Source organism: Diuraphis noxia, unplaced genomic scaffold (assembly GCF_037042655.1).
Source record: "Diuraphis noxia isolate RWA-SAM2 unplaced genomic scaffold, SU_Dnox_SAM2 contig0003, whole genome shotgun sequence".
NCBI lineage: Eukaryota > Metazoa > Arthropoda > Insecta > Hemiptera > Aphididae > Diuraphis > Diuraphis noxia.
The window spans coordinates 13523503-13667681 of record NW_028301713.1 but is presented as its reverse complement, the minus strand read 5'-3'; the positions used below and the strand labels follow the sequence as shown (position 1 = coordinate 13667681).

The window sequence follows — 144179 nt, the reverse complement described above, 5'->3', positions numbered from 1 at the left end:
CCAAAAGAGACAAAGTTTAAACTGTTGTAAAATGTATATCTGGTTAGTATGTTGGACCATTTTTCTCCCTTTACTTGCTTTAAATTTTTAATAATCGTGAAAAGTCCTGTTCAATAACAAACGCAAAACGAAACAGCCGGTTACTTTTTACCCCATTTTACAATAATTAATGAAAAGTGAAAACATAATTTTTCAAAGGTAAACTACGGATTATTTGTTCTATAATTTTAGATTATTTTATACGTGCATTTTTAGTTATAGGTGGCACAAGAACAATATTTATTTCTGAAAAGTTATACCTAGCTACTACCATCCACATTTCATACTAATTTAATTAGCCAAATGTATTATAATTTAACTTTAATTTTAATTAAATACAGTGTTATAAATTGTTGAATAATAATAATATTATTATAATGTAATGAAGTCATTGTAAATTGTAATATTTTGTAATAAAAATAACTATAGGTAATTAAAATACATGGATAATATTTACAGCCGAGTAATAGGTGTCTGCGGTTTTTTGTATTTAATTACGATTAATTAATAAAATAGCAACAGCTGTGTAATTTTGTATAAATATGTTTGAAATACTGAACATAAATAAATTATATATATATATATATAAAATAATGTATTCTGTTAAAAACATTATGTATACAATTGTTGAAATATGTTACAAAAAATAAAACAAACCATTCAATTATTATTTATGTACTTTGTGTTATGTAAATTATATCTACCTTACTTATTGACCAAAAAGATAGGAAATTTCATTTAAAGCTATTATTTAGAATACTTTACATTTCTGTTTATCAAAATTTATAAATTTTAATATTTGGTATATTTTAGTCAGGACATTATTTATAATAACCGTCATTATTTTTTGATTTTTAAAATAAAATATCAATAAAATTACAGTATACGACATATCGTGTCATAATTAAAACATAGTAATTTAATTTACTAAATATTATGTTGTTTAATATTGTAGCTACAATAAGAGCTTTCAGAAATTGGTTTGAGTTCACTTTATAGTAGTTTATACTCTCTAGTTTGATGTAATACAGTATATTCCAAAACCAATTGTATAAAATTTATTTACCTTTATCAAAATGTTATTCTATTGAGTTTAACGATATGTCGTTGAAAGTTAAAATGGCAATTTATAACATGGAAATCGAAATAAACCGCAAGAGCTTTTACTGTACATTATTTTTTACGTAGCCCATTTTTCATTTTCTTTTCTTTTTTTTTATTATTATTATTACTTTTTTCCTGACATTTGGTACAATCTGGTCGTTCATTACAAACTAAACAAATCACATCACGTATAAACGCGCGCAGAAATGAAAAATTACGATTCGTAAAAAAAAAAATCAGATACAGTTTAGACGGAACTGAGACTCAGACACGTTTAGGAAATTTAATTTGACATTCCACTAGTGATGCGAACACTTTTTGTATTTTTATTCCATAATATCAAAACAGTCGTCGAAAACCATTCCAAATATAAACTCTTCAAGATTCCTGCACAATTGTCAAGTATTCACATCTACAAATCTCTTGACGTTTTGTATATAAAACAGCTAACGACAAAATTTCAGGGCTAAAAACAACTTGTGTGGTAGAGAATGACGAGATTATAATCAAAACTATTTGGAAATGACAGACGCCTCTGAAAGAAAACAAACTAGCATTAATGATTTATCAACGACCTAAAAATCCTCAATTGAAACAAGACTAAAAAACCAAAAAGTTGGTAAGTCGCTCTACTGTACAGTAGGTTACAAATGGGTTATTACTGTAATGGATGGAATTAAATTTGAATCCAATGATATACATTGTATATGAAAAACGATTTTGAGCGGAGACGATTTATCTGTCTAGGATATATTATAGATTATTAGAAATTTTAAAATCTTAGATTTAAAAAGAAAAATCTTTATGAATTTTTAGCTTAAAATAATTTGTGAATTTTCGTGATTTTTACGTATGTTGTCAAAATTCAAACTTTGAATGCTTGTAAAAAAAATTGTGATTATGTATTTCTTTTATTTTTCAACTGCTATTGTAAAAATATGTTAGGGGCTTTGTATTACATTTTCAAATCTTAGATTTAAAAAGAAAAACTTTTATGAATTTCTATCTAAGATAATTTTAATATTGCTGTAATTTTTAAATATTTTTTCAAAATTTGAACTTTAAAATGCTTATTAAAAAAAATGACCTCTCTGAAGTACCAGATCAAGAATATTACCTTTCAGAAAAGATGCTACACTTGATACTTTGAGCAAGTTTAGAGGGAGAAAAAGTCTTTACAGGATAAAAAAGAAAAAGAAATAAACATAATTGTAAAACCAATACATTCCTCGCTCCGCTCAGAATCTAAAAGAAAATAATATTACATCAAGTAACACGTAATTATAATATAATTAACTATGAAAATTAAAACAATATTTATATATAATATACGCTATAATAAGAAAAAATTCCTCGTGTTAAAATTTTAGCTTTTATGCTGAAACTTATAGAAGTACACCTGTTTATTATTATATCTATTTATATATGATTTTTTTATGGCGTTTAAAAAGTTTAAAATTTCTGACGAATCAGTTTTATGTCAAGAACCTACATTTACTATTTTGTAGACGTTAGTGAAGTGGTTCCGGTCGGCGTTTACTTTCTTTTATACATTGTTTCTAAAAGCCGGATACATTTGTTCCTGTATGTTTTTTTTATCGTTAACGCGTATGAAGTTGTATACTTTGGATACGTTTTTATTACTACCAAGTACAAACTGATTTAGAATTTACGAAATATTAAGATTTATTTAAATTTAAATTATCTATTATAGTTAAAAGTTGAAATCTAATATAAAAAAAAACTAAGGAAATTATATTGAACGTTACTTTTAATGAACCCTAGCAAAAATCATAATTTTCACTTAAGACAAACCACGAGACGAACAAATTTTTATATCGTTCATAAATTATATTGAACAACGTGATTTATTAACGTACTTAAATTACGTAGGCATCAAGTACATTTTGGAAACTTGTGAATAGTATTTCACTCATCAATGATATTTCTTCAGCATGGATATATTACTTCTCGTAACTTATTAAATTATAAAATTCAATCATACGGAAATCAACAAAATTCCAAGAAAGTATAATATTTTCCATAGTATATTATTCAATATAATAATAAAATATCAAGTAAAAAGCCATCTATCATTTATCCTCTTATTATATGTACACACAAAAGGTTAGTATTTCTACAGTGATTTCCTAGGTCTAAACTAGTCTTCAAACTGTCTATTATTATAAAGTATTATGAAACATATTTTATACCCCCACCAAATTCAATGATCTTTGTATTTTTACAAGTCTAAAAATTTAATTAAATGTTATTATTTCTCGGTTTTTTATTTGATAAACTTGATTAAATGTATTAAACGATACTTTAAAATACCAATAACAATATGTATTATAACCATCATGCACAAAATGTTGTAATTTATTTTATTATGCTTAACTAGCTAATATTATATTATAAAAAGCTAGCTTAAAATTTATTGAAGTACATATACGGAACAAATTTGAGTATAAATATTTGAATAATTTATTGGATATTTTATATTTATCCAGCGTTAATAAAGCTAAAATATAAACCTAATTCGAAAATAATAAATTTAAATTGAATGAAAGTAAAGATTCGATTTGTTGATTTATATATTATATGCACAGTATACACGTACCTAAAGTAAACATAAAAAACCTGTGACAATAATGATAAAAATTAAAATTAAACCATGTTTTATATAAAGGGCTGTGTGATAGTGTTATGTTATTAAACAGAATATTTAAAAAAGTTAATTAATAATATTATGTAACTTACAGGAACAAAGTGATGTTAAGATTTTTCTGCGAAGATAAGGTTAAAATATTGAAGATAAACTCAGTTGTTACAACAATAATTTAGCTATATGAAATTTCAATAATTAAATCCATTTTTTAAATATCAAAGATGACAAATTGTGTAATTGAAATTATAGAAATAGAGACAAAGTAGTAATTCGTTATAGAGTATATTATTATATCATCAGTATTGTATTATATAATTATTATGTAATGAAATAACGGATGAAATGTTCAGAACATAAAATATATTTCACAAAGCAATACTTATTTATATTATTCCAATTACGCGGGGTTGTGAAGGATGGGGTGCAGTTATGAATTGATTCCTTTCAAATCTACCAGCGGCATACATGTACGAAGGTAGATAAATACTTATACACAATACATACCTATCGTATTATGCAGCTACGCGTATGTTATAAAGTATTAGAAAATATTATTTTTTTCTGGAAAAACGCGAGTTTCGCATCCTCATCATTAAAGTTCTACGGGAGATTTCACAAAATACAAATACATATAACATATCAATCGACTATATAATATCATATCCGCGGTTAGGTTAGGTAATATCATATTAATAATATACGTTTGAGCAAGAATTATTTATAATATCATATACGGTAACCATTTGATCGTATATTTACTCGTAGTTCATCCTGCATGCATATTTACTCGTTACATAATGTTTGTACTCATCGATGAAGGATACACACACACACAAAGATATGTATTCACCGTATCGTATATCGAGCACATGATAATGTTTTCTGTCTATTATAAAGAAGCTTTCGACGAGACGCCGCCTTATTATTATTATTATGTTCTGAAATATTAGTGCTGTAGCGTTATACCATTTTTATAAGTTAATATATACAGGGTGATTCTCTGAATATTGTCACCAATTTCTCTTATTCGGTATTGCAGTTTTTTTAAATTTGATTTTTGTAATTTTCAAATATACGAAGGTACTTATATAAAGATTATATTATATTCATATTTTTGAAACTTGATGTACTACTTAAAGAGTGTTCTCTAGAGATACAAACTTCTGTTTTGATAACAGAAATTTCTCTTTTGTATTGTAATTTAGTGGATAAGTTTTCTGAAAATTTGGACATAAAAATCAAAATTTGAATAAGTAGTTTTTAACTAATTAAACTTTGTGTAAGTACCTATAGGTATACAACCTACTGGCAAGAAAACATGTCCATAATAATGGGTATGGATATATGGGGGCTATGATAATTTAAGAATTTTAGTAAAAATATATGATCTCTATCCACCCAGGTTTAATTAAAATTTAAAAATTCAGAATTTGAATAAACGAAATTTTGTACAATAAAAATGGGGATGAGCGAGCTTAGTGAATCACTGTGTATAGGTAGTTTATATGTGGTACGTTTAGATTGATATGTATTTTTTAAAGCATTCACAAGTTACTGCAAGTGATAAGAAAATATTCGCAATCGCCGAAAACTACAATAATAATATTATAATATATTATACCACTGAAGTGCATACGAGTGCATTTAGCTATATTCGCGCAGTTACCCATTAGCAGATGGATAGTTTGTGGCATAATCCAATAACTACAACGGTCAACGCATTTTATGAGGAAAACTGTCCCAGTACGGTTGAAGTAACCCGATGATGTTATAAAAGGTCAAGAAACTGTAAAAACGCTACCATTAAAAAGACGTTACAGCCATGAGCATATAAAAAAAAAGAAAAAAGGTCGCAATACCGGACGTAATTTTCGGGGCCTTTGCCCAGGGACTTCACTGCTCTAAAGGCTCGTTATTTTTCATTTTATGTGAAAAATCTCACGGTCGGCGGGACAAATTTTTATTTTTCAATTTCCTCTCAGTTGGTTGACACAAAGGATACTTAATGCTTTTGGTCTTCAAGATTTTTATCCTCGGGCAACTTTATTTCTACTCAGCAGCTTGCAATCAAATTGAATATCAGAATATAAGATGGGAAAGTAGTGCAGTTTGCTTCCATGTCCAATAATATTTATTATACAATAACACTTATTATATTTAATAAAAATATAATAGAAAAAATAAATTATCTATAAGACAATTTTTTTCAACGTCTAAAATAAAGACAACATTTCTTTCTGAATAGGTACAGCACAGAAGTATAGAAATAAGAAAAATAATCTGGAAAAAAATCCCTGTGATGTAAATACAGATAACACTCCAGAGTTGACCGTAAACAATACTAATGCTTAAACTACTACTAAAACTAAACCTCTAAAGGCTCTAAGTGAAATGTCTACTACATTACGAATTATACCGTATCCGTTAGCTTACTCAGTTTTATAAAAGTGGTTAGAATTTTTCGTTCTTATTTCTAGCTAAGCCGTTGAAATGTTTCTGTCTGATGGTAAGCTATTTTTTCAATGGCCAATAAATTATACAATGAAACCGATAAACAAGAAAGCTTTAAAAGTACAAACACGATAAAAATCGAATTTTATACGTAATATACACAAAACCATTACTGGTATTGAGCTCACACTCAAAAGAAAAAAGATAAATATTTATATAATATATATGTATACCGGGTGATTCTTTTATCATTGAACACTCATTATTTCAAAAAGTATCAATGTTTTTGAAAATATTTTTTTACATAGTTTCAAGTTGTTAAAAAACCAACGTTTTTATTAAAAAATTATATTTTTAAATATTTTTTAACTTTATAATTTTTTAAGTTTTTTACTTTTTTGAATGACAACCTAGAATTTTAATTTCATATTCCAAAGAAGAATATTTTTCTAAGTATTTTGATATGTAAAAATCGAATTTTGGACGAGTAGTTTATGAGTTATAAGTATTTTAAGTTTAGACAAGCGGAGTAGTGGACAAACATTTTGCGGGGTAACTCCGTACCACTTCACTCCGCCAATCTAAACTTTAAATACTTATAACTCATAAACTACTCGTCCAAAATTCGATTTTTACGTATCAAAATAATTAGAAAAATATTCTGCTTTGAAATATGATATTAAAACTCTATGTTGTCATTCAAAAAAGTAAAAAACTTAATGTATTGCCGTTTTTATCTTAAGGAGCATCACAGCTAGGTATCATTACATATATGATTAAAGTATAGTAGATTACCTTAAGGATTTGGCCAAAAATGATTAAACACCTTTTTGAGGTCAATATTACAACAGAATTAATTTTAAGATTATGGTATATCAGAAAGGTTTATAAAAAAAATTAAGTAAATTATAATAAAAATGATAATGATAAAAAATAGTGTTAAATAAGTTATTATAACAACAACAACAACAACAATAACGTGGAACGACATCGATTAGTTGACAAAAATTACATTTCAGAAAACTGCTTTGATAGTGGGTGCTTAGATTTTAATTTAAACCGAGTTGAGCTGTGGATTCCGTACCCATCAGCGCAGCGTGATATATCATCGGGCGACATCATCATCATCGTTGTCGTCTTTAGTTTCATTTTGTCCAGGTTTTTTCATATTACAGATAATACCTATATATATATTATATGTATACATAAGAGCTTATCTCGGTTCGCTTTGTCTTTTCGTCCAGCTGAGAAGATTTTCTTTTAATCTTTCATCTCGGCACGTCAGTATTCTCAGTATTCTGTATATAATATAGTGCCTTGATCCACATCAATCTTTATCCAATTTAAAGCTGCTGGACCTTAGCACTACTAACGTAACCCCGTACAGATAACCCTAGATGCTACTGAAATGGCAATTAATCAATTTATTTTTTCTTCTCTTTTCCCACCATACATGATTTTAATTTTTGTGGTTTTTTCGTATCATATATACACTCATCACTCTCTAAATTGAACAACAAGACTGACGTAAATATACTATAGAGATAACTGCATACATCACTGTTATTTTTATACACATAATACGCGCGAATTGAATAAAAAGAAATTATATATACCTATATCATATTATAAGATGTTCAAGATCATAAAACAGCGGTGAAAGAATGAGCTAGACTCGATGATATTACCCATCTGCTCGCGTAACTATAGCCATGGTAACGAAATATTAAATAGAATATAAGGGTTAGAAGCAGTCTGATACATAGTATAATAATATAGAGCATACGCGTCAAGAAAATGTTGTGAAATTTGTACACTCAATTTATGTGTACAAGTGATGATGATCACTGGACGAGGAACCACATGATGATGAAAAATAATTGTGATGGCTGATTTTTTTTTCTGTGCAATATAATAATAATAATAATAAAAATTACGACGACGACGACGCTAAAGGGTAAAAAATAAAACCCGACAAGAAATTGCAGAAGCAAAGCCTAACATTTTTTATATTATAGTGTACGCACACAAACACATATTATACATACATATAAATATATACAGAAAGAGAGAGAGAGAGAGAGAGAGAAGAAAGAGAGAGAGAGAGAGAGAGAAGATAGAAAGAGCAAGTAAGGGATATGACGTAGAAAGGGAAGAAATAAGGGACGACGACGAGTAAAGTAGATGTATGGCGGCAGCAGCCGCTTCGTATAATATTGGGTCCATTAGTGTAATCGCGCCACCGGGAGCTTTTTGACAAATGGCTTTCGTGTCAGAGGCGGCAGTGGCGGTGGTCATATTATTTTAATATTATTAATATTAATTGTTCGGCCAAAGAAAAGGATAATTGACTATGGGAAGATACCCCCATCTGCATGAAACAGTCAACCTATCACAAGCTATGTACAGTATAGTATAGTGTATATATATATTCACCGTATAGGCAGTGTTGATTTAACGAGGGATATGCTGTAAATCACACGCGAACTATTTTCATGCACCAAAATATATCTTTACGGTGAATAATAATGATCCTCAAAAGTTGTAAAATTACTAAATCTTACTCTCACGAAATCTACAACGCAAGAGTAATATAACTATACTTAAAAATTTAAATATAATATAGGTTTAATGCACAATTTATAGATAGGTAAGACTTGATTGAAGAAAAGATTGATATATTATTATTTATTATTAACATCAGACTAAGTCAAAATAAAAAAAGCGGGTAGGTCGTGGATGTCGCTCTGCTGTACAGTAGGTTACTGTAATGGATTGAATTAAATTTGAATCCAATGATATTATATCATTGCATACGAAAAACGATTCTGAACAGAGACGGTTTATCTGTCTCGGATATATTATAGATTATTAAAAATTTTCAAATCTTAGATTTAAAAGGAACATTTTTTATGAATTTCTAGCATAAAATAGTTTACAAATTTTCGTGATTTTTACGTATATTGTCGAAATTCAAATATTTAATGCTTAGGTATAAAAAAAATGTGACTATATATTTATTTTATTTTTCAATTGCTATTGTAAAAATATGTTAGGAGCCTTGTATTAAATTCTCAAATCTTAGATTTAAAAAGAAAAACATTTATGAATTTATATCTAAAATAATTTGAACATTGCCGTAATTTTTACGTATTTAGTCAAAATTTGAACTTTAAATGCTTATAAAAAATAATCGTGCCTATGTATTTTTAATATACCTATATTATCATTCAGTGATTTTAAGTATCTACGTTAATTTATTTTAGAATTACACCAAAATAAGAAAATCGCTAAATGAGAAATCTAGTAAAAATCCAATGTAGTAAAACTTTAAATTTCAAACGCTCATAAAAATTTAATTTGAATTTCTGGTGCATATTTTTTTTGTGATAAAGATTGACAAACTTGTAAGGAATCTTTTAAGAATTTCTAGCTTATAATAATTTGCGAATTTTTGTGATTTTTACGTATTTTGTAAAAATTCAAACTTTGAATGCTTATAAAAAAAAATTGTTACTATGAATTTATTTTATTTTTCAATCATTATTGTAACAATATGTTAGGAGCCTTTTATTAAATTGTCAAGCTTTTCTCCCCAACTAATACAGTTTTATCGATATTAATTTAAAAAAACTAATAATGAACGAAAATTGCATATGCCTATAAATAATTCAACTTAAGTCAAAATTTTTTGAAAATCGCATGGTGGATAGAATATACTTAAATAAACTTAGGTGAAAATGTTTTATGTATCTATGGTCATTTGTTTTAAAGCTAAATAAAAAACCAATATCGATTATATCGAAAACTAATAGTGCGTAAAATTTCCAGTGTTTTCCTTAATTTTTAGTTTGTTTACTTTTGACCCCCCAAAGTACCAACTAGATTCACTTTCTGATCGAACAAGGTACTGAAGTCGAAAAGGGAAGCACTTTTACTGTCCCAAAACGTAATGACAGACACAAAAAAAAACACACAACATGGTAAAATCAATACATTCCTCGCTCCGCTCAGAATCTAAAAAATTGTATTATTTAACAAATTAGTTTTTTCTGAAACATTTATAGTGCATAATATTAAGACGTAATATCAAAAAAAAACACCATATCGCTTTCAAATGTCATCTATCTATGTTCATAATATGACTATCTTATATTTTAGCAACCAACTTTTTAAAATCGCTTTGAAATAAGTTTTCTCAAATCCCAATTTTTTTATGCATTCAATTTATGTTTATTGTAAATTATAGCAATTCAGTCTTTGAACCAACGTATACTTAATTGAGTAAGTTTGGCAAGTGTTAATAAAATAACCAAAAGTTTTGAAAACAATTTATCGTGAAAGTTAATAATTAGTAAAATATTAGCTAAAACTCTGGGAATAAAATTAAAAATTGTTTGAAATAATATTATAAGTAGGTATATAGAACAAATACTTTAAATATGAAAAAATAAATATGTTTAATTTGCAGTAATTGTTTCAAAGTATAATTAACACTGTTGACCATCAATAAAATATTTCGGTTCAATGATGACAAGGCCAAATAGATTGTGCTACATTTTATAGTTTTATTTGTATTAGGTACTATTACTGATCATAATAAATTCAAATTAAACGAGGTCATTTGTTAATGTTTTGCTTGTCTGGCATTTCCTTATGACATAATAATTAATATAGTGCACACATACTTAACAAATTTGAATAATATCTCCAATTTTGTTTCTATTTCAGATACAAAACCAATAAAATTTATTATGACAAAACGAAAAAAAAGATTACCATATAAGTTTATTAATTATGACCAGTTATTTAAAAATTTTAAAACAATTATTTAAAACTTCATTATAAACTCAAAAAAATATTTTATATTTTATTATTTATTGTGGTATGTATATTGAAATGTGAAAACAAATTTCAAAGTCAATTACTTAATTATAGCTGAATAGAGTTAGTAGATGAACAAAAATAGCCTTTTTGTCTTTTAGAATAGTTTCAAATTCTGATTCACATCAAATCAGCATTTTATTGAGACTGTTTTTTATGTTGTTTTAAAAATATACACAAGGGCTTTAATTAAATAGGAACAGTTAAATTCTATAAGTATAATAGAAATACATATATGTATAAGTTAGCATCGTTTGAGTCATCGTAATCATATTTATTGGTTTTCACCTAATTAATTTTTATTGCATACAATAATAATTATGACATTGGATATTTCAGTTTAAACATATTGTTATCATTACTTTTGGTAAATAATCCAAGACACATCAAAATATGATATTACAAATCTTGTATATCTACATCAATGAGTAACTGAATATTTTTCAACGATAGGTAGCAGAAAACTTTTCTAAAAATATTACTTATTCAGATTGAATACTTTCTTGTACATAATTGAGAGTACAATATATTTTAAATGCTGAATCTATCGTTCGATAATACCAACCAGCATATTATTTGAAAATCACATAGTTTGTATGTACGGCATGGATTGTGTCCAAACAAAAAATGAAAATTATTTTTAGATTATAAACATATAATAAAAATCCAAAGCAACAAATAATATAAAATGAAACCAAAGATGTAATAGCAACCAACTTTACAATCAAATTTATTCCATTATTCATTTATAGTTTGTGCATAGGCATAAAATATATACGTATTAATAAGTATAAATACTATAGTAGTTATAAATTATAATCAATGGTATAGACCACGGATGATATTACGATATATCGTGACTTTAAGTTAAGAATAGAGACGTTAGTATACGAACAAACTCCGTTTTATTTATAATATCATATGATATGAGTGACACACTTATATCACTTATATTTTTATACTATATCAATAAATAAAAATTATTTTAAATTGGTACTCATAAGTCATAGTTTTTAGTCTTTTCAATACATCAGTGATCATAAAAATAGTGTATATATTTTAAATTCTTGCTCTTTTAATAATATTTAAAATACAGTCTGTTGCCGATAAATATATTAAGTAAATATGTAATTTTTAACCTAAGACATGATACTTAAGATAACCAGTACCGCAAAACGACTGCAGAAAATTCTAATTCTATAGCTAGGACATTTGATATATTAGTCTACTACAAATTTAGAATATTATGAATATTTTCAACAAACAAAACATAATTTTGTTTCATCATTTAAGTTTTATTTTACATTGGTCCATTTCAAACACAGACATCGCCAAAATGAATAATTTTCAGCAGTATATATCGGTACCAGACTATGGATGACTATATTATCAAGACTTAAACACTGTTGCAAAAGAGTTAAACGATGGTTACAGTCAACACAAATTTTTAACCAAAATTCAAGCCACTATAGTCACGGTTACAACCGATCACTGCAATTTTTAACATCAAAAACGATATTAAATGAATAATACGATATAAGTACACTCAACAACAAAACGGTATACTCCTCGCAATTCGCATCAGTAATAGATTAGATAGAATAAAAATTTCTACTTTCTAGATGCATTAAATGTACACAAATATACAATTATATTTTAATATTTACAATTGGTCACAATCTATATTATACCATACAATCTAGACATTTTTTTAAGAACAATTATTAGTCGTAATAATACTTATTCAAATAAATACGTACATGAATTAAATGTACCCAAGTTTCAGTGATTATAACACCATTATAATACCATTACAATAATTATATGTGGAATATAAATTAGCAAAAAGTTTAGGTATTTTAAATTTTGTCTTTCAATCGACAACTTGAAAAATTTGTATTCGTTACATATAAGATACATGTTTTGAAATTCTTTTATGAATTATATTTTGAATAGTTTAAGTCGATCATGTGGAAACAAGCAGGTTACCTATGTACAGTATTATCGATGGACCGACAAACCATCGGGACATGGTAATCCAACTAAAAGATGTATCAAATATCATTATATTGACATAATTAAAACATTTAAAACCGTATATTTTATTATTTACCTATCTGCTATAACTTCGAGTTCATATTACTTACTCGGACTACTAAAATTGTATATATCAATATTGTACTTATTAAACTTAAGTCGTCGATAGATTTTATTAAAACAGCTTGTAAGTGATACTCTAGAAGATATTTTAGTAACTGCAGTATGGGTTACAACTCAACTAATTATTGGATTGTTAGATGTAGTACACGTACTATTATTAATAGTAATAATTATTGTGTGCAAAGAGTATATGACTATGACCGTCATCCGATACATTATTTTAATATGGTTATGTATACAATTTATATTAGTTATAACTTAAGTCTTGTGTGTTATATCTTCAAGCTGAATTCTGTATTAAACAAAATCGCCAAATATTATAAATTATTAATATATATAAAATATAAAGTATAAAATATATATATATATATATATATATAAATATTTTATACTACTAAACATAGTTTAATATTTACATATTTCGGTATTTTATTTCGATTGAACAGTAAACATGGATGAATAACAAATGCTATATTGTTATTATGAAATAAGCCTGTGATTGCTACGAATATGAAATTAAAAAAATATATTTTAACAATGGACATAATTGCAATACTCTTATTAAATTATTTAGAACTTAATTATTCATTATTATCATTCATATTTATTTAAAAATGTAATGAAAGTAAAACAATTTTAAAAGTATTTTTATAATAATAAATAACAATTAAATACGTTGTTCTAACTTGTAAAATAATTTAACTGATGAGTTATATTACACCAACAAAAATTAGTTTAATTTTAAACAGTTAAATCAGCAGTTTAAAACAAAGTGCATTGGAAATTAGGTACTATTACTATCTATATAATGTTTTTATCATCATTTATTTTTTTTTAATTTAATTGTTCAAGACAAAACCATTTATATTTTCTGAGTAGTTCTAATTAATAAAATGGTCATTGATGGAAAGTAAAATACAAATAATTATAGTATATACATACAAAGTGTAAATAATTATAATCGTATATAGTAGCCCGAGTTCGTAATTAATAGATAAATTATAAAAGTAAAAAATAAATTGTAGTATGTATAGTTAAAAATAAATAAATTTTGTTATTTCTTCAAAATATTATAATTTTAATGAACTACAATTTAAAATATCCAATATGTGTTTTCATTATTTTTTTATAAATACAATGGTTAATAAATACTGTTTTTTCAAATTACAAATACTTGGAAATACAATACTACTTCCCCACCCTAGTACTATTTGTATTTTTTTTTCAGTTAAATTATTTTTATAATCTGTTTTGACAAAAACAGTGTAGTTAACAAGACATATTTGTTAACTATTCTTGTTAGTTAGGCTTTATTTTATAATTTCTTATTGATGAATGGTGTTTCCAATTTATTTAAGTTTACCTATCATACTCAGGATTACCTAACAGCAATATTTGACATAAGGTTAAGAACTTTTACATCTATATGTAACCCGTTATTAGTTTCCCGCATTATTTAGTCACTTCAAGTGTTTTGTGTTCAAATAATATTCGAAATTTTAGTTTTCGAGTTCAGACTATTTTATTCGAAATTTATTAAATATTAAGACATCTTTATATATTTGTATTTTCAAAATATTAAAAATAAACATTATTAATGTAGGAAATTAATACATTTTTATTTATATTTAATTTTTATTATTTATCTATCTTTATAATATGACCATTTATACTAAGTTGCCCAGAAAATACTTTTATACACAATTTAGATTATCATATTTATCATACACACAAATCAAATTAATTATGTATTGTGCTTATTATAACGATGTAACAATTCACATCTTTAGTTTCAGTAACTTACTAAAAACTTCATTAAACAGTATTTATACAACCTATTTAAGTTTCTAAAAACCAAATAAGGTTGTTTACACTTAACACAGTGTGTTTGAAGTTCATATAAATTGCTCTATAACGGACTTCACATATTAATAGTTGTATGGTTTTCAAAGCTTCATAGGTAAGTCACATTTCAATTTGCTTCTCATAATTCCCCCGGAGGGATCTATTGAAATCCGGAATGTTGCCAACGACAGACTCGTCGCTGAGACATTATTCGTTTACAGAATAATAGCCCTTTTATTATATGCTGTTGGAATGCAACACCACGTCATCATATTAATACCACTATTATATTGGTATTATTACATCAATAGCAAAATAAGGCGTGGACAGCACAATACCCATTACTCTTGTATTATTATTATTATTATTATTATTATTATTATTGAAATATTACTTTTAGAATATCAACTATATGATACCGAACTGTAGGCATTTATATTGATGTGATTTTCACAACACCAAATTCTGGGGGTTCAAGTTTAATAATGTCGATAAATACCAAATTTATAGAGTTTATAGATTTTTAAAATGTTATCTTATTATTTTCATTCTCTTATGGGTTTATTAAAATTTTGAAGGTTATTAAATAATATTTTATTTGGTATTTCCATGCAAATTTTTATAAAAAAAAAAAAACAAAACTCTTATTCAACCTAATTATTTTGGGTATATAATTAATGGAATCATAACATATTACCAGGGGCATGTAAGTGCACCTATTGTCACATATTTTAATAAATCAGAAATCTACTAAATTTAGGATAGGAGATTTACTTTTTTTTTGCGGAGGATAATTGCAGATGTGACTACAGGCATAAATAGGGATAAAACTCTTATTTTATTGTTATATACATATGTATTTTCCTTTTTGAATTCATTATTATCCATAACCTATAAATAAATGTTATTGAGTATAATTTAAAAACTTTGTTTGGTGTCAAAGTAATTACATAAGTTAAAATTTAGACCTCTATCTGACACCAAATATTTCTCATTAATTTTAAATTAATATAATTTCTAAATTAACACTATTTTCTAAAATAGATAGAATTATTTTTTACTAAGCGGTTCTAAAAAAAAAATTGCATATATATTCAGAGTTCATGACTTATAATTATTATATTATTATGCTAGTTTTATTTTTTATTTAACAGTTTATGTTTCAATATTTTTAAATTTACATTCAAAAAAATCAATACTTTAAATACGTAGTTAAACATATAAATATCATTATCAACAAACAGTGGTGTCAAATTTACATAAAAACTATACTTTTTGTATAGTAAGGAAATTATAAGAAATAGGTGGGTGTCAAAATTGTTTGTGGAGGTGTCTAACGCATTAGGTAAAATTTTAGACTTTGGTGCCACAGTCACAACAAACATAGATATATAAACAATCATATAATATACTAGCCCATCACTTTCAGATGACAATCAAAAAAATATATAAAAAGTATACAGCAGATTTATAAAAAAACTTATACTTGCATAAACAATCAAAAAACATACTAAATATTTTATAGTATTTGAATACTTGAAGAGTGTAGGAAAACACAAGTCAATCCTAACCTAACAAATCAAAAAGAACATTTGCAACAGAATCATTAATAAATAATACGACCTAACCAGACATACAAATCCAACTAAATACTAAATTTAAATTAAATGAAAAACTCATTTACAAAAATGAAATTCATAACTCGTAGAAATTAAAAGTACCATTGATGAATAGAAAAATGTGCATATTAAAAATAAAAACTTTATTGAATAATATGATTTTTAATTATAAAGGAAAAATTAGGTACTTATACCAACATTCATTTTAAAACCTGTGGGAATATGCTTTAAAAGATAAATAGAGAAAATAGCATGGTTACCTACCAATGATAAAAAAACGTATTTTTATCAATGTATACATTTTGATATACCAATTTATATTCGAGTATTATAATTTTATTATCGAGTATTATAATTAAAAAGCAGAGATGGAAGTCTGCCATAAAAAAAGGATTCAATTGCAATACCGAACAACGTATTTTTTTTAACTCAATATATAAGTATATTATATACGATATGCCATATTATAAGAATTTAAGCTTATTTTATTCTAAAAAATGTCTACATTTTTTTTTTTTTTGAACTAATCATAAAATATATACAAAAAGTTGTTAAAATTATACACGGAAAAAGAAGTACTATTATAAACATGTTTGGCGAAATGCCACGTGCTTTAAACTTGACCCTGGCTAGGACTTTAATAATATAAACAAATGAGTTATATACACACAAAAATCATTTCAAATTTCACTCATTATGACTCACAGAATCATGTTTATTTATTTATACTTGTATAATATATAAACATCTAATTTCTACCTAAGTATACATATTTTATAATTAATTATTAACATAAAATGATAAGATAGGATAGGATAGAAAATGAATATGCTATACGACAAAATAAAATAAAATAGTGACCAGTGTGCTAAAACTACAAGCTGATGTTATATAATGAATATAAATTTGAAAGAAAGCCTTTCAAGTTAATCTAGATTATAACCATTTCATATTTTTTTAACTTATCACATAATTTATAATCAATGACCAATGTAATAATTAATTAAAATCTAAACCTTAAATATTTATAACATTACTATTTATTTTTCTTACATATTACAATAAAAATATGTATACAGGGTGTCCCGTGAGGATTTACCCATTGCAATAGCTCCCGAAATAATGGTGATATTGAAATTCTGGTTTGTAATAAAACTCACAGGGATAAGAACTACAATTGTTTCATATTTTAATTTATTTTAATGTTTTGGTAAAAAAGTTAAAAATATTTATTTATATTTAATTATTTCCAAAAAAATTAAAGATAGTCATTTTGTAGAGTTTATTTTTCTGAAAATATTGACGTTTTAACATTTTATTTTCATTAATTTCCTGATTTTAAATATTTTTTTTAGTTTCGAGAAAACTTGCGAATTATTTAACACCATAATGTTATCGAGCATGTGACGCGCCGCGCGCATTCCAATACGGTAGGCTGAATACTTTCCGTGTTCCTAATAGTAATAAATTTATAATCATATTTTAGGTATTTCTTCAAAACTATAAAAAAATATTAAAAATCAGAAAATTAATGGAAATAATATTTTCAGAAAAATAAACTCTACAAAATGGCTATCTTTAATTTTTATGGAAATTAAAAATTATATTTTTTAAATTTTTTAAAAAAATATTAAAATAAATTTAAAAATGAAATAATTGTAGTTCTTAACGCTGTGAATCTTATTATAAAAACAAAATTTTGATATCTCCATTATTTCGTCAGATATCGCAATGGGTAAATCTTCTCGGGACACCCTTATATATATATATATATATATATACATGTATATATTATATATTAACAAAAACATCGCGGTATTTTTTACGGCGTTTAAAAATTGTAAATACATTAGATATTTATGTTTAATTCGTTAACGCGATTTTTTTGCAAGCGGACAAAATAGAAAAAGCTTAAGAAAAATCATACAAATTACGTAATGAGAGATTATGTAAAAAAAAATGACGTTCTTTATTTAAATTTACCTAACTAAAAATCAAAACAAAGCACAATAATAATCGTTGTATTTTAATGGGCATTAGATAATAAAATTCCATCAATGTATATTTTTTTATACGAACGATGTTTAGACTTTTGATAATGAGTTAAAATATTCTAAAATATATATTTTGACAATTGACAATTGATTCTCATTGTTTATTTCTATAAAGACAAACTTAGCGACGGCAGCGGCGGCGAAGGAGAAGTCAAGCGAAGTAATAATATAATAAGCGTATAATGCGTGTGGGTGTGCGAGTCTTTATCGTGCGTACGATTATATTATGCTCCACATTTCTTTGAGGGTTGGACGTGTATTATATTCTTCGATTCCAAAACGATTTTTACACTATAATATGTATTCGTTCACACGTACACACTCTCACACACTCATGCGCGCGGGTATGTATACACAAAAACTGTATAGACACGTTTAATAAAATATCTTTCACGTGGATATGTATGGGAATTCCGGATGAAAATTCTTAACGATTCTTCTATGCACCCTTTCCACCACACTACCTCACACAGCTACAGCCACTGCAGCGCTATCACCCGTCCGCGTTTGATAAATGCGAAAATAATGTTCATTTAATCGATTTTTTTTCCTTCTTCCCTCTTGCTTTAAAGCGATTTCTCATTCTCTCACTCTCTTTTACACCCTGCTTTAAATTCGTTCAACTCATTCGTAAGCTCTCCAAAGTTTCTCGAATATTATAGAAAATTTTCGATGACTATCACCTTCCCAACCATGATTTTCGTCTGAAATGCGTATTATAATAGCCATTGGGTGTGTCACTTTATACATACACTCAAGGCTCAAATCGTGATCGAATGTGGATTATTAGAAAGATATTAAATCCATGAAATTTAGTTCGTTTTATAAATTTTTTTTTACAAAATTAAAATTTAAGGTTAAAATTAACTTAAAAGTTAAGGTTCAATAAAACATTTACAAAGGAGAATATTCAAAAAACAAAAACGTAATAACGAATACCTAGTCAAATTTTTAACAATCATGAATTCTTGTCATTAAATCATAAATAAATGTACTTTAATTTATAGGGCATAACGGATATTCCAATTTTATGTAATCTCAATCTCAATTAAATACAATAACAATTTATTAGTTATAGATAAATCATGGTTAAATAAGTTAAATAAATATTACACTCTGTACAGTTGAAAAATTCTTAGTCAACGAATTTTAAAATCTAATTTCTTATAACTATGAATTTATGCGTATTATGTTATATAAATTATTATACCTTTATACGTCTTATTTCATTATTTTAAATGATCACAGAATATTATAAAATTAAGGATAGGTAATTAGGTTTAAAAATAATTTTTATGAAAATAAAATAAATTTCAAAAATACTAGAATATACAGTAGAATGTACCTCTATATAGAATAATTATTTTTAGAACTAAATAATTTATTAAAAAAAAAAAAAAACAGTGTATTCAAGCACCAAATACGAAACATATAATGTACATCTATACCTACTTAATAAATAAAAAAAAGACTATTTTAGAACATACCGTTGATAAAGTGTTGGACTATATTCCTATAATAGGTAGGTACATAAAATAAGTTTAGTAAAGAATATTTTACAATATCAGTAATAACATGTATAAATATATATGCAAAGTACCTATATTTCACAAAAAAAGGTTTAATAAAAACTGCATATAAACATAATGACAGTGATTGGCAATATATAATGGACTACAATTTTAACCTCTATGAACTAGATTATGTAATAGTACCTATGTGTAAGATAGAATAACTTGACGAATTTAATTTGAATAATCGTTTTCAAATATTTATCAGATTTAAATCGATATTTATTCTTTTTAAGTTATAGTAAAAAAAATCAATTGATTACCTACATTATTTAAGCCATCGCGTAATTAATACCTTTACTTCGTATATTATTAAATCGTACATAAAAAAAAAAAAAAACAACGACAATATTATTTTCCTATACGTAGCCAATATGCATTCTTTTAAAAAAACTTGATTGGTTTTTTTTTTCAAATTCTTTTGCTAACCCGAACACATTTAGCAGATGAGAATAAATTTGGCTAAATGGCTAAAAACATTCTACGAGAGCATTCTCGATTAAAAAGGTACACGTGGTTCGGCCGGTTCGGATCAATTTAGCTTATTCTCTCCTGGCCATTATCTTTAAGCACACGCTTCACCGTTAATATTGTAGCCAATGAGCCCAATATACGTTTTTAATTTTACGTTATACAATATACATGTATATAAATTATGTACCTACATAATTAATACAATCACAAGCACATGCGCGTATTATAAGCTAGTTATGATTGATCGCGTTTATGATTCTACTTCATATCACACATTTTTGAGTTCATATAATATACTCATTGGTTTTTAAAAAATATAATATAGGTGTAGTTTGCAGATCTTCCGTAAAATTAAAAATTAAACTTAACGTACAATAAAACAGCCCATATTTAAAAAAAAATATTACGTCAGTTAAATACATCGTGACGTAAAAAGAAACATGGTTGTAGAGGGGGGGTAGTCTTTAAACCTTTAAACCTTGATTTAGAATTGTTAAACAAATTTTCCTTGTGCCGAATGTGTCGACTGCCGACTGCCGACTGAAAGTCCAATCTTGCAGCCATGCAGGGAGTTTTCATTAAAATGGAAGAACGAAATAATATGAAAGACTTTGTATTAAAATTTCTACCTTTTTTACACAGGTGCAAATATTTTAACATGGGCATCAAGATTAAAAAAAAAAAAAAAAACGAAAGTAGACGAAATATTATAATATTTATATTATGTATATAGAAATACTAATTCAAAAATTTAAAAAAACAAAAAACAATTTTGTTTAAAAAAAAAAACTAATATTGCGTAATTTTATTATTTATTTTTGTTTATCCCATTTAATAAATACTGGACATTATTCCCTTTGACCTATTGGAGTACCAACTAGCTAATCTCATCTTCTAACCTAAAGTGCACTATCAGAATTAAAGATTGACCAAATTTCTCCACTATAAAAACTTCATCAGTCACAAAATTAATTAATGAAAAATTCTTGTTGAATAGGTGTCGTAATAGTATAATACAGATTAAACGTTTCTATATACTATACTTACATCAAATACTATGCAATACTTAAATTTACACGCCACATGTGATCGTCCGCTGCTACTTTCATTAATAGCCGGTGCCAAAGCTACTATAAACATTATTGAGTACACTCTTAAAGTTACACTTATAAAGTCGTTTATATAGATTGTTACGTTCTAGTTATATCAACTCTTAACATAAGTGCTGAATTTCATTAATTTAAGGCAAAATAATATATTAATTAGTAATGAATTGATGAAATTTCAGTTGTACTCTCTAAATTAGGTATGTAGATATTATAACAATTATAAATACTATTTTATGTTTTTACACATTATAAAATAAATTATTATATAATGAATTCGTTAAGATGATACAATCGTATTATATCTTATACTCTTATATTTTCTAAATGTTCATTTTTCAAAACGGTAATTTATGATAATTATTCATTGAAATGTGTTGGAGTTATGAATACAAACTCTCATGTAACAGAGTTTTGACTTCAAAAAAAAAAAAAAGCAAGCTGCAACCCTCATATTTTATATATTATTTATTTTATACATTGTATCATTTCAAGGGTTCTCGCCTTCGAACCTATTCATCATAGTACCACATGTCCACACTACTGTACATTGTATTCTCAATGGAACCATTGAATTTATTACAGACATTTAAAATATATAGTATTATAATTTTTCAACAATTAAATTATAGTACTCATCTAATTCATAACTGATACGTAGATATTATTAGATAATGATTTTTAGTATACCAAGGAATTTTAAAAATGATCGATTATTAGATGAAAACAACCAGAAAAATACTAGAACTAATTTGAATAAAATAATGTTCAACTATGACGTTATAATCATTATTGATGCTGAATTATATTTAATATAATATGTATTAGTAATAATATAATATCTTGTATACGTGTCTTAAGAAACATGAATTTTATCTCTATGTACTATCAATAACAATTATACAGAGTGTCCTGTGAGGATTTACCCTTTGCTATATCTCCCGAAATAATGGTGATATCGAAATTCTGATTTCGTAATAAAACTCACAGAGATAAGAACTACAATTATATTAATTTATTTTAATGTTTTGGTAAAAAAGGTAAAATATATTTTTTTATTTAATTATTTCCAAAAAAATTAAAGATAACCATTTTGTAGAGTTAATTTTTCTGAAAATATTGTCAATATTGAGGTTTTAAAATTTGATATTAATTTCTTGATTTTTAATATTTTTTTTAGTTTCGAGAAAAATTGCGAATTATTTAACACCGTAATTTTATCAAATATGTGACCCGCCGCGCCGTGCGCATTCCCATACGGCCGGCCGAATACTTTTCGGTTCCTAATAGACAATAGTTAAAAATCACATTTTATTTCTTCAAAACTAGAAAAAATATTAAAAATCAGTAAATTAATGAAAATAAAATTTTGAAACGTCAATATTAAAAAATATTATATAATATTAATTTTGGGTATATATTTTATATTTAATATAATTTAATATAATAATATTATATTTAAAAATAAACTCTACAAAATGGCTATCTTTAATTTTTTTTGGAAGTAATTAAATAAAAAATAAAATTTTTTAAAATTTTTTACAAAAATGTTAAAATAAATTTAAAAATGAAATAATTGTAGTTCTTAACCCAGTGAATCTTATTATAAAACCAAAATTTTAATATTTCCATTATTTCGTGAGATATCACAATGGGTAAATCTTCGCAGGACACCCTGTATATTTATTATATAAATGAAAATCTATTTCTATCATTGCCCGCTAAGTACTTTTATTTTTAATTCTATGCTTAACTAGTCAGAAGTTGTCATTTAAAATGTTTAAATAATTATATCATTGGACTAAATACTGATTTTACACAGTAGGAATTCTATAATCTAATTTTTTAATTCCACAAATAATCATGAAACATCTGCTCTAGAATTTATTTTATTTGAGTTTAGCATATAAGTATAGTAAAGACTATGAGAATCACTATGAACTCTCGGAAGCATGAATTCAAATATCCATGATTTATTAGATTACATTGTATAGTAGATTTCGTGACATTTTTTTAGAAAATTTAGAAAATTCATTCGTGGTCATTTCATTCAATTTGGGTAAGTTCAAGACGCATATGAATAGAGCCAAACGTATACAAAATAAAATCATTAAGCAATTAATTAATCAGAAAATTAATTTTGAATAATTATAAAGGCCATAAAACTGAAAACATGACAGATAATACTGAATCACAAAACTTTACAAACTAACTTTGTCAATATTACTTAATCCATCAACATTTATTATAATTCATAAAAATGTATAAAAATTGTTTAAGTATAATCACCACAAATTACATTTGTTTAAGTATAATCTATACATACATAAAAAAAAATATGCTATACAGTTTTCAGGAAATATATTTTATCTCATATGAAAAAAAACGTATCGTCACGAATTACACAGGGTGATTTTTAAGCATACTCATCCTATTTTTATGGTTAAGTTATGCATGTATTAAAATTCCGATTTTTGGAATCAATAAACACACTTGAAGACCATTTTTCGAATCATTGACATTTTTTGCACCACTTAAGGATGATCATGTGACTATCAAACTTCAGTTTTTCATATTATAGTAATCTCCTTCTTTTATTTTTCATTCATAAGAAGATTTTATGTGTCTAAATCAAAATTCAAGCTAGTAGTTTTTAAATTATGTAACTATGTTTTAAGGATAATATAATGTCTATGGTAATGGGTGAAGTAGATAAGGCGCTTAGATGATTTTCAAAAGATAGTAATTATTAGTGATTTATCAATATAAATGATTTGTAACAATGAGCCATGTATAATAAATACATCTAACATTACATGTAGTTTTTATTTTTATGCAATTATTTTTAAGGATTATTATCCTTAGTATAAACATTTTATTGACTCAAAAACTACTCATTAGAATTTTGATTTAGATACATCAAAATTTACAAAAAAATTATTCACTAAATAATTTTCATTAAGAAAAGGGGCAGGGTTCTCATTTGAAAAATAAAAAGTTGGAATCGCCACAGGATACTTCTTATAAGTAGTATATAAAAAATATCAGACATTTGAAAATATGGTCTTTGACTCTACTTAAAAATTCTAAAAAGCAGAATTTGAATAAATATACTAGGTATTGAAGGGAAAAATGAGAATGAGCTTGCTTAAAAATTCACGCTATTGTATATTAAATGGTTCCAATAATCTAATCATTTAAAAATAAGTTTCTTAAGTATGATGATTGATGAGCAATAATGGAAAAATTAAGATAAGCTTGCTTGGCGAATCACCTTATAATATGTATATTGTATATTGTCTTTTTAATAGATATTACTCAATTAATCGTTTAATATTTTAAATTTTTTAATTAAATATCTAGAACTAGAGGATTCGATAAATTATGCAGAGATTAGGTAATTTCTAATTTTGTTTTCATTTGCTGTGACAAAGCTATACAAATAATATTATGTATCAATTTTGACATCAACTATTATTATTTACAAAAACAAAAAAAATATATTAAAATCTAAATAATTATAATCAATGTATGATATATATATATATATACTAGCTGACCCGGCCACGCGTTGCTGTGGCTAAAGTTTTTGTTATATTACATTATAGTAAACAATCTAAGAGGAACAATAAGAGAACATCAGTCACGGAGTCCACTATGCTTTTTCACACAGATGGTATTTGTAAAAAAATATGGTGATCTCCTTATTTGACTTTCTACTACTATAACCCTTTAGTACAATGAAATTATTTACTAACAAAGACGAAAATGTTGATGTTGGTATACAAATTCACTGGATAGAGATTTGAAGGGGAAGTACGTTGAACACAATTAATTTATTAAAATGTTCTTACACTTGATATTAAGCAGAAATCAATAGGTACAAAATAAAAATTTATCAGATTTATTATTTCCATTTAATTTTATAACAAATATAAGTATATTACAGTATAATACAGTAAATAACATGTGACGCTTAAACTCATGAATGAGATAGGCAAGGCAGACAGTCTTAAACTTTTAAACATTAATATCTATTTTTTTGAATTATAAATACTTTCAATTTCAATTTAATTTAACACCAATCGGTGCACAATGTTTTTGGTTAACCTGTCTTTAGCTAACACAAATAGATTCGACGGTTTCCCAACACGTGAACACGCAACATATAGTTGCCCATGAGAAAAACATGGATTTTCCAAATCTAAACCACAAATGGACATTGTTTGACCTTGAGATTTATTTATAGACATGGCGAAAGCTAAACGAATTGGAAACTGTAGCCTTTTGAAGGGTATGGTAGAATCTGATGGTATCATCGGAATACGTGGCAGCAGGACCACTTTTCCTTTAGACTTCCCAGACAAAATGGTTGCTTCAAGAATGTTTCCGGTGATCTTTTTGATGACCAAACGCGTACCGTTACATAATTGAGGTGGATTCAAATTACGGAGGAGAATAATAGGGGAACCAATCTTTAATCGAAGATTATGTGGTGGCATTCCAGGGATATCTAATGAATTTAAAAATTCAATCGGAAAATTTACACTTTCATTTTCATTAACAACAGTATCGATTGATTTAAAAGACATCAGATCGCCTAGTGACAACTGTTGTATCTGGAAGTTAATTTCGTCAACATCAACGTTTTTGGCTGCCAAAATCGCCTGTTGACTAAGCCATTAATGATTCAAATAATTATTCTGTCAAGATCAGGTTACAGATAGATATTATCGCAGTCGGCCACGGAAAAACCCGAAATACACCATGCAATCATACAAATTTATTAAAAAGTTAATTAAAATATTTAATGTATTAAAAAATTTGAAATAAAAAATATCCTATCTTTTAAGTTGGACCAAATTACACGCGGTGTAAAAAATTTCATCAAAATCGGTAAAGTGGTTTAGGAGTCCATTGAGGACAAACATTGTGACACGAGATTTATATATATTAAGATTTACACGATTTCGTACTTGGTCATTTAATTTATTTTAAAAATATTCGTTATAGGTACTATTGTTAGAAATTATTTATTGTAAAAAACTGTTGTAAATTAAAATAGATTAAATTATGTTCAAATCCACAAAACATTCTTAATTTTAATCTAAATAAAATAATTAATTCTTAATAAAAATGAGAAAAATGATTGAAAATGTTGGCCTATGCAATAGATTTAATACTAGATCTATACCATAAATATTAGATCATTTATCGCCTTAGCGCGATGCATAATATCCATAAAATATTGTTAGTATATGAAACGTTTACTTACCTAGTAACTTTAAATAATATGATTGCATACTTGCATGCTATTATGTTAACGAAAATCCAATTTACGAAAATCATATTTACAGAAGTGCGAATAAACGCTTCCGGGTTTCAAATTAACATCACGCACATCATTGTATGTTATAAAACACACAATCTAGAAAAAAACAGTTTGATTTTTCTAAAGAAAAAAGATAACGTTAAATAATAAAATAATTCTAGGTATAATATATTAATATGAAATAGGTGAAAAATGTATTTTCGTGGTGGATTGTAAAACAATAAAATTTTCTCATGAACGACGTTAAATTGAAATTTTTGACGAATTACGTTGGCCACTATTCCTCAACCACCATTTATTAACATTGACATATTATGTATAATAGCACCCGTCGACTAGTTTTTCAGTGGCAAGACAAGGGTCGACAGCATGCGAGGAAGTATGATAGCTATATTAAATAATTATAAAATAGTGTTCGTAATTTGTATAATATTCAATCGCGCTGATTATTGATATCAGTGATTGGAATAATATTATGAATATTTTAATATATCATTATTGAAATGCAATATGTACTAATAATATATAACCGTATACGTGGTACAATTATTATTATTAGCAATTTTTATCATATATGTGTCACAGCAGTCCAGCAGTGGCTAACCTAGCCAGTAATACTGTTCATCAAATGAAAATGATATGCTTAGATTACCTAATAGTGTAACCGGAACGTGACCTTCCGCCTGTGCAATTTAAAAATTCCTTCCTATTACACCGCCACCGCGTCGCCCTCTCACCGATCAATTGATGATGACCCGCGCGCCAGAATTACATTCATCCTGCCATCTCTTTTCTTCTTACTGTCCTCTCCGCTTCACCCCTTCTTACATTTCCTACTTCTCCTCTTCTCACACCCCTCCCAACACATCAGCTGCGTTATACTCCTCTGCCACCGTTCTCATTTTATTAATGGAACGTACTTGCGTCGGCGCGTCGCTGTATGTTATTAATGACGATTGCGTGATGTCATCTCGTCATGTTGGTTTCCGCTTTGTACTGTATACACTACACACAACACACAAACAACATTCATTTCTATATGTGTATATGAAAATATTTAATGGAATAGAAGTTTTTCACAGGCGCTCTTCCGGCTCTTTCCATCGACTATTGCTGTTAATATTGTATAAAATTATTCGCAACAATAGTAGTTCCAGAGTGTTTATTAGTTGTTTTCAAATTATTGGAAACCTCTTAAGTGAACAACTCAACATTAACAGAACTTTTTATTTTTTCAAAATAACAACAATTGCAGTGTTGATTAAACTATAATTTTGTTTATAATAAATTACTATTTCTGTCCCTGATTCAGAATCATCGCCTACATATTAGGTTATTTTGTTTATACTTCATTTTATTATATGATTGTATTTTAAAATATTGTTCATGTTTTGTATTTTTCAACATAATTTAGTTTATTAGATACATATAAAAATGTCGACATAATGCGCAAGCAATTCCGGCAGCGTCGAAGATAATACGAAAAAAAAACAAACAAAAAAAGATGCATCTTATTCTAAGTACGCTGGCTAACGATATTTTTGTTACGTTATAGTTATTATTGTGTAAAAATTACAGAAAGATTTTCGATGGCAATTATGACACGTTATTTGAATATTTAACATTTTCTAACTATTTATCCCTGAAAGAGTAATTCCAGTACAAAGTAGAAAAAAACCCAAAAAGAAAGTTTATAGAAATATGTACTTAAAAATTGGCCCAATTATCTTTCCACTAAAAATATTACTAAGAAAATTTAATTTATTTAAATAAACGCCAAAGATGGCTTTGGTACAGCATTATAAAATAACATACCTATGACATACATTCTATATTTACCTATATAATATTAATTTATAGTAATATTTATTAAATTACAATTAAGAAGTTATAATATATAAGAATTAAGATAACCGTTAACTCATAAATATATGGAGGATACCTACAAATTAAAGAAATCAATTCCGGATTCATTTCCCATCCTTAAAATTCTTTCTAAGGGATTATTATATCCATAATTAGTAAGGTGGATTTTAATATAGAATGTAGGGTAATTTCGAGAGTAATATCGAGGAACATTTAAAAAAATAGGTTCTAAAAGAGAAGATTATGTCATTTTACCATTTATTAATTTAGAAAAGAAGAAAATATCAGCTTTTTTACGACAAATAAATAAAGGACTGAGATTAAGGACATTTTGAATATCATTTATGTTATTTGTCATTTCACTAGGTATTTAATATTTTTTTTTAAATATAAATCTCAAAATCTTCTTTGTATCCTTTTGATTTTTTCAAAATAGCATGCCAAGAATGGGCACCGCCCAATAGACCTATACTACAATATTGATCTAACCGAGGAACAGAAAAGGGTGTAAAGACAATAAATATCAATAAAAAATAAAGTAGATCTAATTAAAAATCCAAGGGTTTTTAGAGCTTTTAAACAAATTTGGTCAAGATGAGTGGGAAATAATAAATCAGATTGTAATGTAATACCAAGATTACGAATAGTAGTAACATTATATTAAGTAGTATAACATCATTAATTGAATAATAAAAGTTGATTTTCTTTTTCGTACGACAAAACGTAATTTTTGAACATTTAGAGACATTGAGCTTTATTTACAATACACCAATCAAGAAGTATATTTAGGTCTTCTTGCAGAAAATTAAACATTAATTAATACTAACTACATAGGTACCTACACAAATTAATAAATGTATGATAATATTTTTTATTCAATAAAATTAAACATAAAACATCGATTATAATTGAATTTAATGTTTATTAAATTCACCTCGATATATTTTAAGATCAGAAAGTTGAAGATTCAGTCACATGTTTTGCTCAAAAACTTGAATAATAAAAATAATTGTTAAACCAACACATCCCTCAGCTCAGAATCAATAAGTTTATTTTATGAACAAAATATATAGTTAACGTTGTAATTTACTTATGAATTAGTACCTATTTAAAATCTTATTAAAAAATGTGTCTAGACACATTTAATTAAATGTGAAACCAACTTGAAGAGTTTGGCTGGAAAAATTATATTTTTCCTTGTTTTTATAATAAATAAAAAAAAATTATCTTCTGTACTAACTTTACTTATCAGTTACACTGTAACCTAACCTACTCCAGGCTAATGACCGGCTATGTCGAAGCCTTATTTCTAATAAAAAAAAAAAAAAAAAAAAAAATTAACTTCCATAATTTGATGATAATGTTAATATATACAAGAAAAACGACTCAACAAATTTCATTTTTTTAAATGAATTTATATTTAATAATGGTCGGTTTATAAATTTAATACATGAACATTAGAGAGTATCTACCTTTAAACCCTGTTTCTAATATATCAACCTACTCATTCAAAGTAATAAAAAAATATGTATGGTATATATTTTCTGCTAAACAAAATTTAAATAATTTCATGATTTTAACTACAAGATTGCTTCAGATGTTCAATAATCACTAACCTTAATGGTGTCGCTAAAATATCGATTTATTACTTTAAAATAATCTGAACTAAGTATGTAGAGGGTGAACAGAATTTTTAAGTTCTTTTTTTCATAATTCATTGGAATCATATTTTCAATATTATTTATATTTGTAAATAATAACAATTAATATATTTCATGACTATAAATGTTTAGATTTTACTGAAATTTAGTAAATATATGATAACAAATGTTCTTATAACGTCTCATTCTATCATCTAATCCAACGACTAAACATTTAAAATTCCAAATTATTTGTCCCACGACCCTATGCACAAGCCGGCAGCTGACTTCGTTTCTTCACTTGAACAGTAAGAAGAGTATAGAAAGTTATAGTTATTATGATACAAACAAGTAACAATAACGGTTTAGAACATACCTATACAGTAGCGTAGTGGGAGGATTTTTGGCTGATTAACCACTCCTCTCCCACAAACACACACACCTTTGCCCTTTTCCCTATAATGTATACACACAGACTGTAAAATCTTAATTTTATTTATACTTAAACACCCTTTTATTAATCCTGGCTACACCATTAAACACATAAAATACGAAGAAAAAGAAGCAGTTAAACACTATAACAATTGACGATTGTATAAAAAATTATGCACTATTTCTCATTAAAATGTACACGACTTGTTGAAAAATACAAAGTTCCGAATTATTTATAATTCTTCTCACTCACAAAATATTGTATTTATTTATTAAAATAATCCATCTGTGCTTTAAAGTTAATTATTTAAAAACAAATGAGACATCGAAGTAACCTAGTTCTTTGATAAATTAAATAAGGATATATATTTCGATATACTGATATAGTATGATTAAACTGAAAATATGTATTCAATTATTTATATAGTTTTAACTTGTGTATTATTAACAAAAAAAAATATATTGGCAATTCTAATAATTCCTAAATATTATAATGTAATAAAATTTCAATTACAATGTAAGTAATTATTTTTACAATAAAAAAATAAATAGGATATTGCTTTTTTTTTAATTCAAACATTTTTATATTTTATGGAAATCTAATTTACCTACCTGTCAAAAAAATTATGGTAAAAAATGTAAACCATTAGTAGATTAAGTAAATAAGAGATTTCAAAATTAAGTACCGAAAAATTATTATCATACTTGATTTACAACTAAATTATTCAGTTTACTAAATACTTATTTCACAAAATTTACAATTAGGTACATAATACACAATATACATGCATAGAAACTCCTAATAACCTTGTCGGTATTTCCATAAATAGTAATGTATTGTTTAAAAATAATGTCATTTTTAATAACTATTTTAGTTGTTAGTTCAATGAAGAATAATCAATTTTCAAAAAAATGCATAAACCTTGAAAAATATTACGTTAGACACACCAAATTTGCAATTAGTTAACATTAAACATAACATCTAAAACGAAGAGTACGATTTAATTATCAATGTACTTACACGAATGCATACCTAACCTACCTATAATATGCTTGACACTAGCTACACACGGATAAGATAAATAATTAATCATATTAATATTTAAATGTTTACTTTCAAAACTTATTTGAAACTTAAAATATAGTGTTTAAAAAATAATGAGTATGACGTATGATCAGAATAAAAATTGTGCATTGATTAAAAACAAAATATTTTCGAATAATCATTATCTACACTTTAAAGTATGGTTTCTTAATAAAATTAGTATAAGTACTACTACTACCTATAGGTAGATACAATATTCATGTATAGTTGTTCAGTTGTTCTAATAATCTAATATATATATTGTAAAATTGATTGTATATTGCATATTAATATAACATTAAATAAATATTACACGTCATTATAACATATGATAAATTCCAGTGGCTAACGTTTATATTACATCGGTGATTCGGTTACAATATATTTTGTTGTATGGTCTTATACATCAGATGTACACTGGGTTTAGATCGTTTTGGCCCTATCTTTTAGTTTGATTAAAATAGGCCTGCGTTACGTAATCTTAAACGTACTCGCTGGTTAAAGAGAACGGACAATAGAACCCATAAGAGTATGTCAGAATGAATTGTGTATAGCGTAAACCCTATTCCGCCACAATGTGACAATATTAATATTACCATACGTCAAAGACCCAGCCGAGTAACTTTACACGAATTACCCTAAACAGCGTAAGAAATAGCGGTGGTGGCAGCGTTCTCGTGCGCTTGGGTCAAAATGTGTTGTTGCAATTAAAAGTTGCGATTTTAGTTTCGAGTTTTAGCACCACAGGAAGGGAATGGATGCAACGAAAGTGCGGAGTCTAGTTATTTAAACTCCCCATAGGAATTCCCCAAACTCTGTGATATAATCTCGAATCGGTTCGAAAGCCTATAAGCATTGGACAAAGTCCAAATATTCCTGTCGTTTATCCCCCCCCCCCCCGCCATCTGAGTTTACATCATTTACCGGAAATTCTTTTCCTTGTTAAACTCATTAAACTAAAAGACATAGATATTTATTTTAGTTAAAAGTTATTCGATAAATGAGTACTTAAACCAATTTTTTTTTGAAGTTTTATAAATTTATAAATAACTAATTATAGATTATTACTTATTAGTTATTATGGTTGAATACTAATAGTAACTGTTAAAAAATAGTTCAAATGTTGGAATTATTTTTTCGTATTATTTAATATTTACAAGTAGTACATATTCATTAAAAATATACTTATAGTTATTATAAATCATCATGTCCAATCACCTAGTGTACAATGAAATATATTAGAACACTATCGGTCAGCTTAAATAATAATTTTATGAGCAAATTAAAAATAATATTAAAATTAAAAATAGCTTTGTAGTTTATTATTATTATGCTTAAATATTATGATCCCATAGTTTGCTTTTTTAGTATAGTTTTATCATGAGTGATATATTATATACTCAAAAGTTATGTACCTACCTACCTACATTAATTTTCAATTCTAAATAATCAAGTGTATTAAACTGTTTACCATAACAAAACCATCATGTTATAGCTACTTCATAAAGTTACATAATATTTATGTAATAGGTTTTAAATTTTAATCACAATTATATTTTCTGTGTAATAAACAAACATCAGATGTAGCTACATTATTATTATAGTTGACAAATTTAAAACAATATTATATGATGAGATTACAAAACGAGGTCAGATATCGAATGCCGGTTATAGCTATAAGTAGCACACAACGAAATCAATTAAGAATGGACGCATGATTTCTACGAAGAAGCTAATAAAAAAGGTGTTAGAAGCAAATAAAGTTAACAATAATATGAAAAAATCAAGTAAACTATAGAATTTAGTGCCTACACAAAAGCATTGTATCTAGTTGTAAGTGTTGTAGCATTGTAACTACGAATCACATAGCCCCACTCAAGCTATTTTAAACATTCTAGTGTCACAACAGACATATTATTATAGAATGGTAAGTAAAATACAATTTTTTTCGGATATTGTCAGTTCTACAACATACCAAAATATGAAAAAAATAAAATGGTAAACGGCATGAATGCAAATCGTCTCGAAAAACAAAGTAAAGCACATGTATGTATATACATAATCAATAAACTATAAATTGTCTGGAATTAGGATAACAAGACTGAGATAAAATTAAAAATAAATAAACACAACAGATTCATAAGGCTTTTTTCTTCGGTAATAAAGAAAGATTTGACTATTTTAAAAGGTGCAGCAGACACTCAACAAAAATATATTTAGAAATGTCGATTAAATGTCTCGATTTTATTGTCGACTTAATTGAGACAATGACGATTCAACTTTTCAGATTGGGTGTTAAATCCAAAGATTGCTAAGAGAGTATTATGAGGAAAAATTATAGTATACGTTTTTGAATTAAATTTATCTGAACATATTTTCATTTTGTTTAAATTGAATTTACACATCGAGCAGTAGATAATAGATATCACAATAAATAGATTTTACCGAATATCAATTCTTGATCCCGATTTCTAACTAGTAATAAGTGAGCGAATACTATAACTATCGTCTATCTGTAATCTTTCTTTAATATCACACGGACAACGCTTTCGATACAGCAAAATATTCCTAATTATACAATATTATTAATAAATAGTAAGTATATAATATTATTATGTATCGCTAGTTATTGCTATAATGCTATATAATAATATTCTAAATTCCCATGATAAATCATAGTTATATATCTAATAGTTTCGATTTTCTTATTTTTATGTAGGTTGTTTGACAGTCAAACACGTCGTAAGTCGACGAGCATGAACGTTTTTTTTTTAAATCTTATTCGGTACTGTTGACGATAAAAACTATGTTATGAGAAAAAGTTGTTTTCCACGGACTGAAAAAGCGGTGATTCGCAATCCTTCTAAGAACCCAACTTCTAATTCCCAACCATATATAAAACTAATTATCCAATAACAACATCCACCACACCACAAATAAAACTATCATAAAAACTATGAAATATTAACACGGCGCAATGATAATATAAGTGACGTCATAAGTTATACACACTACACACGTGATATCATAATATGCTATCGTGCAGTAGCGTGTGTTGGTGATATAATAGAACGATTTTCAAATAGTTTCTGGGAAATCTTCGAGTAAAAAAAATCCAATTACGAAACTCGCGGCTGCAATGAGTCAAGCTAAGTTAAGTTAAAATGAGTCAAGTTAAGTTCATAAGGTGTTAAGTATGTGTATGTATTAGCGTTTTTATTAAACATTAATAAACGATGGCAGCTGAGGAATAGTAGTGTTCATACAGATCCTCCTCTGTTGTCGGTTTAAACGGAAAAAAAAGTTAAGTTCATAAGCGCCCGTACCAATCTAAAAAAAAATATCACTATCACAATCAAAACATTGCACAGTGAACGATAATTAATCATCGTCGTAGTGAATTCATTGGAGTTATTTGGTCATATTTGTAGAGAGAAGGATATAATATTTTTATGCATTTTATCTATCTTACCCCAAAAAATGTTTGTATATATTTATATTATGGATCGTAAGTTCTTCACTTCACATACAGCCATTGTACACACATATGGAAACAAATAATTAGATAACAATTAAATATATTCTCATGCAATCATTTATACAGTTAAACAGTTAAAGATTATACGACATAACTGATAAGCATGGTCGCCCAAAAAAATAATAATATACCTCTCAGTTGTTTACTTTTATACTATAATGTCTGGCGATAACGTTCGTCATGAACACACGTTCGCGCGCACGTCCGCTCCGTTATCGCTCCTCGTAAACACTTTGAGTCCACCTAACATGGCGCCGCCTCAACCACCACAAATCCAAAAATCAAAACGGCATTTGTCCTCGCCTTCTAGTCCATAACCACAGAAGAAAAGAAAATCAAGCAATACACATCACCAAATCGATACGCGGCACTGGCCAAGGTCACTGACGGCGAAATCGAAAATGAGGTATTTCAATCAAATGATTACATAGTAGTCTGTGAACAACTATATAAAACTAAAATCACACCTAAGCCTACCCGGTCTACGTGAAGAACGTCACCAATTTCTCAATATTCAGTAAAAAAATAATATCACTCACAGGCACAAACGATATTTCATTTAAGTCCATACCATCATTTATTATAATCCGCACCAACAACCGCATAACCTACAACATAGTTATCGATCACTTAAAAGAAACCAATGCCGAATTTCACTCTTTTCAGCCGTACTGCAAACGGCAATACAAAGCAGTAATCAGAAATCTGCATCACTCCACTATCATAACTGATATTAGAAACGCCCTGGCTGAACTTGGACACTCGGCCACGCGCGTGGTTAATATCAAAAAGAACCATCGTCCTTTACCACTGTTCCACGTTGAACTGGCTCTTAAAGAAAACAATAAAGAAATCTTCAAGATTACAAAACTCCTTCATTCCGCAGTATTGATTGAAAAACTACATACAAAACGCAAAAACCCGCCTCAATGCTATACATGCCAAGCATACGGTCATACGCGTAACTACTGTAGTCAGCAGCCCAGATGCGTTAAATGCGGCCAAAATCACTCAACTGATATGTGCACCAAAGATAGTAGCCTCCCGGCTAAATGTGCACTATGCTCTGGTGCACATACAGCATCATATAAAGGTTGTATCATTTACAAAAAATTGACAAATTCTTCAAACAAACCAAAAAAGGTAGTAATTCCACAACAACAAGGCACCTCACGTCATCATGCAGCGCATGCACCCCAGTCTGGTCCATCATATGTCAGTTGCCCAACAGCTGCCCAACCAACATCCAGTACTTCAAACTCAAATTCAAATTTAACGTCAAACATCTTGAATTAACTAAAAATATTATTAAATCCATTAATTTCTCTAATAACTGTAATTTTAAGCAAACTCACAACAATATTCCCATAGCAGCCATTACTTCCAATATTAAATCTCTTATCTACATCCCTCATTAAAATTATCTACAATCCCCATTCCATATTCTATTTGTAAACCGTAATCTAAACTTGTAAAAGCATGATTAATATGCTGAAACATTTAATTATTAAATAAATAAAAAATAATACTATACTAAAATATACTTAATGTAATATATTCAAACAATAGTGTTTATAATTATTATGAATAAATATTATCTTAGTGATATACAGCTAGCAAAGTAATTTGGTTTCTTCGATATTATTCTTATAAAATATATTGTAAAGTAGAGTTTCTTTTTTTTTATTATTTAAGTAATTTACAATCTATACAACATTATGTACAATGAGCAAATTTGATAATTAATATAATATAAAGCAACAGAATTTAACATTTGTAGGCAGGCACTCAGCAGCACCACGGTGCCACCACCCGACCGAGAACATTTTAGATGTCGTGATATTTTTTTATAATTTTAATTTTTTAATTTTTTTTAATTTTAGTAGGTCTCTAGGCCACTGTCTTTTGAGTCTTCTAATTACATTGCCAAATTAGAGTTAAATAAGTATGTGGGCTAGTTTGAAAAAAAAATACCATCGGATGTTGGTAAATACGATACCCAAGCCCACCACCTCTGTAATCGCACCACTGAGTAAATTTTTTTATATTTTTTAAATATATTCTAAATCAGTTCAACTGTAAGGTTTTTAAATTTTCTAGGATCTAATCTCTTTTAATCTTTTCATGCTGTCTTGATGAGAACAATATTCCGCGAATACTTGATTATGTCACAGATTTTGACTTTAAGCTTGAAAAAGTCCAGTTACATGCTTAAACGTCCATGTCCACCACATGAAAATGCTCTGGTAGCAGATATACACTTCTTGGCTCAATAAAGACGCACTGCTTCGGTCGATATAAGGTTCATTGTATAAAATGTTGAAATATAAAAATTGAATTTTCTGAACTTGTCTAGTGAATCTCCTTTAAAATATCTCAGAGTGTTTAATCTGATATACTGCTCTTTTTAAGCCACATACACACCACCACTAATTTTATTTAGAAAATGAGTCGTTAAAACAAACTAATGACGAACTCCAATTACATGTACCCAAATTATCAAATTTAAATTTATAATTATTGAAATACATACTGCAGTTATGCTTATCAATATATTTTACCAATGCTTATTTAACCGCATATGAAATATTATAATTTATAATGTTAGTTAGGCTTACTATTATAAATGTATAACTAATAATTACAAATTGTACATAGGTACTATTTTATGTCAAAAACGGACTAACCCATTAGTCCCATTAAAATAATATTGCTAAGGAATATATAAATTTTGGCCACGGCAATTTTTTAATAATGAAAAAACAACTAAATACGTAGTACAACAACTGCCATCTCCGCCACCGCCACTACTTTCGATTTTCAACTAGTGACCCCGTGGATGCATCACGCGAATAAATAATAATAATAGCCTCAGCCGTGCAACCGTAACGACTCAACGATGATGATAATGATAATGATAATTCACGTTTTCCGCTATACTCATACTATTGCGAATCCTGCCCGTTCATCATTGAAGGTAACCTTGGCGCGTGCGGCACTATAAAATGCATTTCGCCTGTGCAACAGCCATCTATTACGTAACCGACATATTGTATACTTAATAGGTAGTTATATATTATTATTATTGTACAGTGACGTCACGTTATGTTGCGATTTTGCCGTTTTGCACAGATGACGTGCCCGTGTCTCGTTAAATTCTTAAAAGTATGCATTATATTTATATGCATGCATTAATATACCCGGCTCCCACTCATTTAGTATTTATGTGATGTAGGTACCATTTGCATTGACAATTTTTTAAAAAACCAAACAAAAAAGGCAGGTAAGTCGTGGATGTCACTCTGCTGTACAGTAGGTTACAAGTGGGTTACTGTAATGGATGGAATTAAATTTGAATCCAATGATATTATATCATTGTATACGAAAAACTTTTATGAATTTCTATCTAAGATAATTTGAACATTGCCGTAATTCTTACGTATTTAGTCAAAATTTGAAATTTAAATGCTTATAAAAAAAAATCGTGCCTATGTATTTTTAATATTTTTTAACTGCTATTGTTACAATGTGTTAGAAGCCTTGTATTAAATTTTCAAGCTTTTCTACCGAACACATAAATTTTTATCGATATTTATAGAAAAAAAAACTAAAAAAGTTGAAAAATTAAAATGTCAGTTAACAGCTCAAAACAAATCTAAATATTTTGAAAATTTTATCAAATCTAGAAAACGCCTATATAAACATTCAGTGAAAATTTCAAGTATCTGCGGTCATTTGTTTTAGAGTTACACCAAAATAAAGAAATTGCTAAAAGTGAAAATCCAATGTTGTAAAAATTTAAATTTCAAATGCTCATAAAAATTTAATTTGAAATTCCAGTGGACTTTTTATTTGTGATAAAGATTGAAAAACTTGTAAGGAATCTTGTATTAAATTTTCAAATCTTAGATTTAAAAAGAAAATTTTTTATGAATTTCTAGCTTAAAATATTTTGTGAATTTTTGTGATTTTTACGTATTTTGTCAAAATTCAAACTTTGAATCCTTATAAAAAAAATTATGATTATGAATTTCTTTTATTTTTCAACTGCTATTGTAACAATATGTTAAGAGCCCTGTATTAAATTTTCAAGCTTTTCTGCCTAACAAATACATTTTTATCGATATTAATTTAAAAAAACACTAATAATGATCGAAAATTACAAATGCCTATGAATAGTTCAACTTTAGACGAAAATTTTTGAAAATTGCATGGTGGATAGAATATACTAATATAAACATTCGGTGAAAATGTTATTTATCTATGGTCATTTGTTTTAATGTTACATAACCAAAATCGATTTTGTCGAAAAATGAGGGTGCGTAAAATTTCCCGTTTTTCCCTTAATTTTTAGTTTGTTTTTCTCGATTATTTTGAAATTTTGAAATTTTTTACCCCCAAAGTACCAACTAGATTCACTTTTTTGATCAAACGAGGTACTGAAGTCAAAAATCGAAACATTTTTACTGCCCCAAAACGTGATGACAAACACAAAAAAAAATAAAATAAACACACAGCATGGTAAAATCAATACATTCATCGCTCCGCTCAGAATCTAAAATTACAATTAACAATCACCAGTCACCACTACGTCATAATTACCGTTATAGTTATGTTATGGTTTTTGACAATAATAAATCGCCTACATCTACCGAGTTTTGCCTAAACTTTAAATAATTGTTATAATTATTAAACGATAATATTAATAAATATTTAACAATCCAATGTTTCTAAAGAAATATTTTAAAATATCATAACTAAACTAGGGTTTATTGTAAAATTTAAATGAAAACCGTCATTTGTTTTTGCTAATATTAATTGAGAGATCTGAAACACCATAATAATCGTATCCGTTTTACTATATAACCTATATTACTGTGCAGCTAACCATAAAGTTGATTTTTTATTTTTGATGGCCAATCATTTTTCATAATATTATATTCTGTAATTAATTATACGTGGCCGATATTTTACCCAATAGAGTCATGCTACGTTAATACAACTTATTTTTTCTTTGTAACCTATCCTTAGAATAATATCGAATTGACTCGTGAAATGATATTATATATAAAATTAATTATTTTGTATATATTTAAATGTTTAAATATAATAAATAATGGTGATACGAGTATGTTATGAATACTAATTTAAAACATGTTTTATATTTAAAATTAGTAGCTATTATTTGCACCTTGTGCTACACAAAAAAAAAATATGAAATATGAAGAAAAAAAAAGGTTTGATCGAATGTATTATTAATTTTGAATCAGTTAAAATATAATAAATACTCTTTCTAATTAAATAAGATTACATAAATAATTATTTTATAAATAACAGTTACGAAGAAAAAATATATGTTATAAAAAAAAATATCCATGAATAACTGCAATATGTAAATCACAATATAATAAATATAATAACATATTTTATGATTAATTCATCAAGTAGGTACATTGTAAATATTAAAATGCGATAAATATATGATACCTACTTCGAAAATCGTTAGGAGTTTCGTAGTGATATTTTTCTATATATTCCAAATTAAAAAAAAAAAAAAATGTAGATAAATCAGAGAATTTCGTTAGCTCTGTTTGTCAGCAATTACCTATGTGTATTCCATTTTAGTCGTACGCGATCAAAATAAATAAACTATAACATGAAACAAACTTGCAAATAAATTGATGTATGTCACAACATTTTCAAGTTACTCGTAAAATGAAACGAAACACTACAACTCCGTATAGTTGATAATCGTGGCCATACTTTCATAATGTGTAGTTGAATATACAAAGAAATATTGATATTAATGAATAATGATTAATAGTCGAAAAAAAAATAAGGAAGTTTAAGTGCGTAGAATAAAATAACGTCATTTTATAAAGTGGAATAAATGAAGCGGACATGATAAAGTATATTGAGTATAAGCTTCGTGAAGAAAACAGATTAATGCAGGGATTAATGGCGGATGTATTTAAATATGACGATACAAATATAAATTGACAAAATACAGCGTCGGTTAATAAAAATATAATTTAATACGTCCTTATACTGAAGACTTTATCATTAAATATTGTTGTCGGTGAAATCTGACTTATGTTTCTATCATACTGGAAACTAAAAAAAGTGCCACTAACCATACACTCTATACATATAGAGAATATAGGCGTCACTGTTCAGTACTTGTATTATTTTTCTTGGTAATACTGAAAATACGAAAACGTAATACAAAGATCTGCAATTAAGAAATATGAAAAAATTCAAATTTTTTTTTATATATACATATAATTGTTTAAAATTCATTTTTTATATTTTTCCACTTTTCACATCTAAAAAAAACATTATATGTATAAAAATATACAAATACATACGCTATGTATATGCTATATGCTATATGCTATGTAAACGCACTACCTATTACATTATTATCATATGTTGGTAACATTCCGTTATTTCACAGATATTTATCAAATAATGTTTTTCTTTTAAATTACGGCAGAAAACAAGCAGGTATTTTCAAAAATGTATATACCGAAAACAATTACGTATCTTAGAAAAAAATAAAATGTAAATCTGTTACATGCGAAAAACTATGATATCGTTATGATAAAATTTCTGATTTTATTCAAAGCCATCACAGATCATATAATAATAAGATGTGTTATATCCTATACGCACGTATATATCTACAAAAACAATTGTGCACTGATTTTTTATAAGAGTGTGATACACGCTGTGATGACACTACTTCACAGTTTTTTGTAATAGAATTTCATAATTTTGTTTTCAATGAGTTTCGTTGTACTAAATACAAAAATAATACTATACTTTATCACGGAACGTATAATTTTCAAATAAAAAGCGGTAACCAGCCAGACCAGACAAATCACACAATCCAATTCAAATTGAATGCCCGCTCTATAGCTACATTTTGAACGTACATATATACCTACAACACAATATACTTTCATACATATATATATATGCAATATACATTATAAGAGTGAATATGCATTCCTATCAGAAACTTTTAAATATATTATTGTCGTATATCCACCCTAATAAATAATATATTATATATGAACATAATCTACTAAAAAAATCCCATATACCTAGATTAGGGAAAATAAGAAAAATATAGTGTGGAACAGATGCGTGGAAATACGCATTTTTGCTACCGCAGTATTCGGCCTACACTTGGTACGTGTCCAGGTTTGTACTTCATTTCCTGGACTCGTCCTACATGTTAGTTCATGTAAAATTGTCGAGGTCACGAATCGTCTCATTAAAAAAAAATGATATAAAAAGTTAGATATCTAGCTGCAAAGTTCATATTATATGCGTAGGAAAAGCTAAACGGATGTGAATATGTACATATTATAAAGAAAAAAATAGAATAAATGTATATGTAAGTGTGTGTGAGGTAGAGTGAGTTCGTCCATGGCAATTCAATACAACATATAAGTGTAAAACAGTAAAACTGCAATTTCGTTTATATAGCATAAAAAAATTCTAAAAAAACAATAAATTATAAATTAATATAATAAAATGCGCAACCGGAGATTTCATTCCAGCCGCGGAAACAAAAGCTTGACGAATTATCTGACACGTTCACATTGAACTCAGCATATAAACGATGACACAAGTATTTACAAGACACATAAAAGTTTTTTTTTTAAACTTTGTATATAGAATTCGTATAACTTTAATAAGAGTCAACGGATATGACAATGACTTATATAAGATATACACGTGATGTAATATGATATATCTACTAGTATAATAATTTTTAAAAAAGGCGGGTAAGTCGTGGATGTCGCTCTGCTGTACAGTAGGTTACAAGTGGGTTACTGTAATGGATGGAATTAAATTTGAATCCAATGATATTATATCATTGTATACGAAAAACGATTCTGAGCGAAGATGGTTTATCTGTCTAGGATATATTATAGATAATTAAAAATTTTCAAATCTTAGATTTAAAAAGAAAAACTTATATGAATTTCTATCTAACATAATTTGTACATTGCCGTAATTTTTACGTATTTAGTCAAAATTTGAACTTTAAATGCTTATAAATGCGTAAAATTTCCCGTTTTTCCCTTAATTTTTAGTTTGTTTTTCTCGATTATTTAGAAAAGTATTAAGAATTTTTCACTTTTGACCCCTCAAAGTACCAACTAGATTCACTTTCTGATCGAACGAGGTACTGAAGTCAAAAATCGAAACATTTTTACTACCCCAAAACGTGATGACAAACACAAAAAAAAATAAAATAAACACACAGCATGGTAAAATCAATACATTCATCGCTCCGCTCAGTATCTAAAATAGTTTTCTACATTAATAACTAATAAATAATCTATAGTATTTCAAAAGACGCGAAGTTGACCATTCTACATAGTCCACCAACGAATTTAATTTCAGTAATTATTTAGTAAGTCATTTTTTGTTAAAATAAAAATTTAATTACAGCACATTTAGAGTATCCATAAAAGCTTCTATTATCTCAAAATCTGCATAAATCAAATATTAGGAAGTAAATTGTAAGCACAAAGCATATCAACAAAATTAAACACATCGTGAACACTGCAAAACCATTAAATATTATCACTACTTATCAATATAGACACACATAATTATACCACCCGGAAGTGTCTCCACCAAAATATTTTGAAAATCAAATCGTCTATATAGAAAATAATAATAAACAAAATTTCGAGTTCTTATATAACGTGAAATATTCTTTAACAAGTACAGAAGTTGAGAATACAATGTATCAATAATTTCTAATGATTCACTTGATTTACGTACAGTTACAAATAAGGCTACTTTAGCTGCTACAACGGTATTTGACAGTTTGTCATAAATAGGTCAAAAAACCTATAATATATCTGATATCATACGTTCCCGTGAGACAAAGTAGCATGTTATTAGTTTTATATTTGAAGGGGATGGAGTAATGCTTACGCAGTTTCCCCATGCCAGCAGTTCAACCGAAAAATAATAAGTTATTGCATTTGCCGTTTTGAAACTTTAAAAGCATGTATGCATGCACAATTTGGTACTCAAAATAATACGCGTAAGTCTAATTATTTCTAAGAAAATAATAACTTAATAACACAAAATAACGATTAAATTTAGTTGAAAAATGTGTATGTACCAATATTACACTGCAGTACCTATGTATAATATTATATAAAACATTTTTCTCTTCTATGTTTCATAAGAATAATAAATACCAAGGTACAATATGTTATCGATAAATTAGTTTGACAACAATTCTCCATAGTATTTAAAAATTAAAATCAATAGCTAGATAATTAGTATAATATCATTAGTTAATAGTTATTAATATTAAAATATTAAAATAATTAAAAAAATATTCTAACAAAAGCAACTAAAAAGTACCTAAATTATTATAATTAATATTATCTTCCTACTGATTAAAATTGTACAAATAATTTATGTTAAGACACGTTCAAGTTCAAATTAGTTAAACCTAATGTCAACCATTAATTTCTAATCAAATTCTTAATAATTTTAACTATCATTGAGAACATTTTATACACAATTAACATTATTATTCATTCTATTAATTGTTCTACTGAATTAAATTTTTAAATCCGTTTCTATCTCAAATTAAATATCAACTGTTAAACATTTCAAACAACAACTTTGGAACAGGTTTGATCCGGTGTAACAGGCAAATCTTACCCCCAGGATATTCTTACCGGGAGGGTAAGATTTTCCTAGGATAATTGTACCCCCGGTAAGATATTCCTAGGTTATTTTTACCCCCGATAAAATTATCCTAGGATAATCATACCCCCCCCTGAGGGGTAAAAATATCCTAGGATAATCTTACCCCCGGTAAGAATATCCTAGGCAAATTATACCGGTAGGAGGTAAGATTTTCCTAGTATAATCTTACCCCCGGTAAGAATTTCCCAGGAATATTATACCGGGAGGGGGGTATGATTTTTATTATATTATTATAGGATATTTTTACCCCCTCCCGATACAATATTCCTAGGACTATATTAAGTTTGAAAAAACTACAAAAATTTTTTTTTTTTTAATTGATCTGTTTTTTAATACATAATATATATATACCTAACTGTCCAACTCAGAAGTTGTTGGATTAATTTTATTTTTATTTATTTCCACAATAGTCCTAAGAATATCGGAAGATATAACAAACTAAAATTTTTTTTTAGAACAATGTACCTAAATTTATTTTTAAAATTAATAAGGAACTTTACATCGATGGTATTATAAACCTATAGGCACTTACTAAATTCATAAAAAAAAAAAATAATACACCAAATAAATAATAAAATTCCTGCAATGTGAAAAATACGACAACGGGTCTAAATTTATAATAGGTGCTACAAATAAAACATTTTACTTATTAAATAAATTTCAATCAAAATTTAAAGATTTTCAAATAACTAAGTATTATGTAATTATTGATGCAGTTTTATTCTAAATTTGGCCAATTACTATTATTCATACTTTACAGATTATTCAAATTGTGAAAAACGGTAATTAAAATTTTTAATTGTAAAGTAGTCCAAATTAAAGTGCTAAAAGTACTGTTATACTGTTATACTGTTATACTGTTATACTGTTATACTGTTTATAATAGTATTAATAACCATGGTAACGAATCTAATGAACGGACACGACAAGCTTTAATATGTTAAGTAAGTTTTCTATACACACAAACTATAAAAACCTAAAATCGTAAATGGAACCAAATACATTGAGAATTTCCGAGCCAATTTTTTAATATGATTAAGCTACTCTTTTGAAAAATATTTTTATTACATTATTAAGAGAAATCGACATACATGTTTCACGATAAAATATAATATGTTAGTTAAAAAATATATGCGTTATAAATTATACATTTAAAATTAAATTAATTAGATAACATACCAGTGGTTGTCAAATAATTTTGTTATGGAAGTATATGACAAATTTTTTAACATGCTCTATTTAATTAATAATTATTAAATATATAATTGATGGTTATCATAATGCATTGAAAAAAAGGTCAAGGGGATCTGTCTCTCACCTCCCCCGCCATTTGATCGCAACTAAACATACTCACTACCTATTAGGTCTACTATTTATATTCTGTACAAAATATAGCATGCAATGACCAAAAGTTATCTTTATTCCATATCAAATTTAAATTTCATCATGATTAGGTTTATGTGCAGTGCAATGTCATAAATTCAACACTACACAAAATTGGTATCTGAGAAAATAATGGTTAAGTTGTAATAGAAAAGCAAATATAGGTAAGTCTATGGAAACAAAACATTTTAAATTTTTAAGTATAGTAAGTAGGTACCTAAGTACTAATTATTATACTATAGATAATTCACTTCATCTATACAGTCATGCAGAGGATGAAAATTAATACGTAATGTAATGGATGATGTAAATTACAAGTCTGCAATGACCTTAGAAACAACAATAGATGATATACGTTAACCACTGTCTTTGTCGGATAGTTGTGAAATAAATTTTATACTAATACTGTTGATATACATTTTTCGGTATCCACATTTGTTTTTTGTGTTTTTAGGCAGTTAATTTCCTACGAAAAATTATTTAGACACTCAAGGACATTTCAGTCACATGTCCTAGAAAAACATCTTATTTCTAATACACCATTATAAAGTATATAGGAACCGTTAACAGTTTTATTTTCAATGACTTTCTGCACCAGTGTTCATATATATTATAATATGAAATGATGTCATTTTATGAGCTATATGCAACAACTAACGTTCGCTATAATACGAGTGGGACATTTTTCAGTGTATTAATTCCCAAGTCTGAGAATAAGTTTATCGTTCTAGAGTGAATTTTAGGATAATTTAGATATTTTGTACGTATAGGAAAAATAATGAGTAAATATGTTCTGGATAATAGTTTCGTATTGATAAAACTCGGCCATGCTAAATTGCAGATGTATATTAGAAAAATCAAAATTCGCGAAAAAGAGTCATCTGCGATAAATTGGACAAAGACGACAATAGTACAGCATAATATAGTCGTGACGAATAAATATTATGTACAATAAGTGGTTGTTCGTACGACACGGCTCGACTCCGACTCCGATGCCCGCTGTCGGCATGGATTTTATATGGATGTGGGCCATGCTATTGTATTCTTTTGTACTGGAAAAGAATAATTAAAATATTCGTTATCTACCAAATTGGTCGTATCGTGCGGTTTGTATTATGCAGCCATGCAGGTAATATATATATATATTCAACTACAAAGCTGTTCATATCATATTATACCTATATATATAAATATTTTTTTTTCAACACATTTTCAATCTGTACGCAATATAACGTATTGGACATCGATATACCGACATAAATAATAATACTCATTAATGTATTTTAAACACTTAAATAAAAATCTATTAAAATAACTAAATATTCATTTTTTGAATAATATATTTTTTTTGGTTATTGATTTAATCAATTTATTGTCAGTTAAACAATAACAATTTTTATTTTTATGTCATATTCGATAAACATTAAGTCACAGAAATTGTGTCATTTGAATGACGTTATATTAATACTACATAATATAGTTAATACACTTAAAAAAAGGTCGCATGTTAATACAATAACTATTCTAAGAATGGTCAAAGTATATTCTCATAAAATACTTCTATTCCACTACTTACACCAAAACACGTCGAATCTGAATCTTAAACTTAAATCTAGAAAACCAGTGTAATGTGTATATTTGACTATATAACTAAACTCGTCATAAACCAGTACGTCGTCGACACGGACGAATGGAAACTAATAAGGCAAAATCCCAACATAAATAACAACTGCATCCAATTCAATAAACTAGATGCTCATGATGTATCCGGACGGCACCTATACACCTATACACGTCAAGAATGCAGGGTAACGGTAATAATTGATCGATTACACACAACGACAAAACACACATGACCGCTATATGGAAAGATGATCTATCAATGGAAAATTAGTGGCCGGTCGGATCGTTATTGGGGCCACTCAATATAATATGCCGTCTATCCGCCACATCACAAACGACTGCCATTTTCATGATTTAAACGAAGGGGGGAGGGGTATAAGAAGAACTCGACGAAGCTAAGAAAGTAGTCAACAGGATAAAGACACTGGACTTCCCGTCTGTAGACACTTGGGCACTTAAACTATCTAAAAACGCTGGCGGTAGGTGGGTGGAAATTACCCTTAGCATTAACTTAAAGCTATTTTTGAACACTGCGTAATGTGAATAATTATATTATAACAACAACTGTGTCCATAGTTCGATATGTTCGAGTATATTATACGATTCGCGGTTAAAATAATAATGTCGAACGAGTTTACTAATGAGTATAATTTAATAATATTTCGTGTACCTATATAATTATCGTCGATTTGGAATCGCCTAAGTCGTAAAATTCGTTTGTTTATTACAACTATAGAATATAAATCTCTGGGTACTCACCGATTCGCCGATATCATATTTTCGACACCTCTGCCGCACATACCCACGACGCCAACTCTTGACGACGGCCGCCATTAATGACGCACTTGCACTTACACGCATCACGCACTGCACAAAACGCTTTTGCCATGACGAGTACAGAAACAGTGATTACATTTTACGCGCACTTGTATGAAATGATGGTGAAAGAGAAAAAAAACTATCGGCATTCGATCGCCGCAACCATCGTTTTACGACGAAAAACAAAATTGCTTACGTTGCACGAGCACCGAACGTCCGACATCTTTTGTAAAAGTTTCCGAACTCCGGCAAAAGTCACAGCCAAGACAAAGCGAACCATCGCAGAACCAGTTTGAACAGTTTTTGCGGTTACCGCACTCCCGACAAACCAAGTATCTGGTAGTATCTCAATTTTACAACTTTTTTTTTTTTGTCAATTTGGTATTACTGCTGTTTTTCTGCATTTCAAACGTAACTTAGTGCAAGTTGAACGTAATCAACCATTGCCAAGATGTTCAATACAATAAAATGCAGTTACTACCAAAGTGGATATTTGTAACATCCATCTTGGTTACCACATCTGACTTCAGGTAACTACTGTAAACCAGTAATACCAATTTTAAACAAAGTCAACGGTAAAATAAATTGTGATCTTACCTTTTCCGTTTGGGCAGTATAACACAATTAATATATTGTGCGGTATGGGTGGGAAGAGAGCTGCTATTTCAGTCGCAGGTGGTATTTCACATTACTACAATTTCAAACGGAATTTAATAAGTTCTTTGTTGCCATTTTCAGTAGATGTTACAAGCTTACAAATATCGCTATACGAGTATTATTTTCAAAATCGAAAACACAGAGTCAAGCCATTATAATATTAATGTATATTAATAATCATCGTAGAAACATTAACAACCTTTGAATTTAGATGGCGTTAATTAAGTAAGTAAGTAGATATTTAATTTATTTAAAAGTAAAAACGTTTACAATAATTATTGTACTGAGAAAAATATTTTTTAAATATTAGTCTTCAGAAATTAAAACACAAAGCGCATTTTAATGACGAATTAACATTTAAAACCGTCAATGAATACTACAACAATTATTATTAGTATGATTAAAATTGATTAATTAGACATTTTTCGAATTTATATTTGATGTAGAGGTCTGGTTTTCTAACTCGGCATCATAGGCGCACATAGGGGGGTGCTTGGGGGTGCTTAGCACTCCCAGGTTTAAAATTAGCACCACATAAACTATTTAAAATATTTATTACATAGTCATATCTTTTGAAATATTATTATATAAATCTGTTTATGTATATCAGGATATTTTGAAAATATCAACAGTTAGTTTATCAGCAGAAATGATGGTTTTAATGAATAGTCTACCAGCCAGCTTTATATATGAAGGCATGAAAAATCAATGTTATAAAAGTTCGTTTCCAAATGTCTGTAAGCTATTGGGAATAACAATTCCAATTTCTTCGTCAACGTGTGAACGCTCCTTCTCAGCTATGCGTAGATTGAAAAACTGGTTACGCACCAATATGGGCCAAGAAAGATAGAAAGATTTACCAAGCTATCTGCGCTTAGCATTGAGAGTGATCTTACCAATAAAATAGAGGGGGAAATTATATTGCAATCATTTGCAATATCAAACAGAAAATTAAATCTTGTCTAACATTAATAATTAATGATTACATGTTATTATAACTTGTAATATAACTACAAAATATTTATTTTTATTTTTAATAAAATTTATAATTATTGCAATGCAATTATTATTGTATTAGGGTGGTGTAGTGGGGGGCTTCGCTCCCCACGGGTCTATGTACTATAAATTATTTCAGCACCTCCTAAAGCACCCTATGTGCGCCTATGTTCGGCATAATAATATTATAAAATTTAATACACAGTGGTGTAAATGTGTGTGATCATAATATAATACGTTGTAATCGCTTGGTTAGAGTTCGGCGTTGTCTATTCGGTATAAATATACATTTATCATTTCGTAAGTAACCACCGTTTGTTTAAGTGATTGAATTTTGTTTAATATTAGAAAATGCAATACCTAATATAAAATATAATAAATCTGCTCTATTGCCTAATGCAAGCCATATTATTATTTTATACAACACGGTCGTAGATTATTATAACATAATATAAATAATAAAATTATAAGTTAATTCATAATTGTTATTCGTCGGTTTGGTTAGGTTAATTGACGTTTGATGTATTAGGACATTATTAGGCGCTTGCGTTTGAATGTCTAAAGTAACATTATAGTACGTTGGCACGAGGTATACAAAATTAAAACAGTTACAGGCCTATTATTCTTAGTTCTAAATTGTTAGTACAATTGATTTCAATAGTATCCATCGTATTCGTTCTACATAATACCGTGTACGCATAACACTTTATGGCTTATGCGTTCTACACGAAGCATATAACGTGTAATATTAATATGCTCGGACGGAGGAATAGTTGTATAGTTTAAATTGACTGTTATTTTAATACGGTTTTATTTTTTCGTCGCTCATATAGTATAATTGGTACATTTTGGAATGCACACAATCGTAATTGGTCCATCGACCCTCGACGTCGACAATATATGTATAGTGTGTGTGTACGCCTGTACTGCAGTGTCCCTTTTAATGACGGAGCAGCGCAATTGATATACGAAATAAGGTTATACACTTATATTGAGTGCAATTGGGTATAAAACACCCTCTGTTCAATAATTTAATTTTTTTAAGTGACGATATACATACTCGTATATATATATATATATATAGAAACCTTTTCAGAACTTTTTAAGATTTTTATCGACGCTAAGTTTTAAACTGAAGAAAATAGCTGAATGCGGGCATACTGCACGGGATATAATATTATTATGTATTATAAACCGTACGCATAGGAGGTACCTACATTATATAATATTATAGTTGGATGCTATTACTGTCCGCAAATTTTTCGAAACTAATAATATCGATTTCGTTGAACTGCAGCAAGACAAGAATATAATACATAGAAACACGGAAACTTTACAACGTAACGAATATCGTACACACACACCTATATAAAATTCTTCGTAACCATCGTATCGGAAAAAATTCAACACGAAATATTAAATTGAAATCAAAAATCTATTCATAATGATAAAACTTTTAATAAACAATATTATTGCCAATCATACAGTAGTAGTTTTTCAATCTCTTATTCCATAACTTTTTTTCTTTAGGTTAATCCAAGTTATTCCAAAATATCAATCGTTAATCATAATATATCTATAATAGAAATATGTATAACTATTAAAAAAAAATTATTTATACATAATTAATATTGATACTGCAGCCTATACAGGTAAATTATTCCTCCCTCCATATATTATATTATGGTCACGGGCACTCACGGCAACCATATTAGTGTTATTTCATACAGAAACTTTTACTTAAATTATGATCATTAATATTATAATCAAACATGGATTTTTTATTGAACCAAGTATTATATAAATTATATAAAATACTTTTAACATGTGCATTATGCAATCTCTAAAGTTAAGAACCTTTTGTATTTTGCAAGCTTACTTAAAAGTTTGTTCTTTAATACCTTTTAATAACACATACCACTATATTCAACATGTGCAGCTTTCGCAACAAAATAAAATACCCACCTAATATATAAAAAAATTTTAAAACCAATAACAGATAATATAATGAGATTATTTAATTAAATATACATAATATATCATTGAAAGTCAAATTTTTATAGCATACCAATTATTATTCTATGAAAAGTTATTCCTTATACAATATATTATATTATTATTATAGTAAAACCTTAAAATAGTGGACAATCGCAGGAGTACAGGACCATATAAATTTCTGCTATAGGGAAAAATACATGAATATTAAAATTCAAGTTTTCCTTACTTTTTAAAAACAATCTATTAGGTTAAGACGGTTAGGTCATTATTAGGTATATGATAGGCGTACTAATGATAGATAGGTACGTTACAATGTTACATATCAAGTTGGGAATTCGTGTAATTTCGCTATTATTGTTCATTTAGATTATTGAATGAACATAGGTACCTAATTGTTTTTCCACTAAATCATAGAGATAAAAGTTCAACGGACTTTCTAAACTTCTCCGTGTCAGTTAATAAGAGGTGTTTGCTTTTTAGAGGAGCGCAAACAATAATTATTAATTTCAATATGGTTATACCGAATTAGAAAATTTGTTCGTTATTGAGATACTTCCGCAAATTAGGTGTCTGTTAAGGGTCACTATATATAGTTTACAATAATGTGGGTTTGAATTAACGTTTTTATCTTTAAAAATAAACCCCCTATAATAGATCTTATATATTTTTTTTTGATATTCAATCAATAATTAATGACTTTAATAAAACTATTTAGTCCTAATCGCTCGCGGTATACATTCCGAAGATAATAATATTACCTATAAGTAAAATATAGTCTTTATTTTTTTTCTTTCATTTCCTTTTATAATACAGCGTTTGTTTAATATATGTTGTTATAATATGTAATCAAAAAATTAATTGTGTTACTTCCTATACCACCACAAGCTAAGCTTAAAGGTGAAGTAATTTGTATTATTTAATTTAATACTTTGTAATAATTGCTGTGTTAATCAAATAATAAAAATATATCCATATATATTATATCACTTATACAACAGTTGTACTCAGAAAGTGTATATGCATATAAGCTCCTATAACAAATGAATTCACATTTATAGCTTTTTTTCAGTCATAGTAGGTAGTCACCGTCACACTATTAGAATCCTAACGCCCTCGGTTGGGGACTGACACATATAATGTACAGGTACCGATCCACTCAGTAATGACCACCCACTCGCGTCGACTATCGTGATGAGTATGTATATATTATATACAGTGCCCATGTTTACAACGCTTTCGTTGTCGGTTGGCACGTAAATTAGAAAACTACTTACCTAATTTTCAAAACTTTTTTCCCTCCGATTTACGTTCCTACATCAACCGTAGGTACTTATAAAACGAGATAAGGTGTGGCTGCGTGCGTAACGATGGTTTTAAAACTTTCTGGCAACTCTGCTATCGCCGTCACACGGATCGCTAAGGATAATATTCTATATCAGTTGTGGTAGTGTTGGTACCATACAGACTCACGCTTAATAGGACGGCCACACCCGCGTGTATTGCTAAAAACTGTTTTACGCGGGTCAAGACTACTCAAGCTGTAGTCCAATATAAGCAACGAAATTTTCACAATATAAAGAGGAGAACATTTACTGTGCAATTTCGTTTTTATTTTTTTGGTATCACAAATCCGAAAGGAGTTATTAAAGTTTGAAATAATGAATTTTATGGTGTGAAAATTTCGTTGCCTAGCTATTGGACTACAGCATGAGTGGTTCTATCCCATGCAAAACAGTTTTTGCTAAGTGGTACTTTTGTAAGATAGAAACAACACAGTACTCGTGTGACGTCTTCTTAAGAACATCTTCACCCCAGTCAGTGATATATATTATTTTTTTTTGCATACATACATTTGCATGCGTATCTACAATACGCTTATTTCCTCAATAATAATTAGCGTATAATAAATTTTTTTTAAATTTTTTTCCTACAAAACTATTTCCATACGTGTAATTGTTTTTATCTATTAAAATATAATAATAATGTAAAATATATCTTACGGTAACGACAACAGAAAATAAAATGCATTTTATACCTTTAATATATTATGTATACATATATAAGTATAAACCTAAATAGCTTTTACTACTTTTTTCCATACAAACTAGTTTCAATACCAGTATGTAATAACCTATATTCAATAAAATATAAAAGCCTACATATTATCTTCTTACTTTTTTTTTAAACGGTAAATACAAATTATTGCAATTTAAATGAATCGTAAATTTATTTATTTTCTGTTTAATTGGTGCACAGATATATTTATTAACCAGTATTTTTACTTTTTTAAAACTTGAAAAAAAAAACTCATTTAATTATCTGGAATATGTTACCGTGTAAATGGACATTCAAATTCAAGATTAATTATTCATAATGACAAAATTGCCTAATTAAAAATTTTTATTTGTACATATTATTAATAGGTAAACCATATAAAGATAATAAAACTAAAAATATCGGTTTCGGTTGAGTGTGTGTTTTTTTCAAATATTCCTGTTCATATGATCACCAGTCCACTATCACTGTTGTTTACGGATTGGTTTCAGTCCCGGTAAAATTTATCTTTGATCCATCGGAAGACTTGAAATCCTGCAACGTTTTATAGCTGTGAGATTTAAATGCATTACTAAAAAATAAAATAATAAACGTATAAGAGGTCTACCATATCGAATCGATGGTCATAAATCAAAACAAGCGATCGTCCACTGGTTTTTTACAAACATTACTATCCTCGCAGCTCATAACAATAACAATAATATACGACATCGAAATTCCCAGAGAAAACTACGATCAAACACGCTTAGGACACTCGCGTGTACAATAACAATTAATGACAATACGTGTTAAAATTATTGGTACCTGTGTATAAGTATACCGCCGGCCTTGAACCATGTGTGACCTCCACGTGACGATGTGATATTGTAGGTATAATATTATAATACCGAAATAGATGAACGGATCTTTGAAATAATAATAATTATTGTTGTAATGACTTACTAATATATTGTTAACCGTTCTGTTGATATCCACAGGCTGGAACGACGTTAAGGCTGCAAGCGCCAAGTCGGTCTATTCTAAAATCGTAAATCTGGGTCCTGGATTGCATATTATGGGTTTTATCAACCCTAAACTTCAACTAAGACTTTCTCTATGATCAAACGCATCCTCCCCTCCCGAATAAATATGAGCCCTGAAAAATAAAACATTTGAATAAGTATCGAAATAGACACTTCCTTTGCAAAACTCTTTGTTGTACATTTTTTTACATTCATTACATAGATTTATAAAATACTTTTTTCCTATGAAAACAAAGTCGTAGGTGGTGATGGTGTTTAATACTATCTTACTCAACGTTTACTATTTTGTTTGGTTTACGGATTACAATATATACTGTAAAGTGAAGGCAACTTACTTATGGCCAATCAGCGAACTATAAACACACCGGCTACCGCCTATGCTTAAAACAGTTCACAAACATAATAATATTGTATTATATAACTGGTCCGAAAGTTTATTTCGATTTTCCATCCATACTATCATCCGCGATGTGATGATCTACATTTTCATGGAAGGGTCAATTTTCCTTCAAAAATAAAATACAATTTTTGGCCACAAAAAAAAATGTTAGATTTAAATTTCCACTTTCCTCTAAATATTCTTTTTGGACTAAAACTATGTCTATTTAGCCGATATCTTAGTTGGTATCAGTAATTAATTACCGGTATTGGTATTTAGTGTTATGCACCAATGCACCATATTATAAAAGGAGAGTAACTGTCATGTCGATAACATCGTAACGTACCTACTATAATTTAAGCCTAATTAAGGTACCCACACATTTTAATAATTGTTTATAATTCAAAGGCAAACAATTTTTTTCTTCTTAAAAAAAAAAATAAAAATGTTAATATGACGAATTGATGAACTTAAAAATATTGATTGATGATTGACGAATCGTATTCTTCATGCTTTATCGGAGGAAAATGGCTACCACTATTTGCCCACCACCTCGACTTGCCACTACGATTTGTTCAAACTTGTTTTCGAAAAAAAAGACTTAAACGGAGTTACGAATAAAGTTACGAATACGAAGGAAATCAAAATTTGCGTCATCATTGGCCGGTTATACCCGGGTGGGCTAATTAACGTGCTGGCCACCGACACCGTTTCGAATAGCGCGTGCCGAAAATTCGACGGCGGTGTAATATACTCGATATTATTATAATATTATACTTGTAAATAATAATTATTAATGTATTATACTATCATAAAATATTTATACGCTTCGTGTACACGCGACGCCCGTCGTCCGCATGTATATAAGATGGTATTATGTTAAAATATGGTCATTAGGCGTTTTCGGCGGCGCCCGACAAAATATATTCAAATCACTCTCGAAAGCGAGCGACGACAACGACGGATTAGTCTCGAACATTACGCCACGCGCGCCGACAACCGGAACAAGTCGTTTTGGCTGCAAATCACACCGAAAATCGGACGGCCGTCAAAAGCGTCTGAAACGAGACCGACCGTGTCACCTGCCAAATTGTTTCGACGGCGTTACAATATTAATAATATTATATACTAGACATGACGACGATGCGTGGCGGAAAATATTGTTGAAACGATCCGTCTTCGTTGTTAATACAGTCGTAGATTTTTTTTTGTCTCTCGTTAACTGTTCGTTATTAATGTTATTATTTTATCATTGTGATGATAATGATGTGGAAAAATATTAAATTATTACTATTTACCATTTACGAACGGACTAATGTCATAGCGAAATCTGGCGACGAACACGTGCCCGCCAGAATCTTGCCACAGATGGCGTCACGTTGCCGCTAGTCCGCGTCACTGACGCTACTGTCTGACGGTAGATGGCGAGACCGTTCTGAAAACACGACACGCGCAGCGGATCCTTCAACTTCCTCCGCGTTTCCTTCCTTCTCGACGTCGTTCGATGACGGTCGTAATAATAATATATTCTATAATAATATTATCATTATCACTGTAATAAGTAGGTACCTGAAATTCCGTTTCACCGACTTTTACACGTTTTTGATTCTTATTTTATTACCTACCAAAAGAGTCGTTTTTACATTTCAGAAAATCGAAAACTGAGATCTGCCACTTATAATAATATTTATCTATGATCAATTTGACTTATCAAATCAGGTGCGTGATATAGGAATTCAGTTGACAATCGTCTATATTGACATTGTTTCATTTTTTACTTGCAATGCCGTGCGTAGAATGAGACGGATCAGTTATAATTTATAAACATTTAAAACTAATAATTTATGAATATTTATAGGCTCTATATAAATATAGTTAAAACTTGAAGTGTTTTTACTTCTATAAAATTTTTCACACACACACATCATTACAAACAATACATTTATCGCTCAGAATCTAAAATTAAGTTTTGGTTGCGTAGTATCACGTATTACTATAATAAAGGTATATATTATATATTATATATATACACATTTTTACGCCACCTTTGTATACTACCATGATTTTATTTTGTAACAAGGAGATATTTTCAATATTTTAGAAGCGTAACGAAGTCGACGAAGCCAGCAACCACCGAAAAAAATTCAATTAAACATGCGCCAATTATTCGAGCTTTTGCCACTTTTCACTGAACTCCTCGTCATCATCGTCTGGTAAATCTGGTTGTAGAATATTAAGAAATTTATTTCATGTAGTTATTACGACTTCAAAAATTGAATTTAAGTGCATTTTTCTTGGTAGTTTTTTTGCATTTTTAAAAAACGATCCAAACAGAATTTGTAGCAACTGATAAAAACCAATTACTTTTTGTGGTCTTAGAAAAAATATTATATTCAGCAGAGATACGTAAATGCCTAGAATTTTTGTTAACATAATAACTTGGAATAATATTACTTATTCAATTATATTTTTGTATTTTTTTGGGATTTGATAATTGCCTAACTTTGCTTATTTCTAAGTATTTTACGTGTTTATTTTAGATTATTTTAATGAAGCTTAATGTTTTTTTTTCAACGTTTTTATATTGATGAATTTTTGCCTTTTGGTGGCTTACACCCTGAACCCGAGAGAAACTTTGATCATGGTTTCATTATTAATATAGATAAACCGTAAAATTCTTCAGCAACAAGCACCTGTATAGGTATTTATTATTTGCGACAAAAACCCGAATAAGTACTTCGGTATATATCAGTTTGTATGCGCATATTAATAATATAGGTGAACGAGCGAATGGTAATTTAAATATCCTGGGGGCCTAATACAGGGCACTGGTATATATTAAGTTTTTAGCGGAATCATGGCAGTGTATAATATACCTATTTTAATATAATATTATAATATACCTTACCATACCTACAGCCGTTGTGGGAGATACTCATCGCCGTGTGGAACGATGTGCACACGGGCTTGCGCGTTCACTGGCCGTCACACCAACCCAGATTTAATTCGACCGTTAAAATGTTTTTATTTTTATGTTTTATTTTATTACTATTATTATTATTATTATTATTATTATTATTATTATTATTGTATTAAAAATTTTTAATTTTTTTTCACCTACCGATACGAATATATTATTATTATTTAATACCAGCAGTATGGGGCAACAAAATACTCACCTCACCGCTACAAACTGTTCGTTCGACCGGCTATGTACCTATAATAATAATAATAACAAAATTATTATTATGCATATCTTTATACTACAAAAGGTATTTCAACCGAGGACGTCGAACTGACCACTGCAATAAATATTATCTTCATTACGTTACCTATTATACGTTGTTGTTGTGCCACGCGGCACACCGCAGATTGACGGGATTCGATTTTTTAGTTTTTACAGCATATTATAATAATCTATAACGTCGAACGAAACCCATATGACCACTGTCATATAACACGAATAAATATAATACATTATATCATTTGAACTCCTGTGTTTGAATGTTTTAGCGATTAATCGGTTAACGCTTTAAAATCTCAGCGATCGAATCGTTTTAAAATCAGTTGTGTCTGTATTATATTAGACGTGTACGTGCCAGCTATGCAATATACTTAATATATTTACCTAATTATCTGAATATATTATTTAATATTACTGATGATAGGTGTCATTACCGAATACCGGGTAGCGAGGGGTAACAATTACTACCACACCAATTTAATTATTTTATCTATCCACTGCTTCTAGGCTTCATTAAATCAATATAACACGCTGTGTAATCCAGCAAAAAAAAAAAAATGAAAAAAATGAAAATGTTATCAAGATTAAAGCACGCTTAAGCTCACGTTTTGCAGATAAGAAAAGTGAACTGACAGAATTTTCGAAGATTATAGCTGAAAATATAAAGTCACAAAGGTAGGTTAGGTAGATCAGTATGTTTATATATGGAAAAATTTAATTTAATTATATTATACTAATTATTGGCGTATTGAAATCAATATGTTTAAACCAATGTAATTAGGTATAATTTAATAACTTTACAGAGTCCTTACCTAATTACCTTTTTTATTATCCATAAGTAATTACATTTTAAATCCTACGTAAAGCTATAAAAATAATCTTTATAGAGATGTAGTATACTAAAGTTATTTACCACCCGATTTTTCCTGAGACTTTATTTTTAGATATTTTTTTCTCCTTGGACTTGTTTTCATTTGTATATAGTTTCCCATATACTATCAACGTTCTGATACCAATAACTTAACTTCGGTTTTTTTTTATAGATGATAAGGATGTTTTTGGAATATATATAATATCTTTATATTGTTTAAATGTATCGGGCAATTTAATGAAAAACATTATTTAAAATTAGTTAAGTCATTATTTAGAATACAGTTAAGTATAATATTAATCAGCTATAATAATTATTAATTACCAAATAATACGCTTAATAATTAAAGTTGATCAGACTTAATCTGCAGGTGGAAAATAAACCACTACTAATCTTTATTATTGCATACTGTAGACTGTAGTGATTCAGACTATTACCTATAATATGTTTGTGTCTATTAAATAATTATTTTTTATTTATATTTCAAATTATTGTCATTTTCAATTTTTTTAATTTTAACAGCAGTATAAAGTTAAGTTTCGACCTAATTTTAATCCACCCGAAAACATCTAACTAATCTAAGTCATTAATATAAACAAAACTAATTTCATTTAGTAATCTAAAAAATTAATTTGGTGGTTAAAACAATAATTTTAACCTTTGAATTGTTATTACACTATTACTATAGAAGGTATAACAACTCATCAATTATTAGACTATAGTATATACTTGCGAAGAGCCGGAGATATTTTCATTGTTCGATCGTCGTCGCTTATATTGCGTACAAAAAATGTGGAGTCACTTTGAATATATACAGGGTGTCCCGTGAGGATTTACCCATTGCAATATCTCCCGAAACAATGGTGATATTGAAATTCTGGTTTTGTAATAAGACTTACAGGGATAAGAACTACAATTATTTCATATTTTAATTTATTTTAATGTTTCGGTAAAAAAGTTAAAAAATATATTTTTTTATTTAATTATTTTCAAAAAAATTGACCATAGCAATTTTGTAGAGTTTATTTTTCTGAAAATATTGACGTTTCAATATTTTATTTTCATTCATTTCCTGACTTTAAATTTTTTTTTTTAGTTTTGAAAAAATTGCGAATTATTTAACACCGTAATGTTATCTAACATGTGACCCGCCGCGGCGCGCGCATTCCTATACGTCCGGTCAAATACTTTCCGTGTTCCTAATATAGTAGTTATAAATATTATAATCATACTTTATTTCTTCAAAACTAGAAAAAATATTAAAAATCACGAAATTAATGAAAATAAAATTTTGAAATGTCAATATTTTCAGGAAAATAAACTCTACAAATGACTATCATTATTTTTTTTGGAAATAATTAAATAAAAAAATATATTTTTTAAATTTTTCACAAAAACGTTAAAATAAATTTAAAAATGAAATAATTCTAGTTCTTATCCCTGTGAATCTTATTATTAACCCAGAATTTTGATATCTCCATTATTTTGTCAGATATCGCAATGGGTAAATCATCGAAAGGACTGCACCCTGTATAATGTTTAAATATATTATATTAATACGTACACAAAAATGTGGTCTATACACAATTAACTGGATGATATCATCGCCGCTCTACGACTATAAGCAGAAGGATTTTTCTGTTTGTATGTTTTTTTTTTTTAAATTCGATAAATCGAAAACTGGAACCGTCCCAACCGCGTGTAAAACCCTTGTTATTCCCAACGAATTTGACTTGATATACGAAAATAAATACGAGGAATAATTTATTATTTCGGTGATAAACGTTGGAATAATTATCTTCGCATCATTTTTAGACGCGTTTGTCACAAATACATAAAATATAAAAATACAACAACATAATTCAGTAATGCAAACAATGTAGGTACATAGTTAAAAATAATAATCATTATTATTAATTTAAACCCGCTACTACGTTTTTGTATGGGTATCTACCATTATTGTTTCACAACAATTTATTTGGTCGATTTGGCCGCTTATATTATCGCGCTAAATTATTGAAATCTTAATTTATTTTTGTTATTAATTGAGTCGTCAGCGTTCGTGTATAATGCGTATAATTAATTATTTACACACGAATATAAAACTATATAGTTGTATCTTATATGTTGTACACTTATAACACAAAAAGTGACTATTTATTTACTTTTTATTGCGTAAAAGCCACAGTATATGTTATTATTATCCCTACCAGTGGTATTTAATTATTTTTTTAACGTGACGTGTTAAAAAATATTTATAAAAACATAACGCGCGCAGTAGCCTAATTTTGATTTAAAATCAATTCATCTGCTCGCGTTAGCCTAGACCCAGTTTCTACAGGACAAGAATGACGCCCACCGAAATAATATGTTTAGTCTAATATTGTCAGCTCTATCTCTATATTATAATGTATACATTTATATCTGATACACGATCGGTTCACATGTTATAGTTAACAAACTATAAATAATGTTATGGGCAATCGAAATCGGAGGTAATCAAAAAAAAAAATCGAGATCAGAGACCGACCGGACTGCTGTGCGCGGCGACGATGGTAAACCGTGGATGAGAAATGTCGAAAATGAGCAATAGGTATGGCTTCTGGCTATAGAATTTAATACACATTATACACTATAGGACCACCCAAATAACGCGATACGTAAATATTATAAATAGTCGTCGATCGATATATTATAATTGAAGGCATATCTGATTCGTATATATAATCCACATCGATAATCATATAATATCTATCGAGGTAGATTAATATTTTTATTCGCCATCGTCACGCATGCACACAAGTAATAAGACGCCGTATACAAAATATATATTAATATATAATATAATAATAATAACGGACGTTTTGAAAACCTGTGGCACTCGTAGTCTAATATGACATCTCAATACATGCTAATTTATAAATATACAGACATTATATTATCCATGATCGTTTATAGTATTAATATTTAATTGTGATGCTAAGTAGGTAATATAATATTAATTTTTTCGCGGCACAAATAGTTACTACATCAGCCCCATCAACGGTTTTATTTACCAAAATGTTTTTTACGGATAACAGTTATAACGTTGAAGCGATTTATATTATTTTTGACTAGGTAATATCTGAAGAATGCCAGGTAATTCTCCTATTGCCTAAGTAGGTAACGACATAGAAAACGCAAGTCTCTGGTGGTACTTTACTCTAGTGTAATAAGTCAACACTACAAAAAATTCTATAAAAAAAGCGTTTCATCTTTACGTAATTTATAAAATTTAATTTACGCGTAATATAATTACTAATGTAGTAATGTATATCCAATAATATTTCAACCATTAATATAAGTTATGGTTTTGTTTGGGATTATATTATGTTCACTAACTTTGAACTGAGAGGATAGGTAACTTTTTTTACAAACCATTAATACATTTCGTAGGTAAAAAGCTATAAGAGATGATGCCCTTGGATATTCATTTCATTAATTTTTATGGCATAGGTGTTTTTGGCTCCAATAATCCAATAATTCATGACAACATATTGTTAACCATCATTTCTTTTATGTTCCATAAGTGAGCTAAACAGAGATATACAAATATACCTATTATTCGTTTGACCGCCGCCGTTGCCGACATTTAGTATTTATAGATTTATAGTTTTCACCGTTGCATTTAGAAATTGTTGTTGTTGATGTTGTTTGACATTATATTTTAATCTGAATTCAATATCATAGATTATGTACGAATTATGAGAACGATATACGTCAGTCTCATATGTGTGTGTGTGTGTTTTATGTATGTATTCCTATTAAAGTCCTATTTACGCGTTACGAGGGAAGTAGAAAAATTTGATTGATTCTCACGTCTTAGCTGGGTATAATTACACGACCCTTGGTCAAGGCAGATTATACCATAACATTTTAATATCCGTTTACAGATAGGATTGTGTAAACAGTTCAATGTGACATTTACAGCACATTATATTATAATATTATGTATTTAGTATGTATAGGCGAAGGTACGCCTGCGATACGTGCGCGTAAACAACCTAACTCGTGGACCGCTTAATTTTTTATACAATTATTACTCGTTTTCTTGCGGCCCACGCGACTTCTGAAACTCGCATAATTTAATATACATTAATATAATATCGATATGTCAATGCGATCGTATGATATCGGATTATTTCGCCCACACGTTTCGGATGGATTTACTTTTGAAATTAACATGTACGCGTTTAATAATATTATTGTGAAAATCCTTATTCCCTTGGCTCGCGGACGTTTACCATCGCATATAAGTGTTATACATCACGCATAAAATATATTGTCGACAGGACCCAGCTGTACGCGTTGCAACATTTCATAACCGTATTATATTTCGCATGAATGTGTATTCTAAACTGAGCTAAGTTTGTGAAGTTAGCATTACACGAATAGCACACAGTGTTGTACATTTTGCGTACCTCCCAAACCATGTTTTGATTAATAACACTAAACTCTGTTCGAAAAGAGAACAGCAGCCATTCCGGCCGACTGATTTTCGTCAGTTGTTGCGCATCTCCCACCAACGACCCTTAAACGGACGGTATTTATGACTGAATGACTGATCCAGTTTCGGGAAACGTCGGCTAGCAAGGTCGGGTAAATTCGGCCTTTGGAATTATTGTCGCAGCCGTCTGCCCGTCTGCGCAGTTGCGTGCACGAAGCCACGAAAAGTGACCGTTCTCTTTTGGAACGGAGTATAATCTTTAACGCACGCTATCCGTCACAAATGTGATTTTCGATTGATCAGAACGTTCGCAAACATTGTTATCAAAATCAATAGCACACATGAGACAATTTCAATCCATCGTAGATTATTGTATGTATATTATTATGACAGGTTAGAGCAATAAAATAAACAAATATTATATGATCGTTGGAAGGGGCGTGGACCCCTGGTGCCCCCCCTTAATCACGCTCCTGGAAGTATGTTATTAATATTATACGTCTGGCCCGTTGTGCTTTTATTCCGTGGGAATAAATTTACCATTGATATTATGATACACAAGCATAATAATAACATAATATTTTAATATTCTGTCACCCGCGGCTGAAGCGCCGACAACACAACGGGTAACCACACATCTGGTTATAATCGTATACCTCTATTATAATATGTACCTATACAAATCCTAAACTCTGGTCAGCGGCTTACCGGTCGCTTTCCTTAAAAAAAAAAAACGTTCTACCAAGTTGGCTTATCCCGGTTCACTCTGTAGCTGCAAACAGCGACTGAACGATTTCCTACTTATGATTGGTTTAGATATGCAAGTGGCTTGACTGGGGCACATATTATATTTTAAACGATCGGCGCCATTCGGGAAGAACAATCGCGATAGGTTTTAGATATTGTACAATATTATTCAGTTGTAGCGTGGCGTTGACTTAAAAAACCTATTGTGCGTATTATATTACAGAGAAGTAACGAAAATAATTATGTTATACACCAAGTCTATTACCATCTGTAATATAATTCTTTTCGTTATTTCTCTCTTATAATATACTAGAAGTCTGAATATATGAATAGCCACGATATAATAGTACGTACCTATATACCTAGACACGATAAATAATAGATGAAGATATGGTATATATATGTATATATCACAGAATAAAAAAATTAAACAATGTATCGTAACGATTGTGGTGTAAATTATTGCTGCTGCAGCAGTAATATTCGACACGTGCGCTTATAACAATATATATACTATGTATTATACTGTTTTTAACCAAGTGATCGATTATACATAATATCATTTCGCAAGGTCGGTAGACGAGTGAGCGATTTAATAATAATAATAATAATAATAACAAAATAAAAAACTGCAGCAAACTAAAACGTGCCGTTCGAATAAATTCCAAGTCTGCAACTTGTGCGTGTGGGGTTATGTATATTTCGTAACAAACCGCGATACACAAGGTGAACCTTCTCGACGTACTGGCATTTTGTGTCGTACAGGTAGTCTTGTTTCATCCTTAATATTATGTAGGTTTCTTTTTCATTTTTTATCATGTGGTATAGTGGTGTCTCAAAACAGTTCATTTTTATTGAGTTTCTGCCGCAGACACCCGTGCAGGCGATGGCAAACAAATAATGAAATAACTGACACGAACTGCAGCGCATCCTATCGGGTTAGCACTGCGTCTTTCGAATCCAAAAAACCACCCTGTATATAAATATAGGTGCATAAAATAGGTATGAGATATTTTGTGGTGCAATTTGCGAAATATACGCCGTATTATTTAAATATTTGTATAATATATTATCGAATGGTAATTATTATGTTGATACGAGTTGAATTGGAGGGGGTGGCTAAGAATTTTTCCAATCATATCCTATGATCAATAAGAAATTATCAAGCGACGTCGATCGAAGTAAGCATAGAATAACGTCAAAAGTTTGAAATACGAAAACACATTATATTTATCGATGCCGCGCATTAGTAATAATGACAACAACAATCATACCTATATCTAGGTACACGGCACAGTATATTATTATTATTATTATCATATTTACGTGGTAAACACGCGAAGATTGTCGGCGGCGGCTGAGGTGGCACATATGATATTATTATACCGTTCGCATTGTTCGAAGGCGATGGCGGCGAGGTTTGACATCCATTTTTTTTGTAATTAATTCGTACGACGGATGGACAAAAAGAGAAAAGAAAAGAATGGGAAACAAAAACCGATTTTCCGATTTGATTATTCTTTTGTGTTGGCGCTCGGGCGTATTGTGCGGCACTGTAGAAACGCGCGCGCGTGGACGGACGACGCGATGGAGGAGTGCGCTTTTAATGTGACCCGCGGGACGCTGCAGCTGGAGCCGCAACCGCACGTGGGCGTCACGCCGCGTATGGAAATTAAAAAGCTAATCATCGCACCGCCGACAACAATGCGCGAATCTCCGTATCATTATACGTAATTTTATATTTCTATATATATATTATATAGGACACGGATAGGTACACGCATTGGTATATTGTTTGAAAAAATAAAAATAAAATGCGTTATAGGTTGTACAGGTATAGTGGTACACCTACTAGCTATACGATATTGGTAAACATTATGACAATAGCAGATATGAATTAGGATAATAATATAACATAATAGCTATATATTTTATACCACTGGTTCCCAAACTGTGGGGCGCGCCTCCCTCGAGGAGCCTGTAGTCTGTACACATTGCAGCTGAGGAGGCGCAAGCAGTTATTATGAAGTACAATTTTTATTTTAAAATTTAGAGAAAAAAATATTTTACCGGAAATCTTTATCTGTTAATCAAGTATCAATAACGGATAATCGATAAAGACTATAAATATTTGGCCGCAGTGTGTAACTTAACGTTATAGGTATGTCACGTTATCTGTTTAATAATTCTTGCCTTATTCCGAATATTGTATAGAACTATAGAATATAGAATAAAGATAGTTTAAATGTAAAGTTAACCAAAAAAGCTGATCGATTTTTTACGATTTATATGGGAGGGGGGGCGAGATTTTCGAAAATCTACAAAGTGGGGCGTAGAATAGGAGAGGTTGGGGACCACTGTTTTATAAGAATAAAATGTCAGTTTTGACTTGTATACCTATATATAACTAACCACATCTGATTTTCAAACTTATAAATATAAGCACTTATACAATTACCGAAGCCGGATATAATATCGAAATTATTACAATACAGAAACAAAATATATCGCTCGGCATTTGTGCTACACAGTCCACTGATGCTAAACAATTGTTGGTTGCAACGTTCAAAAGAGCATATTTTAATTTTGTTACCAGCAATGGATTATTGGAACATGTAGATGTGGATATACGTTTTATTAAGAACTACAGATTATTATAATATATTTAGTAACTAGGCAATCGATAATAAGTTCACGCGGAATAGGCAAACGCCTAGGGCAGATTTTTATTGGGTCAAGTGCATTTGGTGGTTGTTATGGCATTAATTTTGATTAAATAAAATATATAGAATATATCATTTTTCCGCTCGGCGTATATTTATATCATCCACAGCTAGATATATGCATGTCAACAATATTACAATTTAATGATTGCGAAACCTTATTTTATATAGGCAGTGTTTCTACAATATTAATTTCACCACTTATTCGATAAATTTTGCTTGGAAGCAAAAATTTCCCAATTTTGTCTATCATCTCAAAATCACGCATATTGATTTTTATTAAAGTTGGGTGAAAAAATAAGCAATAAATACCAATAAGTCTCGAGGAATTTATTTACATATGACTTTTATTGATAATGGTCCAGCAATTTTTGAGTTTATTAATCATTAGACACAGACATACGCAACCAAAAATCCATAAACATCCATATCCCATATAAATATTTAGACAAATATTATATCTACAGATTTCAAAAGATACTGTCCGGAAGAATCAAAATAATATATTATTAACAGATGAATTCCTTAATCAGCGCGTAACAGCAGAATATTGTCAGATGACTAATAACACAAATTACTCGTAGGTAGGTGGTACAGGAGAGTTGCCTAGGAGTGGAAAAGTTGATTAGGGGCGGAAATCGAATACGTATCCATGTCTGACTATTATATTAATAATGACAATATAATATTGACGGATGCCGAACACTTGTTGATTGTGTTTATACGAATTGTTTCTTTTCTTTTCGCCTCGACAAACGACACAATTGTTATACTATATGCATCTGTCGTCCGTTATTGTTGAGTTATTCAGCGCGTTTATTGGCACGTGTGTTTCTTACGCGCACTTATGACATACTATTATACATCACTATATACCACTACGTGTATTGTTATGCAATTAATAAAGTGTGATAAGCTTAATTTATATGCATTTTAATGTATAGGTATTTACTATTTAGCAATATGCATTATCTCGTCGGGCCGCCGACACGCGCTGTCAAAATTACGATATTATATTTGTCGGTCGACAAAAATCTGCGACTCGCGCACATCGTAAACGACACAAAATCAATATAAAAAAAAAATGCGTGGGTTGTTTGCATACTGCATACATAATATTCTAATATTATGCCTATCCGGTACACACGATAATCCGGAGGGATAACGATTGAAGAAACATATTATATTACTATTATTATAACGATTTATTGTTAGGTAATCAATTGTGTTTGTTTTTTTCCGATATGGTGAGAAAAATATCATAATAATATTATCTGTTCGGCATGTATAAATATAAGAGAAAAAACGCCCGAGGCCATATGATAATATTGCACGATGGTAGAATATTTTAACGCCGCACAGACTTAAACTCGGTGAAATGTAAACTGTAAATATTTTTTTAATACGCGGTTATTTGGTTGTTTTTTTCAAATATTAAAATGAATTCCAGTGCGAGCCTTTTCTTTAAATTTTTTTCAACCTGTTGAATTACCCATATTCAGAACCACAAGTGTGATAGTCTTTGATCGCTCACACCCACTCAAACATTGTCTTTTAATATTTATTATAATGAAATAAATGCCCATGTACTTGGCATACGACAATATAAATTCTATACAATCGATTATTTTAAATAGCACAATGATTAAACAAATATCAAATATGATTACGCACAGAGGCGGATTTGTGAGGGGAGGGGGTGATGAGGCGATGTGGCTTTTTTTTTACTCGAATTATAGCGCCGTATGATAAAATTAATATGAAATGCATAAGTCATAACTATAATTTTAAACGTATAAATAAATTATACATAAAAAGATTTTTTTTTATGAAAATCGGAAATGTGTATTCAGTTATGTAATTATTTGTACCTATCAATCTATGATACCAATTCACCCCTTCCTCAAATGATCTTCAGATCCGCAACTGATTAGTGAGTACGCATCGAAATTGAAAATATTTCCATTTCGAAACCGCGATAACGCATAATTTCTACAAAAGTCGCTATTTCGTCTCGTTATACCTACCTGATGTAATGATAACACTATATATGTAGTATCGCACTATAACGATCGGTAAAATACGATTGCGCGCATTTTACCTTTTTCATAATACGATTGCGCACGTTTTAATGGGACAATAGAACATACATTTTGGGTAAGATATATGTACGATTGCTCGTAAAACTTCATGCGATGTTGCCAAACTAGGCATAATTAAATTTAGTGGTAGTATAAAAAAAAAAAAATTGAAGGTAATTTAATTTTGCTTGATCTAAGAGTTTTTAATAATAATTTAGTCAAAATTCATACAGATCCAATGCAATTAAGAATAAAATAGACGAACAAATCATAAAATGCATATAAATGTGTAATTCGATTTTGTTAGTATAGTAGCTGAACACATTTTTCTGGTGCATCTCCATTTCATCAAATTATCTTTTCATTTATTAAATTAAACGATATTTAAATTATTTTACCACGAGTAACATTTTTTTTCTTTCGGACAAAATCACACGTACTTCGTTTATCTTTATTGGTTCCATGATGATGAATGATATTATTACTTACAGCAGATATTAGTAGGTAACTCAACTATACATACATATGAGTATATGGTGGGAATTCAAAATTACGATAAAAGATGAGATAATCAGATAAATACGACAATAATTATCTTAGAATTTGTATCATTGAGTTATTAAATTTGGGAATATTGCACGATCGTGTAATCGTATTTAACACGCGGAATCGTAAACCTGCAAAAGGGTACGCGCGCAATAGTAATGCGCGCAATCGTATTCTACCCATAACGATATAGGTACATCCTGTGATATATTCGTAATTTTTTTCTAGGGTATACGCTCAGCACATTGACGTATATTGAGTGGAGAGGGGTGGGGAGCTTAATCCTCTCTCTCACTCTCAAAAAAAAATTTACCACCAAACCTAAAATTAACTTATGGTGGGCCGTGGGGTATTTATATTTAAATTGTTAAATTGATTTATATACCCCCCTCCCCCCACAAAAAAAGGTTATTAGACATATTTACGCCATGCATTAGGATAAGATGGAGTTAGAACATACTTTTTATCACATAACTTCGTTCTGTTTGCCATGTATGCGGTAAAAAAAATTGATCTTATACATTTTTTCTAACGATTACAACTATAAGACAATTGGTAATTCAATAAAAAAAATTTGAAGGTATACGGGAGTAATATACGCGCGTATACCTGCGTATCGCTAGTAATTTTACTGGGTATACGCTAAATCAGTAAACTGGTGGTAGGGTATACGCCGTATACCTCAAATACACCAAAACCTAACCAATACATCTATATACTATCACTAACGAAAAGTTCCGACCGAAATAGAGGTTTTTAAATAATTATTTCAGTAAATTATTGGCACTTTCGTTGCACTGTTCCTATTGCCCACAATGAGGCTTTTGAACCGTTTGCAAGTCGCAACGATTCGGCGCATAGGTATATTACCTACTATAGAGAAATACGATTCCGATGTGCCCATAGCGCGTACCCTAAAATACGAAGCTGTAATACAATATTATCGTGTTTATGATATTATACTTTCGCGCGTGTCTGACGAATATGTATTTTCCTTTCCCCGTCGCGATTAATAATTAACACATCATAATAAGAAATGTATATTACACGGTTCGACTTACACGCGTTACGAAACAGACCGGCTTGGCTGTACGCTAAGACGATCACAGCCGAAACAACAACAACAACTATTATACTAACATTTCGATTATTATTATTTATCATCATAATAAAGCGCATACCGACGGCGGCGGCGTTTGAATGAACATCATCACCGGCGGGACGCAGTACGGCTATTATAATAATAATAATAATAATAATATGAAAACGCGACAAAAATCGACGACTCGTCACGATAATAATATAATAATATCGCATACCGTATATTTTATTATTACGACGACGACGACGACGCGACGGTCAAAGTTGTACAACCCGTGGGCGTTCGTTCGCGCATTCTCTCTCTCTATATAGGCGCGCTGAGCAGCAGCACCAGCAGCAGACGCCCTTGTCAAGGTGAATATCGAAACACAATAAAGTATTTATACATGTGGACTGATACAAACACGCGCACGCGTGTACACACGTATATAATATGTTATTATTATAATATATTATTTCGTCGCTCGTTCGGCGAGAGAGGCTGCCAAGAGACGACGACAAGACAACGCGCACCACATATTTTACACACATAATAATATATAGTGCAGTAGGTAATAATATATACATATACCTATACATGCACGCATACACGCAACGAGCGCTCGTGAACCGTGTTCGCATAGGCATAATATAGGTAGGTTTATAATGTGCCCACTATAAATATAATATAATATAAGCGCGTGCGACGACAAAGGAATTAAATTTAAAAGACACGCTCTGCACTCGTACGCCATAACAGCGGACAGGAGAAAGGATCGACCGAGCTTGTTGTGTCGTATCGTCGTGTACATAGGTACACGTTATATACGCGCACGCGTGTGTGTGTGTGTGTGTGTGTGTGTGTGTGTATTGGTCGTGTGCATCGGCAGAGGAATATAAATAAAATATATATGCATATGTGTATATCTATAAAATAATACGATATATTATATATGATATCTCAGCGTTGTCGTTGCACCCTCTAAAACCGTTCATATACAGAGCGCGATTCCCCAAGCCCACTCACTCCTTTTTTTGGTTTAAGAAGCTACGGACTGTGTGTGTGTGTGTGTGTTGCTCGGGCCACGATATTAAAAAAACACGTAATGTATATTATATTGCTGTATTATGTAGGTGTGCGTATGTGTGTGTAGGTGCGCATTGAGCTTATACGATATCTATAGACACGCGTATTACATTAAGGCGCCGAGTGTACTAATGTCATTTTGTCCTCAAAAATATACTTTACGAGGATATAATGATTCTGTCTTGCGGTTGAATTAAAAAAATTTGATTATTTTTCATGAGTTACAATAAAGGAAAATGTTATAGGCGGTCCGTATTGAACTCAATTTTTCAATATTTTATTCTCAAACATAATAATATGTCTTAAAAAAAAAAATAAACAATAATTTTAAGCTTTTTTGCTTTTGAGGTATTCTAAATATAATCAAAAAATCATGGTTTAATACGGGCTGTAGAAAGTGTATTCTTCTGCAGATAAAAAAAAAAAAACTGTGATCAAAATCCAACAACTTTACGAGGCTCAGAGTTTTTTCTGTAAAGTAATTCTGTTTAAATACGTATTATTATACGTATAATATAATATAATACGTCCATCCCAATCTCCTTAAGCAGATATCTAGCAACACATTAATGGAAAAGGAAAATTATTATAATTATGATGATGGTGGCTAAAATATAAAATATGATTTTCAGATTTTATATTATGATTTTTGGAAATTTAGAAAATCGGCATCACCGAACCGTTTAACCTAGATCCACTGCGGAGATGACCCACAGAACGAAAAAACACTACAATTCATATGCACTCGAGTTACACAGAAACGTTTTTTACGGTTCCTCCAAATAGACCTAACTTGAACTTCAATAGATAATAACGTCACAAATCACCGCATACTTAAAATGAAATCGATCAGTGGCGTGGTGTTGAACTCATTTTTGGCGAGAAGCAAAACTGTATACAAGGTCATCGACATACTGATGTTTTCGGCGTACTAATTTACTACTAAGTACTAAATTTTTGAACTATAATTAACAGGTTTTATGCTGTATAGATAGATTGTAGAACGTATGTTACAATATGTATTAAGTAAGACACATATTATTACATGCGTAGTAAATATTTCTATTTTGTACGATATACCTACCTATAGTCACCAAGATGTCTAGGTATTTCGTGGCAGGGGAACCACTCATCCACCAAACATTTTTCAGGGGCAATTATCGCTTCAAAATCATATACCTACGCCATGCCACTGAATTGTTCGATCAGCTCGCTCACACAAGAACAAACGCATAAAATATTTCCGTGCCCCTCATACCTGAAGAGCAATACAGGATGGAGCTTGCAGGAATCTTGACGCGACGGTGCATGGCAGCGAAACGACGTTTTCGGAATTGTCTATTTAGTAGTGTGCACTGTGCATGCGCGCGTTTTATAAGTAATTCACTCGGTGGCGGAAACGGCGTTGGCGTGAATACCGCGTATGGGTAGGAACACGACGAGAAAAAAAATTCGATATCGTACCGCGTTTGACAATATTGTATATTATTATTATTATTATGTATTATTTTTTTATTCCGCAGCCGCCGCTACCGCAGTGATATGTACAACGACGGCAGCCGCCAGCCACGACAAAAGTCCCTCTTTCGTTTTATGCAGTGACCACGACGAATGTCAACATTAAACACGAGTACAACATACAACTACTGCTACATTATGTTATAAAGTTGTATAAAGTAATGTTATACCACTTATACCTAATACAATAAATAATATTACTACTTAGGTATATTTTTACTCACACGTTCGACTGTTAACTTCTCAATCCACTGATTGTTTTTACTTGCCGATATAATTTCATTGCCTATTCGACTTGCGCCAATATTTGTAAGGTCTGTGGATTTTACATATTATTATTATTATTACTAATATTATCTTAACACTTTGGTACATCTGTATATGATTGGCGAGACCTAAGAAATGAACGGATAACGCACGATAGCTGAACTTGATAATTTAACTGAATATAATATTTAATAATTTATCTTTAGTCTATAGCCATAGGAATAAAAAAAATGTGTCCTTATACTATATGTCTATACTTATTTTACGGTATTGCCGATTGTTTGCGATAACGCTAAAAAAAAAAAAAAAAACATTACAGGTTACTCATTATTATTATGGGTACCTATATTTTTTCGTTTAATACCCTTTAAATCGTTAGGTTTATATTTTTCATTATAATAAACTATTATTAAAATATAATGATATGATATGTATAGTGTATACACAAGGCGACTCTGCGTGTGGTAGTTGAATAAAAACGCAATATACGCGTACTTACCACGGCCAAGAACGCGGTTGGGAATTTAGGAATTCGATGCGATAATATTATGTACTTAGTATCTACATATAGTTGTAGAAAATTGTAATCAATGTAATTGTTATATAAATATAAAATCGTTTTAAATATTTATTGCTATACCGCTTTGTTTTCGTTCCATACCGAAATGAGACATTCCCATGAATGTGTAGAATTATTTTACGAATAATTGCGTCATACAAGGAGGTAATATATAAATAAACAATTGCAGAGTTTTGGTGTTATACTATTATGATCAAAATAGTCTCTGTAGGTAGTAGGTACACAAAAATATTATAATCACATTAAAACACTCTCGTCTCCTAATCAGCAAACAAATAAAAATAATAAACGATTAAGAAAACACCATAAAATTGTAATATTATGGTAACATACTAACATGCTTTATACATGATACGCAGTTCACCATAAATTATAATTAATTACTTGGCGGCACGCGCGGTGAAGACTTAAAGTTATTAAAATTTAAATGATTAACAGAGTCATTAATCTTGGAATAAAGTTGGATAAGTATACAGTATACAGTAGAAATATAATATACAGGACCGTGGTATTAAAAATAATATATATATATAATCATATTGACGTACAATTTAAAATGTCAAATAGTTGAGTAACAAGTCCTCGCCAAGTAAATAATAATTATAGTGTAGAAGAAAAGTATATTATTCTGGATTCGTTCTATTTGGTTCATTTAATCATTTACAGTAAGACATCACAACTTCATGGTACATGTTTATTGCTTGTACAGTTGTACATAATAATATGTATATTTTATTTTTGTTCAGTCATTTTCTCACAACGGAATCACACGAACTGTTTTCGATGTAATTAATATTTTATAATTTTCTGTTTCTTTTTTATAAAAACGTTACGATGTATTGCTATATCATTTTAATTTATCATACAATATTATGGCATATCTGTTATGGATGTATAATCATGTATACAATATTATATTTTTATATATTACTTATGTCATATCCATTCCCGAGGTTAGGTTATTTATACAAGAAAATGATTATTAAGAACGCAAAAACGGTTCAATAGCTCGAAAGAATATAGTAAAAAACAAACGAACTGTGGGTGGCGCACGTACCCATCATATCATCTGCATTCAGTTTTCAATTTGATTGATGGCAATATTGAACTTCACGGTTTCATTTAATTATTAGGTACTGAGGCTGTATACCATATATCTGTATTTTTTTCATATACTTTTTGTACTTATTTGGTGCCACGATCATTAGGCCTTAGCTCTTAACTCAAACACAATCTACCAATAATGCGCCTAATACAAATCGACTAGACAATTTATTTAAAACAATTTAAAATAATAGCTGCCGATTTTTATTTTTTTATTTATCATACTTGTGTGTATACTATATATACGATTTTTTATTAACTTGATTAAAGAAACCGCCCGACATTGGCACTTAACCGCAAGTATAAGTTTCGACGTTAATTAATTGAACAGAAAGTTTCTGGACCATTAGTATCTGAACATTTTTGGAAGATTACCAGGTAAGGGATCGGACATTAAAATTGGTCACGTGTGGGTTGATACTGTTTGAAGGCGTTATTCGAATTTATTTTATAGTACTGTTTTGCTAAGTCGTTGACAGTTGACGTGCGTAGGTCGAATCGGAAGGTAACTTTATACTGGGAGATATTATATGTTATAAGCATATAAGTATATTTTATATTATATGCAAATCGGTACAAAAACGCTGATAAGAATAAAAAAAAAATTATAACAAAATGTTTAGTTTAATACTATTTATTAGATTTGATTTTTGATCGTTTTCGTATTTTTTTTTTTTGCGATGGTTGATTAATAGTTTTAGATTCTGAGCTAAGTGATATATATGTAGATTTTTTTATGCTTTTCGTTTTGTGTGTCAAAAAATAATTTTAATCTTAACAAAAATACTTCGATTTTGAACTTCAATACAATTGCTGATGGGCAAGTGAATCTGTATAACACTTTGGAGCGAAGGGGGAGGTTAAAAATATTAATAACTGTATCCTAAGGTTTTATTATCTTAAAGTTTTATTCTAAGAAACTATTTTAGAGGACGCTACAACCCGCATGTGTTGTCTCCGTCTTACACGCGTACTACATAGCAAATTTTCGTTCGCTAGATTCAATAGTGTGCTGTTAGTTTTGATATTAGAGTGAATTGACCCATTATCAAACTTTTAGGTAAGAATATGATCTGTGTTCTCATGTTGGTTTTTTACGATATTTTAATTTTTAAATGAGTTATGAGCATGTTAAGTGTGAATATTTGAAAATTCACATAACTCATTTAAAAATTAAAATATCGTAAAAAACCAACATGAGAACACAAATAATATTCCTACCAAAAAGTTTGATAATGGGTCAATTCACTCTAATATCAAAACTAACAGCACAATATTAAATTTAGCGAATGAAAATTTACTATGTAGTACGCGTGTCGACCCAAAAGTTAATTCATTAATCACAAAAATATATTAATATAATACTCTTTCTATAATAATTAAAAATTGATATTATAAATTATAATAAATGCAATGATCTTGTCAAAAATTCTACTTAGGGTATTAGTAATAGAAAAAGAGTCAGTAGCAATACAATTTATACTTCGTAAAATATACTTACGTTAGTAGTGATAATAAAATAGACAGAATGTTCAGAATCGTTTTTCGTGTGCAATTATTTATCATCTAATTAAAATCGAACTCATGCATTCCAGTGGCTTACTCTCAATGACAAAGTACACTCGACACTTACAGCAGATCATGTAGTTAACTATACTTTCCCCCTTTTTTATGTTGACTCGTTGGCTGTCTTTATAGTTTGATAATAACAAACAATTTATTCGAAATAAAAATAGTGCACTTGTTAAGAAATGATTTTTCTCACATAATTACCTACCTTCTTCATTATTTGAAATCTTGGGTTAGATCCATAACTGTCATATATGTGAAAAGTAATTTATATTCGCACGGTTAAATACTCAAACATTAAACTGTTAAACTATAATAATAAGTAATAATTGTTTGAATATTTTAATTGTATACTTATGAGAATAAAAATTTAAAAATATTGTACTCAAAGTATGTAAACAATTATTCGTCAGTACACCGTAATCATAATATTAATGACCCACTGAATATGAATAAATTAACAATAACATATTATAGAACCACGCTTTCACTAATAAACGAGACATTTTTCAAACAAAAAACTAACGATACGATTATCCTTCTACAACATATTTTATAAGATTTGAATGGCTGAGTAAGTTTTAATTTTTTAGCTGGTTTAGCAAAAGGAACTAATAATAAGTCTATGTTGAAGTTAAAAATGCATCTATTTACTATTATGATATATAAATATATAATAATATTATACTGACATACATTATAGCACAACTAGTTTATTAAATATATTATACTAGTATAATAGTAGGTATCCTAGTTGTTTTTTACTTCGGGCTAATAATATTATTTACTCGTATTACACCATCGATCTAATTCATTTCAGTTAAAGTTCAACGTTTTTGAAAACAAAGCTTACAATTATTATTATTTTTAATAAAAACCCACTTTTGCTGCACTTTAGAGTTTTAGTACACAATTTTCAATAAACCGATGATCCACTATATACGTAATGTTATACTCTAAATATATAAAATAACAATGCAACAATCGAAAATATCAGTGCATTATAGTTTTCTCCCAAAATATACGAATTGCCTTAAAATAATAACGTTAAAAACAGTGAAAATATACATTGTGTAGAAAATGTCGTATTGTATAATGACTTAAAATTATGTATTTTAAATATTTTCAAAATTTTCAATGCATTTCTGAAATAAAAATTGCCATACGTTATAAGTACCAATACCCAAATATTAAAAACAATCTTATTAGATGCACGCCACTTCCCAGAATGTCATGTACGATCAACATTCTTGTTGATAAAATACAATAATAAGTGTATAATATCGAATCCGCTCCGCCGAGATAACCTACTAGAGTAATAATACACAATAATATTATAATATTGTGTACATTATTATTACCCAGCACTGCATAACATCCTATCGCACCGCCGAGGAATGCTGCTGGCGCTGCTGCACAGAGTCTGCTCTTAAATTATACCATACCTATACATTGGTATAAAGATATAATACCATAATATACCTACACGATCGGCCGGCTAGCGTTCTTCCCCCGTCGCGGTCATAGACGGCTGGTGTGTGTATTACCTCTATACTGTGTACAACAACTACCCGATTGAGAAATTCGCGTACGCCTTCTCTCCACCGCGCGCGGGTTTTTATATATATTTTTTTCCCGAACTCCACCGTTGGACTCGGTCCAAGCCTTATGATTTATGACGCGGAGAAATATTATCGCAATTAAGACAGACCCGGAGAAGTTGTTTTGTCGGATCTGACGTCCCGAGTGCAATGCAGCGTATATACCTACGACAAACGTACCCGACGCAACGCAAATAGTGATATTCGCGCGCACGAACGCAACCGAATCGAGTTCGCGTTTATTATTAATTATGGCGAGCGCCCCTTTTTTTTTATTTCGGTACACCTTGTAATACATACACTTATATATAATAATATATACGTACTAGTCTAGCGACGTGTTTATATTATATATTACAATAATAATAATAATAATATTATTACATAGGTATATACTCGACGCACGTGTACAACAGCAGCAGTAGTATAGTAATGCTGAATATCGCCATTCGAAACACACCCGATTGGTGAAAATATATAAAAACGAATCTAGGCGAGTTTTTATACACACAATAATAGTTATGAATTTATGATAATAATAATATAAAGGTAATATTATTATAACGTACGCCTGCCAATCCCGCGTGCACCAGTCGTTATATGTACGCGATGTGTGACGATGATAATAATAATGATAATGAAATCACGCGCTCGTGCGCACCTAGTCTGTATTAGCCTATACATCTATAATATAATATATAATTATAATTTATATATATAACGCAGTACGCGTATCACATAATTTAATGATAAAAATAATATATTATATCCTGCTCAAAATGATAATAAAACAAACTCTTAGGTGTGCTTACTCAATAATAACATTACACCGAGACCGTGGCCAACGGGACAACTGGCCCAACTGGGACGTCTGTTGATGTCGTTTTCTCAATGTCGGGACATCATGTATAGGTACTGTACATAATATATTATACGTAGGTTAGGTATAACCTATATACCACATATACCAGCTATTATATACCTATATATAATACTATTATGTGTCCCCGCCGTGAGACGGTCACGCGCCGTCTAATAGCACCGTATTTAGGGCTGCTGTGCGCCTAGAGAGATTCACGCACGGGACACGATAAATATGTTACAGTATATGTTTATTGTTTATACCTAAGTATAACTAACTTTACTTATTTAATACACAGGGTGTTTAAATCAACGCATGATGCACATTATTTCAACAACTAATGGTTTTTAAAACATTTGTTAAATTCAAATTAAGTCGTTGCAAACAACAATTTTCAAAAAAAAAAAAAATTATAAATGTATTTTCCACTATTTTTATCGTTATAATTTTTTAATTATTTTGATTATTTTGTTTAATGACGGCGTGTATTATTAATTTGTCGTTTCAAAGCATAGTAATAGTACGTATTCTTTGGAGTATATACTTTTTTTCCAAAAAAATTTTGTTTTATAAAACTACTTAGAATTATGTAAGAAATTTAGAGATATTATATTGATTTCAAAAATGTTTTCCTAAGACAGTGAGTGTTTTTCAATGGATCACCCCGTATATTATGATAGTTCACGCACATATAGGTGCGTTACAAAATACCATTGGACCTTAGAAAGAGTACATACTCAGCATAAAATACTGGCCAACTCGAACACGTACTCATATTACAACTAGCGTGTGGGTTTTTGACGTATATTATTATATGTATAATGTATATAGACAAAAAGTCCCATAGCAGCCATTCTGAGTCGAAGCTTCGCAATTTCATAATATTGATGTGCAGTACTGAAAAAATATTTAAGCGAAATCAGCTGATCGTTTTATTTTTAAAATTTTTAAAAATCGTCAAATTCTTTTTTTCAGGAAATTGTTTAAACAAAAATTAGTATATAATATGAATGTATTATCATAACATACGATGGAATGCTCAAAATAGATCAAAATAATAGTATACAATTTTTTTTCGATTTTATTATATTCACAAAAAAATTTAATATCATTGTACCTATACTAAAACCTGAAACCTAAAAACAACTTAATTGAGTTTCCCATCTCGTGTTATAAACATTTTTTTTTTATTATTAATTTCTAAATAAGTGCTTACACAATTTAAATATGGGTATAAAGGTATAATATAATATATATATATATATTGTGTTAGATAATTTTAGTAGTAATTATATCACTCAACCATGCAAAAGAATATGCCTATTATTTTTATTTTTGCAAATTGTGTAAAATTTGATGGCACGTGGAGAACGCCGCCACTATTTTAATTATTAGCAGATCTAAGTAAAAAGTTAAAAAAATCTGAATATAAAAATGATTCATAAAACATGGTAAAGGATTTTGAAAAAGGATTTGTGAAAGATCTATATAAAATATAAACACAGAATACATAAAATAATAATCATAAATTGTCAATTAAATACGTACAGATACACAAAAATTATTTTGGATCACCATTTACAATGGATACATGAAATTTTAGATAAATAATTTATATTATAGTTATAAACTTAAATATTTGTTAAAAATTGTATTTAATATTATTTTATTGTGTACAATACTACGTCAGTATACATTATACTTTGCTTTTTGGTAGTATATGGTTGTACTTTGCATACTGCCATACTGTTCGTCAAATCTACGCCTATGTAAACATCAATTACAACCCATTAAGAAATAATTTTGTATCGACCTTTACAGCTATATGTGGAAATCGTTTGTGTTTTTTTTTTTTGGTGTATTAAATCAGCATCTCATGTTTAAAACTGTTTGACCGGGTCTTGGGTAAACACGAATCGAAATGTTTTATGTACCTATATATTTCGCGTATGTACAAACAGTTTTACGAAATATTTCTTGTTGTATACGTTTGGTGCATAATGCATTTTCTGTACATTTTAAATAAATATTATTTCTTTTTATTGCAGGGTGTGTTATAACGGTTATTGCTTATTAGTCTCTGCGCATATATTTTTATTTTTTTTGTATAGAATTAGATTAGCATTAAAAACTACATTGAATAATAACATGATATTTATGTAAGGGCTTAGCCGTTTTAATTTTTAAAAGGTATTTGATTATTAAATAAAACATTAACATAAATACAGTGTATTACCTACAGGCCACAGAGGATGTATAAGTGCACTTTGGTTTATTCGTATATTTCAATTAAAGAGTTTCTCGCCATTTCGATAAGAATAAAATATACGCCTAATAATTTATATACATACGTGGCAGTAAGCCAAGAAACGGCTTTTTACGTTTGGAACAATGTTGGTTAGGTTATGGTGGTCGTACGAAGTACATAATATTCTTGAAGACATTGACTGGACATTGATTATTCTTCATTGGATCGTACACGGCCCTAAACTACGTAATTTGTACGTTGCGTTTTTATATCTATGACCGCACTCTGCGCCTGCAACAATGTTTATTAAATTATTATTAATTAATAGTGTATATACATAATCAGCATATACCGTATATATACAATTCAGTAAAATTAAAAATTATAGTTGTTTAACGTAAAGAAATATGTATTTATTTTATTTTTATTTTCTGTTAAGATATTTTAGACGTTCTAAAACTTATATGATTTAAGTAATACTACAAATATCTTATAAAAAATAAAATGTTTGATAAAAAAAATACACATTAAAATATCAGAATTTTTATAGATATAATTTTTTTTTTTTTTTTTTTTTTTATTAAAAGAAAATATATACAATCTGTATAAACAATACAATAAGTAATATGGTTGATTAATATACAAAACTGGATGGCTTGATAGAAGGGAGTGTCCAAACGACACTACTTCAATCTAGACTTTTGTTGATATTAGATATAAATTATAAATATAATAATATAATATGTACTATGAATATTTATACGAAAACGGTCCAATATACAGAGTGATTCTTTTATCATTGAACTCTAAGTAATATAGTAAATTATACATTATAAACATGAGAATTTAGTTAAAAATTGTGTTACAAATTATACAATACATCTTTATCAAAAATAAAAATAATATCATATTTCAATATTACATTTTTGATTATAATAATAATAAAAAAAAATAGAAGTTATACAAGCTATTATTTTATTATCTTTGGAAAAGTTTTGTTATATACAGAGTGATTCTTTTAAGTGGGTACACTAATTATCTCGAAAAGTATTTACTTTTTTCAAAATATTTTTTTACATGGTTTAAAGTTGTTAAAAACCCAACGTTTTAAAAAAAATATTATATTTTTAAATATTTTTTATCCTTATAATTTTTTAAGTTTTTTACTTTTTTGGATGACAACATAGAGTTTTAATTTCATATTCCAAAGCACAATATTTTTCTAAGTATTTTGATTCATAAAAATCGAATTTAGGACGAGTAGTTTATGAGTTGTATATATTTAAAGTTTAATTTGGCAGAGTGGAGTGGTACGGGGTTACCCCGCAAAATGTTTGTCCACTATACTCCGCTTGTCTAAACTTTAAATACTTATAACTCATAAACTACTCGGCCAAAATTCGATTTTTACGTATCAAAATAATTAGAAAAATATTCTGCTTTGGAATATGATATTATTGATATTAAAACTCTATGTTATCATTCAAATAGTAAAAAACTTAAAAAATATTAAAAAACATAATTTTTTAATAAAAATGTTGTTTTTTTTAACAACATGAAACTCTGTAAAAAAATATTTTCAAAAACATTGATACTTTTTGAAATAAGGAGTGTTCGATGATAAAAGAATCACCCAGTATACAATTTTAAAAAGTAATTTGAATATGTTATATTATAACTAACTACGCAACTCTGAAATTAATTTATACGAAATACAATTAAAATTCATCTATAAATTAATAGATGAAACATTTTTCAAATGTTTGTCGATTTAATTGTGCATAATGCCATACCGTAGAAAAAACCGGCTTCAAGAAAACTGAATGGTGTATATTGTGTTAATTTGCAGGGGCGTGCTTGCCTAGCATAGAATTATGGCGATGGAACGGTGTTATATCCCCCCTGTGGATTATTATTTTTATTATTTAATTAAATATAAATATAAAAATTCTAATAAGAGTTGGAAAAATATAACAGTTTAATTTTTTATAGGCATGTCAGATAATAGTGTGTAAGAATGTTGAATTATTAATCACCACTAAATAAACAATATTTTAAATCATTTTATCTTATTATATGCAGGTAAAATGATTTATAACACCTCATTTAAAAAATGTAAGCACGCCACCGGTTAACCTCACAAATTGACCACACTACTATTTGCACTAATATTCACACAAATATTCCTCTGTCATAATTTAGTACGAATACATCCTATAGAAAATATGCATGTGGACAAGCCAAAATTAAATACACTATTTTAGAACGTTTTTAAACAATTTATTTTAATTGTTCAGTTTACCGCATTGTTTAGGAAATATTTACATTTTAGACGACAGGGAAATTTTATATTACAACAAAACCTTACGAATCATTCTAATATAGGTACGCATTTAAGTAAATTGTTATTTTTCAAAATACTTCGTCTCTACCTAACGCAGTCTATTTTTGATACTTGCAAGTACAATATAATTTATATTTATATTTTTAATAATTGGATATATTTACAATTCATAATAATTTTAAATAAATATTTCTACAATCGTTTTATTCTTTATCTCAATACTTTTATAACACCAACAAGATGAAATAATTTCATAATAATACGAAGTACGTATTATCAATCAAATATTCTGTTTAGAAATTTGAATTTTACTGAATTTATCATAATAAAGCAGTTATTATCTAATTTACATAATGACGATTTGAATAAGATGTAGTTTATTTATGTTCTATACTTATATGAATGATTTATAGATGCATCGAATATTCGGAATAGACTAACGGATACGATATAGCCATTATAAATATAGGAACCTACCTAAGTATAATATAATATAAAACTTGTAATAAACATTAAAATAATTTACTTAAATTCCAAGAATTACCTATTTTGTCTGTGCGATTTATAACGATATAAAAAGTATATATCATGATATAAGTATAATTTACTTAGCTCATAATATATAATATATGCAAGAAGATTATCAACCATTAATATTATATAATTTATAATAAAGTAGGTACCTATAGTTCCTATGAAGTATGTATATTACCTATACGGTTGTGTGCATAGGTAGAAAACCACTACCTCTCGACTTCTCGTCTTCGATTATTCGATAGTTATCTACAATGAATACTGTACAATACTGTACGCAAATTAAGCTATTAGCTCGCAAATGTTTTGCGGAATGCAGATCACGTTATATTTACTCTGTGTTATATATAACAATAATAGAGGTATATCTTTTTTAATTTAATTGATATTTAAGATTTTGAGGTTAGCAAATAAATAAATTTATATCACAATGTCTGATTTTTCCCTATTAATTATTACCGTATTCTTCAACATTCAGGCAGGTTTTTGCTCAAATTAAATCTAATTGGAACTTTGAATGTTCAAATATAGAAAAATTTAATTAATAATTCATAATAATAAATAGAAAACAACCATTTACAGCCACTAAAGTCAGGTATTTTGTTTTAACTCAAAATACATAGGCGCCTATAACAAATCAAAAACAAATAACTAATAATAAACTAAACGTATGATATAATTTATAATTAAACATAATAATACAACATAAAATAACTTTTAAAATTTAATATATTACGCTATCTACACGTGTTCACCACTCAGAATCGTTTTTCATGTACACAATGATTTATCATTGAATTCAAATTTAGCACATCCATTACATAGTGACCTACTCAATGACAAGATATGCGCTGTAAGTCTATTTTATACAGCAAAGCGAGTTTTTTTAATTTTATTGTATCGTTCAACTTGTCATTAGACGGTTATTAGGTACAGAAAATAAGTAAAAAACTGCAGGCTGAATAAACAAAAAGTAATAATATTACTGCCTTATTATACAGCCGAAATGTCATCAAGATAGAAGTAAGTATTGTGCATGCCGAATGTCACGAGTCACACAAACAAATTATAGACAATTTAATAATGAGAATTTTGAAACAAGGTGGACATTAAAAATGTGTTTTGGTTTATCCTTTTAGACTTAAGTATCGCTTTAAGAATTCTTTAACATTTAGTTAACTAATTATTCAATGTCAATAAAACCAATTAATGATATGATAGAAAGATTCTTTGATTATATTATTTAATATAATTACATTGAAAAATAATCGAATATTTTAGAATTGACAACTAATTTGTGTGAGTCATTTTACATTAAATTCGACAATAGTTTCTATTCCGCACATTCGAACATCTTTCAGTATATCGATGTTTTAAGAGGACGGCTACCAAATGGAATGCGTATGACAAACGTACCTAGAACATAGTAAATATTCGTTCACTAATTTCAATAATGTGCTGTTAGTTTTGATACTAGAATAAAATAATATATTATTTAACTCTTATATGTCAGTACATTTATCTTATATCTATTATATTTTAATTTTCAAGCAAGATATGGATAGGCATGTGAAATATTTTAAATGCTCATATATCGCTTGAAAATTAAGGTATCGGATTAAATACAGCACTTAAGCACAGATAATATTCTTACCTAAACGATGATTTAAGTCAATTCAGTTTAATATCAAAACTAACAACACACTATTGAAATTAGTGAACGTAAATATGCTATGACGTACGAGTGTAACAATTAATGTGTGGATAATAATTATTGTTTTTGTAAATTATTTCAAACTTAACACTGTATAATTTCCGTATGCACACAGTGTAATAACTCCTAAAATAATAATGAGAATAATGTGATTACAAAGAGGATCATATAGAGAAATCCAGCATGAATCGTTACAAAAGATTACCTATGCATAAAAGTTTTTATTGATAACAATGTTGGTTACAGTGTTTTTAAATTGTACATCTGAGTTATACCACGAGCCATAGCTAGAAGTAAGTTAGAATTAAATGAGGTTTTTTTATTAGTTTTAATTTAATTTTTCGTTTTAGCTTTTTGTTCATTTGGATAAACACACAGGTGCACATTGACCATCAAAAACTTCCTTAATTCTTAGTGATCTTCCGCAAAAATATAAATTGATGATAATCGCTCTTTCCTTATCGTTCGATTATTTAAATGAAATACATTTTTACATTAATCATTATTCATAATTATCTAGTTTATTATCACTGCAGAGTCAGTGATCTACAACTGTCTTACGCATCCAATCATCCGGGCCCACCCTCCCTTCGATTTTGGTCAGGACACTAGTCCAAAAAAACATTGACCTTCGGCACTGAATCAGTACCTATATAGCTTGTGCTAGTAGCAGTAATACCCGCGCTCGTGACAACTTTTATATAAAAAAAAAATTACGACAAGAAATACACGAGTAAAAAAATAAGTATTGACATATTATTATAACATCATAGTACGCGCGTCTGTGTGTCACGTAACACTACGCTGTATTGGGTAGGTATAATACATACGCACCAAAAACATATTTTATAACTTGACCGTAAAAGCACGTGTGCAGCGACAAGTGCAGGTGCAGCAGTGTAGTGCAGCGGTGTACACGGATGTTGTTTCGCGCGTTTGTCATTGGTATTGGCGACTAATTGTTTGGTCCGCAACATCAGCCGGAGTTGCTGCAACACTACGGTCCGTCCATATTATAGTCGGTCTGCCCGTACGGATCGGCGTGGCGGTAGTCGCATGATTTATAGCCGTCGATTGCGATATTAATTCCAGTCGGCGGTGGCTGCCCACGCCCGGCGGCCGGCCCCGTTACTCCAGAAAAGAAAGAGGAGAAGGAAAGAAAAAAAAAAAGAAACAAGAATCCGGCAACACATTAATAAACCACGCACTATAGGTAGGTACATACATGTATACAATATAATATGTAGCTGCTGTCGGTATGTCAGTATATTATATTGTATTTGTATATATAATATTATGCGCTTGTGTGCGCGCGCGTGTGTTTATACATACACTGCCGATACTACCTATACAGGTAGAAGACAGAGGTATTGGTAATATATACACTAATACTAATACGAGTACGAGTGTATGAGTTTCGTTGCGTAAAATCCAAATGCTTGTAGTAATACACTTATACTGTACACAGGCTACATGTATCTACCTGCCGTGGTGCGTGCGTGTAAAGGTACACAGCAGTAGTACATAATAATGAACCTATAAGTGTACAGGTAGATAAACCAACAAAATAAATTACTAAAATGTTCGTCATAAGCCCCAAATCTTCCAATCCCAATTATCGTAGCTCTTTATTATTATTTATGCACAAAACCAAATTATAGTCAAAACTATACTCATTCGAATTTTGATTATGATAAAAGTCAACATTTTCAGAAAAATTATCCGCAAAATAATTTACAGTGGAAAAGAAGGAGGGTCTCATTTGAAAGACAAAAGTTTTGTACACTCCTTAAGTGGTACAAGAAACCTCGAGAATATAAAAATATGGTATTTAAAAACTCCAAACACCAAATTTTCAACAACTACATCACTGAACAAAAATAAATTTAGGTGAGCATACTTGGTGGATCACTCTGTATTATAAAAGAATATAATACATCCACCTTTCGTGAAAGAGTTAAATATCGGTTCGTTTGGTGAGACGACAACTACACGAAAAAGTACTTTTTACTTACACCTTACAATAATAATATAATAATAATAATAATAACGATACACTCTGGCTTGGTGTTGCTGTGATTGATGAGATAGCGTGATAAAAATTTCTGACTGCAATTGCTACTGAAGCACACACAAAAAAAAAAATGCATCAAAGTAATTTTATTATGTGAACGCATCTTAATAAAAATGTATAGAGAGTTGAGACTTTATGATAGTTCTAATAATTTTTCAAACTATTGATCGTTACATAGTTTTCGTTTTTCTTTTTTCATTGTGCACAATGTCCGACTATCCCACTTTGCCCGTAACGTATACACATTGTACGAGTACTAATAGTGTAGCTATACATAATTAATTAAGACCTTTTAGAGGTATAATTATTACTATAGGTAAGTATATGAAATTCGGCCATGATGTTTTAATAAAATAATAAAATTTAGAAAATACGTGAAAGTGGTGAGTGATAAAAAAATAGTAATAACAAAACAAGTATTTAAGTAATTTATTGTAAATCAATCGCAAAAAATAATATCAATGCACAATATTAAAGAAGATAATGAATATTATTTGATAGAAAATCGTTTTCATAACGTTCATCTCCTGCGACAGATTACGCGTTCAGCCTTTAATCTATAATGAAACACTTATCTAATATATATGATGCCATATCTGTACAGCACGTATTCAAACATATCATAACAAGTCCAAGACTTTCAACCATCGATACATATTTATTACGCAATTAACTGTATAAGTAACGAGTATACTTATACCTAACAAATATAACCGCTTTGATGTGCCATTCAACTAAAACCGTTTGAAATATTATTGTTTAATTTTCAGGGAAGTTTAATATTAAAAGCACAATTAAATAAACTTAAGATTACTTGCCTATAGATAGTAACCATAATGACTAGAATTACAAACTTTATGAAGAATTCAGCAATAAATACTAGCACGTAGTCTCAATCTTAAAGTGTTTGTGGTTTTTTTTTTTAGTTACCTAACCGAATATCTGATTTCCTTTATTGTATAAAATATTTTTAATTTACGAGAAACGTTTAAGGTTTGACGTGTGTGCAATGTGTGTATTAACTTTTTTGCGTTTATACGTTCTGCTGAACGTAAAATAATAATAACAATAATAATAATATTATCATCATCTCCCGTAACGCGCCTATATATAAAACAAATGGTGATAGGATAGGTGATGGGTTATTAAAAAATTATGCGGTTTCCGGTGTCGGTGGAGTCAACGGTGTCGTTAAAATGCTCTCTGACGTTTATGGATTTCCAAGAACGAATAGCAGCGCATGGAGACCGACAACCGTCGGGCGAGCACGTACGCGTGGCTGCGAGTCTGCTGATGATTTAAGTCCCACTTAGCCGGGTCGGTGGCGAAAAATCGTTTTAGAGTAGGTCAGTGTGTGGAGAGGTGTGTCCCATAATAACATTATAACGGATCATTTATGCAAAAATATATTATAATATATAATATTGTCATTCGTTTCATTAGATCGCTTATAATAATAATAATAACATTACATTATAATAATGTGCGTCATCAGTTGGATCGCGATGATCCACATTGTTGTGTTATTTTTATTAATTTGTACAAAGCCAATACGTTATTGTACCAAACCCGCATGACATCGTTGAATCGTCGATGCACATTGGATGTGGAGATGATCCAATTTGGAAATTACTCAAAAATAAATAATAAATAAATACGAATAGGATACAATCTTTGAATCGGCAACACGACGTGTTCATCCCACAGACTTCTATAATAACTAGATAAGTATAACTCCGTGCATAGTTGAAGCCGGGTTCCGCTATTTTCTTGGTTGGCAAATAGTATGCAATATTATATATGCATTTATGGTAAATATTAATTGATGTTGTATTGTATTTTATTATTTCTAGACTTGTTGTTTGTAACAAACAAAAATTATTTTATATAGATCATTTTGTCATTATTGTTGTATATCACCTTTAAAAAAATTTATAATTACATTTATTCCTTATACATTTTGTATATGCCAACCAATGTTTTGCCAACCGAAAAGATGGCGGTCATCCCCGTGCGAACTTCACTGATAACAATGTAAATATTATAAGAGTTACTTATCTAGTAAGTATAGAAGTCTGTGGTTCATCCTTTGCACATTTTGATAAATTGATAAACATTATATGAAACGGACAATAGAATTGAATTACCTACAGTGTGATCGTTATTCTTATTACACAAATCGATGATGTTCTATGTACCTACTACCTGCATCTACCTCGACTACAGTAAAAATAAATCGAACTCACGGTAGCCAAAGACTATATAGCATACCTGTATTATTATGTACGTTGAACGTATTGGGTTTATTATTCACGATAATTGTGTAAAATACCTAGCCGGACGAAACATGTGCAGGTATATTAAATTATTTCATTTCGAACGTTTCACGAGTCACACTGTGTCACTGTTGTACTTATATCCCCAGTAATCGATCAAGTTTTGTGTGTTGAAGCGCATTCCAGTATAATCGCATTCTACGCGCTTGTGTTTCAATTGACCGAACATCAAACAAAAAGCTCTTCACGATACATTATATATTATTGACAAACACTGACCATCGATGGTTGTTCTAAAACGAAATATTATTTTCTCCAGCGAGAATTAACAGATTTTTGTGTGACGTAATAATGTAATGCCTAAGGTACCTCTATATAGACTTTTATTATACTATAGTCTATAATAATATATAAATAATTAATATATCATGATAAATTCATCGCACACAACAACACACATTTTATTTTATTACAGTGATAATAATTATATTATTATAAAAAATTTACGGCACGTGAGCACGTCTTTTTATAGTCATAATCCTTTACGTTAACGACCAAAAAACCCGTACTTGGTTAAATTTAATAAAATAATTATTATTATGAAGACCGACACCGTTTTGGCATATTTAGTCCCTAAGAATTCATATTTATAGCAATGGAGTCCATTACACATTACGCACCCATCGTTAAACAAATCAGTTTTATAGTAAATTTTTAAACATATAATACCTAATAAAAACACATAAATTGCAAGCTTAACACGTCCTATTTAATTTTTACGGTTGAAAAATAATATTTTGCATATGTACAAATCATAATATTATATTCAACTAAATAATGTAAATTATTATTTTTTAAACCTCATAGAATAAGTCAAGTGCTCAAGTCACAAGTAATTATTAACATAATACATAATAATATGTACTAACATTTTAAATTTTAATGTTGTTTTCATTTATTGATGTATAAAAAGCATAACTAAATCATATTTAACTAACGTTTTACGAACATACCTGCACCATAATAATAATATCTAACAATTATATCATAATAAGGAAGATTGATAATTATGGAATATAACATGGGCATATATAGGTTCACCACCAGTTTTACGTATATTATAAAGTACAATCTTATAATGTTACGTGTAGCCTGGTCACTGTCTGGACACAGTGGACACTTCACTTTTTATATTATTTTTTATATAAAACATATATAATATTTTTTTAAGCCTCGATAATATATTGAAATTCATGGACATAATTGAAGTTGTTCTTCAGCTTAAAATACTAGTTTGAATAACACCATAAATTAATTCATGTAAATTTTCTTGGAAAAGCGCGACAAATATAATAATGAATGCAGTTCTCAAATAATTTCAAAAACAAAATTAATGACATTTATTTTGTGAAATTTAAAACGAAACGATTATTAATAAATACATTAAATTTGGCCATTTGGGCATAAATTCTAAGTGCATTTTGTTAACATATTTTTTCAAGTTTGGATTACGAATGATTTACGTAATCGATTTAAATGGATTTATATTGAGCGCAAGCGTTGTCTTCACATATTATTATATAATGGTGACTATGAACTCAAAAAAAAAAAAAAAAAAACAAAAAACAAAAACATTGGCAACAAAATATTCATCAATTTTTCTGGACACGAACTACTTTACGTTCGTACAAAACAAAAAAAAACATAATTTTAATCTGGTAGATATTATATTTTTTTCTTCCACTTTTTTATTATTATTATTTTCATACAAACTATACAAGATGCGCGCGATGCTGTTAATACACTATTCGTGCGTTGACGAGATGAAAAAAAATATAATAAATGTAGTAATTTTCTGTTTTATACGCATTGTTACAGGGTGACCACCGGATCGGAATCTCCGTCACCCGAGCACGTATTGGCGTCCGAATTGACCTCCGACAAAAAATAATAATAAAATACAATAAAAGTAATAAAAAATGATAATAACATTGTCTTGTCACCTCAATTGTAGTCACGTCGTCAACCCACCGAAGACATACGGCAGAGGTTACTCCATAATATACACCTACAGTATTGGCAGTTCTATTTTTTCTAACTTTGAAATAATTCTACTGATGAGCAATGAGTTATTTCCCAAAACAACAAAAATTATGTCATCAACAAGAAAAATAAATAAATTTCACATTATTAAATACAATAAAATATTCCATACACAACACGAATATTAATTATTACCTATTTACACAAAATAATATAATATTGTTAAGTGCATTAGATTATTATTACCAACTTATGTTCCATATAATATCTGTAAAACTATTCCTTAATATTATATAAGTTGTAATATAAATAACAAAATAATAAAATAACATATAAAATAATATATTTGAAAATAAATGTTAACACTGAGTCACGAATTGTATTGTAAAATTGCACAGATAGCTGAAGTGGGTGTTATCGTGTAATTAGATAACACACAATACGGATGCTTTTTTTGCTCTAGGATAACGAACTTATAGGTATATAATACCTACATAACATTTGTAAATAGGTTCAAATTTCGGTGGTAAATAACAAATCGAATTGGGCGTATATCGATTGCGCCGAAATGACCTTTTTACCTGTGAAAAATCTATTGATTCCGCCGGCTATCGACTCCGCCGAAGTTTTCTTTTTATTGATTCCGCCGGTTAATATTTGTAAATTATTTATTTTAATGAAAACAAAATATAAAAGGCTTAAATTAATATACAATTAATTTTCAATTCACTCGTAAAAACACTCGTAGTCTTAGAGCATTACCTAAATATATAACTTGAATTTTGAATTCTCCAACTATACTAAACGTCTTAATCTCCCCTAACATATTCATAATCTAAGCATCTAAGCACTATTCTGAAAAATAAATCAATTAATATCATTATTACATTTTAATTATTATTTACTATTATTTATTTTATTTTACTAAATAATTTTTGCATTTTTGGCGTTTTTAAAATAAATTGTAGAACATTTGATTATTATTTACTATTACCTATTTATTTTATTTGTACTAAATTATATTATTTTTGCTTTTTTGGCGTTAACTAAATAAATTTTATATCATTATTTTACTATTTTAATACATTTTACTTACAAAAATGTTTGAATTATTTTTTGAAATATTTATATTTAAACTTTAAAAAAATTGATTTAAAAATACATAGTCGGCGGAATCGATAGCCGGCGGAATCAATAAATAAAAAAGTTCGGCGGAATCGATAGCCGGCGGAATCAATAAATAAAAAAGCTCGGCGGAGTCGATAGCCGGCGGAATTGATATTAAAACGGCGGAATCGATAAAACCCCATCGAATTAAATTATCTGAAACTACTTATCTTCTTAAATACCATTGTAAGCAGCTATATATAATAGTAACTATTGTTATTTTTGAACCAAAAGAACAGGCAGTTGGTGTCGATAAATGTGATTAAAATTGCTGTTAATGTGTTTGCTATTCGCATTTCAGTAAAATCGAATTTAAATAATTTATATATTATTATACCAAAATATATACATTGGGATTCATTTTATTTGATGAGCGTCTGTACTAATCGACAAATAATGATTTCGTTATTTATATTAAATCGTATCAAATCCAGAAAGCAAACTAATACTTTTTATTCCAATGATTCACTCAGTACCACGTTAAGCGTGTTAAGCAGAGTTTAAAATACGCTCTACATCGGGTGCCAACGCTGTGTTTCATAAATTAAAATTTATTAAATTTATATTTTACACGTTAAAAAACATGTCGAATGAACGAAATGAATTATCGATTCAAGCGAAAAAAGAACTGTTGATTTGCTACGACGTTGCACAACTTTCAAACCTTTCTCAGCATAGAGCTGCCTCAATCTTGAATATTTCCGTGGCGACATTAAGAAGACTGTTAAAAAACCGTAAAGAAATTGAAGAACACCGAATTGTAAAAAATGTAGAAAAAAAATACCGTAGTCATTACTTGCGAAAAAAACGAGAAAATGACAAACTATTGATTGAAATTGAGGAGGGCATGTTCCGATGGTTCGAATACGCAAGTTTCTTAAGCGTACGGGTGAGTAAAATGATTTTAATAGATAAAGCTAAAAGTTTGGGAACAGTACTTGGAGTAAAAAATTTTTCTCCTGATGATAAATGGATAGAACAATGGAAAAACAAGTACAATGTTTCTAATAAAAGAGTTCAATTGGTAGGCGACCAAAATACAGAAGCCAATTTTTTGACTACTAACTGTGGGTTAATAAAATCTGTCAAAGACTTTTTCGAAAATGTCATGTCCAATTATGACGTTAATAACGTATATAGTTTATTCGAGATCGGCCTCTACTATCGCGACCTCCCAAATTCAAATTGTGAATTCAAAGGACCTCCGGATAATTACGAACGTCAAAAATGTATACACAGACTTAGCATTATATTTGCGTCCAATATAACGGGAACCGATAAAATGTGCCCCAAAATCATAGATAATATTCACATTCCACGATATTTACAAGACGTAAAAACGTTATCCGTACATTTTCAAGCCAGTTATAACACGTGGATGACGAGCTGCTACGCGTCAATTTTAAGACGGTTGGACAAAGAGTTATTGGGAAGAAAAATTTTGGTCATAATTGACAATGTGATGGTAGATTTACAAATAGAACTACAAAACATTGAAATCAAATATTTGCCGAGTAGCATGGTGTCCGTCCACCCTCTCCGACAGAATATTATGCGCATCGAAAAAACATACGAGTATTATCTAAAACAAATGAAATCTACAACCGCGATTAGCGTCGAAAAATTGCCGACTTCTTACTACAACACTACGAAAATCTCAGTTTCAGATTCCATACATATGATTTTCAATGTTTGGGAAAATATGCCACCTACACTAATCCGAAATTGTTTTCGGAAAGTTGGTTTTATAAAAACTAAAACTGAGGAAGTTAATGAAAATTTGTATTTAAATTTCAAACATTGGATTTCAAATTACCAAAACTATTTGTGGACAATTTTTAATCAGTTACAGGGTGAAAAAAACCAACTTACTCAGAATGATCTCCGAAAATCAGAAGTTCAATTACATACCGAATATAATAACTATAGATATTTAAGACTATTAACAAAACCTTCATTTGATGCCGTCAACGAGTACGTACCAAACTCCTATCGACAAGATAAATATAACTAACGAAACTGTTCAAACTCGTGGATATAATTTCGATTAGCAAGTACTAGACTTTAAAACTAATTTAATTTTTAAAATAAGCCAATTTTCTTATATTTAGTTATTTTATATTACAGGACACGACAAATTAAGACAAACACGCAATACGTAAAGCATAAAATCGACACCAACCCATTAAAAGTAATATTCTAAACCATACGTATAAAATGTATATTTACTTTGATTATAACTTGCTTTAGAACCATGCATTTTTACTCTCCCATTGTTTTATCATTCATATTTTTAACATTATATTCATACATATTTATAGAACTGTAATTTTTTTTTTTTACAAAACGTATTTTATAAAATAAAATCGTCGTACACCCACTAAGGCCACATGTACATTTTTAAACAAAATCAATAAATCAATTAAACTCGCCTATAATTTAATTCTTGGTATATTCAGCATTTAACTTAGGAATTTCTATATAGAACATGAATATCCATCGTTTAACGTCCCTAGACACCTGCTATCATCTGGAAAAATTAATTAAGTTAACTTAATATTTAATTTAAACTATAGAATGTAATTTTATGAGTATAGATAAATATTATGTCTTATATAATATACTCCCTCAATATTTTGAAACCATAACTGTATGAATGTTAATATATGTTTATTATTTTTATTTTTTATTTTTTTATGTCTTTTTTGTGTGTTATTTTTATTTGAATATATAAATAAATTAAGTATTCAATAATGTATAATTTGTAAGTACTTGAAAATGTTAAAACACAATATTTGTGGCAGCATATATATATATATATATATATATATATATACAACTACTGTTAAAAATAATAGACATGCTGACGTCAAACAGAAAAAATAATTTTCAAAAATTTTCTTTCAAAAAAATAAAGTATTGAATAGGTTATTGACGGAGACAAATACAGTCCAACGTAAACCAATCTATATTAATATTAAACACACTTACGTTTTATTATCTAATACGATAATTGATAATTAAGGATTTAGATCATTTAATAAGTAATATCATAATATATTATACATCATATATAATATAATATAGTACCTACTTAATTATTCATAATCAATGGTAATATATTGTAATAAATCAAGTAATTATATTGTACATATTCTTAACAAAAATACCACAAAACAATAGATTAATTTGAAAATAAATTATTTTATTGTCAATAATTAATGTTTGTAAGACCAATATAAAGATTACACGGAGGCAAGCACAGACAAATTACGTTTTGTGATTACGATCTTGTTACACATAATTACCACTTCTTCGCTTTAATCACAACTCATACTATCTTAATTATTATATGATTGTTTATTTTGTCTACTGTTAAAAAATATGTGCCCACAATGTTTTTTTTTAACAAGTTTAAAATTTAAGCCATTCATTGTTTATAGGTACTATTAACAGGGGTCAACAATTAATATTTTCCGCGGGCCACATTAAGAATTAGGAAAATTCTCGCTGGCCATAAAAATCCAAAGTACATAATATTTATTATAATATGCCAGTTGGCTAAAAATATCTTATTTCTAAATAAAAAAATAGACACTTATTAATTATTTAACTATAACTAATGAAAATATAATCAAATTATTGGCTTTTTCTCTCAGTCTGCGGACCGGTTAAAATGCATTCGCGGGCTGCAATTTGGTGACCCCTGCTATATAATATCTGTTCGAATTGTATAGCTGGTTATGATAACCATGATAAATACATGAGCTGATCTATTTTTTACATCGAGTTTTGAAAAAGTACACCTAAAAATCTAAAATTAATTTTTACAAATTTTTAATTCCCAATTATCGTCATAAGATTTCAGTATAAAAGATATAGATAAGTTATTAAAATGTTAATGAGGATACTGTAGGAAAACTGAGTATATACATATAATCAGTGGCGGCTTGAACTTTTTTTCCCTCGAATCACGTTTAATATTTTTACACCACCCACCCTAAAATATAGTTATTAGTTATTACTTATTATTGTACATTATCTGCTGAGTACACAAATTATATTTATTATTTATAATTTAATATTTAAATACCAACCTGCAAAAATGGTCCAATCTACCTTTTCCAACTATAAGACCTACCCACCCAACCACCCATTAATATTTTTGTGAATCACGTGATTCAAAATATATACTCCCTTCGAGCCGCCACTGCATATAATGTGTATATGTATATTGTATACATAGTATATAGTGCAGAGTGCACACTTATATGTAGTATTTATAAATTAAGACATGTGTAATAAGTATTAATATAAATATAATATAACATTAATGTATAATGAATATATTAAAAATATCTACCTTACAGTTTGGGTCCCAATCAATACTTAACTTATTTCAAAACAATTTGTTTTGAATGTGATTACCTAAATTTATAATTATAGGTATAATATTGAATCACTTCATTTTTAATTGAATTTTATTTTTGTGTACTAAAGTATTAACTCAAAATAAATGTAGCAAATGTATTTTGTAAATTCTAAATGAAGCAACAAATTTATTAGATGTATTTTTTTCTGCAGTTAACCTTTATTTTAGTCAATGCAATTCTCCAAAAGTTTCAAGTAGGACGGTTGAAAAACTGAAAACCAAATTTAATTGATACTTAGAAATAGTATTATCTGATTTTTCTAATTTGTGCAAGAAAATGTAAAAATACACCGAAAATTGTATTAATAAGTGAATACCTGAACTCTTATGCAAATTCTATTGGTATTTACTATTTTAAAATAATTGAATGTAGAATTTTATGTGTACCTATTATTTATAAAACATTTGAAAACTCTTATAAAAAGTAGAAGTTATAATTTCAACGTTGAAAAAAATTAAGACAACAATAAACATTAAATAAGTTATCTAAATCGACCTGATTTTGGCAAACGACAAGGCAGTATATGTTGCTGATTACTGGGAAACAGAATTTAATTTGGTGATTCCGGACACGAGAGAAGAAGAAGAAGAAGTTATCTAATTAATCAATAATCATAATTAGGGCTCGGAAGTTGTAGGAATTGCATATTGTTCTGTATGATCTCAATTTATAGCAGACCTAGCTAGAAATTTGAAATATACAATTGCGAGTTAAAAAATTGAAAATTGAAAATGCATATTTTGCATATTTTGCCAATTTTAGCTAAAAAGTGCACATTTCATTAATTTTATACACATATTATGCATATTTCATATTTTTCTAAAAATAATTGATTTTTTTCTTTCTTAACCTGTTTATTTCAACTAATATTGAATATAAAACTCAAAACGACCAACGAAGGTATTTATTGTCATCGCCATAGTCAATTACGGAGTTAATAACAGTGATTTACTGATGTGATACACATTTTTTAGTATGCCGAAATACTTATTTGCAGAGCTATCTTATCGTCGATAAGTTATCGTAAATATAATGATGGTTTTGTTTTAGACGTCGTATTGTTAGTAGGTGAAGTGCGTATAATTTTGGAATTCAGAATAATATTTTTGCATATTTAACATTTTAAATGCATATTTTGCAATTTTTTCGTGCATATTTGCATGCATATTTTACCTTTTTTAGCTCCTACAACTTCCGAGCCCTAATTATAATTATAAAGAGCAACAAATTTAATATTTCTCTTCTATGTTTAAGTACACAAGAATAATTTAATAAATAATATAGATCCTCTAATATTGAAAGAATTATATGATTCATATTTTCGAAAAAATAAATGTATTGATCGATTCACTTATTGGTAAATTTACCGGTATAATTTGAATGTGTTAAAGTTCGTTAGCAGTTAATAACCTTTATACCTAAATAATTTGTATACAATATACAAGATGTAATAACGTCTTTAGGCTAGATATATTTTAATAATCCATTACAGGATATAAGGTCCATAATATATTCGCAGAATTACTCGTTCCTAGCAAGTTTAAATCAAAATTGTATCGACCCATTCTTATATACAAGTATACAACCCGAAATTTATCAAGCATTCACTTTCTACAATGTCAGTACTATATCTGTTCATGAAGATAAATTTATTAAAATGAATCTTTATCTTAAATATAAAAAATAAAAAACTGTAAAATAGTTTTGTATTTTATACAAATTATATGACTTATGGTTATGAATTTATGATTATTAATTGTAATTTATTCTCATGCTGTAAATAATATTGTATCGTCGAAGTATAAGCTGTTTTTGCATTAATTATTGCAACCATGTTGTTTTTTAAATGTTAAGGGTGTTTTATTTGGTGTAACCTAATTTTGTTTGTAAAAAAGCATTACCTACACCATTAAACTGTAAGAACACAAAATAACAATTTGAATATATAAAATAATAACTCTTCTCGTATATTATGTTAGACCTTGGCGACCACTTTTAACCAGTGGCGTATTTTGGGGAGGTGTCCTCCATGTCTTGACACCCCCCGACATTTAAAAAAAAGTCCTAATATATTGGACATTAGTGTTGTCCCCGGTGTTGTCACTTATTTTATATAGTATACTATTTTTATCAAATGTAAAACTTCTTGTCAATTCCTAACATATTAATTTGTTAAAAAATTAATTCAATGTCTTTTTACATAATAAATAGAACTAAAAATTTTGTTTGTGAGGTTCAATAAATGTTGACACCCCCCGAGAAATCACCCAAAATACGCCACTGCTTTTAACTTTAAATCCTACCTATCAAAAACATCATATTTTAAACTTTTTTTGTTACAGTACATACTTTATCGTATACGCTGCTGTTTATTGTATAAGTTGTAACTATGTTTGTTTGCTACAGATCTTTTTATTAAGTTAACATCGCGATATTTGTCTTAGGCGTATTATACTTGATATATGTATCTCCGTTCATAGGTATGTACAATTAACGTTATCATTGACAATTGATATAATATTGTGTTAATCATAATTATTTTCCATTTTATTAGCGTCATTATTTCTATACTTTAATGTATGTACGTAGGTAGTGACTCTATAGTACGAGATACATTATTGGATTTATCTGTTATTGGATTCATCGGGTCAGTGAGACATATACGGTTTTTAACCGTATTTTAAGTTATTTAACTTTATTTACTGAGGAGAATAGGTTCATGATTATGAGTTAAAAAGGAAGGTTATGGTAATTTAAAAAATTTAGTAAGCAATCAATATTAAATTAAACATTTGTAATAAAATCAACATTAGATAATATACTTAAATATATTTTATATTTTTGTAAAATAATTTTTAAGAACTATTATCTTTGGAATGAACATTTTAATAACTGAGAAATACTCGTTCGAATTTTTTATAGCATAAACATCTTTCAAAAAATGATTTAACTTAATATTTTACAAAAGTGTGCATCACTCCACGGGGCACTCTCACCTTGTAGTATCTACATAACAATCTCAAGAATTTTCAAATATTATTATGATTTTTAGGCATTTAAAAATTTAAAAAATCAGAATTTCAATAAATTAATTTAAAAGAAAGGAAAACATGAGGGTGGGCGTACTCGGTCGTGAATCACCCTGTATTCTACACAGATGAGTACACGTATACAATAATATTAATAATAATAATTTAATGACGAACGCGTGTATATAAGAAATCGGTGGAACCGTCGAGGACGAAGTCGATCCCGTTAAAACTCGAATAAAAATGTGTATGTGTGTATGTATGAATGTATATAATACGCGAGCAACTGGTTTTGCGTTTTCGGAGGGCGGTCAGACGTTTTATATTATTATTTCTCATGAAACGTCTTCGGCGGAATGTTGGGTGGTACGCGCGCGAGGTTTCGCGGTCCGCAGCCGCCGGCGAAAAAAGTGATAATTGAACGCACCCGCGCCCGTTAACGCGGCGGCGGCGGCTCGGCGGTAGCACCAAATCGCAGCACACATATACGATATTACATATATTATATTATGTGTATTAACAGTCAGCCAATTAACTCAGGGGCCACTAGGTTTATAAGTCGTACATATTGTATGCATAATATGATATATAGAAATTTCGTTTTTTATATTTTTTAATGAGTTCCATTACCATATCTCCGAGCGATATATATTATAATTTAGTAATAATATTGTGTATATATGGTGTTGTACACACGCGCTCCCGGGTTGACACAATACCACATACGTATATAATAATATTATATACTTGCAGTCGAAAGTATATACCGCGCAGTATATGATATATCATATATATCATACCTACTATACTATTATTATACATGTGATATAAGTATTTTTAAAAATCGTTTGTATGCACGTGGTGAATAATATTTTTGACGTCCATTGGGTCTCCGCATACGCCGCCGGCGCAACAGACGGAATTGATTATCGTACATTTTTTTTTGCGCTGCTCTTCGCTTCACCCGAATTTATTATTACCTATCATAAAATACAGTAGCTATCTTATATCTCCGGCCAATCGATGATAAAATAAAAGACGGTCGATACATGTCGTCTATGCGCGCATAGGCGTTCTCACGGGGGGGGGGGGGGGATTTGGGGGATAGATCCCCCCAAGGCTCTTTATTTTCTTACATATTAGTGATAATATATTTTGTCTATTTTTGGTAACCCTTACGGCTTACCATGTAACAATTTCTTTCATCCCCCTCCATTGAAAAATCCTGAGAACGCCTCTGTATGCGCGATATTATAATATTACTACGAGTATAATATGCGTGTTATTTAACCATTCACTAAAATATGTTATGCATAACATTATACAATAATAATACATAGGTAATATTATGTTTTAAGTTAAAATGTAACACTTTATAAATATATTTACATTTCACGGAATGTCTACCGATTTTATTCCGATTTATTTTACGAGATGGAAATTATGATACATATATTCAACAAAAAAATTCAAATTCTTAACATTTTCAATGGCTCAGTGTACAGGCAAATACTTTTTTTAAACATAAAAAGTGAGCAAGCGTAATTTTAACACAAAAACTTGCAAAATTAGATATAAGAACTACTAATTTTCTAGAATGATCTAATATGATTTTGTAGAATTTCCGACTAATGTGATAATACACGTGCATATATAATTCAATCTATAGAATATAGTAGGTACCTATTTATAAGAAGGTACAATGAAATCCATACATTATAAAAAAAAATTATTTTCTTAGTGACCCTAAATAATAAGGTTTACAAATTTTGTAATTAAATAGAAAAATCATATTTTATGATAAATTATATATGAATCAAAAGCATACGGCATTACTACTTGCTCTTATTCGATAAATTTACCTCAAAAATTACATAAAAAAAATTGCTAGTATTCCTTTTGCTTAGAACACTCTGTATTATGAACATTATTGCACGTTAGCCATATTTAAAACATGAATTTATTTTAGTACAAGTATAATACTTTAATATGAACATTTCATAATCCTTTCATAATTTTAATTAATAGATTAGAACGAACAACGAATATTTACTAATATAAAATAGTGAGGTATTAGAAGATACAGCATTATACATAATGGTAAACATCCTTTAATTATAAATAAGTATGCGTCCGTGAGTATAATTATAACAATTTGTTATTTAATCTAAATCCTTAACACACGCATAATACGTAATTATATATACATATCCACAAAAATAAACAAAATAATTAAGCTAGTACTTAAATAAAAAGGCACCAAGTCTGCAAGTAACATTTTTGTTTTAACAAAACTCGATTTTCAAACTATATAAAATTATAAAACTAGTATAATATTATTATAGCCGGTATTATTTAAAAAATGTTCATTGATTTAATTGAACGAAAGTACATTCATCGAATAAGAGCAAGTAGTAATGTCGTATGCTTTTGATTCATATATAATTTATCATAAAATATGATTTTTCTACAAAATTTACAAAATTTGTAAACCTTATTATTTAGGGTTACTAAACTCATAGTATGAACACACAGCAAGTCAGCAATTATGAATTTATGAATGCATTCAAATTTAAATTTACATGTTATAGTAACATTGTTACTGTTTCATGCAATTCGATAAAAAAAGTCTACTTAGTGTATTTTTAATAGAACACTCACTGCTAATTATGACAATATAATGATCGACGTAATCCGCTCTAAGGTAATTTACATTCAGCAGTCAACTACAGCGATATAACGAATTTCAAGGGACTGAGGAAAAGTTTGGTATGTCAAAAGTTCGTTATATATATACATATATATATATTCTTGTTGTTTCAAAAGCATAAATCAACAAAAATTTTTTAACCAAATTTAAAAGAAAATAGCGTGTCATGTTTACCGGAGAATTCAATTCGCACGTTGAGTAGTGGGTTGTTATGGGCAGCTAGTGCAAACTATTATTAACGAATATAATAAGTTTTCTACGTTGTTTTTGTATTGTATTAGTGAAATTAAGGCTTCATAATTGTAAAAATTCGTTACATTGCGAGAGATTTGACCAAACAACTTATGAGAGAGAACAAAAACACATTTAATTGTTCGTTATATTACGAGGTTTTCAAGGGAACGATAGTTTTATTCGTTATTATTTCAAGATTTTACATCATCGCAAGTTGACTGCATATGAATAATTATAATATGTATTGTCATCAGGGTAAAATTTTAATTTTGGTGTACCTAAAATAATACAAAGACTTTACAACTTCACAAATCTGCACGCACGTACGCGCGCACACACAGACTCGCATGAATATGTGTATTCATATTATTATATACCTCTTATTTAATCAAATAGTTTGGTTCTGTCAGAAGAGTAGTAGCTAAAAACTCTGCTTGAACATCGAAAAGTGGTTTTTATTTATCCGCAGGGTATCATTCGTTCCTGTCTGTCTACTCAGAACTGATTGGATACACTAAATGCACATAAATTATTTCTAAACTAAAATATAATCATTATACCTACTATGAGAAAATTAAAAATTTCAATTTTTTTAATAGATTTGAACCGTTGATATAATAGTTGTTATAACATGGTATATTGTTAACTCGCATTATAATCAACAAATTGGCTTTAATACACATAGGCACCTATTTAGCTATTTATACATAATCAAAGAACTACTTACAACTAATGTATTCCAACGGAGGTGGATATGTATATAATATAATAGTCTAAAAAAAAACTTTATATGTGGCCCCCTAAAAAAAAAAAATAAAAAAAATAAATAAATACACAATATGGAATTTTCTAATCGATTTTATTTAACAACATAAAATATAAATACTATAGTTCCCGAAAACATTTTAATTTATATTATTGAAATAAGTGTTTTATTATTCATTGTATCATACGAGACACCTCGTTAATAATGCGCGTTTAAAGTAAATAAATGTGTTATGTTCTAATTATTTCACTTAAGTCAGCAAAATCTACATGTGCAAATATATACAGCCACTCTGATACGACTACGGTGTGTTTGAAAGTTAATATTGAGATATGTAAATTGAAGAATTTAAATATTATATACTGTGGATTTATTGTTTTTATTTAATGATTTTATTTAATGATAGCTGTTAATGTTAAGGTTTTAATGCTGTTTGTGGATTCAATACTAATAGTGCATTTTAAATTTAACGACCACATTAATTTCCGAATACAATTAGTGACAACTATATTGAATACAGTGGAACTCAAAATCGTTAAGGCGTTAGGTACTCTTGAGGCATCATTACAAAATAAAAAATACAGTAGGGTCTCGATAATCTGAACGAGATTGGGGAAAGCTGGGAAAGGTGTTGTTCGGATTAGCGATTTGTTCGAATTACCTACGGCTTAAAAAAAACATAAATTTTATTGTAATTTAAAACATGAAATTTTATTTATATTTGTATTAATCGTGTAAAATCTCGTAATTTCAAAAGATAACGAACATATAAAAATATTAATATAATTGTAAACTTTACTATTTAAAATATTTATTAATTTTTTTTTTTTGTACATTGGTTCCCACTATGAATTGGTATGCCTTGTCCCACTTAATTGGAAAATGTTATTACCGGAAAATATTATTTATAAACACATACCTACCTACACATATGTACATATTATGGCGATAAAATAATTCTCAAGCCCATTCGGATTACCTCGTCTTTCGGATTATCGAAAACCTACTGTAGTTCCAAAAAAAGAAAAATCGTTGATTCAGGTATAGCCATTGATATAATGACTTACATGAAATATTTTTAATAATTTCAAATCAATATTTAAGATCTATTATAGATTCTATAATATAGAAGCCAAGACAATGTATAATATTAACTATCAGTGGCGTGCAGACAAAACACAAATGGGGCCTGGGCCCCACTTGAATGTGGGGTGGGTGTGGATTTATTTTTATTTTTTTATTTAATAAATATTGTGTTTTTATATAACTGTAGAGAGGCCCTTAATAAAACATATATTATTTGTAACTTTTAGTTTTAGATGGGTGGTGGGTGAAAAAAATTAGCTTTGCCCCACATGGAAAAAGAGATCTGCACGCCACTGTTAACTTATGATGCATCAACAGAGCTTTTTTTCTATATGTAAAATCCCTTTAGTAACAAATAAAAATAAGGAAAACCCGGTAAATATGACAATCATAAAATAGAAATACCGAGAGAAATACGTACTTAACTCTAGATTCTACTGCAGCGGATTAAGGTATATTACTATGTTGAACAGTACAAAACTAAATAGTTACGTTTAGGCTGTAAAATAAAAAAAATATGTCGATACGGCTGTATATTATTATGATTCATGTATACCAATGTGATGGAATTATACAAGTTTTCCTATGCGCATCGATGTTCAGAATATTTAATATTTTTAAGTCGATAATCTATTAGCAATATGATGAGTAGTAGTTACAATTCGATATTTAATTTTTCACATTTTCCGTAACGAATTCAAACTTTCTTCTCATTCTGTATTCTGTATTCATTATTTATGATACCCAATACCCAAAGGCTATTCATAATTTATTTGTCTTAGGAAACTATTTTAATTAACCGAACGAATTCCTTGAAACATGGATACCTATTTAAAAAATGATTTCATTCATATCTACAAAAAAACTGCTGCAATGTTGAAAATTCACGAGTGACAACTTAAAATCATGATATTTACATATGATTTTCTGTATAGCTTTCAAAGTAGGTACCTATGTAAATAAAAATATAGGAATACTAAATGCCACAACCTAGAAAGTGTGTTTGCTGGTAAAAAATTATTTTCAATAGCACAAAGTATAATTTCCCATAATATATTCCTTCAAAATTTTTTTTTGTCTAAATAATTTAATTTAAAAAATGATTTATAAAAACGTTTATACAGGACGATGATTTATAATAGCATATAATTAAGGTGTCGAAGCGATTAATCAATTTTGTTTGACAAGATTGAATTGGTACACCTTTGAACTACAGCGATTTTCTGAGATTATTGTCGAGATCATAGATATGAGCCCAAATTTAGTATTAACGCAACCAGCACTATCATCGTGAGTAATAAAGATGATGATTATCCATCGAACAGTATTATAATTTATAATAATAATAGTAAATTGCGCTGACTGCGTTTTCGACTGGGTTTACATCACGCCTTGTCGCATTCGTGTATATTATGTTATTATATAATAGACGAAGAAAAACAAAACGCATTCGCCGCGGACGTTAAGCCCAAAATGTTGCGGAAAACGGTTGAAAAACGCTAGTCTGCTATAAACACTACCTAGGTATACATTATACATTATTATATTATCTGCCTACGTTATAATAACCGTCATCGGACAATTTTGGGTTACGGTACACGTCACGATCCGATTTTTTGATTAATGCCGAGACACGGCATAGATATTATATTATTATAATGCGTATTTTGTATTATATTATTATTATTATTATTATACGTATAGGTACTAGGTAGGTACTACACACTTGCGCGCGCGTTTATCGTTATCTGCTGCCAAAGATGTCGGTGCACCCGACGCATCAAAAAGTAATTATTATTAACGGTAGTGCGATTTGATCATTGCCGCAGCGGCCGTCGCATATTATATGTAATAACATATATTATTATTGTTGCCAGTGGTGGGCGGTAAGTTAATGGAAAAATTTAACCCGAGTCAGTCGCGAGTTATATTAATCTAAAGGACCTCGAGTTAAAAGTTTAATAGACAACAGTTAACAAAAAAAAATTATTTTATTATGATAAAAAGTAAATCTTTCTATAATTATCTGCACTTCCTTCCCACAATCCCCGGTACACCAACAAATGGAAACACTTTGAATTACACACCTAACCTATCCTAACACCGCTAACATATAACACATAATTAACTCATATGTATTTGAATTTTGCATGAATATTTCCAAAATTTTCACATGATTATCTACGATAAAAAAAAATGCTGATTTGTATAGCCAAAACGTAGTATAAAATTTTGTAATCGAAAATCGTCGATTAGTAACCAAGCTCAGTAAGTGAATAAGTATACTTATACATAAAATATTATATTGACTGGACAGTCTGGACTTATAACAACCAACAGTCAATCGCGGACCTAATACCGGGCCCACATTTTAACAATTAGGTCACTATTCGCGAATGCTACTTTAAAATACTTCAAAGCTAAAAGTAAATACATTTTAAGACCATAATTACTATACAAATTTAGTCTTGGATATAAATATCTAACATATAACATATCTTTACACCAATTAGTGTATAATTTAAATATAATAATGAATAATGCGTGTCTTGCTGCAGTTATCAAAAAATATCTAATTCTCAGGTTATTCAACGCATAATTTAAGAGAGCACATTTTCAAGGTTGATGTGTTGTATCAATTTAACTTGATCATTATAAATAACTCAAATCAATGCATTATTTTAATTTATAAATAAAAAATGTGTATTCAATTAATCGACAGAAATTATTATGTTAAATTTATGAGATTACAAGTAGGCAATACGCCAATACCACATAATATTGTATATTTTATTCTTCTAATTAAAATATTATCATTTTTATTTTGTAGTGCAATTCATATTATACACATTTAACACGATTTATTAGGGTGAGGGCTAATTATTATTTAATATAAGAATAATATAGGTATCGTATTACGTTAAAAATAAACTAGACCACTAAAGGGAGAGGAGGGTGGTACAATATTCATCCATTCAAAATGAGGGGCTATATTTTAGTATTTTACAAAGATTTTAGTATTGAATCCATCAAACCTACACACATGCACATACGTACTAACGTACTAATAGTGATAAAAAGTAGCTGGTTATAAATATTGATAAATTCTAAATACCTAACGGTAGTGGAAGCGTGTCGAATAGTATTATCCTAACTACAAGGAACGGGGCCACACGGGCACCTCGGCGAATTATAATATAATATAGGTTAGACTAATGAGTACCTAATGACTATATTTACTTAAGTGCATAATCTTACCTTAACGCCGGGCACGTAGTCCTCGGAAATCAATGGGTGCGTATCGTCGGAGGTGCAATGAGAATCGTTTTGTTGAAATATTGTCACACTGCAGAAATAACACTATTTAAAAAAAAAAAATCCATGTAATAAACGCAGAAAACGGATGACTGAACGAAAACGGTTTTGATATGATGACAGAGAAAACAACCATCACGGCGACGACTATTTTCTTATAATCCACGCGTAGGGAACTATGAGGTAGTTATTGCGGCCTGCGGGATACCGGACATAGGACGTGAAACGTACTCGCCTCAAGGGTCCCACTCACTACAGCGGTTGAGCGGTAGCTCAGTGGCAGGTGGCGGTTAGGGAAAAATGAAGCCGGACATCGTTTTACCGCCATCGCGACGGCACCGTCAAGACAAAAGAATTTTACCGCCACCCCGACGGCACCGCCAAGACAAAAGAATTTTACCGCCACCGATGCAGTGTGTGGTGACCTTAAAGCCTAAACGGGAATCACAGATTTCGCCGACGAAAGGTTGGCAAACGGAACGACGCGGAAACGGTATCGAAGATGACGTGAAATCGGTTTGATCGAATGGCGGCGGCGCGGCGTGACCCGTGAAGACTGAAGAAAACAGTCGAGAAAAGAAGACCACTGGAGAAAAAAATAATAAATTCGACCGATAATTGCGAATTCTCTGCGGTCGGTTCGTCTGCTGACCAGAGTGTATCGACTATACCGTGGTTGGCTGGGAATAATAAAGTTGATTAATTGACGCGCCTGCGCCGGCCTTGGCTCATAATCCCTGAAAAACAGATGACGCGACGTGATTGAAGCTAGAATATCGTTTATTTAGACGCACAAACATACTATTAAACAATAAACAATTACTATATATAATATCTGTGTTTTGACGCGACTGATAAATAAATCATAGACCTTATACTAAAACACAGAACAAGCCAGACGAGCGTGGTTGTATGATTACAGTGACGGGAAATTGTGTTGCAACTGTTACAGTAAGTAATGAATTATTAAAATAAGTCAACACGACGAATACGTTGAAATCAAAAACCAGACAAGTTACTAATAAATAATAATACTTGATACGAGTTTATTAATAATAATTAATAAATATTTTATTATAAACTTTATTTTGCTAACAGTTTAAGTTACTTTGTGAATAGTCATAGATGCATTATTTATTCAGTTGAAAAAAGATTCACTTTAAAAATATATTTGAGATTAACATAAATAATTAATATTTTATTCAAAGTATAATAATATGTTAAATAATTGTGGTTTGGACACGTATATTGTATTGTGTAGTCATAAATTAAAAATATAATTCCACGTCAGCTGGTACTCAGGTTATTTACAGCAATATTAATAATCATAGACAGATATTGGAGGGAGGGAACTTAATCAAGTCCTTAGGAAGGCTTACAAATTACAATATGATACAATTGTAGACAATAAAAACTAAAAATTAAATGAATACAATTTAATCAAATATTTTTTTGTAAGAATTTATTTTTATCAATTACTAATAACATCGATAAAGAGATACCTATGATCTATAACAGAAGTTTGGTTTGGTATTTGGTTTATAAACCATGGTTTAAAGTGACGTTCGAGCATAGAACAGTTGGTTCGAGCATTGATTAAGTATCAATGGTTCGAGTTTCGAGTATTTACAGTTTTAGTTTTCACCACGATCATAGTTCGTGGTTTTCACCGGTAAAGGAAAACTAATAAACGTTATCCTTATCACTTATTATTAATATTATGATGTTATTGTCCGGTAACGGTAACGGTTTATTCTGTGGTACCTACCTACTAGGTATAATATTACACCATACAGGTAGACAACGACAAGGAACAAGTCTACAATGGACAATGGTGTTTGTGCATTGTGCCATTGCCATGAACTCAGTTTATCAAAGTAAATTGCATTGCAATTTTATTTATAATTTGTCTTGTATGATTTATGTGTGTTACTATGTTGTGTGGGCAATGACTTAAGTATTTGTTATATTTAATATAAAAAACAATACAATTTAAACCTTTTGATAACGATAACCATAATATTTATGTTAGTGGAAATCATATAAAATTAACACCATTTTAATTGTATGATTTTAGTTCTAGAAATCACTCATTATGTATTAAACAAAATCTAAAAACCTTTGCAGTTGATGTTTTAATGTTCAATAAAAAAAAAAAAAACAAACAAAAATTAGTTCTTACTAATACCAATCTTTATCAACAACAACATTTGAATCTGCAAATGAAAAATTAAATATTTGTGTAGAAATTTATATAACTTAACAAAAAATTGAAAGTATTGTGGATAAAATACTAAATAGTGTCATTTCTGACTTAGGAACTTAAATAACATTCTCTGTGCAACCAGTTTTAAAAGTAAGTACAAATTTAGATAAACTGAGTTAAGTTATGTTAATTTAAATCATATTATATTATATTTATATTGCAGACATTGTAATATTTGGTACACAAGATCAAGCTTTCAATGAGGTTGAATATAGTTTATTGAAAGATTCAGTCTATTTTTTACTTCGCTTTTAGAAATTTTAATACTGGAAATAATGGTAATAATTTTTATGATAGATATTTAATATTGATATTAGAAACTGGAAAAGGTAAGAGCTTTGTTGCTTTGTATTTATACTTAATTCATTAATTGTTCTATTGTAATTATTAATGATTATTAATTTATTATAATGTATACCTAGTTGAGTGTTAATGGAATTAGAGATGAAAATTAAAGTAAACCTGGATATACATCAGATTGTCAGAAGACAAATTAATACTATTATTCAATTAATTTATGGGCATTACAAACATGAACAAATGGCATTATGTGTAAGGTATGTCAAAAACCTAGATGTTGAGAGCTTTCTTGGTTTTATAGATTGTTTTAAGAAACAAGATGCTGAATATTTTTATCAACACATGAAATGATATCTGAAAAGTATAAACTTAGTTCTGAACCACAAATAGTTGCTCAATCATATGATTGTGAGAAAGTTATGTCTGGGAAATTGAACAGACAACAAAATAAAATAAAAAGTTAATATTCTTACACAATTTGTACAAATTTTATAGCTCATAATATGAACTTCATAGTAATTGATATGTGAAAATATGTAAAAGTAATTAATCATTTTTACACAGTTTATATACCTATTCATGATTTTACATATCATATTAATATTAGGAAACAAGAAATGTGTTTAAAACTTTAGAATCTATACATACATTTTTCTCAAATTTAATTGAGATTCTAACCAAATTGAGGATTAAACAGTCTATAATTGTACTCAGTGACACTAGATAGAACTGCTGCTATCAAAATATAGATTCTGTTAGAATGTAATCATTCAAGCTTAGAAGAAGAAATTGAAAATGATGGATAAAGGAGTAAATGAATTAATTTTGTATAATAAGTAATGATTAATGGATATAAGGTAGGTATATTAAGTCCAATTTTTTTTCGTTTTAGAAATATTAACGAATTTAAAAAGTGGATGATTTATAGTTTATGAATCTTAAATTAAGTATTAACATTAATATTGTTGCTGGCAAATTTCAAAAAAAAAAACTTCAACCTTAAGCCAATTTAAAAATATTATCCAAAGTGTGATGATGACTTCTAAAAATTCTATGACAGAATATTGTACTCTGCTTTGGTGTGAAAAAGAATAACATATAAATGCAAATTCTTTCTAAAAATGAAGATTGATTATATTTATATTTATTTATAATTCTAAATTTTAAATAATATTTACTTAACTAGGCTGCAAAAGAAAAAGACAAAAGTCACATAATCTTAGATATTTTGATACTTCTGCAACCACAAATGCTTGAAAAAATATAAAGACATTAAAATACAAAATACAAATCATTTTTTCCCTATGTTTAATGATATTTTGATAAATATGAAAAAAATATTTCTTCTAAAATGGTTATAGCAGTTAATCAAATTTTTCAACTTAACTTTGAGGAAACTATTTTTTTTGTAGATCATTATAAAGTTTATATCAGTTTATAAATACTAATCTCTACTTATTTTCTTGTTTTTAACTTTGAATGATAAACTGGTTAAACAATATATTTACCGTAAATAAATTTGGATTGCAGTTTCAGTGAGATACTGATTAAACCCATTTTAACATTTTTAAATAATATGGAAAAGAATAGTTACAAGATGTATTTTTTTTAAATACCAATATCCAAAACCAAATTAAATTTAATTATACCTATTTATTATCGACTATAATATAGTTTATACTAGTTCAATATATAGTAAATTTATTTGGTATATGTCATGTTGAAATAGTTGAAGTTGTAAAATTTTTATTGCAAAACTAAATGATTCGTTATTTCAAAAACTGTGAAAAAAAACCAAAAGTCTGATAGGTTATAAATACAGAAAAAATATAATATATATTAAATAAATTATATTAATATATACATTTTGCAGATTCAGGAGTTATGGAGATTTTTTACAAGTATTTACTGTTTTCAGAGAGAGTGGGTGTAAGAAAGAGAGAGAGATGTTTATTTCAAATTATTATTATAAACATTTGTGTAATATTTATGCCTATGAAATTATGAGTGTGTATTTCATAAGAAGAATGTTAAACTTGTTCAGCGTTTTCAGAAAATATTAGCTCACCTTATCTCATCTAAAAATATAATTTCTTTTGACTTGAAACCTTAATTCTTAGCAACAAAATTCATAAGATGTCTATTATTTTGAACACAGTATGTGAACCCACTTGTTAAGTTGTAATGTGTCACTTTTCAACATGGGCTCTTTAAATTTTTTGATGAGTCTTACACTACGACTAAAATATTGTATGTAATGTAAATATTTACAAGATAATTTACGTTCGGTGATTTAGTCAATTAATATTGGATCGTATATCTTTTATTATTTTATCTGACAAAATGATTACGAACTCTCATTTACCACTGCAGTGGCTTTGTAATAAAATAGATATAATGAAAATGATATACACTTAATAATTAAACCGCTTATAAAACGATTCCTTGCAGGCGGATAAAGACATTTTTAAGAAATCTTGTTTAGGATCTTGTGTTTATGTGATTTTCCATGGAGGAAGTTATGAGACGATTTATCGATTAAATTAAACGACTTCGCCGAATTATAGCCAATCATCGTCGACGTTCGCTTTATATACCGGAATAATATAATTTTGAGAATGACTCGCATCTGACTTGGAATGTTGATTGTAATTATACTATAATAATTAGACGACTTGATAAACCATCAAAACATTGTGTTTTTTACCTAACACAGAACAAATGCAAAAACACGTGTTTTTTAATCAAATTTCTTTGAAAATATAAGTGTTTTTACAATTTAAAGTTGTATCTTTACCGGCGAGTGTGCGCAACTGCGCACAGGCGGTTTATTATAATTCCGAATTCGTAGGTATCTAAGTACAAAATAATTAATTAATGCAGCATTATTACATATTTTTCTGTTCGCTGTTTCAGCCAAATGGCGATATATGATGCGGATAACATGATAACGATGGACCGAAAAATGTGGACTCACACACAATGGAACTCGTCCGATTCAATAATTACACAATGTAACAAAAACAATTTTAAAAAAGTAAGAAGGATGATCATCACGTGGGGCTTTTGATTTATGAGTTTTTAAACGTATGTCTACGTATACACTCCGGTACGCCTTATTATATGGCCAAAAATAGTTACACTTAATATGTTTATTATAAAGCAGGTTACAACGTATTCTGCAGTGCTCCACCCTCGCAGTTACCTCCCACGTTTTTACATTTTTTATTCTCTTCAATGGCAGGTATGCTGCTCAACTATCGTCCGGTAAACGCAATTGTGTCCAATTTGGTCCTCTTGTTTCTGGATGACACTTTGGGCGCAGCATGCGCCGAGACGAGTGTAATAGTTGGTATGTAGACGGGGGGAGGAGCCGCTAGTTGACTTGAAAATATTTATTATTATCATTATTATACACTCACATAACTATAATAAGTGTATAAGTAATTTGTAATTAGAAAACCAGTAAAAACCAAAACAATTAAAATATACTATGAAACATAATTATACTTATACATTAATAGATACTGATGTTAATAAATATTTTACATAACTTTTTTTAGTTACTTAAACGAATATTGGGTTTCAACAAAAGAGTTCAAAAAGCGGCACATGTTCTGCTGTTTGTTAGAATCAAAAACAAGCAAGCAATTACAGAACTAGTACCATACTTAGTAAAATTCATATTAGAAACATTAGTGTATACTTAAGTAAAAGTAAATATCAATTAATTAAAAATGCTAAGATTTTAATCCAATTATAATGTTATTACAATGTATATGTACATTTAAAATGTAGGTACTCTTCAATATTCTATCTACCGCACGTTTGATGGTTTAGTATGCCATCAGGCTATCTACCGTTAATATTTTTTTTTTTTTATCTACCGTCATTTTATGTTGGTGAAGTATGATATCAACACGTATTTAAATGTAAATTGTCTTACCTTTATAATGCAGAATTTCTTCTTTGGTAATATTGGTAATAAACCGCGTATACTTAAAAAAATTTCGCACATCTCTTCATTTTGAATTATGTGTCGATATAAATAGCTCATAGTTGACAAACTCATAATAATAAAATTATTAAATAATATTTAATAATAAATAAATCACAGTAAAACCACGTATACGTATATAATCGACGCCACTCACAAACACACTCTAAACAGGTACCTATAATATAAAGGTATACGGTATATTACATTAGTACATTACATAAAATATTTTTAAGCTAAAATATACATTTTGGTACTTGTTCAATGTGCTATCTACCGTAAATATTTTATCTACTGTCATTTTACTATAGTTTAGTATGATATCTACCGTATGCCCGTATGCTGTATATTAATATATTATACATACTTTATAATTTTGCAATTACAATTTAAGATTAATCTTTTATTAAAACCCCAAATCATATTATATTTTATATTTATATTTTATACCTAACTTACTAAGGTATAAAATATAATATGATTTGGGGTTTTAATAAAAGATTAATCTTAAATCGTAATTGCAAAATGATAAAGTATGTATAATATATTAATATACAGCATACGGGCATACGGTAGATAACATACTATAGTAAAATTACATTAGATAAAATATTTACGGTAGATAGTATACTGAACAAGTACCAAAATGTATATTTTAGCTTAAAAATATTTTATGTAATGTACTAATGTAATTATATCATTGACTTTCTGGGTTGAGGATTATTTAAGTAAGCCATAGTATATCCATTTATTGATACCTCCATTAATGAAGGATTAAGATGAAGATCTGATTCCATTTTTGCAAATTTATATATTCATATATTTTGTAATTCAATAATAGACATTGTTAAGTTTTATATTCTGTTGTATCTGTATTGCAATGTGAATTCATGCCATATGGTGAGCCAGTATTCAAATAATGTATTTCACTATTTGAACAAATATCAAATCAAAATATAGTAAATATAAAATTGTAAATGTTTTTAAATTAATCTTCTACTTTATAAATATTACAATTTATAGGCTATCAAAGTCCAGACCTGTTTGATTAAACTGATGAGAAATAATTGGGAGCTCTTAGCTATTAACATGCACAAGAGTCATTGAAAGTCCAATAAATGGTTCAAATACATTAGGTACAATTTGTTTATCAGTGCATGCAAGATCTATTAACTGAAGTAAGCGAATGTTATTTTTCTTTTATTCTTCTAGAAATAAAACAAAAACATGTTTCCAACTTGTACATCTCTGTATAAGTAATAACTAATAAGTATACTGACTTAATACATGTATTTGCATTTAGAAATAATTAAGTATTTTAAATTGTCTTCTTATATGTTAGATGTATTAGTAAAATAGTTAATAGCACTAATGAGTAATATAAATTATTAGCTTTCCAACTTTGAATTTATTTTGATTCCTTTTTACAGAATAGTGGTTGTGAATACAGGAATTGTGTGGTAGTTTTTTTTCATATTAACAATATAACTTACTTAAATTTCTGGCATAAAAAATTAGTCTAAAATATATTATTAATTTGTTAACTGATTTAATGTTAATATTAGTCAAAAATTTGAATCTTTATTATATTTCAGTTTGTACAAAATATGCTTTATGTGTAATATGAGAGATTGGTATATGGGTACTATTAAGTAATTTGGGTAGAAAATTACTTAATGTCCCATTTATTCGTCCTATAACAATATCTTTATTCAAACAAATTAATATGTTTTAAGTTGATTTAAACTTCATATTTTCAAATAGATTTTTTTTACCATTTAAGTATTGTGCTATCGCAATATAAACCTCATTAAAGTGAAAATGTACATAAATATAACAATACATCATAATTTAATTATGAATTGAAATAATATGAGTGGTTTCTGAGTTATTGTATTTTATGTTTAACGAAAGATAATTATAATTTTTAATAAGTATTAATTAAATTTAAAATGCTATAAAAAACATGAAATTTATGGATTATTTACTTTATTTCTTATGGTGCCCAAATTATTTTTAAAAATTATTAAATGTTAATGTATATAGTATACATATATATTAATTATTATAATTATTTAATCATCAGTGCTCCATTATTGATATTTGTGAACATTGGCTATTATCATCCTTATACATACATAAAGTTGAGTAACTTAAAATCTACTTCTACAAATTTTTAGATACATCATCATATGAAAAAAAATGTGTGACAACAGGATACTTCTTTAATAGCTTAAAATTCTTAAGAAGGTATTTTAAAATATGGTATTAACTAATATTTGAAAACGTCATGGATCAGAATTTGAGTAAATGTATGATTTCAGGAAAAAGAAAAGTGAGTACGCATGATGAATATTTGTTTTTGATTATAACAATTAATTTATTTTGCATATTTCAATAGATACTTAAATGCAATCATTTCAATAATTTAAATTATTTATTGCTAATAATAAATGAAATAGATAAATGTCTACTAGAACCTAGATTAGGGTATTGAGAACATGTATGTGTTATTTTCTTAAATAAATATATTTTTGCTATACATTAAATTTTTTTTAAATAGTATATACATATAGATTACACTTTGCCAATGAGTGGAGAAGAACTTTTAAAATCGTCTTAACTAATAAAAGATATTTTATTGTATATTATGTGAACTGTTTATTTCATATTAGATACATAAACATTCAGCATATTTATTAAATCTTCTTGAGTTTTAATCATAAATTATTATTGATCATCTAATGTGGTTAGGATAGGTCGAATGGTTTTGTAAGTCAAACATTTTTAAAGTACAATTAAAATTGTTATATCTAAAATTAGTTTTTCAATCATTCAGTTTAATTTAAATTAATTTAATTTTTGTAATCATAAACTAATAACTATATGTCAAATATTTTTGGTGCAGTCATTTTAGGACTATAAAATATATTATCTAAAATATAAAGTATTGTTTAATAAATTGTTTATATTAGTTTCAACTTTCAAGTAATAAAATAATTAAAACTATTAACTTTTCTTTTTTAACTATGGAATACACTAACAGAAAATGAAATATTAATAGTTTATAACGTTTGTTCTTGTATATTATATTTAAATATACAATATATTATTAATGTGCCATGTATTGATCATAATCATTAACAATTTTGGTAATTTGGTTTGGATTTATAAATATATTATTGCTTTGCATCATCTTTTTGAATTATCAATAAATTTTTTCAATAACTGTTAAAAAAGTAACCTGTTTATAACTTATGGTTATTACAAGTTGTAATTTACAACACCAAAATAAAATATCCTCTATGAAATTATTTTTGAGGAATAGTCATTAGTCAGTATAGTCTGTATGTTGTTGCATTGCCTTTGCTGTGATCGATGAACGCAAGGATGTGACAAAAAACTACAAGTAGCTCATTTATAGTTTTAAATCATATAGGTACATAAATGTCAATGTTATATTATTTAATTTTATCGTTAAATAATAATACTTTTACGCTCTTTAATTGTTATTTAGTTATTACTTGGTTTTAAAAATGGAGTAGAAGAAGAAAATTGAACTAGATATATTTGACTGATCGACTGCCTCAACAGTTAACGTTCGCCTGTCATCTTCATATGGGATCTAAGACACCTATGTAAGCATTTTTTTAAATCATGTTTGTTAAAAAAAAACTTAAGTTAATAATAGCTAATAATTAATGACTTTCGGGACTACTTAAACTTATTTAATATAAAATCATTAACAGTATATTCCGGTTATCACTCCGACCTTGAACTGTGGCTAAATTACTTTACTAGTAAAATTCAATGTGTAAACTGTGTAAAAAAAATTTTACGTTGTACAATCTGTGACTTTACTGATAGGATAAATTATACAAACTGTGCCGATTTATTTTGTATACCTACTATTACAGTGTTTTGCGTAAGTTACTTTTAAAAATTAATGTCTCATGAGAAAACGATGTGTGAGCCAAGTATGCCCTAATCCTTAGTCTGCTAATAACGACTTTGTGACATCTTTTGGTAAGGACTAAGGAGTGTTGGTCAAGGGTTAATAGAAATTTTAATTTTATTGAGTTTTGTTTGTGACGACGCCGAACGGTGTCGCTACTTTTGCAGTGTCAGGAACATACTGTATGACTCCTTTTATGTCGCTATTATTATTAATCATTATTTTAGTATTTTACACACATATAACTACATTCAGTGGTGTAACCAACATGGTCTTTGAGGTGCAGTTGCTTCTCTATTTTTTCCAATATTTAGGAGTGAGTAGTTAGGTGCTCAATATTAAATCGAAAACAATTACTAAATAATAATTATATGGTAGGAAGATAGTAATAGTAATGCTTATAGTACTTGTGTTTTTTATAAGCTGTTGGTGGGTGGGTAGAGGTCAATTTTAGGTTCATTTCGTCACTCATTACATGAGTATTATACAATATATACCTACACACATACTATTGTATATTATAACATACCTACTGCACGCACACCCACACCGTATACTATATATACTTAAACAAGTATATATACTATATAGTGTACTAAATGTAGCATGTATGTATTCGCAATAATATATATACATACAATATTGAATATAATAATAATATTATGTTGGTGAGAAAACTACAAAGATACGTATATATAGGTGCGAGGCGAATAAAATATAATACTAAGGACTTTTTCTCATTACGAATATAAAGCGATTGCAGTGTGACCAGGCGTTTTTCTAACCTTATATCGCCGGTCGTCCGCTGACAACAATTAACACGGTATTTATTTTTATTTTTTGTTTTACATCCCATTAATATGCACGGTATGTCCGCAGCGGTCGCACTGGTGGGTGTTTGGGGCGTCGCGCACGGCACGATTAACAAGCTTTCCGGTTCCGATCGTTTTATAAAACGTTCACACTTCAACTTCAATTAACGGCTACGAGATACCTATTTTTTTCCTCCTCGAACGTTGTTTAGCATTAATTAATACAAGAGAGCAATAAAGATAGCGCCTCGTCCACTCGACGGGCCTCTATCAGTCATGTCCGCACGTGGAACTGATTCTCGACGCGTATAATATAATACCTATACAGACGGTATACATGACGCTGTTATAATACTACTACTACTAATAATAATAATAACATTATGTAGATATTTTTGTATGTATTCACAACTACAGTATAGTGTATAGGCGTCTACTGCTATAGATATGTTTAAGCGTATTCTGACCGCGCTCACATATTCTACTGCATCATCACGTGTTGGTGACTATATTATGTGTACAGGTATTACTGATTTTGACGCTTGGAAAAACACCGCTTGTGTGTTACGTCTGTTTTTAAATTTTAATACGAATTTATATATATATATATACATATATAGGATGATTCATCAATCGCGTTAGTTGTTTTTAATCTTCAATAATGCAGTGATTCAAAACTTTATTTTTCAAATGTTCGAGATTTTTGTAATATTTGCTTATAAGGGGTGTCCATTGGAGACTCAGACTTTCGTTTTCGTCCATTGTAATTTAAAAGTGTTAGTATATTATTATATATTAATATAATTAATATAGAAGATATATTTTATTATTTATAAAAATGATTTACGCAATCAAGCGTGTCTACAATACTAGATCCAATTTTGTATATATGTATATTTTTGGTTATGGTAAACCATTTTTAAGGAATATTATTATCAATACAAACATTTTAACAACTAAATAATTGGTCGTTTGATTTTTAAGTCGGGCGCATAAAAATTTTCAAAAAAAAAATATAACTACTATAGGTACATAGTTCTTATTAAAACAAAAAAATATGGATTGCGTTTGAAACACAAAATTTAAATTGTCTTAGAATACTCTGGTACCTATTTAAAATTTGAAAAAATCAGTAATTGAACAAAATCATTGTTAAAATATTGAATGAAAAAATAGGAGCAAGCACACTGCAGCTAGTGCAGTTTTGTGAATCACACTGTATAAACACACACGTGCAAACACAAAAATACGTATATCGATTTCCTTATCGGTTCGCGCTATCGCGTTCTGGAAAAGCGTGGTGTGGGTGGGGGGAAGGGGTATCTGAATATCTTCATTGCGATCGCGGTCGTCGATAATGCCGCGTGTTCTGTCGATCTCATCTACCTTATAGATAGGTTAAACGTCAATATAATTATTATAATATATACGCCAAGCGACGGCCGCGTTGTAGGCGCACCTGTCCACTGAAATCACCGTTTGCATTATAACATATTATAATATAAGTGTACCTTATATTATATTATGGTATTAGCTAGGTATAATATCGTATACACCGCATCACCGAGGCGACGGTATGTCAGGTGCCTTAAATGACGTCGTTTTTAAAATCTTTTACACGATATTATACTGTATACAATACATATACACATATATATATATATATATATTATATTATATTATGATAATATGATATCTATATAATAATATGTGCACAAAAATGATTATTATTAGCTGGTTATATATTATGTTATGCGTTCGACATTAATTATTATTATAATATGGACATGAACCGTGGGGGGATATTATAGTTTTCTATTACAGTTTTATTTCTCGTTGATTTTTTGATCACTGCATCATCACTGACTAAGTGTCTTCGCATTTACGAGTTTCGACCTAATGGATTTCAAGCACATCGTTTCGATAATAATCACGTATACAGGTTTTTGTGTTAAATTTAATATGTATGTTTTTTTTTTAAATGTAATAACAATAAAACAACACCCCGTGTTCGCGTTTAGATTTTATCACAAAATCACTGTTTCTCTTTTAATATATATAAGATATCTTGTTACCGGCTGCTGATCCCGTGTTCTGTTCCATAATATATCAAAGCGAATAAGCAATTCATGGAAAAACACGTATTGAGAAATCCCTTGGCGCCATAAAAGAGAATTTACCAAGCAAAAATGCAATCGACATTTTTTATACACATACGTTTCTGTCGGGCGGTATTGAGTGGTATAATGTTATAGTGTCATCATAACTGAACAAATTAACTTTAGTATTTAGTTCGTTGGTGATGTGTAACTTTTATTTCTTCCATTGGTTCCTTTATACCCGAAAACCGTAGATCAGGCACTGAATAGTACCTCTACCAGTGTCCGTGAACCTTTGATTTTATCTTCGTACATAGCTTATAAACATATTATTATTTATAACGACATTCGTAGATTAAAGTGATTGATTTTGTATTTTTGTTTTTTTGTAATGCACATAATATTTTGATGTAGGTACAACTTTTGTTTGAATTTTATTTTCTTATAATACCTTTCACTGTTATATATTATAGGTCCTCCAGTCAAGTGCCATTAGTGGGTGGCTTCTTACTCATGTATTCATGTATTATATGTAACCCTTATCAAATATGCTAATTGTGCATAATTGTACAGATTGTATATATTATTGTGTAAAAAAAAAAAAAAAATATGTATAATATATTATAGGTAATATTATGTTCTTACTTATTTCAAATCTGAATGCGGATTTTATTTGCAGTGTGCAGTATTAATGGCTGTTTAATTTATTTATTTATTTATTTATTTATTTATTTTTGTTTTGTTCGTGTAGTTTTTTTCTGGCAAACTATTTTGAGAATAATATATAACAAATATTATAAATTACCACTAGTGTTTCGAATCAAAACTTTGCAATGTGACAACGAAACTATATTAATGCTCGTATTATAATCAATGGTAGCACGCACACTCTACTCGCATTAAAATAATAACATCAAGTAAAAATGTTTTATGTCATTATGCGGCTATTTTTGAAGAAATATCGGCGCATGATGTATGTCACGGCGTGTAAAACAAGTCTCTCGGGTACTTTACCTACTTACGATAGGTAAACTTCATAAAAAAAATCAGTTATCACGTCTGTGTGCGCAGTGTTAGACACGTCGTTATAGCGAATGGGATATGGTAGAAGATTTGGAGGTGTAGAAAACGATTTTACCGAACAAACAATTTTCGGTTTTGGTTAAAAGCCGTTTAATGGGCACGTCTGGCCATAAGTTCTAATTGAGCTGCTAATGTATTGCCCCGGACGATGATGATGGTCTGCTCTGAGCTGCCGCATAGTATAATATGTCGTAGTTTCTTAGTTACCGCAATCGCTCGTGAGTCGTGACCAGTTCGACGAACGCGTTGTGAATGAATATAATATTATTATGCCTAAGGCAGCCCCTACCGGGGTGACATGCAGGAAATCCTATTCGCCTCTTTATAAGTAGTAGCCGTCACATCAAGTATTTGATTAAAATAATAATAATAATTACAAAATTAATTATTATTATGAAAATGACATGGTATAATATAATTATTTATTATAAATTATAAAATACAAGTTGCGATACTTGCGGTGAACTCCAGAATGCAAAACGATAACCCGTGATGGCCGTTATTCGTAATAATCGTACACACAGATGATGCACTTATAAAAATATATAATATTTTATAATGTCCATTTCATATTATGTAATAATTGTCACCGTAGTTGGATAATAGATAAAATAAAATTGAAAATCGAACATGTTACCTCAATAGTATCAATACCATGTAATATACCGATGTAAAATAAGGTTCTGCATTGTTATGTATGGATATCGTTAGGGCGATTGTAAATTCCACTGATTTACAGGTATTCGATTTTAGGGTTAGATTTATAATATGTAAATTCCACGTATAATATATCCTGTGCGGCTGTGCACCGACTATTGAATTATCGTCCGTCAACCTTCGATATGATGGTATTCTTAAACATACCAATTATTGGCCATTTCCCGCCCTTCTTCAGCGATTGTTTTGCATACCACACCTCCAACGCGATAATTTTTAAATTGAACGATATAGGTTGCATTCATATTTTGCATTTAAATATTATGTATAATTCTATGCAAGTGTATAATATAAAACTAGCTATAAAAATGTATACAAAGGAAGTATGTATATAATAAATGCATACAATTACACCAACGCATAAACCGCATACTATTTTATTTTTCACAATAAATCAAACCAATTCTGTCAACCTTACTTCGGTATTCCATTCAATTCAATACAATAATATGCTCTCTTCAACCTCGTTTAATAATTTCATTCAGTGAATACGTAAAATAATGTAGGTATTTATTTATATGATAATGTTTGTAGTAGCAACAATTCTATAACACGGTGACACGAGGCGATAATTTTAACATAAACAAGGCTTTATATGATCGTAAAATTTCAAATATTAAATGAGATATAATCCTATTAGAGATTTTTAATCAAATAAATCTTGAATCGTTTCTAGGTTACGTTCTGTTTTAAATAATTGTATTGATGTTTACACATGTGTATTTGTATTGTAAATATCTAATATATTTTATTAAATAAGCTTTTAACTATTGAAAAACAATACATTTTCTAAAATTGTATGTGTATTATAATATAGATACGCACTACAGGGAGTCGGAAGGTTAGGGATGAACAGGAAAATTTCAATGAAATTTAAAATATTTACAATTTATTGTCAAGTATAAAATATGTTAAAACTGAAAATTTCATCGCAATATTTTTTCTCTCTCTCATGTCCATGTGCGAAAACATACATAAAACGCATGTGGACATGTGGACCGTAAAGAGATAATATCAAAAAGTGCGCAGCCGGATTTTAACTTATAACACTTTTTGCAGTATCTCCAAATATGTTATTATAATTTATGTTATAATTATTATCTAATTATTTATGTGCTAGTTTTCAGTGTGCTGAACATTATGATGTTCAAATAATAGCATAAAATTAATCATTTTTACTAATCAAGAATATATTTGTCAAGTTACACATAAAAAGCGTGTATGATCTCACATTAAAGGACGAAACTGCAGAGGACGGAAAGCCGAAATGAGCATATGCTGCGGGTGCAAGTTTTTTTTGTAAGTACTTACCAATTTTTACGGTATTTTAATAAAAATCACTAGAACGAATCAAAAATATGAATTGTTTTTGTACCAGAATAATAAGCTTTATTAGCTAAAATATCACGCAATGGAAATTTAGAATCGTTTATATTAATATTAGACATTCCGCCACAATAACATTGTTATTATTTTATCAGTTATTATTGCAAGGTTTATTTTTAAATTATCATAAGTATTTTAATTTTTAAAGGCCTGAAAAATGCCTATGCCGAACACGAAATATCTGAATCCAACCTTGCAGGATAAACCTACATAATGTTTAACATAGTTAAGATAGCATGCACATTTAAATTGAAAAATTCTATCTGCTTGTTTGTTAATAAATTCTTTCGTTATCAGTACATATGTAAAATTGATTTTCACTGATGATAACCATTTTATCATTCTTATACAATTTATTTGTAATTAAATATGAAATAACAACGGAATACATTTTATACTAATAATTTATACTATTATTGAAATCAGGTAAATGATTTTATTTATTTATTGATAATATTCTTTGATAGGTACTCACTTTTAACTCTAGCATGTATAATAAAGTATAAAATAAACAGAATAAAAAACAAACTTAATTAATGCTTAAGTATATTATGTAAATTGTATATATACAATTAATACACGCCTTTTTAATCATTTTCGAGATATTAAAATTGGTTATCTATAAAGATAATCTAATGGACAACGAAGTACGTTTTTTAATAGGTACACAATTTACTCAACCAATAATTATTAAATCTAGTTGTGTAACTATTTATGTGCTCATAGAAAGTTAAAAGAAATAATAAGAAAATTAAATACTTCTATATGTTATAATAATATACAATATTGTTAATAGAATGTTTTATAGCAGTATTACCTTAGCGGCTAATTTTTTCATCTGTCCATAACATATTAGTGATAGAAAATACTCTTTCAATTGCAGCATTTGTTCCAGGCATTGCTAGAGAATATTCTACAATAAACCAAAAATTATTTATCGATATATTTTTACTATTTAAAATTTTATAGATAGCACACCATCTTTCTTCAACACGAACATTGTTATTCTGCCATTCTTCTAAATTTTCATTTATAACATTATTTACATGATTATATTCATCAAAAAGAATATCTTCATCCACATTCCAACCGGTTTGTTTTTTATTATTTTGCAAAATAAATTTTAAACTTTTTTGAATATCATTCCATGTTGGACAATTTATCAGTTGAGTCCAACGAAATATTTTTAGTTCTTCAAATGTATTTCCCCACTTTTCAATGTACATAATAAATGTGTCATAAAACTGGTTAGTTTGCTCTATAAATTGTTTTTTTGTGTATTTATTTTTTGTCTCTAGTTCTAAAAGCATCGAGTTTACACTAGAAGTTAAAAAGTTTTGTGTTTTTCTATTTTTTATTTTTCCACATAGTATTTCTAATTCTTCTGATACTTCACATGCAGATATGTTGTCCCCTTCTATTCTTTTTATAGTGTCACAAACGACTTTTAATTGACTTTGTATAAAATGAAACCATATTATTACAACGGGGTCACTAAAAAATGATTTTAAAATGGTTGGACATTTATCCTGAGTGTCAAAGTACAATTTTAAAGCTGCATACATTTCAATAATTCTGGAGACTGCTGGTTGTAAAGATAACCATCTTGTCTTTACACTTCCAAGTACGTTTTTGTATTGTGTATTTGTAAAATCACAAAATTCTTTTAATGTTTCCACTCTCACAGTATAAATATAAAAGTATTGAAATATTTTGTTAACGATACATTCGATATCAATAGGTAAGATATCTGTACTAGTTTGCATAGCGTTGTGCAGAATATGAGCTGCACAACCAATTCCACAAATGTTAGTTTTTAAATTATTGTTTAAAATCGTAAAAACATTTTTTGTTCCCCTCCTTGCGGCACCTCCAAAATTGGTATTACAGTTGTCACCGGTAAATGCAATGATTTTGTGAGCTAATTTATGTTTTGTTAAAATTTCCATAATATAAGACGACAGTATATCAGAAGTTTCTCCTTTCAAATTTGTGAATTCTAACACTTTAATTTGTACCCCGGTTTTAGGATTGAAATACCGAATAAGAATGGGGACAATTTTTAAATTTTTATGATTTGAAGTGTCAATCATAACTGTCGCAAAATTAACAGCTTTCAGTTCGTCTATTATTTGATCCATTGCAAAAGGAGCCAACACATTCAGAATAATTGATTCACACTTAGTACGTGCACAAGAAAACTTTTTTTCATGTAACTTTTTTATTAAAGTAGTAGTACAATCCATTGATCTAAAAGAATGGTTATGTACTATAGTGTGAAATGCAAACATTCCCTCTTCTGCTGCAATTTTTAAACCTTCACTAGTTAAGCCAGCTGGTCCTTGTTTTATAAAATATGATGTTACCTTGTCACTTTTTGAAGCACTAGATAAGGCCGTCGTATGTTTTTTCTTTTCCATATGCTGTTTGATATTTGAGCGTCCTCCATGTTCAATTGAAAATACTGCCTTGCACACCGTACAAAACACTTTTCCAATTTCATCACATTTTTTTAGGAAAGTAAATTCAGACTGTAAAGATACAGTGAACGTGCATCTCCTCTTTGGCATTTTTAAAAAAAAAAATAATGCACCAACTCACAAAATTGAAATAAAAATACGATAGGTAGGTAATGGCTATAATAAACACAATCGCTTTACTGTCCGTACGTTACTATTCGACATATTTTGTTGTTCGACTTTTAGATTAAACAAATTAATATAATAATATCTAAATATATCATCGATTATAAATAGTATTATATTTTATTTTAGTTCGTAATGCATATGCTATTATACGACGTGTATCATGCTTATTTTATTATTATTGTTTATTTGTATTGTTCCTCGGCATCGGCACTCGACGTTCGTTCCACGGAAATTTTAGTCTGTTATTTATAACTTTGGTTTCAAGTTTTAAATATAAACTGTTTTATACTTGGTTCATCAATTTATTTTATTCTTTTACAAAAAAAACATTAATTATAATTTAATTATTTGGAAATAACGGGATTAAAACGGGACAATCTTCTAAAAACGGGATAAAAAGCGTCCCGTTCGAAGTTTTTTGGGACAACGGGACACGATGATCAAAAAGGGGACAATCCCGTTTTAAACGGGACGTATGGTCACCCTACGGCTTAGCCTTATCTTCTTCACCAGCGTTACTATTAATTATTATTATCTATATATAATTAATAGAATCGAATAAAGAAAAATTGGCTATAATATTTTTATTTCTGTTTGTTGTAATTTCCTTGATTTTCGTAACATCTTTTAACTCAAAATGTCTGTGGCTTCCTGCTTATATCCTCGAATGTACCACAACTTACGTTTTAACAGTATTTTTTAATTTTTTATTGATCATAAGCCCGACAACTATATGGCCATTAGCTATTTATAGGGAGAGGGTAGATGGTTGGTTTGAAACACGTGATGTATATAGCAAGGATTTGTTGCTAAAAACCTGGGTGGTCACCCATCCGTGAGCTAGCAACACCAGCCGGTACCTACACTCGGAGCGTTAGCGGAGTTGAGCGTACAACTCCTGCAACACACCAAGCCACCTAGTGCTTTTTATTTACCAATCACTCCTTTCTTATGTTAAATATGTTCATCGCGTTTTATAGAGTTTTTCAAAGCAAGTTAGTAAGTCATCTTATTTTTATAATATATTATTCTGAATATTCTGATTAAAAATTTTCTAAAATTTTTGACTTTTAGAATAATATAGGAAATATATAGGTACTTACTTAATCATTTAATGGATGGATCCTAAGCCTCGTTACTTTCAAATAATTATTTTAGTCGGTTATTCACCCACGTGCATAATACTTTCAGACGTTTTGAGACAATAAACTTGGGTTTTGATTTCTTGTTTATATAAAGTAGGTACGGTTGGTGTTTTAAATATGAACTTACTATGGTTCCTATAATTTTGTATACTATAAACGCATTATACAACATCGATGAACGCCTTTACTAGTTTACCTATTTCGTCGTATTTGAGCGGACATTCGGTCCGCCAGAATATCCGACGTCAAACTTTGGAGAAACATTGCCATTTGCATATTAATAACAATCAACGTTATCGTATTCCTAGTTGCTAACGTTATTCTGAGTCGTAAAATTATCATTATTTTTTTATATCGCGTGCTCGGAAATATAAATTTGAAATACCACCAACTTCATGATGTTATGTAGATATACGCATGGGCCTATTTAAATATTTTTTTAATTTGAATACTTAACTTAGTATATGAGTATAATATCATATTATAACATATTATATTGTATTGTATATAGTAATTTGTTACAGGCTGATCTGTAATAATAACCATAATTACAGTACGATTCCGACACTGTTTAACTACACTTGTATACTCGTACTTACATATATGCTTTTGCATGTATATGGCTTTATTATTTTACTATTTTATGGTTTTTTTCCCGTAGGTACGTTAGTAAATTATAAATTTACGATTTCTATATGAGCGGGCGGACGCGATTTGCAATATAGACATATAATTCGCTGCGTGTATGGTTTCCTCCTCCTCCCCTTCATCCGATATGAATGAAATGTTTTCGACGTATCTTAGATGATCTCGTGCAAAACGAATTAGTAATTATTAGGTATTCGTGTTTGACTGGTAGTACACAATAGTCATGTTCTTACTTGTAATCAAAACTTGTAAATTATATATAAATGCGTGTATATACAGAACCGCCACCGCGCGTATCTAAAATAAATCTATAGATAAGTATTTAGTATACTTAATCCAATAGTGGGAGAAACTGGAAACAGGATGGAAACAGAAAATATTATATTATATGTGTAGGTATATGGGTGTAAATTTATTATTTCCGAGGCGTATAAGTCGGCTTTAGAAGAAGCTATTTTATAATGACAACTCATCGAGATGAAATCTCAATCACGTATAAAACCATTAGGTTTATTTACAAATGTTATATTTATACAACCACCTATATTCATATTTAAGCGGATATATATGTTTTATTTATAGGTCATATATTATATTAATTTATTATAGTATAGCGAATGGGCTTAGAGTCGAATAAATTCGGTATGTTTATATGTGAATTTTATCATGCTATAGAAACTTGAGTTCATAGACTATAAATTTACAGAGGTGTAAAATTTTAATGCGTTATTGAACAACACGTCCAGTGCCCGATGTGTGTTGATAAAAATAACTATAAGCTATGCAAATCATACAAGTTTAAAAACGAAGGAAAAATTGATTTCTTTATAAGTAGTGATTTAAAATCATCAAGACAATTTTTTTATATATGCAATATTATACACATCTAATTGAGTTTCTGACGACAACGAACGGACTTACGGCACCGACGATATTTCGACTTCATTATAACCGTTCGTGTAGATTTCGTTTAGTTTTCATTTTATACCCTTATCAAAATAAGTTGCAAATAACTATATGTTTATGAGTTATCATATACACTACGTTATCAATTATTATAGTCCATCACGCAAACTCGGTGCTAGTTCTATATTATCTCTTTATATTTCACCTCTCTTTCTCTCACTTTATTTTTATAGGTACATCTTTGTTCGGTGTTTTTTTATTTTACAATTATTTTTATATATTTATTTATAGTATGTATGTATGTATATATATATATATCATATAGGTAAGTACAAAGTACGTCTTTCTTGTGTTCTCGTGTCTCGTCATCACCTCTTCTCGCGTATAGGTACTCGTATGAGTCGTATGTATACGTTTGATTACGTTATAAATTAAGTGTCGGACTGTCAGCCGAATAAAATGTTCCTGACTCATGATAATATTATTATTATTATTATTACATGTCGTACTTCGGAAGACTTTTACAACTTCGACCCGCGGGTGCGGTGGTGACATTGTTTTATTTTACGATCTGCATAATCTGCACCTACTTTCCTATCACATTTTAATTGCCCACAAACGATTTATAAATGACGAGCAGTATATTTCGTTGAAAAATAAATTATACAATATTCCATTCATTCGTGTAGTTGGATGGATATCAAAAGTATTGTTGTTACATTTCAATTGGATATTATCAACAAAATAAGTAATTAAGTAGTTTTTAATTGGATTCTATTGGAAAATGCATATGATCTGCCAAGTTTAAAGAGATACTACTTTAAAAAAATTTATACTTTAACGCGATAATAACGATATCATAATTAAATAATAAAAATAATAATATTATTATTATACTATGTTTGTTAATATTAAAACCTCTTAAATTTATCTATTACATGTAAAAATACTTAAATCTTTTTGTAGATTGACCTGGAATCCACACATCAGATCCAAAAGATTAATTTTAAACTCTCGTTCTCGTGTGCTCAAATCTATGTTTTTAAAAAATAAATACACAAACTTAAAAAATAAACTGCTAATTTACAAAACATTTTTAAAACCAATCTGGACTTACGGTCTTCAACTCTGGGGCGCGGCCAAGAAATCGAATCTAAACGAAATACAATCTTATCAGAATATCACTCTACGTCAACTCACTAACGCTCCGCCATACATTTCAAATATAACACTCCACGACGATCTAAATATTAAATCAATAGAAGAGGAATCTGTATTATTTCACAAGCGATTCTTCTCACGTCTGGCAAACCATAATAACCCACTAATCAATAACTTAAATAAATTAACACTTCCTGATAATCCTCGCCGTCGACTGAAAAGGAGATGGTGCAGAGATCTTTTACAATAACCACTCCAACTCTTCCTCTCCGGAAAAAAATAATAAAAAAATTTTATTACTTTTCTTCCCAAATCTCCCATCACGCAAAGAGTCTCTAGTGGGTGACTTCTTATTCACATAACGAATACCATGTGTCTTTTTTTTTCTGTCTCTTATCACTTATACTCATTATGCTAAGAAGTATAGATTGTATAATTATTACAAAAAAAAAAAATCTTTTTGTAATAGGTGATATACGATTTCTAGTATCCCTGTAAGGTTTCCATAATTATAGTTAATTTGAGAAAATTAATCAAATGTATGAAAATGGTTGAAAAAAATAAAATAACGTGAAAAAATGTGAAAAAATGTACATAAACATATTTTGAAATCTATAATAATTAGGTATTTAATATTTGCTATAATAGTTCATAAAATTGAATTATCTGTAGAATATTAAATATTATTCAGTAATTTTCAAATATATTTTTAATATACATGATCAGGTATTATTTAAAAATGGATAAATTATTATGATTTTATTTTAGTGGTTTATAATTTATCTATATGAATATTATAAGTTATAATTTTTAACGCATAATTATATCAAACTTAATAATAAACATTTGAGCAACATAGTTGCTGTGCCTATATCGAGTATTCACCATATTTGTAAAACGATTTACTTAAATTGACTTCCTATATATCTATATAGTGATTTTCTGATCAAAAAAAGCATACTACATTTTACACTTCTGTACATTTTAAATAATACTAACAAATTGTATCAAACATCAAACATTTTTTTCAATAAAATAACGTCTATTAATTCTACTATTAATAACATACGAAATAATAATATGCTTATTGCTCATAGCGTCATGTCACTTAGTACGAAAATTCAAAAAGTATCAACTTTTGTTAGCTGCTCGTGTTACGTACGTTATCTACCGTAAAAATCTATACATTTAAGTAGATGTTTCACGTGCAATGTATATGTTATGTTATTCACGCACTCTCGACATACACTCATATAATATACAAGGTGAAAAAATGTTTGATGTTCCGTACATGGTATTCGTATTCAATGCTCCATGAATTGTATGTATTATTTATAATTCTTTGATTTAAAATCGTCAATACAATTTCGATGACAAATGAGTTTTTGTGAAAAAAATAAATAAATATCATATTCATCGTATTCAATCCGACGCGCAATATTATGCTCCTCTTTCTCTACCTTAATCAATTTCTGTGTAAGAGGACGCCACACCCGCACCATGTGTTGTTTTTTGGTTTGCGGTTCTAACTATTCATTCTAATATTAACGCTATAATAATACAAAATTGGTTCTTTCTCTTCAACACTTAATGTAGCAGTAATTTTAATGATACAAATTATATTACTTATTTTATCAGTCAATTCGTTGTCTAGAATGCTGTATGTTATAAATTAATTAAATAGGACCGGAAATAATAAAATATAAGTATATATTATTATCGTCGGACTTGTTACTGCAGTGTCTAAATCTGATATTATTGGATATCTTCTAATCGTAGCCAAATTATTAAACGACAAAACGTCCAGTTATTTGTAATGAAATTATAAATATAATAATATAATATAGTAAATGAGAAAAATCGTTACCTATTAAATTTAAGAAGTCCAAAGTCGCATATAATATTCGGGTTTACTGTTAGTATAATAGTCAAGTACATATACCTAGTTATAATAACTAAGTAAAAATTATTAGAAATGTTCATAACTACTGTTTTTAGTAGTGGTATTATTGCATTTTTACAAAAAAGAAATATATATAATTTTTTTTTACTGGTCTTGAAATTAATTAATAATTTCTGTTTCGACAACAAAGGCCATTAGTATTACATTTAATATCATATAATGGAAAAAAATATACATATTTATATATAGGTACAATTATAGTTGTTTATGTTGAAATCTTGTAACAATTGGATAATTTGTGTTGCTTTGGCAAATAATAGGCCTAGAATGTGTTTTATTGTTTTATAGTATATGTTTCCGATGATTCTCTTTCAGTTTCAATTTCGTTCATTTTCTTTGTGTGCTTTAATACTATATTGCGCTTGTTTGTCCGTTATTATATTCAGTAGGTGTATTTTATAATATATTTATGTTTTATGTATATAATAGTAGGTAAATCAGATTTACTTCATATAAGGTAATAAAAAAATGCTGATTGTTAAACAATAATAAGTGTATACTTATAAAGTTATAAGTGTATACTATTCACTTTATTTATTTATTTTTTGTTTCAATATTTATTTATACAATCTGTAAATGTGTTTTTTACGATAAGTAAATGATGTGGGAATTACTGGGTTGGATACTTGATGGAACAATCTAATGAATCCTTCTTAAAACAAAAACTTTTTAACAGTTAACAATTGAATCGTTATTAGTAAGTCCCGGCAGCACCATTTCCGTTTCAAACGACTTTATTTAGTAGTACAAAATTGTTATATATAATTATTTGTACAGTTTAATAATATATTATCCTTCACCTAATAATAGCCATCTGTATAAATATTGGTATTTAGGCTTACAGTTGTTTCTATTGATTTTTTTTTATAACATAATATGCTGGATGTATTGGTTATTATATAATATCTACGATCAGAATAGTTATTTTAAAACAATTCTTTTCAAAATTTTCTTATATATCCTTGTTTTAAATTCTTACTCACAATAGTCATTATAAAAAGGATGACAAATTATTTAAAATTATATATATTGGTAATCACTGGATTTTTTATTGATTAACTATTTAATATTATTAATAGGCATAGGTAGGTTAATCATAGTATTATTATAATTTTCGTCCATCGAAGACTTTAACGCCAGTTTATAGTATTCCATAGTACACAAATTTAGTAAATAATAAGATATTTTATATTATGTACTGTGTCAGCGTCGCAACAGTCACCATTAAGGGCTTTAAACAATTTTTTTCTTAATTCTTTAAAAAATAATAATTGTGATACCTATTAGGTATGATTATATTTTGCTTTAGTCTTCAGAAGTATTTTATATTATGCGTGACATTTGTGATATTATATGTGATATCAATAATTACATTTTCGTTTTGTAGATGTACAATACGACTGATAAGTGCTCGTACTTCATTACTAAACACAAGACTAGAAAATATTTTTTAATGCTGTAAGTGTTAGTTATATTTTCTTAAATTTATTAAATTGTGTAAAAATGTTAGGAAAATCCGAACGTTGGAAATAGAACACGTCTATAATCCTTTGTTGTACGTGTGTTAGACAAAGACAAAAAAATCACCGCTTCCTATCCCCTTAAGGTTAAAACTCATTCACAATTATTCATAAATGGTAACACTTAAACAATAATAATCGATATAAATCCAAACAATTTTTATGTATTTCGATTTTCATATTTTACTGCCCATTTTTTATTTAATTTTTTTTTTTTATTGGTTGTGAAAACTTAATTTTGGCTTATGGACTAAGCCATTAACCATACATTACATTAAATTATATATTTATCCATGGTTTTTATACATTTTATGATCAATTATGAATTTTAGAAGTAACATTATCTGAGTATATAAATAACATCTTAAAGACTAAAACTAATAGTTTTCATACTTGAGGCTAACATTTTTTTTTTAGTTTTACTATGTATATACAATAAATTCCACAAAATGGTTGCTGTAATGTATACCTAGTAATTTTCTCAAATAGAAAATTATAAGTTATTAGTAGTGTCTTTACATACACTGCAGAGTTACTCCTGTACAAATATTTTAAATTATACACATTCTATATTCCTAATAATATATACTTAATATGTCGGAAAACATTTTTACATACTTCGTTATCTAGTTCAGTGATGAAAGTGGGCTTAAATAATGTACTTAAATGTCTGTCGATACGACTGTGTAAATATTATTAGTATTTATACTATACTTTGGAGGTGCTAAGTATACCCAACTTATACGTTTAATTGTATTCATTCGTCAGAGAAAAACTTCTTCGTAGTTATTAGTTTTTATATCAACGCTATATATTATAGAAAATGAATCGCTAAAGTCATTACGAGATTTGATTGGGTCTCCGGGGCTAGCTATTTATATTGATCATCATCAATCATGCAATTGTTTTACATTAAAACCAATATTTTGCTGCGATTCGCACTTGTCAACTGAACATATAGCATATCATTATTTGACTGTTGGTTTTCATCGTTGTTCTATGTAGTCTTAAACGTCTAAGGTTATATGAGGAAAGTCTGGTCTGTATAATACACGTAAATGCCTACTCCGATAATCGTTTATATATAGCTGGTAACTTTATGTATACCTGGTTAATGTGCTCGCGGTGAGACGACACGGAATCGCGATTTCCATCAGTTTCACGAGAGGTGTTACAATTCAGTAATGTATAATAATATATAATAATATATATATATATATAATAGGTAAATATAATTATAATATACATAATGATATAATAAAATCCGATGTGTGTGTGTGTGTGTGTGTACACGATTGCGGGGAGCGACGAAAGGCGAAAATACTAAAGACCTAACCGTGACGAAGAATGAAATACAGCGAATAGTCGCTAATGTCTATATAGATAGACATTATAGGTATATCGTATATAAATACGCGTGTGCGTGTGATATGTATACGAACTATACGCGCGGAAGAAGATAATATATAAACGCACCGCTGTTGGAATGTGGGCGTGCGGTGCGCGATTTCTTCGACGGCCGAGGGTATCACGTCTTGTGATAATATGCGTTTACCTAACCTATATATACACGCCTAACCCGCAACAGCATCATTGGGTGGGAAGATATGTGTGTACATTGAATATATATATATATATATGCTTAAAACGTGTGCAGTGTTTGCACCATGCCTCGTGTTTCCGCGATATATTATATTATGATAATTCTCGTCGTTTTGTACATTATATTATAATATTATCGGATTGGTCGATCGGACGTGAACCATACACACGATGAGCTGTACACGCCGCCACAAGACACTCACACGCACTGCACACACACACCTATGTATAATATTCGCAAGCTGCTGCAGCGGTTTACGTCGCAACTCATCCGGCGACGGGGACGATGGTGCGCCAAACGAAAACAAAACTCTATCTAAGACGGACGAACGAAATGTGTAAGCGCATTTGTGTGTGTGTACACGACGACGGTTCGATCTCGCGATGGTCGAGAAGATATAGATGGTAATACCTAACTAACATCGGCAGTATATATATATATATATATTATATATATTCTTGACGAGTTAATTACGCGACCGTTTGGCGCGCGTATCGCTTCGCTTCATCGGTATAATAATAATAATAATAATATATACGTGTATATTACACACAGTTATTTTGCAGGGTACCGTCTTCAATTTCCGAAGGCGCCGAGCTGCGAGTCGATTCTGCGGATAACGATAATTCCGCGGGGTATCAATGCGCTTATCCGATCAGTCTATCTGCTGTGAGGAGTTGGTGGAGATGCACAGGTGATGGTGTCACCGCGCGTTGTCAATAAAATAATATATACACAAGTGCGTGTCTCGCGGTATGTATATACATTTATATTTTATACAGGGTGTGATGATCATGTTCACTCCCGTTTTTTACTGAAATTCTCTGTATTTATTCGAACCCCAATGTTTGGAATTCTCAAAAATATACCCTGCAAATACCATATTTTCAAATTATCGTGATTCTTCGTTACCTCAAGCACCTAGTGGTACAGAATTTTGTTTTTCAAATTAGAACTAATTTTTTCACAATAAATTATTTAGATCATATACCGTGTGTATACTGCAAATTTTAATATTGAACATTTTAAGATTAGTTTCTTATGTGTTTTAAAATGTTTATACCAATAAAGCAATAGGGATAAAAGTCTCAATAAAAATGATTTTATCGTTTAATATTTATAAACGTGGATGGATTAATATTTATTACAACAATATTGAAATCACCATTGCCCCCGTATCTTTTAAATTAGGTACCCATTAGCATGTGCTTATTATCAGTATTATCCTTAATGCAAAAAGTTAAACAACTCGAAAAGTAGATACTAGTTCGATTTCTGATTTTGATGTGTCAAAAAGTTCACAAACATTTTCCACAGCCAAATAATTTACATTGTAGAAAAAAGTGGTTCTAATTTAAAAAGCAGAAGTTTGTATCAATACAGACGGGACACTATATAAGTAGTGCATAAAATCGCAATAGCTTGAAAACAATATGGCCTACATCTATATAGGTTCTATACGTACGCGATTGCCTGTTTTTTGTACAATTGTTGAATTATTATTCAAACAAGAAAAGTGGACGAGAATGCTCGATGAACCACCCTGTATATACAAACGTGGTACATCGCACGGTTTTCTATATAGTGTTTACTTATCAGTTATCACATTCAAACGACAAGTGTATATTCTATATATTATATTGTTTGATTTGTGCATTATACGAGTTACGACTGCAGTTGTACAAGACACGACGATAATGCGCATACAATCGACAGCGGTGCGAGAACACGCACATCACGTATATCATCGACTATCGTTGCACTCACACACTCACAGTCACATTATATATTACATAATAATGTAGAATCAAAATACTAGATCTTTATCTAGCGACGGAGTAAGAATTGTGAGATTTGACTTGAGCCGTTTTTCGTTCATACTGTAACAACAATTATAAAGACTAAAACGTAATTATCTGCTGCAGCGTGTACTTGCCCATACATATTATAGTGCAATTTCTGCACTTACACAATCTCAGTGGCGTACGGTCTTGACCTAAAGGGCTACATTCCCTCCCCCCTCGAGATTACAGTAATAACTGTTAAATGTATAGTCACCCATAAGTTTTAGATAATTTATCATTTGCTATAATTAATAACTCCACGCCAAAAATTATTTCTCTATACATCCTGCGTAAATTTATATGATGGTCATGGCTGCCAATGTTTGCGATACATTATATCATAAGGTGTCCTACAGTGTATTTGTGGTGACATTTCTTAAATTTTTAGTTTTTGGAAGGAGTCGTATGCAGAGTATTGTCGGAAATATATCGGAGATGTTGAGTATAAATATGGGGAAATAATGCTCTTCCATTAAAATTGTACCGATTTATTAATTTTTCAGTCAAACTTTATTAGGACTCTGTGTGAATAAAATACAAGTATAAGTAATTGCATCGTATTAATTACGTCACACACTTGCACTGGGCCCTCATCATTCTTATTATTTTAGCCCATAAAATATTATATTACTCGTGTTGTGTTTATGAATGAGGACGAGTGCATATTATTTCGATTATTCGCCGGCACTCTCCTTCGTATACATATCTGCTTGTTGTACATTATGCTATATCTACAGAACTTAACGAAATGTTAATGTAATTATATGTATCGTACCTATTTGACGTCGTATATGAGTACGCGGAATCCTGGTGCCTAATATATGCCCACATTATTATTATATTTTTTTTATCAATTATATTATGATGTCGTTATTGCTGCACCCGAGGGTTTGATTGGGGTCGGTATAAAACTCTTCTCTCTCTATTTAAAAACGTAAGAATACTTTTTATCTAAGGCGCCGTAGTATGGCACTCTTTTGATCGTCCCGCTACAATTATAAAAAAAATCTTTATACATACCTGTATTTTATTACACGACTATCGATTAATCGCTTTTATGGCTCGTAAAATTCACCTATATATGCAATAATTCATGGCGTTATGGGCATCTTGAAAATCATATTTCAACACAATATTATAATTATCATTGTTATTTTTTAAGTGGCAATAATCAAAACGCGGTTTTACATACCAAAGAAATATAGAATGTACCTATATATAATATAATACAGGCACAGGCTATACATATTATTAGGTACATGACAATAGTGTAATGCGTTTGCAATAGGATCTGAAAGCAAAAATGTTAATATGCCGTTTTGATTTTATATGGCCATAGAATATAAATAATATATATGTGTAAGGAGAATCAGGGGATGGAATAAAATGTGAGTATAATAACAATATGCGCGCCCCCATGTGATCCATTGTTTTATTCTTTTATAAACATTGACGAGGTTATATTGCACTACTGTAATCCGTGATCCAAAAATGTGTACCAACAAAAAACTAAATCACTAATCGCTGTTCACCCACGACTTGAATCTATTGGATTGCGTACGAGTATATTGTATAAGAAACGCGACATTGTGCATTTGATGGAGTTCAGTAAAGTTTGTGTACGACATATTATAACATATTTTATACATCAATACTAATCAGACTGCAGTGACTTGTGCAGCGTGTGCTGTTAGCTATATCACAACGCGCATAAATATATTCTAAAACAAACATTGTTGTCTTAATGGCTTTACATATTATAACTATCGAACCTGCGCCAGTGTACTTGCAGAGATGTAGATACGATAATATTATTAAAATTTATTATTGGATACTTATACTCAGATACTTTATAATGTTATAACCTATTCGGATCTGACTTGGTTAATAAATACAGTGGTTTTGACAATTTTTTTTACATATTATACGCCCGTTATTGTGGTTTACTCGGGACAAACAAAAATTGATGAGGCACGATAATGTGGGGTAAAAATTAGAATCTTTCATAATTATATCACCGTTACAACATATCAGTCCGTATAGGTAGATCGATTAAATATCGTATTATTATAATGATATAACTTTAAACCGAAAAACCAATTTGATTCGATGCGTGCACCGCTACACGTATCCGTCTAATAAAAAATGTCATTCAACCGGGGTTGGTAAATTGAGTCCCAAATGACACTAACTCGGTAAATTGAGTCCCGGGGAAAAATAGGCAGTAGGTAAGTTGAGTCCCCGATAAAATAAGGTAGTAGGTAATTTGAGTCCCAGGGAAAAACGATTTATATGCATTTAAAATTCAAAAATATGCATTATAAAATTTTTATTTGTGATTTGTAGACATTCATTGACTGCATGTATATGATATTTAATATAGCAAAATGCATTTTTATTGCATTTTTGTTAATTATATAATTATTTTTTATGTAATAAAAGTGCATGTTGCTATTTTCAAAATCATTCAAAAATTGTTTAGAGCACATTTTTAAATTTTAAATTCATATAAATCGTTTTTCCCTGGGACTCAAATTGCCTACTGCCTTATTTTTTCCGGGACTCAACTTACCTACTACCTATTTTTCCCCGGGACTCAATTTACCGCTTTCAAAATTTACCAAACTTATCTCGGACTCAATTTACCTAGCACTCGAATATAAGCCCCCATAGAAATTCCTATAATTAAGAAATGTTAAATAATATTATTGTAAATTTAGACATATAGTAAACAAGTCAATAAAATATCGTTTTCATTGCGTCTGAAGTCCAGACATAAGTGCCGGATCAGACTAGCGTTTTTTCGGCTGCTGATAAAAACGGCGCTACCGAACCGCAATCGGCTCGACCGTTCAGACTGAGCGTTTTATCGGCTGCCGATTACCTTCAAACAAGATTAAAAAGCGCGGGAATCATTGTTAATTTGAAATAGCAAAGCTAATTTTTGATTTCAACGAAATGTATATAATATTATTTATAATTATCATGAATTCATGAAAATCAAACTTGCCAACATGTTGTTCGACGGTTCAGTCTGTTCAGTCTGTCTGTGCAACAAACGTATTCACTTGTACTGAATCTTATACATACAAATTAAATCTTAAAAATAAAATAGTGTTTATATAATTTCCATTATTTGAGAAAGGCATTTTAAATCAGGTAAGTGTTTATAAATTGAAAATATAATTGTTTTAATTTACAAGTACAGTATATAGTAATTGCAATT

The 144179-nt window shown here is 28.9% G+C and overlaps 2 protein-coding genes across 6 annotated transcripts; both read right to left on the bottom strand.

Annotated features, from left to right (window-relative positions):
* Positions 1-26045: 26045 nt before the first annotated feature.
* Positions 26046-26567, bottom strand: LOC149056766 (ATP-dependent DNA helicase PIF6-like). Its single transcript, XM_089223173.1, has one exon. The coding sequence runs from the start codon at positions 26565-26567 to the stop codon at positions 26046-26048; it is 522 nt and encodes a 173-aa protein (XP_089079299.1).
* A 28819-nt stretch (positions 26568-55386) lies between these two features.
* On the bottom strand, positions 55387-111465 carry LOC149056765 (uncharacterized). Of its 5 annotated transcripts, XR_016191187.1 has the most exons (8): positions 110844-111465; positions 106461-106533; positions 83279-83466; positions 75169-75260; positions 59741-59778; positions 57860-58090; positions 56103-56295; positions 55387-55694 (listed from the first exon to the last, which is right to left on the bottom strand). XR_016191187.1 is itself a non-coding variant. In XM_089224690.1 (7 exons), exons 3-5 carry the CDS (start codon positions 83369-83371, stop codon positions 57880-57882), a joined length of 342 nt encoding a protein of 113 aa, XP_089080816.1. In that variant the 5' UTR covers positions 83372-83466; positions 106461-106533; positions 110844-111465; the 3' UTR covers positions 55389-55694; positions 56103-56295; positions 57860-57879. The 5 variants fall into 5 exon arrangements, 2 of the variants coding, with proteins under 2 accessions (XP_089080816.1, XP_089080817.1); XM_089224690.1 differs by lacking the exon at positions 75169-75260 and having other exon boundaries at positions 55389-55694; XM_089224691.1 differs by lacking the exons at positions 75169-75260; positions 106461-106533; positions 110844-111465 and adding an exon at positions 88602-88731 and having other exon boundaries at positions 55389-55694.
* Between the last annotated feature and the right edge of the window lie 32714 nt (positions 111466-144179).

Bases quoted from the DNA above. Each gene is read 5' to 3' on its own strand.
- LOC149056766 (XM_089223173.1), bottom strand. From the start codon at position 26,567: ATGTCTTTTAAATCAATCGATACTGTTGTTAATGAAAATGAAAGTGTA.
- LOC149056765 (XM_089224690.1), bottom strand. From the start codon at position 83,371: ATGTCTTCAAGAATATTATGTACTTCGTACGACCACCATAACCTAACC. The intron at 59,779-83,278 runs GTATGTATATAA...TTATTATTATAG, and splicing joins GTTTCTTGGCTTACTGCCAC to GTACATAGCCGGTCGAACGA. The intron at 58,091-59,740 runs GTGAGTATTTTG...ATATTATTATAG, and splicing joins GAACAGTTTGTAGCGGTGAG to AATATATTATTATTACGACC.